This window comes from Numenius arquata, chromosome 4 (assembly GCF_964106895.1).
Source record: "Numenius arquata chromosome 4, bNumArq3.hap1.1, whole genome shotgun sequence".
NCBI lineage: Eukaryota > Metazoa > Chordata > Aves > Charadriiformes > Scolopacidae > Numenius > Numenius arquata.
The window spans coordinates 17,590,683-17,709,366 of NC_133579.1; the positions used below are offsets into that span (position 1 = coordinate 17,590,683).

General features: G+C 40.5%; 1 protein-coding gene across 1 annotated transcript; it reads left to right on the forward strand.

The window, feature by feature from the left end:
• Positions 1–8,901: 8,901 nt before the first annotated feature.
• On the forward strand, positions 8,902–105,242 carry CHST9 (carbohydrate sulfotransferase 9). Its single transcript, XM_074146662.1, has 6 exons — positions 8,902–9,206; positions 9,288–9,400; positions 13,828–13,897; positions 15,971–16,179; positions 84,618–84,655; positions 102,486–105,242. Exons 4-6 carry the CDS (start codon positions 16,080–16,082, stop codon positions 103,581–103,583), a joined length of 1,236 nt encoding a protein of 411 aa, XP_074002763.1. The 5' UTR covers positions 8,902–9,206; positions 9,288–9,400; positions 13,828–13,897; positions 15,971–16,079; the 3' UTR covers positions 103,584–105,242.
• Positions 105,243–118,684: the final 13,442 nt, after the last annotated feature.

Here is a 118,684-nt window from a genome sequence, read left to right on the forward strand (position 1 = left end):
TTGTTAGCAAGTGCTTAATTGTGCATATAGATGTTTTCCTACATACAGATGAACCCTAAAATTATTTTAGAGTCTCTCATGGATGGGGTGATAGATAACATTCCACTCTCCAGATGTTGAATAACAGTCTCTAGCCATGAAAGCACTGCACAAGTGCATTTGCAGAAGTTCATAATCTGTGCCAAGTTACTTATCAAGTATTCTTAAATTTCATTCCAAAAATGGAGAGATGGAAAATTATGATACAATCTGTAAAAAGTTAGTTCAGTAGTCACAAATCTAAAGAAAGTCCTGGCCAGGAGAATGGGTCCTTTAAAGCATTCTTAAGAAAACCACCTTTCTTCAGTAGCTTACAGTGAGACTGAGACAGAAAGAGGGTGGCTTACACTGAATTCATGAGCAAGACAAATTCATTGCAGAATTCAAACATAGGGTAAAGGATGATTGCTTCCTATTAGGGAAGCAATCTGCTCTGGGTCATGGTTTCCTTAGTAGGAAACAATGATTTACCATGTACCAGGTTACCACAAAGGAGGTAGTGAGCTATCATGTGTCCTTTGGGAATAGAAAAGAAGAAAAGGGCATGAAACAAATGAGGGAAAATGAGACTGGTTATGAGGAAAAGTTTCCTAAAAATAAAGAAAAAACCTTCCTGGGAAACCTAATTACTAGAGAGAAAGTAAGCCAAATCCTGGAGAGCACAGTTTATATACAGTTGAGCTAAGCTGAGCCAAGGGAAATTAGCAGGAAACCTGTGAGATTTGTTAGGATTTTATGATCCTGAGGCTCCATCATGGCATTCGCTTGCACTTTCTTCTACAACATTTTGCAGCAGCAGACCCTGAAGGCAGGAAAAATGTCTGTGGGTATGTGAGAGGAGGGAAATCCCCCTCAGCTAGAGAATTTTCTGACATCACCCCTGTTTCAAGAACAGATCCAAGCCTAGTTCCCATCCTGAGCTGCAACAGTTCTTCCAGATCCCCTCCCCTTTGAGCGGTCCAACGTTAGAGGCATATTTAGTTTTCCCAGGCTACTATTCCTTTTACTGTGTAAAGTTATGCACTTTAGTGTTTGGAAATCTTGATTACACTATTATGAAGATACAGAGTTTAATTGCTCATGCATGCCGCTGACTCCCAAATCCATATTGTCTCCCAATCTTAACTAAGAGCTTTTAATATGTGAGGGTGTTCCCAGAACCAGGAGTACAAGTAATTGCAAACAGTGATCCAGCTAGGAGGAGGGATAAGAGAATGGGATGTGCTGCTTTATGCACCCTGCTAGATCTCATGGAAAACAGCACCACATGACGGTCAAGTTCATCAAATACTGCCGACATACTATGCTACATTAGCATAGTAATTAGACTAAAAGTTTATAGCTAAAAGAAGATGGCCCACCAGAGCAATCACCACCGTCTCAGTGCAATATCTTCATCTAAAAACCCAGCTGTGAGAGTATTTTTGGCAGGAAACAGGCAATAATAGGACCCTCTTGGTTATGCCCCTCAAAAGCTATCTTTTGTTTTATATGTATCTCAACTTCTCGCTAAAGGGAAGTATGGGATGAGCAATGAAATTGCTTCCAAATCTTAGGCTAGCCAGCATGCATCCTACGTTCAGTACAGAATGTTTGACCTCATTTTCCTTAGACTGCCCCTGTAATAATAGTCTGCAGAGATGCAAGGGGATAGGACAGTACTGACACTTGGCCCCATGTGAATTATTACACAATGACTGAATATTTGGGACTAATGCCCACACTAAATTTTTTTTAAAAAAATCTGTAGTTCTCTTCTTGTCTCTCTCCTACTATACAGGGTTCAGTTGTCAGTCTGCCTGGTCCTTATTTCATTTTCCACCCTCATTTGCCCTAGAATTTCTCAGTAAGTTTTCTTTTCTGGCAGATCTGAATACTGTAATGTCATAATTTGCTCAATGTTTGAATACACGCTGTCAGAATGGGTTCAAAATATGTCCATCGGTCCTAATAAGCAATGCAAGCGTTCAACATGTAGTACAATGCTGACACTAGCTAAGAGAACTATACACTGTTTTATTTCATTCAATACTCCTTTATCTGTGCTTCAAGGCAGCTGCCAAACTGTCATGTCACTGTATTTCTGCATTTTATTCCAGGTATTTTAGGATGGAAGAGGAACCATAACACTGGAATTACATATTTAACGGTGTGGTGTCTTGTTTCAACAGATTGTGAATCACTTTGGCGACACACTCAGTTTCATGTATCAGTTCTTTTCTCTGTCGATTTATACAGACAGCTTGTCAACAGATGTTGAATCAGTGCAGAACTGTCTACTATCAAAAGTGCTGTTGGGAGTAAGAGTATTTTGTTTCTCTCACATTCAGGGGATGTGGAGAGACCAAAGCACAATATTCAGATTTTACTTCTCTGACATTTAGTAGTCATGTAAAAGATAGTAAAATTGCTCTAAAAAGGGTTTTGGTGGGGTCATTTTCGGTCTGTGTAATGCCTAAGAGCAGTAAGCTGCAGCTGACAAACACAGACTCCACAGTAAGCATGAGGGCAATCTGCTAATGTCCCTTAAGTCAAAATTGAAAGACAAGTATGAAGAACACATCCTTCAAGATCTTTATGAATGCCTTTAAAGCATTTAAATCAAACAGTTAAGAAATTCACAGTTAATTTTGTGTGAACACGCTGATAGTGATAACTGAAACACCAAAGAAACTGTCTCTCAGTTAGGCACTCTAATACAATAGGATATTCTTTTCCAGGAGGTACCATAATCAAGCATTATTTGGTAGAACAAAGACAAATGTTTCCCCTTCTCTAGAACTAGGTGAACTCGAAATTACAATGTTTCATAGGTTTTACAAACACAGTTCAAAAGGCCTGGAAAAGCAGACCTCTTGGAATTTTCTCATGGAAGCGATGAGGGCTGTCAGAGGAACTGCCTCCTTGTTTTACAAACCACATTTCAACAGAAAGCCTTCTGATGCTTGTTAAGGACCTCGTTCATTCATTTGAGGTCTGTGATTCTGTGGTAGGGTAGCAGTCTTTAAACCTCATTTTTGGAGTGAGATGAGGCATTTTGGGTGAAAGTGTGACCTCCTGAGTTTTAGATGGGCTATCCAGAAAGACAGCATGGGATAGCTTCCATAGGATAGGACCACAGGAAGCCTGTAGTCCAACTTCCAGCACATAACTGGGTCAGCCATGGGGTCAGGCCAGGTTGCTCAGAGCTTTATCCCATCTTGTCTTGAAAATCTCCATGTATGGAGCCTGCAAAACTGGATATACTTTGATCTAAGGTGTAAATGTACCATATAATAGCATGAGAACATACATACACTCCGTGCTAGGAAGAGGGAGTAAGAGAAGGGCAGTTAATCGTAACCTTCCCATTTACACTTGTGATTGGAAGCCTTCAGTAGCCTTCTAAATACTGAATTAATTAACTTTTTCAGAAAATCAATTTTCAGGACATCTTAAGGCATTTTCCAGCCCTCCAGTACTTGACAGGGTAGTAGCGGCCATTTGAAGAACATTGCCAGATACTAATATAGGTTAGGGATGGACCTGGTGGAAAGCACTTCTGAGGAGAAGGATCTGGGGGTCCTGGTGGATAGTAAACTATCCATGAGCCAACAATGTGTCCTTGTCGCCAAGATGGCCAATGGAATCCTGGGCTGCAAAGGGAAGAGTGTGACCAGTAGGTCAAGGGAGGTCATTCTTCCCCTCTGCTCTGCTCTGGTGAGACCACAACTGGAATACTGCATCCAGTTCTGGGCTCCCCAGTTTGAGAGAGACAGGGAACTACTGGAGGGAGTCCAACGTAGGGCAACAAAGATGATTAAGGGATTGGAGCATCTCCCTTATGAAGAAAGGCTGAGAGAGCTGGGACTCTTTAGCCTGGAGATGAGAAGGCTGAGGGGAGACCTTATCTATGTTTACAAGTACCTAAAGGGTGGTTTGAGGGAGGATGGAGCCGGAGTCTTTTCAGTGGTTCTCAGTGACTGGACGAGGGGCAACAGGCACAAGCTGGAACATAGGAGGTTCCACTCAAATGTGAGGAAGAACTTCTTTACGGTGAGGGTGACAGAGCCCTGGAACAGGCTGCCCAGGGAGGTTGTGGAGTCCCCTTCTCTGGAGATTTTCAAGACCCGCCTGGATGCAGTCCTGAGTAATGTGCTCTAGGCAATCCTGCTTTGGCAGGGGCATTGGACTAGGTGATCTCTAGAGGTCCCTTCCAACTCCAACAATTCTGTGATTCCGTGATTCTGTGATTTTAGAATTGGAGTAAGATAACACACTAACCTTCAGAAAAAAAGATCGCAGCTACTGTTTTCTTTTGGCCGTCTTTTGAGACAGGAGCCCATTACAATAAAATAGCTTCACAGTTAACGCATTGAAGTGTTTAAGCCAACCTGGGTTTGTTTTTAGAGACTTCTTAAAAATGAAAATTTTTAATAGTTGAATAACAGCAGACACTTTGAATTGCCTAATATTTTTGAATGAGCACACAACTTGCTTAGAAAGGCTTTGATAATTACCCCAGCATGCCAGTTACTGAGAAAATGAATTTTATACCAAGTTGCTAGCAGTTTTTTTAAAGAAACAAGCAAATGCCCCGTAGCAATGCTTAGTAGAGGCGAATTTTAGCCTCCTAACCAAGAAAAGGAGCATGTTGTAGGTGGTGTATTTCTAGCTAATTAGCTGAAAATTAAAAAAGCTCAAGGAAATAAAATGAAACTACTTGCTGAATGGTTTATGCCCTAGAGCAAAAGACACCTTCATAATGATAAAATGCTTTTAATCACCAAAAGTTTGCCTAATTGGTTCTATATTGATATACAACACAGCACTGAAACTGTGCCAGTGTGGCCCATCCCGAAATTCATTGCAGTAAATGATAATGGCACTTGGAATGAATTTGCCTAATCTGAAAAACCCTCTGAAGGTCTAATCCTTCCCCTTTGGAAAAGGATCCGGCCAAACGGGCACAGTTTTACCACAGCTGCTACTTGAGTCATGGCTTTTATATTGATTTTTTTCTTTAGACACAAGAATCCTGACTTCTGGCTCCTTGAAATGTGCATATCTGTGTAGGTGGCTGAGCTAGCTTTGCCGAAAACTTTGAAAAATGTCAAGTGGAAACCTGGGCTGTGTTCAGCAAGAGCCGGGGTGTGTTTCCTACCAGCTCATAGCACATGGTTTCTGTCACACCTCTCGTGGGGGAACAGTCCGAGTGCCCAAGGGGAATTTGGGAGGCTTACCCAGTGCACACCAGCAGTCCACAGAGAAGAAGTTGTGAGTGTGGGGAACTGTGACCTACCCTCCACACCAAACTTTCCTCCATGGCTGTTACTGCGAAACCAAGGTGAAAATCTACACAGAATACGTGCTTAAAGAGCCCAAATTGGTCATACTGTAGAGTAAAGGTGTCTTTATTTCATCAAATTGGCCTGTGATTTTTGGCAGCTTTTGGTTTCAATTTGTGACCTGTTGTCTTTCTTCTCCAACTGCACTGGCTACTCCTGTTACCGTGAGAAGGCATCACCATCATCCTCTGCCTCACTGCTCTCAGAAGATGACTCTGCTGATCATGCTGCTTGTCTACCAGAAGTCAAAGGAAACATGCAGAAACCTGCCAAGAATGGGGTTTCTGATGCAGGCGCTGGCTCCATACCAACCCCGCTGACACAGACAGACTGCCGCCACCCTTTCGTAATTCATTTCTTCTTTGCTACATGTCAGGCTTCGGAAGGTGCTGATTACATTTACGTAGTTGATGAGCTTCCTAATCCAGTGTCCAATTTCACCTGCATGGTGAATTTTTAATCTTGTAAAGATTCTTAAATCCATAGCTGGAATATGCCCTCTGCACTGGAAGAACCTGTGGTGGAACGAGTATTATATAAGCTAAACACACAGGGTTTTTTATTAAGTTGTAAAACAAGACTTGGCTTTATCCCAAAGTAATTAATTTATTCCTTTAACTGAAAAAAAAAATAATCAAGACGTCTGATCTTTTCAGTGTTATATATAACTTTAATCAGTTGATGGGTGCAGCCTGAGTAGATCAATCTGAAGAAATATGTTTGCAACATGTACTTATTGAGTGAAATTAAATCTACAACACTCAGAAGGTTAATCTGTATATCCCTATTAGAAGCTTCAGTGACCTTCTTTACAATCTTCTGAGTGTATTACCTCAGGAAACTAAAATTCAGTAGGCATGTTGCTTTGCTCTAAAAATCTCACTAGCCACCACAGACTAATAGATTTGTACTTTAAATGACAGAATCACAGAATCTTCTAGGTTAGAAGGGACCTTCAAGATCATATTGTCCAACCATCAACCTAACTCACAAAAATAAACACCCACAAAACAACAAAATGCAACACCATCACTAAACCATGTCTCCCAGCACCACGTCAACCTGTCTTTTGAACACTTCCAGGGATGGTGCCTCAACCACCTCCCTGGGCAGCCCATTCCAATGTCTGATAACCCTTTCAGTGAAAAAATTTTTCCTAGTATCCAGCCTGAACCTCCCCTGGCGCAACTTGAGGCCGTTTCCTCTAGTCCTGTCGCCCGTGACTTGGGAGAAGAGACCGACCCCCGCCTCTCTACACCCTCCTTTCAGGTAGTTGTAGAGAGTGATAAGGTCTCCCCTCAGCCTCCTTTTCTCCAGGCTGAATAACCCTAGTCCTCTCAGCCTCTCCTCATAAGACTTGTGCTCCAGATCCTTCACCAGCCTTGTTGCTCTTCTCTGGACCCGCTCCAGCACCTCGATGTCTTTTTTGTGGTAGGGGGCCCAAAACTGGACACAGAAATCGAGGTTACATTTTTTGTTAGGGCATATGGTTATCATAGTATCACATGCCTGCCCGGTTGTCTAAAAGGGGAAATGTGCCCAACTCTTGTGAAACAGCAAACAACTGACATATTCTGCTCTTAAACCTACTTCCCTCCTTGCTTCCTCCCCTTTTATTTCTACTAGGAAGCCAGAGAAGCTATGGGCGTGAGGGATAGTCTTTGCTCACCAGAACTTTAAAGTGGATCCATGGTTGGCTTTAAAGGAAAAGAAGGGAAAATCTTTGCTCCCTGGGTCTGCTCTGAGCTGCTAGCCTCTGTAATCAACTGTGATTACAGAGATCCTTAAGTGAGATAAAAGAGAGAAAATTTATAGCACCGCGGTGAGGCTATATGTACTCACACAACCCAAACTAAGCAGGAGGCGGATGGCTTAGTGCTTGAATTGGAAATCCATAGGGAGCAGCCCTGCGCACAGGTCTTGGCTGCCTGTGGCTGCTTCAGATTCTGGAACACTTTTCAATGAACATGTGTTATCCCCAACGTCTAAGCTCTGGTCAGGGTAATTACACTCTGCTTAGTCAAATCCCTCTGGAAATCAGCAGCACACAGCTCTGTACTGTCTGCTCTGAACCACCGTCTTGAGCTGGTCGGCGATGTTCAGCTTCACGTCGAAGGTGGTTGTGCTTCGCTGGTTTGAAAAGTGATCCCTGTGTGCTGGCTGTAACAGTGTGTGAGATGATTTGAGACCTGTTAGGATAAAAGATGTTGGAAAAACGCGAAGTGTTACGTTACAGCTATTCATGCCACAAGTGAGCGATGGGGCAGTGACTCACAGGGAGCATTTCAAAAGTGTGTGCTAGGGTAATTCTAGCGACACACAACTGCAGTAAATGCCTAAAGGGGAGAAAGCCGGATAGAAGTGGTTTGAGCACAGCTCTGGAAAGTCAGAACTCCTCCGTGCTTACGCTGTTTCAGCAAGAGCTGGAGCTACTTCTTCAAGGACTTTCTTGAAGAAATGTAAGCGAAACCATGTGCCCGTTAGAGATAATGTCATTTACCTACATGGCTGGTCTGTTGTCACAATAAGCTGATAACGTTTGCAAGACACATATGAAGGGCTAATAAGCAATAATTAAATATTTTTCTCTGTCACCCCGTTTCCCGCAAACAATAAAGTTTATACGCTACCTGTTTTAGTAGCTAATTCCAGCTGTGACTTGCCTCTACCTGGCAGCCTCGATGTGTTTATTTGTTAGCAGAGGGAGAGCCTACCCCTGGACATGTATCAGCAAACAAAACCTGTTAGCAAAGCGCTTAATCTCAGGGGCGCTGGGAGGCGGGGAGGGAGAGCAGCTCCCCGCGCAATGACACGGGCTTGGCAGGCAGAGCGGCGGCGGGGCAGGCGGGCCACCAAACGCCGGGATTTACCTGCCACCCGCGGCGACCCACCCTCCCGGCACCGGCCCCGGCCCCGAAGTTTTGCGGTGAAAAGTTTGAGTCTCGGCGCCGCTGCAAGAGGCTCCTGCTGGGAGCGGCGGGCAGGTGAGGGGCGGCGGCGGCGGCGGGGCGGCTTCCACTCGTGGGCGTGTGGGTTTGGTGCGGGATTTCCTCCCCGGCTCCGCAAACAGCGGCTCCCCCGGCGCGGCGACCCGCCGGCACCGCCCCAGCCCCGGGAGTTTCACCGGCGGGAGCGGGAGGAGGCAGCGCGGCCGCCCCGGTACGTTTCCCGGATAGCCCCTGGGGAACGGGGGGTGGCTCGGGGTGAGCCCCCGCTTCGTCCGCCCCGGCGTGACCGTGGCAAGTGGGTCCGTCCTAGCCCCGGGATTCACTGCCGAGGGTCGTCTACTCTCGGAGAGCGGGGCTGCGGCTCCTCCCGGGAGTCCCGGGCTCCGGAGCGTCCCCAGAAGTTGAGGGGACCGCTGAGCCCCCCGCTGCGGCACCCGGCGAGGCAGCGCTCCGCAGCAGGACCAACTTTTCTGCTGACTCCTCATCCTCCCCCCACATCGTCACACATCGGGAATTCGGGGCACGTCTCCAAAAATAAATAAATAAAAAAAAAATTGGCTAGTATTGCCTGTGCGTTCTCGAGCAGTAGAGTGAATGATTGGGGCAGACTGCAAGTCTGCTCGGCATGCTGGTAACACTTCAGTTCACTGCAGTCAATAAACAAGATCATGTAATTTCAACAATTTAAAAAAGGGAAGGTCTTGCTTTGACACAGTCCTTTCTCTAATCTTCCCCCACCCTAAGAGAGGGTGAAAAAAGTCCACCTCCAACCCTGCTAGAAGATTGAGAGCCATCAAGTTGCTGTCTCGTAATCCCTGTTTCTGTTTAACTTCCCAAAATGCAGGTGACTTGCATGGGACTGCTCGCTGACTTCAAGCAGTGCTACAGGCAGGTAAGAGCTAAGCATGCCAAACCTGTCTTTGTCTGATGAGGTGCTGCTAAGAAGAATAATAATGCTTTTTCCTTTTTGAAGTCAGATGTCCTGCAGCTGTAGAATGAAACCCTTGGTATTGAACATTCTCGCAAACTGGTGAAGTTCCAAACCTGTCACCTTCAGTACCGGAGTGTCTTCTTAGTTTGCTTTAAGTAAGTAAAGCTTTTAATGATGCTGGTGTGTTAACCTGCATACTCATGGGTAGGACTGCTCTGCACCTACTTATTGTTAACACAAGCATAGGGTTTGTTTGTTTCTTTATAAAGAATAACTATTAGATTTGCAGCTTTAAACTAACCTACAAGTAGCTGAGGGTTGCTGTATGGATTAAACTAATATGATCTGAAGTTCAGTAGGGTTTATGGTTGAGGAGCAGGACCAGGTAAGTGGTTGTATTTGTGCATGTTCTCAGAAGTAATGCAGGTGCTATGGACTGCTTTCAGTCATCTGGTACAATTCCTATGGAAAGGTTTAATGGCATCAAAAGTCAATATATGCTTCTTTACTAAAATGATCCTTGTTCACATCCATTGCTTCAGTAAGAGGAATTTTTTTTTTATTTGGAAATATATTGAAAGGATAATGAGGACCTAGTAACTTCAATAGATTAAAATGGCCAAATCAAATGCAAAGCACATTTTCTTTGCCACGTTATTAATTTCATATAGCATGTTGTATGCTATAAAGTGCATTAATAACAAAACATAATTGCTATAACAACATTGTGGTCTGCTATGTAACAAGGGAGAGTGAAGTAGAAAAATGTTAAATATGTGCAACGTGGCTGGGTGGGAAGTTACTTTGGAGATGTTGATGTTTGGTATTTCCTGATTGCTCTTGAAATTTTAAATTTTTGAGCTCTATTTTTTTAAAGGGGCTTTATTGTTTCACGATTTTCAGTGGGTGAGGGAAGGACACTCACTTTGTTTCAACAGCTCTGTCCTTTGAAAAGAAATCCTTACATATTTCATACAAAATATTTCATTATTTTTGTCTTGCGGAACTCTGTAACAAAATTCTCTTAACTTGATTTGCAAGATTGGTAGGTAGTAATCTTCTGTTATTGCCAGTGATAAAAGTTGTGCAGGCCAGATGGTGTCTTCACTTACACTTCGACACAACCTTTTTATAAGCAGCTCTTCAGGTGAAGAAGTTGCTGAGATATCAGCAGGACCGATGTACCAGTGGGCCTGGATGCTGGGTATCTCCCTCTTTGGCACCAGGTGTTGAAATACTGTCTGTCATGGGGTGAGAGGGAAACTCCTCGCTGCACTGCCCTGTACTCAGACCCTATAAGCGAGGCCTGCCAAATTGCTAACGGTTCCCCCTACCCCGATACCCCAGTAGATTCCTATGGACAGGAAGGGAATTTTAGTTTGGTTTTTTGTTTACTGCTTTTTTTTTTTTTTCTTTTTTTATTTCCACAAACTTTCTCAGCAGCACTGAGTTTGGTTATCTTGATCTGGTTATGCATTCAATTCAAATTTCTGTAAGGACTTTGACTTCACCCAACCATAATACTCAGCATAACTTGCTGGAGAGATGAAATGGCAAATACTGTATATTTATTCCTAGCAATAAACCAGAATGAAGACTAGTACTGCCTGATATGAGGAACTGTGCAAGCATTGTTCAGAGCTGGAGCTGTGCCATGCACTAGCTGTTGTGAAGCCAGAAAGTTGAGATGTGGACATGGAAAGCTGATCCTGGAGGATCACCTACGCGTGAAGTAGGACACCAGCTAACAGATGAGAAGTGAGGGAGGAGGGGGAGCGTTGAATTGAGAAGATATCCTTGCCTCCTTCCGCTGACTGAGCTGAAAGTAGCCTGGGCCAGTGTCCAGCTGGACATTCCTCAGTGTAAAATTTTCTTGCCATGATACCCCAGTGGAGGCATCAGAAAATGTATTGCTTCTAGGGGTAAGGAAGAGAGAAAAAAAACATGTGTGGTTGCAGTAGATTTCTGTGTCCTTTTTCTCATTTTGCTTTCATTAAATCAGTTGTGTCTAAGGAGATTCTGAGTGGGGGGAAATTTGTGGTAACCCGCAGTAGTATGAATGCTTTGAGCAGTATAAAAAGCATCTGTTTTTTTCATAAGTATTCTGCTGGCTAACCATTCATCTTGACCATTTTTTTTTCAGGTGAAGGGGGGTTAAAAACAAGGGTTTCAAAGTAGTTTGAGACAATCTAATGTTTTGCTTTTATATGTTTTTGATTTCAGAACTAGATGGTGATGAATGTCATAGTGCCAGGAAAATCTTAAGTTAGCCAAATGTACTGCAACCAAATGCCATTGGTTTTGTGTGGTCTGGAATAGGCAGAAGCCAGGAAGGGTGTTGGAGGTGCCTCTCTTCAGCTGCAGGTGTCTTTGCTTGCCAGGAAGAGAAAGGTGGACAATGCACTGAAATGAGGAATCACGCCAAAAGCAGGAGATGCGCTCTTCCCCATTTTTGGGTGGCTGTGCTATTTCAGTTGCTTGTGTTGGCCCTGTACAGGAATGTGCCTCTCTGAACTGGACCCAAAATACAAACTGGGAAAAATGTAAGGATTTTACATTAGTGGAATGTGAATTCCTGAAACTCTTAAATTTGACAATGGTATTAAACAATTTGGCCTGAGAAGTGAATAACTATATACTTGTTAAGTTTCTAAATTTTTGCTGCAGAGAGGTCTGTGTTGTCATGTAAGGCATGTAGTGTTTTCATCTGCCAGATTAACTGTTTCCCCATGATGGGTAAGAACAATATATAGTAATCTCTCTCCAGTACTTAAAAGGACTTGAAATTTTGGGATACACGGGTCACTATGTGATGTTTTCTGCGCAGGCTTGAGTTTAACTCTCTCCAATTAAACTTGAGTTTAATTGGAGTCCATACTTCCAAAATAGAGGGGGAAGGTTGGGCTAAAGAAAGAATCGAGCTCGGCATAGGTGAGAGGGACACAGAGGTTTCTTAGGCTGTAGCGGTTTCCCCGTAGCAAGCATCCTATTCAACAGGATGGTCAAGCTATCATCTGGTGGGGCTGTGTTGCCCAGGATTGGGGGCAAAGAAAGATTTACAGCTTAACTAGGGATGCTGAACCTGTGTTTGGATGCAGCTGATCTCTTTTGAAAATACTTAGGTTGAAAGTAATTGCTTGTTGGCTCTTTCTTCTCAGCCACAAGGGAGCATTCGTCTTGATTAAAGAATATTTGCAGGTATTTCTTCTTTGCCAGGATGCTAGAGAGTGTTATCCACAACCGTTGCTTTTTAATACTAAAGGAGAAAATTTGTCAGTGTTGTGTGGCCATTTTTCAAGTTCTACTAGAAGTCTCATAGACACAGACTTTTTTAATGCTGCTATCATTTTTTCATATGTGGGTTACAAATCACTATGTTAAATAAATTAAACTACTTATTCAAGCTGAAAGGCCTTTAAAAATCTTATAAGGTAGCAGAATAGCTTCAGATTTTGGACGGGTTTAGAGTCTAACCTGTGCTAAAATAGCTAGTCTTAATTAAATCTAATGTTACTCTTGTTTAATCCTAAAACTTAGCCAACACATAAATAAAGAACATGGTTTCATATAAATTAAATTTAAATAAATTAAACTAATTGAAAGCAGCATGAAAACTCTTGATACAAAGATAATTGTAGTGACTTTGATGATGGAGAAAATTGGCTTTAGGGGGTGTTTGGTAGTTTAAAAAAAAAAATTCCACCTTGAACTGCTGTTTCCTGTTAGGAACTTCTGTCCACTCAAAGCTGAGACTAGCCTAGCAGAAAAACATCTCTTTTCTTATTCACATATTAAACTGCTTGGAAGTGCTCCTGATTTTACTGTGCATCCAAAAGGTGACAATGCAGGGCTTGTAGATGCTGCTGCATGCAACCACAATGGTGTTTGGGCAAGGTCAGCTGTGTATCCTATGCCATTGTGCGTCATGGATGTGTGCGATGGCTAGTATTGCTAAAGGAAAAAACAGTGGCACTATTCCTTGCGTAAACCCTTTGTGGGCTGTAGTTTGATTAAACCAGTGTTTCCTGATTTCCTTTGGCAGTAAGGTGCCCACTTCTTTCTGGAGCAGTTTTTAGCTGGATGAGCTTTCTGGGTGTTACTGGGCAGGTGTGTAAGCCCTCGTGGTGGTGGCAAGAGCTGGGCAGTTGGGGATGATGATAGCAAGTGGCTGGAGAGAGCAGCAGTGTCAGCCTGCATGTGTCAGAAACGTTCATGGAGATGTGGTGTGAGATACTTTGCTTTCAGCGTTATCCATGTGGCCTGAGAAAGCTCTTCTTGCTGGCTCAAGGACATGGGTTTTCAGAAAGGAGGGCTGAAAATGAGAGTTTTGTGTAGCCGGAGATGGAAACAAGTAACAAAACCACACAAGTGGGCTTACTTGGAAGCATGCCACCATTCATTTTGTGTGTCTGGATTGCTCACTTTTTTATTATAAGGAAGTCACAAATCCCAAACAACTTTTCCAAAAGAAACTGATTCCTGCTTTCTAGTACCTGCAAATTATTTCATTTCTTTCAAAGATACTCATTCAGACCTTCATGTCTTATTTATTTGGCTTTTTTTTTTTTTTTTTTTTTTTTAGCTAATCCAGATGCTGTCAAAGCCCTGTTACAGGAACAACACAGCTTTTGTTTGGGGGGAAAAGAGAAGAGGTTTGTATTCATTGGTCCTTTGACCTTTAACTAATGGTTCTTGAAGCATTGCTTATGCTGGGAAGCTTCTGTCTCGTCAGCAGAGTGATTTCTGAAGACATGCAAACAGTGCGTTTGCTGCAGAACTGAAGTTAGATACGAAGACTGGGAGCAAAGACCTAAGTAAACTTTTTAGGGTAGATAACGAAGACTTCAGGTCTGAGAATGCTGAGGGCACTGTAGGAAAAGGTGCAAGTGACGAGAGCTAGTGAAGATCTGGCTGAAAGGAGGCTCCACTGCCCACACCCTTGCAAAAGGCATTTCACAGAGAATTCCCCAAGCATTTTCTCCATTTTTGCCCAATCTTCACTTCTTCCTTCCAATCCTGTACATCAGCACAACAGCTGCAAACAGGTGCATGTATATAACGTGTAGGAAATTCCATCTCTGCAGAATCAAGGCAGGAAGAACTAGATGGAATAAAGTACTGATTCACCTTCCTTCTGTGTTTCAGGTTCAAACCAGATACTTCATGACCCGTACAAAAAAGACTTCAGACAGAACTTTTACATTCTGTTAATATCTAGCTGTCTTCTACAGTACAATTACATATGAAATGATTAATATTTAAACTCTTGTTTACATTTTCTGCAGGCAAGTTTGTGCTTCAGAGAAGTGTATAGTTTTAACGGCATAGAATTGGAAAAAATCTGTAAAGTTATGAACACAGTTTTGTTGTTCTTAAAATCTTTTGTCTTTTTCTAACATAGTTACTTTTTTCACTCAACAGCTATTTTTAATGGTAGTTCCTGCTAAGCCTTGTGTGTATGTGTATTTTTAGAAACTCAGCAATTATAGATGTAACAGTGCTGAGTTATTTAAAAATACAAACTTGTGGAACACACAGTACTTGTACATTTCAGAATTATTGTTAAATGCCTGCATTTTCTTTTTCTGTTTAGTTGGATGTACATGTACTTCAGCTCTGTTCATTTAACAGATTTCTCTTTCAAATATTTTTCAATAGGCTGTCTTCCTTTAAAAGCTTGAGATTTTCTTTGCATTCTTTGCAGTAGTTTACCAGACACTTCTATCAGATACGCACTTACAAGGGTGCCCATTGTGTTGAATTTTAACACTTTTTCTTTTGCTGTGCAGGCCAACTTCAACAGCTGCTCTTCAGGTTCTGGTAGTGTGCTCTCAAAGTGAACGCACTCTGATTCATGTTAAGGAGTTGGCTTTTTTATGATCCACAGTATCTTCTATGTTCTGTTGTTACAAACTGAATTTTATGGCCCCTTTGTGGCGGGTGCAAGGTATCGGGTAAATTACTTCCTTTTTCTAGGTCCTCTGCTGTGCAAGAAAGTAATCTCTTTGGTAAGATTTTATATTTGTTCTCATTTCCATTGAACTTAGTGGCAAGAATTGGGTTCTTGACAAGGCCTTCCCACGTCGCAAAATAACTGAGTAAAAAGATGATCCATTAATTATTTTTGCTGTGTTACTGACATCGTCTTATGCTGACATTCCCTAAACCTGCAAAACACAACTTGGATTCATGTTTGAGGGTGAACATCAGAGTATGACTCCCCAAAGTGTAGTCTGAACCGCTGCCAATGCACTGTGAGTGTAGGAGTTGTGTTCTGAGGGTGACTGCAGGCATCCTTCTTCAGATGGATGCAGTCCAGAAGCAAAGGTGCTGAGTTTCCCATTGCAGGGCACTGGTAGCACTGAGAGGCAACCTGGCCACCTGGGGGGACCTGCTGCTGCAGCTTCTCAGCTGAGATGGTAGATGGGTGGTGGTATACTGCTGTGACACCCAGGCATCTCATTTGGGGTGTCACCTCCCTCTGTTATGGCAACGGGTGATGTTTGGTGGTGTGGAGGTGGAATGGTCTCTGTAGCTGCTTCGAGACGCTTCTGCTTGGAACTCATCCAAGGGTAGAAAGATCATTGAGATTCTGAACAGCAATCTAAGCATTGAAAGTAATAGCTTGTAGGAGCTCCTGCTTGTATATAGTATGCTGTTTACACAGCCTCTGGTGAAGAATAAAAATATTCCATGAGAACTACCTCCCTCTCTTGTTATTCCAGGTTGGTGTCTCAGGGGAAGATACTGAAGAAGATGCAGGCACGCTAAAAACTTCAGAGAAGTGAGCCATGTGTCCTTCTGAAAGCTGAAAAGTAGCCCTCTGATAGGGTCATGAACCTAAGACAAGTCTTTGTGTCTGTACTGATGTTTGGAGTAGCTGGTCTACTCCTCTTCATGTATCTGCAAGCTTGGATTGAAGAACAACATACAGGTACAGTAGCTTTTCTTTCTTTCTTCTTCTTTTTTTTTTTTTTTTTTTTTTTTTAAATGTAATTGTATCCATTACTTAAAAGATAATTGTGAACTCCGAATAATGTGGACAGCTGGGGGGAGTTCCCCTGTTTAGCAGTAGAATGGCATTGAAAACAGACTTGTTTTAATTGCTACACTTCTTACAAGCATGAAGAAATTTCTTTAGTCACATGAAAAGATGCCCCCAGCTACCTAATTGTATTGTATCAGCTTCATTTGCAAAAGCAAGTGTTGCAAAAGCATATTGTGCATACGTGAAGTCAAGCAAGTCCAGTTTAGAAATAATTCTGTATGCCCATTTTCTGTGGGTTTTGTACGTTTTACTTTGTGTGGCAAAGCAATTTTTGGAGAACTACTGCTATGTCTTGTAGACAAAAGTGGGCTTCTAAGCAACAGTGCTCGTATGGAATCATCCTATCTTGTTTTGTTTTGTTTGGGGCATAGTTAGATACTGGACTTACAAGCCTTTTTTAGATATATCACCAGAGTCATTGCAATTTCAGGTAAATCTGTATTAGCATTGGTACAGGAGTACACTCCTCAGTTGAATTTCTGTTGTTCCCCATATTTACCATATTTCAGGTTGCACCACAGGTTTATCTAGATTCTTTTTTCGGTGGAATTAAAACAGAGTGTTCACCTCAACCTCTAGTGGATGCTCACACCACAGGACCAGTCTAGAGTTAGTCTGAAGTGTGTATAGGGTGGATGTCAGTAAGGTCCTTAACACCCACTGTTTTGCTCTGAAGATCCACTTCTGTTGTGCCATGTTACTTGATGGTGTGTCCTTGATTTTAGTTGTATACTTGTTTAGGGTTCTGGGGTTTTTTGTTTGTTTTGTTGTTTGGTTTTTTTTCCTAGGTTCCCCCCTACCCTGTAAAAATATGGAATGTTCACAACTTGTTAAGAAATCCTGACTTTTATGTCCTCTTGTGTCTATTGCTCAGCTTCCATTTCCTCTGTAAAACTCGTACTTTTTAGTATGCTGATAGCATTGTGAAGAAATACATCTGTAAAACCACATCAGTCTTCTGGCTTTATTGATCTGTGCTTTTATTCCATAGGAGCTGCTAGGCTCCGGTACATTTTAGAGAGCAGTGGTGAGGGGGGAATATAGTGCATCATTCTTGCAATTGTTTGACAATGACCTTGAGTGTTGGTTTTGTTTTTTTTTTTCAAACTAAGTTCAATGACCACAACATTAATTTCAGCCTGTTAATGTTTCTGGGCTGGTCCAAGGAATTTAGGAGCTTGTATGAACAAAACTATTCAAAGAGGTAGTACGGACTCCCTTCGGAAAGGTTCCCTTGTAATCAACTGTTGACACAAGGGCAGAAACACAGCGCACTTCGGGGGAATTCTTCTTCAAAAAATCCGTACTGTTGTCAGGAATGTTAAGAGCAGATATCATTGCTTTCAAGGTAGTCCAGGAATGTAGGTGATTACTGTAGATTATTGATTTATTTACTTGCTGACATTCCTCACATTCTTTGCATCTTTTCCTGTGCTGTAATGAACCTTTCTTTCCTTGCAGTGCTCCTTGTTGCCATTTCTCACTGTGTTTTTTCCATTCCTGTCTTTTGTCTGTATCTATCTACCATTAAAAAGAAATGGGAAAATTATAATAAAGGGGGAATTAGAACATTCTGTGTTCTTTTGGGAAACCAGATGCTTTCTTTGGGGTTTTCTTTGATGTATTGCTGTAATCTTCTTCAGGAGAGAGGCTTCTCCTTGTACACATAAGTCATTTCCATGTGAAAACGTTTCCGTAATAAAATGGAAACTATTGGAGAATAACAGAATGGTTAGTGAGCTTAAAGTGTGACTGCGGTTTTGAGTGCCCTTTTATCTCACTGGACTGCTGTTGTGACTGCACTTCAGCAGGATCCAAAAAAAAGAATTTTGGCATTCTCTACAGTCACTAGGTCGTGCACGTTGGAAAGAGCATGGTGAAAAATCATTCTTTGGCGTCTGCTCTTTCCTCATCTTCTTCCAATTTAACATGTAGAGAGCCATTCTTTTTTTATTTCCAACACCTGTATCTCCTCTAAACCTTCTGCAGCTCAATTCTCTAATGTTCCCCCCCTGTATGCTTGCTTAAGAGTTGATATGAAATAAAATATATTTGGATATTCACAACATACATTAGTTTAGTTGTTGGCATTTTACACTTTTTTTTTTTTTTCTCTTCTGCAGTGTTTTTCATATTGCCATGTGTTGTGCACTGTGGCTTTTTGGGGGAGGAGATGTGTCTGGAGAATCCCAAACTGACAAGTATCTTTACAAGGATTTTATGTGTTCCTTTAATCGTATCACTAGTCGCACAGCTGTAAGACAGCTAGTTTTAATCTGCAAGTGGCTGAGCATGTGATTTGATGTTCCATTAAGAAATAGAAAGTGCGCCTCATGCTTCTCAACTGCTGTGCTATGAGCCTGTAGAGACAAGCGTTTGTTGTAGGCAGAACTATTTTTATCTTCTGCCGTGCCCTGCTCAAGACCTACAGCATTTGCATCTGCATTTGGTTGCTGAAGGATGGAAAGTTGGATCTGTTTGAGTTTAGGAAAGTATCTGTTTTGCACCAGTGAGGTGCTGCTGCTCACCACCCCGTTCCTCTGAGTATCTGACTTGGAGCCTTTATAAATCACAGTCACTGGAAGAGATAGTACATTTTACTCAATTGTTTTCTGTAATGTTCATATTTATTTCTCAGGCTCTACTAGCTGGGGTGTGAATGATTCCCAATCAGATACAGATTTTGTGGGGAATCAGAAAATTGTATGGTAATTTACGATTTCCTTACTAGTGTTTGTCCTACTATATTAAAGTCAGACTGTTTGCTTTCACAGTCACCATTCTCATTGTCACCTTTTCTCTTTCTAGCTGTTCATAATTTTTCATGCTAGACTCAATGCCACTTTTCTTTCATAGTTTGAATCCTTTCTCTCTTTTTGGCTCTATTATTTCTATTTGCTCTTCACATCTCTGAGATCTCAACTGTGCTTTGATTCCCCTGTTTGTCTTATTTTCCTCTAGACCTGATGTTACATAAGCATGTTTTTTTCTGATTTACTTTTGCAAACTTCTCTCATCACTCAAATTTATCTAACCCAAGAACACCTCCCCTAATCTTTCATCCTGTCCGTCTACTTCAGATGCACCCGCAGGCTCAGCAGCTGGATGCTCCTCTCAGTGCAGCCATGTCTTCTGTTCTGTGCTTGGACTCTTCAGATTATTTCTAGTCACATTCATCATCCCTATACCTTAAAAAAGAGAAAATCTTTCATTTAGAGATGTCTAAACCAGCTGCTAGCTACATGGTTGTTCTCTGATGGCTTTTCAGAGACATTAGCAGATTGAAAGAACAGGCGAGTTTCTTGGTTTGGTTCTGTGTGTAGAGCATTTAAAGACAGGATGATGTATCCTTACTTAGATGTAGCAGAGCCCTCCTGTTGGGTGTCATCAGTTCACCTCAGTGGAGTAGTGGGGAACGGACTTGTCAAGAATAGTCCAACATGAGTGTCAACACATACTTCATCTGGCTGAAAACTTCATTGACATCAACATGGATAATGTAATATATATGGAGCATTTCAAGTTCTCAATATATAAATATATTCACTTACATATAAATTCATATACATAAATGAAGCTTGATGTGAATTCAACTAAATCCTATAGCTTTACTTGACAGTTCTCCATACAGTCTTAAATTCTTCAGTGAAAGCATCAAATATTGTGGCAGTGATTAAAAAGGAATTACTATTTATTACATGCTTAGTAGTTTCCTGCACTGCTAATCTTACATAAGGGAAGGAAACTGCTGGGTCTTCCAGCATTGATGTTGAATTTTATACCATGAATCACTTTAATTAGGGAGGTGTGGAGTGCAAGGACACTTGCTTTTTAATCCTGCTATGTTATAGAAGTGAATTGGAGTTTTAAGTTAGGAATTGAATTTTCTACTTTAAAACTCTTCTTCTTTGGGGGGGGCGACAGGGGGAGGATGACTGATACGATTTAGTTTGACTGATTACTACAAAATAATCTGAGAATATCTTTGTGAACACATCTGTATGCTGGGCTTGTTGTGTGGGGTTTTGCTTCTCTTAAAGTTTACGTAATTCCTTCTTGTGAAGTATGCCTAGTAAATTCATGATTATGAAGGGCTACTTTGGTATTTCATGGGGTGCAGTGTGACCACTAATGAATGTGAAGAAGGCTGCACTGTCTCTATCCTCCTATAGATTGCTGGTTCCTGAGAGTGAGAAGGTCTCCTTCTCTTTCCCAGCACCTTTGTATCTCACCTTAAGGACACTGTGGTTTTTCTGCATGCTTTCTCCTCAATCTGCAGGTGTCAGTTTTGTAGTAGCCTGTGGGTGCTCAGGCATCCTTCTGCAGCCTGCGGTTTTGAGCATCCAGCTCCTGAATAGCTTTATCACACAGACTTCATCCCCATTCCTCAGGCCACAGCTCTTGTTTTTTGTGAAGAATCAGAATAAAAATTCAGATAAAAATCCCATTTTAAGAGAAGTTTGAAATACCAGGAACTTTCATGAGCTTTATCAATTTAGTCCGCTATTGTTGTAGCCATCCAGGCTGTATCCATACTACTTGGCATAAGCAGATTGGCTTTTTTCCTGACTTTTCCAAATTTGGTAATCCAAGGGGATCTCTTGGGTCCTTGGTAATCTGGTGAGATATTCTGAGTCCATGGAGCATGCTTCTTCCTTATCTTGACACTACAAGTAGCAAATGAATGTGTGCATACACACAGTAATATTTAGTCTTTGCTGTTTGTGTGGGTTGATTCTTACTTAAACCTTGCCTAAATGGTGCAACATTGATATGGCTTAAAGGACAGTTCATATATAATGCATTTCAGAGGCGACTGTTTACATAGAAGTCATAGTTTTCTGTAAATATATCGAACTAATATATATGTAGACACCAGGTTTGTCAATAAAGGAGAAAAAGACACTGCTTAATAGCAGTTATTAGTCATGAATAACTTAGTTCTTTTAGTAACCTTGAAATAATTCTGTTGACGAAGTCTTGGGTAGTTTATGGGAGTCTTACTAACTCTGCTAAGGACCACCACTGGTATGGCAAGAACATCTTCTGGTTTAGGATGCCCAACTACTAATGAGGCTGGGTGTGTTTAAGTTTTACCTTTCTGGTCAGAATATGCTGTCTTCTACGTGTAAAGTGTTTTTGTTTCTTTGTGGTTTTTTAAATCTACCTCCTTATTGGATTGAAACACAAAAGAAAGAGGATTCTATAGGATTGGTAAATGCTGCTTGGTGAGCAGTTAGAGTAGTTAAAGTCCCAGAAAGACTACAGGATTTTATTAGGTGAATTTCACTATATAAGCTAAAACAGGTTCCCTTTTTTTCCCCCTTTTAAGTGTATGCAAGCTGTAGGGAAAAAGCAATTGTCTTTTCTTAATAGAATTTTTTGAGCAACAGGTAGAGATTGATACTTTGTCAAACCATAGTGATCTAAAAACACAAGTAAAAGCTGAATATAAGAAATGATGGTTTTCAGAGCTAGTGATTATAGAGTCTCAACCTATCTTCAGCAGCTGGAAAATCCATAAGCTTTAAGAAAAAGAAGTTAAAATTTCATATTGCAACATGTAACATTTAAGGCTGTATTTATCTATTTATGAGGATGTTCTTTCTGGGTCTAGCTGTTCAGCAGCCCTCACTCTTGTGCCTCATTCATTTTACTTTTATTGTTCCTATAGCTAAATTGCATATAATTTTAGAGATCCTTCCTTCTTAAAAGAATTTTCTGCCATGCTGTTTTCTTGAGTGTATCATAGAAGAGCATTTCTGAGTTGGTGGTATGTTTTAATCCATTGGTATTTAGCCTCTGTGTTCCAGTGGTATAAAAGAAACTAAATGGGATGAGGTTTTGGGGGCTCTCGTATCTAGACTACAGAAGTCTACTTCTAGAAAGGTTTAGCACGTATCTTAATTGTACTGAAGACACCTGAACATACTATTTCTTGCCTATTTTCAAAGAGGACTTTCAAAAGAGGCTACTATAACTTCCTTATATCTATAGATATGTAACTGAATTCACTTCAGAATTTCTATTGCAACGACTGCTGGAGGGGTTTTGGGCATGATATTGGAACAGTTAAGAAGTGGGGTGTCCTCTTTCCTGGGTAGGCTGTGTCAGTCGTGATGTCTTCAAAATGCTGTTTTGAATTGGATATGAAACATGTATAGGTAGTCTTCACGCTGTTTTCCAGTTGTTCAGATCCTTGGAGCAGAACGTCCAGATCACATTTGTGAACGTGTGAAGTAATAGGAGAAAAACTTTGAGGTAGAATTTTCTCTGTTCCTAATTTGTTCGGTTTTCCTTAAGTGCACTGCACATTTTCAGAGCAGAAGGTGGTTGCTGCTGGAGTACATTTAAGGTTGCTTACCTCTGTGTCTGATGTTGAACTGCTTTGATATGTTGGTTGATTATAAACAGTCCTGTTCGAGCACGTGATATGGTCTCTGCAAAATTCCAAGGGAAACCTTTGGTTTCCTACTAGCATTAAATTAGAAATTCTGGTATTTGTTTTTCATGTGTGTATATACATATATGCATGCATGTATATTTACTTTTAGTATCCTCTTTATTTCCCTTCTGTGTGGGGGAGTAGTGACTGCAGGAAGGAGAAATATTTTAGACAGAAACCTATCTTCTCACCCCAGTCAGTTATTTGGATACATAGGGATCAGTTTGTATCGAAGAACTGTTACGGTGTTCAGTCTCAAGAGCCTTGGTTTCTCTTTTTGTTTCTATTTTACTCATTTTGTGTTACCGTAAACAGGTTATTGCTATAAATTAGGGATAGTTCTTTACTATCTTGCAACATTTGTGAAATAAACATTTAAAGATCAGAAAGCTGATGGGTTAGAAGTAAAGGGAGCCATTTCAGCATGCAAGGGATGTCTTACAGATGATGTGTATGACTTGGCTGGAAAAAAACAATGTATGTCTTGGAGCAAAATGTTCAAAGAAGAAGAAAAGAAATTCCTTTGTCTTTTTTTTTTTTTTTAACATGGAAAAAATAGTTTTATTTTTAGTTCTTTTTTATTTTTAAAGGTAACCATTATTGTGTGGCAGCATGGAGATTGGCTGGGCTTTCAAGGTTGGGTCCCTGCTGCCTCAGACAACTGGCTCACTTGTTTGGTGGGGTTTTTTTTTGTTTGGTTGTTTTTTTTTTTTCTTTTTCTGTATTTATGTTAATGGCATATTCAAAGAAATATAATGTTTCTAAATTTTTACAGTATTTCTGTGGTTGGCATTTCGTAACTATCAGTTTGAAACTGGCAAGATTCATGTTGTATCAGCACCTAGTCTTTTGCTTCCCAGCTCCTCCAACCTTGAACCTTGTGGCTATATCTGTGGGAGTGAATGTTCCACAAAGCATTTGATAGTATCAACTGACTCTTCTATGTTTAAACAAAAAAACCTGCAACACCCTAACCAAAAAACACTCTGAAGTTTGTTCATTTCTATGCAAAGTCAGGGTCAATGGCCAAATCAGCTTAAAGGCTCTTCTTTTTGTGAAACTGTAAATATTCATTACTCAAGAAAACTGCACAGTATGCTGTATTTTAAGCATTGCCCTGTATATAGATGAAACTGTTCCCAGGCGTGTATGAGCCTCACTTGATGTAAAGTGATGGGGGATAAAATATCACACACATCCATTTGCTTTGGATTTTGATTGGTTCAATTTTGATTTAGCAAAGATGTGTCCTATACTGCCTGGAAAGCCTTAGTTGGCAGCAAATGGCAACAGTGTTTTTCAACCTAGAAAAAAAATTTTCCTCTACAGTAGTCCTTTAGGAACTCCCACTCCATCCAGCCCAACTCGTATCCAGCAAAAGTGATTGTTTCCTTACCACATTGTGAGCCTCCCCACGGTAACAACATCTAAGACTGTCATTGACCTCTGCTAAACCTGTGTGATACCTGATAGCAAATACAATTTGCTCCTTACAGCTTTGTTGTATCAAATGATTTTGTTTATATTGACCCTGCAGCTTTCCATCACACAATCCTGGCAGAAATTCACAGTGCAGAGCTCTAGCAAAATCAGGCTGAGAGGAACCACTCAAATATGAGAAAAAACTTCTCACGGTGAGGGTGACAGAGCACTGGAACAGGCTGCCCAGGGAGGTTGTGGAGTCCCCTTCTTTGGAGATTTTCAAGACCTGCCTGGATGCAGTTCTGAGTAACATGCTCTAACATGCTCTAGGCAATCCTGCTCAGCAGGGGAGTTGGACTAGATGATCTTTATGGTCCCTTCCAAATCTAAAAATTGAGTGAAATTCAGTGAACAGTTTCTGTCTCTTAATCCTCTGGCTTCCTAGGAGCTACGCTTAGCACCATCTACAAGGGACGATGATATGAGTTATAGAAATATCTGAGGAATGATAGAAATGTTCCCTAATTGTTTTTTTTTGAGGAGAGCAAGGATGCTAAGCAAAGAAGATTCTAGACTTCAAATCACCTATTTAATAATAATTTTCCTGTTCACTGTTCTGTAATATTCTAAAAAAAAGCAGGACGCGGTCAAAGCTAGCCCTTTCCAAACTAATAATGTGTTGTTGTTTTTTTTTTTTTTCTTTTTTTTGGCTCAGGGGTGCTGTAGCACAGAAGCCTCTGGAATGGCAAGGGTGGGATATGGGGTAACTGGTGTTGAGGCAGGGGTTATAAGGAGTTCAGTTCACGTGCACAAAACCTGCTGTGAGCTAAGGGGGAGGGGGTATAGGGGGGGAACTTAAAGAAAGTCGTTGGATTGGGAAAATTGAGTTTCTTGAGAAAGAGAGATAGCAAGGCAATACTTGACTCCTGGCAAAGAATTTCATTGCCCTAGAATGTAATGGATGATGGCCTAATAGCCACAAAATTTGACATGCACCTCAGGGGACAGCTTCTGCATGTCATGGACACTGGGTAACATCCAGAAAAGTAACTAAAGATCAGCAGCCTAAGGTTAAGAATAATCAGAATCAATATTAAATTTCACTGTGAGCAAATTCCAGGTGAAAGAAGAGGAAGTGTTAATTGATTTTATATTTAATGTGATTGGAATGGAGCAGGCCATTTCAGTACCAATTATAATCTAGCAAAAGAAGAACTTGCCCAGCTGTACATACACGTGAAAGGTCATAGATGAAGGAAGAAGCTGTTAAGGTTTGTGATGCTTTCTACTACAGATATATTATAATCTGGGTTTAATACAAGCATGCACATAGAAACAGCTCAAATGAACTTGAGGATATTTAAAGTCATGCAGTTGTGCCCTAGGTATGTGCATATTGCCTCTTGGTAAATTATTTGTAAGAGAAAAGAGGGTTTGGGGATTTTTTGTTCTGATATGATCAACTAGGGAGATGTGGTGCATGAGTTCTGTTAGCTGCAGCTGGAAGCACTCAGTTGTATTAAATAGAAAGTATCAGTGCCTGATGCTTCACCATTCATCCACAAAATAGCTCTGTTAAGGAAAGAAAATATGTCTAATAGGAAATAATAAATGTAGTAAACATTCTGTACAAAGGCAATTTTCTCTCTGACTTTTGATCATACTTGATATTCTTAGTTAAACTTTTGAAAAGAGCAGACAAACCCCAGGAAAAGAAACAAACATGGTTGTTCCTTAATTATTCTTTTTGTTGCCGAAGCCTCATAGTTTTTCTGTTGTTCAGAGATGCATGCCATGAGAGGTTACTTTGACTTTGCGTAATTCCTCTGTGTTTTTAGAGAATGGTATAGATAGGAGATAATGTTATGTTAGAAGAAAAGTATGTTCCTGCTCTCGTGCAGTAGTTGCTGATTCCCAAATGTGTCTGTGTGGGTCTTAATATGAACAAGGGTCTTGTTTTCCTGGGGTCGTGGATCTCCAGAGAAGAGACGCATTTGCTGTGATGTGCCAACAGTATTTTCTCTGCATAGCTGTGAATGGCGGTGTGATTCCCACCATTCTTGTTTGCTCAGGAAGCTGTCTGCTTGTGGCCACTCTTGGCAGCATTTCAGCGGGAATGAAAATAGAGTGGCGTGTGTGCTATGCAAACTTTGTGGGAGGGTCAGCTACTCCACTGAAGGGGGCACAATGTCAAGTCCACGCTCTTGAGGGACACAAACGGTCAGTAGAGTGCCAAAAAGTTGTTACTGATGGGGTTTGGCAGGGGAAAGGCCACCAGCTTTGTCCTTTCTAGAGGGCTTTGGAGGCAACAGTGGAGTAAGAAAAGCTTTAGCTCTTGTTAAAGGATGGCTATTACTTATGGAAGTTTTTGGGTTTTTCTATCAAATACCCTTGAGCCCTGCTATTTTTCAAATTTATTCTTCCTGACTTTGGCCTCGCCACAATGGCAGTTGAAGGAGAGGCTTTAGTTAGCAAAAGCTTAATAAAGCTGGATCAATTGAATTTCACTTTTTGCTCCACTAATTTATGCAAAATTATTTCTTTATTCCTGGAAAAACATTTAGTGGCCAAACAATGCAGTGGAATCTGTGTTGCAATAGTGTTCAAAAAACATACTACAGTATATTAAATTATTATAGCACATGTGAAGCATAACAAGATAAATGAGGCAAATGTGTATAGACGCATTAATGTTATTTTTTGGTTTTCTTTGTTTCTGTCTCTTTCTTGGTATCATTAAGGATTCATTAATCCACAGAATGCCTTGTCTGCTACTGAGAAGGAATGGGTTACAATCTGTTGACACAGGTCATGATACTAGAATTGTGTGTAAAATGTAGCCTGTTACTTTGAACATGTTACGTACATAATTCATTAAATGTCATTGCTTTAAGATGATTCTGTAATTGTGGTCAAGAAATATGGTATACTTTCCAGAAAGATCTCAGTTCTGTGCTTGATGTAGGGCCAAAGAATCATGACTTCTCATGAACTTCGGCTTGATTTATAAGCTATTTAGAAACACTCAAGCTCCACAAAACAGTTATTAATAAAGGCGACAGAAATTTGTTTTCTTTAGAAACTGAAATTTCCATAGGAATGTAAGATCCTTAAGATGTCTAACCTCTTCTGCATACTAGCAGTGTTCTAAGAGGTCATCGAACAAGTGAAATACTGACACTGGGGAAGAAACAAATCTCTCGTGTTTTGTGATGGGAGGAAAAGAAACAGGGCAGGAAGGTTGGTAGAGGTACTGGAATTTACTTGGAGTGTTTTGCTTTTTTTCACTCTTGCTGTGGGAGTTGCTGAATTATTAATGCAATAATAAAGTCCATTTGATATGAACAGATTCCTAATCACTAAAGAAATTGCTTGTAGGAGCAAAATCATTAGAGTGAGAGTTGACTGACTTGCCCCTGATTAAATGATATCAAATGAAGCAACAAAATTTAAATAAATGTATTTTTACAAGAACTATTTGATGATTTTTCTTCTTCCTCTGTTTGATCTTATGGCAAAGTTATGCAATTACAGTCTTGGGACCAGGGGCAGGGAGAACGAGATGACAAATGTATCCAAAAAAAAAAAAAAACAACCACCAAATAAACAACTCAACAAACCAAAACCCTGGTTTTGCCCCTGACTTTCAAATTAGTTTCATTGGATTGGGGTAACATAAAGTATATATGAAATACAAGAAACATATGGACATGATTATTGTACTTCTGGGATTTTTTTTTAAGTTTGCTTTATCCTTTTACAGATGGCAAAATTAATTTCACCCCACTTCTTTTCAGTTACATTTTTTCACTTCAGTGTGTCTGTTTTTAAGATGAACAGGCAGATAAAACTGGGCTTATGTAGGCTGAGGTAACTGCAGTGAGGTATAAACACTTGATGATTTATTTAACCTTTGAGCAGAAATTCCTTTCTGGCAGAATTAATCTGCAAATAGCTGAGGTGTGCTACCTCTTAAGTTATGATTGATCGTGCAATATAACAAAACTCTATTGGCATCAGGTTTAGGACTGATGTACATATAAATATAACCCAGATAAAACTCCCAGATGCTGTGACTGACAGGTGGGTTCAAGGTATTCTAGGCAAGTAGTCAGCCTTGTATCTCCAGCTACCAAAATACGCATATTATGCAGCTGGAATTAATATACTGTAAATAAAATGTAGTTCAATGACAGTTGAGAGTCAATTTAAGTGAAGACTAGTCGGTGATGAGCAATGCCACAGTACAAATAATCAACTTTCTTGAAAGCTAGAGGTTAATTTTGTTTTTTTAAATGGGCTAATCCATGTGAATTGGCATTCACTTAAGCCATTCATGTTAATTTCTTGGGAGGTCACCTGTTTATTTTGGAATTTTCTGCTATCCTTTTAGCATTCAATTGTGCTTGAAAAACAGGTGTTTCCTCTGGGTTAGGGGACTGCCAGAATATCTAACTCCAGAGCAAGAGCATCACCTGCTTGGTTTTGTCCCCTCTACAAGGGCCAAAGATCCAAGAAAGGACCAACAGGCTAGTTCAGTGTGTTCAATAACGTGCTTCTTAGAGTTGACACATTCACTCACAAATGTGTTTTGTTACTGTTTTGGGGTTTTTTTATTACTGTTTTGTTACCTCAGGTTACTCACCTGAGGTAATCCATAGAAAAATGAGAGATTCCAAAAATGACAGAGAAAAGTGAATGTTTTTTCTTGCTCCTTGATGACAGGAAAGGAGGGTAAGCCAGATACTACAGTAATGTAATTCTTATTCTGTTATGAGAAATGTACTAAATACTTTATACGATTACATGCTTATTGTGCATGTTAATGTTTTTCATGGTTACATGTTACTTTGGTCCGACTATTTCTTGGCAGTTCCTATTGCTAAAATATTTTTGGCCTTTGACTATGCTGTTTCTCACACATCAATCATTAGTTAAATTCTCCATCATTAAATCATATTCCATTTAAAAAAAGGCTGTCATCACACAGCCATTCTGAAGGGTGGGAAATGCAGAATTAATATTACAGATGCATTATGACTAACCTGGCCAAAACTATGTTTTTGCCTTGAGAAAACTTCTGATATTTCAGGTTTTGCCAGAACTCATTCCCACTTGTATTTCTTTTCCTGCCTTCCAAATATCTGGAAGAAGCTAATGCGGCTGCAATTTGTAAAGGCTTACAATGGGTGAATGTGTAAGAGTATCATCTTTTTTTATGGTGAGAAGTAAAAATATTTTCCTCAAGTTAAAATCACCCAGTGCCAAAAAGCTCTGTACTTCAGAGAATGATGATGCTTCTACTGATCATACAAGTGATCAGCAAAATTAATAAAGAACTATTTTTGTGTGAGAAACACTGAAGTTTGGCCAGTTGAAAGTACTTAAGGTCTGATCCTGCAAACTCCCTAGCCTTTTCCCTAAATATTCTTTTGTTGCTTTCCTCTGATGTGATAATACACACTTGTGCAACAAATATTTGTGGTGTAGAGGTGATGTTTCAGGTAGTTATATTGCTGCAGACAGTCACATTTTGTTCTTAAATAAATAGCAATAAAACTGAGCAAATAAATATATTTGCATTTCATGTATTGCCAAATACTCTATCATCAAAAATGTTCACTTGAAACTACAGCTCTCTAGGAATGTTTTCCAGCTACTAATAAAACAAAATATTTGTTGGCAGGGAAAGAGGCCTAATCTGATATCTAAACATCTAATGGAAAGTGGCAATAAACATTTGTATGTGGAGGCACTGCCTTGTAATGGTGCTGTGAGCTGGGGAAAGAGGAATGGTGGAAGAGAGGGAAGACAGGGTCAGAGAGGGAAATAAAATAGGTTTGGTGGCATGACGCATAGCCCTTGTGGGAGAAAAAAGTGCCTAGGACTGACAAACTAGGTGGGTCTAAGAAAAGCAAAAAGCCCAAATCAGACTCCTATGAGTTTTCTTTTCTGAACAGGACAGTTTAATCAAGTGGTCTTTTAATTGAGGAGTGTTTATAATTTAATGACTTAAAATATTGTACTGCCATGAATACTAGTGAGGGGAGGCATTCAGACTGCTACAAATCTGAAAGCTGTATGTTTCCAAGAGAAAGGCTACTTGAGCTAAGCAGTGGGTAGTATGGTAGCGAGGTGATCACCCTCTGCCACATAAGACATAGCAGGTCACCTCTAGCTTCAGCTTTCTCAAGCAGAGACTTGTAAAGCCAATTTTCCTTGCCAGAGAATGAAAAAAAAAAAAATAAAAAAAAAAAACAACCAATAAAACCCCCTACCAAACCCAAAACAAACCAGGTCAGGTCTAAAGGTCTGTCAAGCTTAGCATATTTTCTCTGCAACAGTCCCTAGAGTAGACTATGAAAAAATGAGGCAAGTTTATAATATTAATTCCGAGAATTTTCTTTCCTCTTTGTGATTTATAATCTTGGAGCTTCCTGGATTGGAGATGTGGTCAGTAGCCCTGGATTATTTCTTCTTCCATCATTTCGTGCAGTGTCATCTTGACTGATGCCTTTCCTCTGGGATTCCTCTGTTGAGGGGTGCCCAGCTTGAGTGTACTGGAGACTTCTAGTAGTGTTTTTCCTATGATGCTGTTTAATTCTATGGAAATATTCACCAGAGCGTGATACGTTTGGATCACTAAAACAGCTTTTCCACCTTCTGTCCCAGTAAGAATGTAATTTACTGATCATAAAGTAAAAAAGCAACTAATGTGTGATTGGCTCAGCAAAACGCCCTGGCTACTTTTTTTACGTTCTTGGTACATTCTTTTTTTTACATTCTGTGCTTTTCTCTGGCAAAAATCATAAGTTGGGAATGACCAATTGTATCACTTAAGCTTTGTAGCTGTCAAAGAATTGATAGTAATTCGGAGAATGTTGTTTTCCAATTATTTTTTCTAAAGGGGGGGAGGTATCTATTTAACTGCACTCATGCCTGTTCTGGGATTGGCTTCCCACATGTGTAAATAAACTGTCTTTCAAGGAGAAAGATTTTGATAAGAGCAGGTCAGAGATCTGATAGACATTTGAGGGGAGAGGAGGTTGGGTATAAAGCACTTTCTCCATAAGAGGAAGATCAGAATGTTTTAAAAATGAATGACAGGTAGAACTGCACTTATCTGCCAATGAAGTCAGTAACATGACTAAAATAACGATTAGTTTTTGATTAGGTGGGTATTTTTTCCATGCTTGTGAAAAAACATGCATCTCAGTGCCTAAGATTGAGAGAAATAAGTGAGGATTTCTGTGGTTTTTATATAAAACATCAAGTGTTCTGAATGCCACATTTGCTTAACGTTGCTTGTACAGTGATTAGAAATGGAGCTGACAGTCTGAGTTGGGCAAAACATTTGGTGGATATGGATAGCAAATAGAATAATAGGAGAGCTTAGGTTTTTTATTACCATCTAAAATGAAATTTTAGTGTATCAATCAGCTACAACACCTTTGGGAACAGAATAATGATTAAACAGCGTTTGTGAAGCTATTGCTGTGGCCCTTTTGACTGCTTAGAGGAACTGACCTGCTGCCAGTTCATCTTGGAAGAGCTGTCTGTCATCAGTGGGTATAGGTATCACAACTTGCTTCCTCAGCCGAGAGAAACTGAGCATTGGACAGTAACTGAGGGTGTTCTAGCTATCAAACTGCTGCCTAAACCTTAGCAGACAAAAATTCAGTTTTCTTGTCTTAGCCGACAGTTAATGAAGAAGGTGACAGTAGTGTCAAATGGTCACCGCTGAATGAAATTTTCAGATGTAAGGGATGCATAAGTGTAAAAAAGTAACTTTACTAATTTGAAGCCTAGGTGGGTCAAAGAAAGGCTCTAAGAGAAATTATACTTAATATTAAATAGAGGCAAGTAACTACATTAACTTTCATAAAAATTTTCACTTACTTCCCTGACAAGAGTTTACACTTCGAGGGGGTGTGGGAGGGTGGGGACACGACACAAAAAATTGGAAAATGAAATTGTAAAGACTTCTTTAGAATTTTGTAAGGATATCTTTTTCCTTGCATCCCAGAAGAGTCATGATAAGTAGATTAAGGTTAAGGTTGTCTTAAAATCTTTCAGAATGGTTTTTACTGGAAAACATAATGTTATCAAAGTAGAAACTAAATACAAATAAAAAAAAAAAAAAAAAAGAGAGCTCGCTCTTGTTTATTTCAAAGAAGCATCCAAAAAATATAAAAATTACATTATTTAATCTCTGGGTATGCTTTTTAAGGAACTGTTTGACTCAAAGCAATACATGATGTGTAGCTTAAATTCAGTATCCTGTTAAAAACGGAAAAAAAATATAGAATGTCAGACTTCCCTTTGGAAGAGTAATTGAGGTTTTTACTAGCTGTAACAAAGGCCCCTTAAACTCATGCTGATATATTGGAGATGCATTATAGATTACTGTATTTGAATTATAAGAGTGAGAAGGCAAATGATAATGTATCACTTAATTTATTTGACAAATGTACTTTGTTTAATTAGCTACAGTACTTCATAGACTATTAGCAAATGTTTTGCGGTCTGTCCTCTAAAGAATGATTTCTCATAAAAAGTCCTTGCAACAGCAATCGATTAAGTTTTGATTTGAGATGAAGAGATCTCAGAATTTTGTGAGCAAAGTCTGCCTGTGCAGTTATTGAAGCGTGAGTTGGACAGTCTGATAGAGAAATCAGTTTTGTCCATCCTTCATTGAACTTGTTGCAGGTTTATTTTAATTTGACTAAATTACATTCTCTGATAGAAACGGTTCTGTCTTCTGTTGAAACTGTTAGATAGAGGTTGCATTCCTTTTAAATTCAATTCCCAAAAGTAAGAAAAAAGCAACATTCAGTCACAGATTAAATAATCTCCAAAGAAGAGTTTATCAAACATTTTAAAGCTTTCAGAAAGTAATATAAGCCCTCTCACTCTATTTTCCCTTTTCCTTTACGCATTTGTTGTTTGGAGAAACCTTGTGTTTGTGACAAAATGTATCTTTCTTCAAGAATAGATTTTCTTGGGGAAGAAGTCCTTAAGAAGTCTATTTTTAGTAACTATCCAGTTAAAAGATGCAAGAATACATATTTCAGATTGATGAATCTCTGCTGAAGAAATTCAAACCCTTTCTTCAGTTTTAAAAAAAAAAAAAGTCTAGCCGCTGCCAAAGCACATGGCAACTGTTTTGAGGACAACTTCTAACCTGATAGTTTCTGTTAAACAGCCTGTCCTAGTGGATACTCTACTGAAACAGTAAAGGCTTATGGTTGAATATAAAACAGCATTTGAGAAGATACAGAGCATCGTGCCTTCTACATGTGTAATGCAAATGGATAGGAGAAAGTGACATATACGCTTGCTTTTCGTTGATGCAGTGACAAGCGGTGGATGGGAGCGCAGGTTTATGCATGCTTCGTACTTTTTTGCCTGACAGTAGAAATGCCAGGATGAATTTGACTCCTCTCTTGCTTAAATTGCAGAATGTCAGTCAGTAGTTGCAGTGGTTTATGGAAATGAGGGTAATGTCAGCTTACTTCAGTGTTATGCTTTTCATGCTTTAAGCAAATAAGACCACTTTTATAGCTCACTCTTGGTCTGAAAAGTTTGAGGTATTTTGGATTTGAGCAATAACGCATTGTAACATGTTTCCCACATGGTATTGAACATGACATGGCTGTTGCCAGCAAGACACCTGAATGCTTGCTTTCAGCCCTTGATTGTAGAATCCCGAAATGAGTGTCCCTGGTTGCCCTTGGGTGTAAATAGTCCTGCAGTGACTGGTGCTGCTCTCCTGCCCTTGCTCAGGTACATGCTGTTCCTCTTGCACATCCTAATTTAAAAAATAAAGATTGAAATTTTGTGCTATATTTTAGCCTGGGACATTGGTAGATTATGGTTTGGAGTCATTTGATTCCCAATTTAGTTGCAGAAGATCGAGATAAGATTTTCCATGCTGTGTTAAACCATGATGGCGAGACATGAATAAGGGAGAAGTTTTATATTGGTCTAAGGGGATTTATGGAAGGCTTTGTAAATTGCGTATGGAGATTCATCAAGGAAGATGTAAAGAGATTTCAAATGATGATTTACATCTTAAGCCTAGGCACATGTGTCATGAAATATAGGAGAAAGAAGGAGACAAGATGTGTAGGAGGGAGTTTAGAAAAGAAACGATAGGGTCAGTAGGTTAGTCTTCCTGACCACTGTGGTTATTGGAGTGGGGGATGCTTCCTTTTGCCCTCCAAGATAACTTCAGGTCTCACTCTCTCCCTCAGTATAGTGTCAGTGAGGTTGGCATCACACTGATTTGGATTAAGGCTGGGCCAATGAGTTGGTAGCATTTGTTGCTTAGAGCACGGACAGACTGGGAGGAGCAGGAACATTGGGTGAAGCTGAAAATGAGTTGAGAGCAGGCAGGTACAGATATAGGTGAGTTATTGGTTTAAAGTTTCAAAATAACTGGTTTTTTTCTTGTTTTTTTACTGGTTACAATTATGAATACAGTTTAATTATCCTTTTCTGAATATCTCTTATGGACCTGCTATCTTTCTAGGGGCTTAAGAGAGAGTCTAGAAAGAGTCTGGTTTTCTCTGCCTAAATTTAGCCTTGTGAATACCCCCTAGAGGTACTACAGTTTGTGTTCTCTACATATAAACATTTTAAAGAGGGTGTGCAAAGGAAATCTAGCCAAGAATAGAAACAGGTTTCATGTTGCTATGTTATTTAAAACTGCAAAGGTTTGCCAGGTTCTTCCATGGTTATTCAGCTGAGTTAACCCTTTGTATGTTGTATAGTTCAAGTTAACATTTTTAAGATCCTTTTGAAAGACCAGTTCAGGTGTTAATCAATGAAGCAGATGCTCCTCTGAAAACAGGAGGGAAAAAGTAATGGCAAATACACCTGCAACATGAAATGCTGTGAGGAGAAGGGTTACGTACTGTGCTGCATCCTTTCAGCCATTATGCATTCAGGAAGCTTCTTTCTCTTTTATGAAAGTAGGTGGCTTTCCCTGGACACATGATGGTGGTTACCTGGCAAACAACAAATTCAGATATTTATGGCATTGAACTTTTTTGCCTTTCTTGTGGAATGGAGGGTGATCTCTTAATTGAGGTCCTAGATAAGGTAGAAGATAAAGCGTTCTGTCTGAACTTGGTATAGGTTTCTTAAGAAACCTTCGACAATACAGAAAATTCTTATGCCCCGATTCCCCGTCTATGAAGCAGGGTTGCTGCCAGGTCCTCCTTTGCAAGTTTCCTCTGGTATTTGGATTCCATACTAACAGGGACATATAATCTTAGGTTCAATGGAGGGGTTTTTTTCATATTCGATGTGCTTTGAGTCCCTTCCTTACAAAAGCAAGAGAACATTCCTTACAGAAAGTTGAAATTCTATTTATTCCACTTCTTAGTAACTCTGAAAACCTAGTCATTATGAATTAAACCCTGAGATAGGATTGTGCCATTCCTTAAGACTTATGTTCTGCTTTCATTGCTTACAAAGTTCCTACAATCAATTCTTTTATCTTACCTAGTCAGATAAAATGATTTCTTGTAAATGATAATGATCACCGTATACAGACGTGGTAGCCAGGGTTGCAAAATGGACACGTGATACATAAAATGTGAATTGTGTAAATACTTCCTTATTAATCCTAGTTTAAGAACTGTCAGTAGCTGGTATGTCAGTATGAATATTTAGTTTACTGCATTTAGAAGCCAATTCAGTTTGCCATCTCAAATTATCTGGTTCTGTATGTCCTTATATATTTGGCCCAATAAAGCACAATTAAAAAAAAACACAAACCAACCAAACACACACAAACCTCCACGAACACTGTGGACTGATTGGTTTAAAATATTAAATAATATTAAATATTTAATTAAAATATTAAATAATAAATAAAACATTAAAATAAAACACAATCTAATAACTCCACAATTAGACTTTCAATAAATATTATGTCAATATCTGTAAGGCAGTGGTGTATAACTTGAGTGTTCACACATTTAAGGACCAAAAGAAAGGGGAGAAAAAGCAACTTAAGTTCACTAACAATTCAAACTAGAAACATGTACAAAAGTTAGTCTTGTATTTCAGCATCCACTCCCTCCAAAGGAGTGATGGCAGAAGATGTTTCAGTGCTGTTAATGTTAAAAGTAGTAGAGTTGATCACAGTGGTCTAACCAAGAGTTCTTTCATAAACCAGATATTATCACGGAATCACGGAATTGTCAGAGTTGGAAGGGACCTCTAGAGATCATCTAGTCCAACGCCCCTGCCAAAGCAGGATTGCCTAGAGCACATTACTCAGGACTGCATCCAGGCGGGTCTTGAAAATCTCCAGAGAAGGGACTCCACAACCTCCCTGGGCAGCCTGTTCCAGGGCTCTGTCACCCTCACCGTAAAGAAGTTTCTCCTCATATTTAAATGGAACTTCCTATGTTCTGGCTTGTGCCCATTGCCCCTCGTCCTATCGCTGGAAACCACTGAAAAGAGTCCCGCTCCATCATCCTTCAACCCACCCTTTAGGCACTTGTAAACATAGATAAGGTCTCCCCTCAGCCTTCTATTCTCCAGGCTAAAGAGCCCCAGCTCTTTGAGCCTTTCCTTGTAAGGGAAATGCTCCAATCCCTTAATCATCTTTGTTCCCCTACGTTGGACTCCCTCCAGTAGTTCCCTGTCTCTTTTGAACTGGGGAGCCCAGAACTGGACACAGTATTCCTTCTTTACATGCCATAGATATGTATTGTATGTTTACATTTTTGTGGGGTAATGTTTAAACATTTTGCATTAAATAGATTAAGTCCTAACAGAGTTAAAATACTTCTGCATGTAATAATTGTTTACCATGTTCTATTTCCCTTTTGTTGCCTTTCATTATCAAAGGCAAATAGATGCATTTTTAATGGTTTTTTTGAGCCTAATACGGAAAAACGTATGGACATGTTTTCTGCACACTTGAGCTGGAAACTGGTAACTTCAATGAAGAATTGTTCTAAAGGGGCAAAGAGCTGAGCAAAGATGGTGGAAAATGCACCTTGCAGTGGTAGAGATGATAGTCTCTGTTGTTTAACACCTGAACTGGTTGTGGCTACAGGTGCTTCTTATTATCAAGGATATACCTTCTCAAGACAAAGTTAGATTTTCTGTGCTAAGTATCACCCATAATTCTTTCAGTACTCTTTTTATCTGAGCTTGACAGATTCGCTGTTTCTTTTTGTTTTCCCAGTTCTCTTTCAGTCCCTTAGGCAGAATGTTCTTTTCTTATAATTTTAATTCCAACAGCTATATGTAATAAGGTATATTAAAGTAGGAGGAAAAAAAGTATTCAGAACCAATAGGCACCAATAAATAAAGAAAAATAAGTTAGCTTAAGCACTGTAACTTCCTTTGCCTTTCTTATCTGCACCCAAGAGCCTCAAACTACCTTCTCCTTTTACATAAATGTAGTAATGTTTTATTGCTAGGGTGTTATTTAGTACCAAAAATACTTTAAAAGAAAATGTTTACAATATAAGATCAGGTGAAAAAGGAGTCCAGTTACACTAATAATCAGATTGGGAGAGAGCTACGTTCTTACTAGTGGTCAAAAATACAAGGCATGGCTATTTGTATGTATCCTCTTGTGCTGGCCAAAGTAGTGTCATCATAAAGACTGTATTTGCTGCATCAGTAATTTTGTTTGAACAGGACAACTAATTCTGTCCTTAAATTAAAAATAAATGATACTTGACCTCTGAAGCTGATTTCATATTATTTATTGTTTTGGATGCTAGTTCCAGGAAGGTTTACCACCTTTGGAAGAGGGGACAGGCAACTCGGGAGGAGTACAGAGATTGTGTTAGGTCATACAGAGAAAAAATCAGGAAGGCAAAAGCCCAGCTAGAACTCAACCTGGCCATTAATATAAGGGACAACAAAAAAAGTTTCTATAAATACATCAACAAAAAGAGAGTGACAGAGAATGTCCATCCCTTACTGGATGCGGGGGGAAACCTTGCAACCAAGGATGAGGAGAAGGCTGAGATACTTAATGCCTTCTTTACCTCTGTCTTTAATAGTCAGACCAGCTACCCCCAGGGAGTTCAGCTTCTTGGGCTGGAAGATAAGAATGGAGAACAGAACAACTCCCCTGTATTCCAAGAGGAAGTAGTTAATGATTTGCTTATGCACCTGGACACGCATAAGTCTATGGGGCCGGATGGCATTCACCCAAAGGTTCTCAGGGAGCTGGCAAGAGAGCTTACCAAGCCTCTCTCCATTATTTATCAACAATCCTGGTCAACAGGAGAGGTGCCAGATGACTGGAGGGTGGCCAATGTGACGCCCATCTACAAGAAGGGCCGGAAGGAGGATCCTGGAAACTACAGGCCTGTCAGCCTGACCTCGGTACCGGGAAAGATCATGGAGAGGATCATCCTGAGTGAGCTCTCAAGGCATGTGCAGGGCAGCCAAGGGATCAGGGCCAGCCAGCATGGGTTTATGAGAGGGAGGTCCTGCCTGACCAACTTGATCTCTTTCTATGACCATGTGACCCGCTTTCTCGATGAGGGGAAGGCTGTGGACGTTGTCTACCTGGACTTTGGTAAGGCCTTTGACACCGTCCCTCACGGCATTCTCCTGGAGAAACTGGAGAATCATGGCATAGACAAGTGTACCCTCCGCTGGATAAAAAACTGGCTGGATGGCCGTGCTCAGCGAGTTGTGATTAATGGAGCAAAATCTGGTTGGCGGCCGGTCATCAGTGGTGTCCCTCAGGGCTCAGTTTTGGGGCCAGTCTTGTTCAATATCTTCATTGATGATCTAGATAAGGGGATTGAGTGCACCCTCAGTAAGTTTGCGGATGACACCAAACTAGGTGGGAGTGTTGATCTGCTTGAGGGTCGGCAGGCTCTACAGAGGGACCTGGACAGGTTGGACCAATGGGCCAAGGCCAATGGGATGAGGTTTAATAAGGCCAAGTGCCGGGTTCTGCATTTCGGCCACAACAACCCCAGGCAATGCTACAGGCTTGGGGAAGAGTGGCTGGAAAGCTGCCTGGCAGAAAAGGACCTGGGAGTGTTAGTGGACAGCCGGCTTAACATGAGCCAGCAGTGTGCCCAGGCAGCCAAGAAAGCCAACGGCATCCTGGCCTGTATCAGGAATAGCGTGGCCAGCAGGAGCAGGGAAGTCATCGTGCCTCTGTACTCGGCACTGGTGAGGCCTCACCTCGAGTACTGTGTTCAGTTTTGGGCCCCTCACTACAGGAAAGACATTGAAGTGCTGGAGCGTGTCCAGAGGAGAGCCACCAAGCTGGTGAGGGGTCTGGAGAACAAGTCCTATGAGGAGAGGCTGAGGGAACTGGGCATGTTTAGTTTGGAGAAGAGGAGGCTGAGGGGAGACCTCATTGCCCTCTACAACTACCTGAAAGGAAACTGTAGAGAGGCGGGGGTTGGCCTCTTCTCCCAAGGGAATAACGACAGGACCAGAGGAAATGGTCTGAAGTTGCGGCAGGGGAGGTTTAGATTAGATATTAGGAAGAATTACTTTACTGAGAGAGTGGTCAAGCACTGGAACAGCCTGCCCAGGGAGGTGGTGGAGTCACCATCCCTGGAGGTATTTAAGAAACGTGTAGACGTGGCTCTTCAGGGCATGCTCTAGTGCCCAGGATTGTTGGTTTGTGGTGGGGTGTTGTGTGTGGGGTTTAGTTGATGGATGCTGCTTGCTTTTTTTTTTTTTTTTTTTTTTGGGGGGGGTGTTGTTGTTTGTTTGGTTTTGTGTTGTGTTTTTTTGTTTGTTTGTGTGTTTTTGTGTTTTGTTTGTTTTTTTTTTTTTTTTAATGTGGTTGGACTCGATGATCTCAAAGGTCCCTTCCAACCACTAAGATTCTGTGATTCTGTGATTCCATATCTGGTTAGCTTGCTGATGTAAGGTGGAAGGTCTTCAAGGCTTTTGGTTTCTTGGTAGCTTAAACTGTGGATTTTAATGCCCACTATCCATGGGCACTGGAGTCTCAGAGAAATCTGCACCTAGAAACAATTACCAGCATGAATGTACTCATTAAGTTACAGAGCCTGAAATGATACCAAGGATTTACATACACAGACCTTAATTAGAAGTATATTGTTCAGTGTTGTTTATTCTTCTAGATCTTTGGGGTTTTTTAATAGCACCAATGAAAACTGTTGGCTTGGAAGAAACTGCAGGACACTATAGGAGTTTGATAACATCTACCTACAACTGGCATATCCGATTTTCAGCAGAGTTTCAAACATTACCTTAAGGCAGGTATTAACAACATAGACGTTGATTCTTGAAATGTGCTTAAAAGGTACTTTAATCAGGCTGAGTCCTATTTTGATGTTTTTCACTTCATGGGTGCAGTGATAGTTGGATAGCCCAGTACTTCCTAGAAATATTGAAACCCTTTGCTCTTTCTGTGTTGTCATTTCTTACTGAATTATAGAATTGCTACAGAGGAATACTGAAAAAAATGAGCTGTGAATCTGAAAATCTATGAAGAGAAGGAAGGTAGTGGGAGAAAAATAGCACTGCAGATATGACTAAATTAAGTCAGTGATCAGTACTACTTTATAAAACATTTTGAAGATGTACAGTCCATATCATGACCTTCATGTTTTGCAATTAACAGAAATTTAATTGAAAGCGTGTTTCAAAGCATGTCCTAAAACTTGTATGCTTGTAGAGGACTCCAGAGATAAAAACCTTTTTGAATTTATTTTACTATGTGTAAGAGATCTGTTACAGTCCTCTGCCTCTTAGTAACATATATTTGTGGCCGAAATTATAATCATCAGTTCAGATTGCAATTATTCTGGTATGAACAGCAGTACATGGCCATCAGAGCTCAAATGCAGTATCTCAAGGCCAGATCTCTGGAGCCAGTGGAACAGGGGTTGTTTGGACAGAAAGTACAGAGGGATGTTGTCAGGTGGAACCAGAGTAGAATTCAAGTGGAATGAGTTTTCCAGATGAAGACACATATTTCATGAGGGGTGAAGATAACAAAGGTTGAGGAGGACAAACTGTATTTGAGAGAACTCCTTTTCAATTAAAGTAGAAGAAAAGAACCACTTCTTAAACTTGGAGCATGCCGAGACATCTGGCTGTTGCTGTAAGATGGACATAGACTGTAACTCTGGAAAATACACTTGTGGTATTAGCTGAAATCTTACTCCTGTTGCGGGAACCTGGAACTTTTTGAGATGTTGAGCTGCATGCACAGAGCTAGCAAGACAGGAGACACTGAGGCTATTCTGCATATCTGAGGAGACAGTGAAGGAAATAGACTTGAAGTGTTCTATAGGAGAAATGAGAATCTTTTAGACAAAGCCTACATAGAGAGAAAGGACTTCACTGAGTGCATTGCTACAGGAAGCAGATTTTGTTTGATTAATTAAATGAGGAGCATAAAGAACAAAAAAAAGTCAGGAAGATGTCTTGGTGATGTCTGTGAAACAAAAGCTGTCCTTGGCCCTTAGAAAAGTGCAAGTCAACAAAAAGTTGAATATAAATTTGTCATGGTTCAACTCCGGCTGGCAATTAAGCACCACACAGCTGCTTGCTCACTTGGGATGGGGGAGAGAACTGGAAGAGTAAAAGTGAGAAAACTCATGGGTTAAGATAAAGACAGTTTACTAGGTACAGCAAAAGCTGTGCACACAAGCAAAACAAAACAAGGAATTCATTCATATCTGGTATAGTGGGAGGTGTCCCTGCCCATGGAAGGGTGGTTGGAACTAGATGATCTTTAAGGTACCTTCCAACCCGAACCATTCTATGATTCTCTTCTTTCCATCAGCAGACAGGTGTTCAGCCATCCCCAGGAAAGCAGGGATCCATCCGTGTAACAGTTACTTGCCGTCACTCTGAACGTCCCCTCCCTTCCTTCTTCCCCCAGCTTTATACACTGAGCATGACATCATATGGTGTGGAATATCCCTCTGGTCAGTTGGGGTCAGCTGTCCCGGCTGTGTCCCCTCCCAACTTCTGGTGTACCCCCAGCGTACTCACTGGTGGGGTGGTGTGAGGGACAGAAAAGGCCTTGACTCTGTGTAAGCACTGCTCAGCAATAACAAAAACATCTCTGTGTTATCAACACTGGTTTCAGCACAAATCCAAAACATAGCCCCATATGAACTACTGTGAAGAAAATTAACTCTGTCCCAGCCAAAACCAGCACAAAGTTGCATGATGAAAAGTGTGTAATGAAAATAAGGCACCGTTACTTATGTGAAGAACCTCAATGCACTAGGTGTTACCACAAAATTGAGTGCTTGCAGGCAGGATATTAAATTGTAGAAGTAAGTGCTAAACCTGCATGCTCAGCATGGTAGCAGTATAAGGAGGTTCATGCCACATAGTTGAGTCTGTAGAAATTTGAGTCAAGTCTGGTCATTCAAAATAGCAGCAGTAGGGGGATTACTCACTAACCATATTAGTGAGTCATCTTATTAGGTGAAATAGTAGGTGTGGTGTGTTTAGGTTATTGAAGAACTAGCTGCTCATTAGGAGAGAAAGTAATTTCAGTTAGCTTTAAATCACTCTCACAGACACCTGATTGAGGGATACTTTTTTGAGGAGCTGTGCTTTTTCTGAGCTGTGCTGGAGAGCTGCACGAGTTACTCTAAGGTTCATGGGCTACAGGAGACTCCATGCCACACTGCCTACAGCAGCGCTTCACTGCTGCGGTCCCCATGTTGTGGATTGCAGAACGAGAGGAAGTCGTCTTCTGGCTGGGGAGGAAACTATCCACTGATTTCTCTCTATTGTGTTTAGGGACCTGAGGCTGCAGCAAATATGTCCTTTACTGAATTGCCCTGTATGCTTTAGTTAGGTTTCCTTACAACAGGATGCTACTACCTATTTAAAATACTGCCCCAGTTCCAAATATTGTCATAATAGAAGGGACAGATGACAATGGGTTTTTATTTGTTTCAAACATTTAAAGCAGAGCAGCTATTAAACAGAACAGGATCCAGGTCTCTGGTCTACTCTGATCCCTTGCCCATTTGACACTGCTGCCTCTTGACGGACTGATGCTTCTTGAGAAAACAAAGTAGGTAGCACTGCACCTACTCTTTGAAGTGCTCACGTCCTCTCTGTCTTTGCCACCCTGATGTCTTATTGCTGAGACAGCTACCAACAGTTATAGGTGAATATGGCAGCAAGAAATCTAAATTTAGTGAACAAGAGAAAAATCTGCATGCAAAAGGTGCTCCTTTCTTCAAACCAGTAAATCCTTTCCCATAAAAGCCATGTTTAGCTCTTCCCACCCATTAAGCAGAGTGCTACTAAAGTGTGGGAGAGCAGCCACTAATTTAGCATTGTAAAACTTTACAAAGTTTTAGCCTGGATCCAGGCTAGTTGTCCACTGTACTGGCAAGAAGACTGAATTGTTGTTTCGCTCAGCTGACTTATCCAGTAAAATCTGGTGAGATTGATGGATGAGGCAATTCAGGAAAGGAACGAAGCTATCAAGTAGTTTTCTCTAAAGACAAAGTGAGAATGGAAACTCGGGAAGAGAGCATGAATTTAAATGTTACATTTGTTATCTATACTGTAAGGGTTTCCCTGTGCTGTACAGAAGCATGCAATACTTGTTCCTGTTACATGCTACCAGACTAAATGTGGGTTAGTCTCTTAGTTCTCATATTTCTTAGTGGTAGTCTCTTGAAAGTTCTATTTCCTGCATAATGTCAGACAATGTCTGTACATTACTCCATGATTACTTTCTTGCCCTGGAACCTTAATGCTGCTTTTGCCATGCTGTAGCATAATCTTTATTTATGCTCTTGATTGAGGCATGGAGACATGAGGAGAGTATGTTTCAGATGATGGTCTGTGGTTATCACACCACCAGGCACAGCAAGATTTTTAAATTCTTTTTTTTTTTTTTTTTCCTTCTGGTGAGAATTGCCAGAATGTATTTGTTGCCAGCTTCAAAACTAAATCTAGATTATACACACACAGTTATCCTTTGTAACACTTACAAATGCGATGCTTTAGTATATTTTTTCTGTATTAAAACTGACTGTGCTAAGTTAAAATTGAAGGCTTTTATCTAATTGTATCTCATATCAAAAGAAGGATATTCTGTTGATTTTTTTGTTTTTTCTTCTCCCCTACCCACCTGAAATCTGAAGTACAAGGGAAAACTAACTTGGGTAGCAATGTAGAGTTAGTACTGCTACAAAGCATTATTAAAGCAGAACTACCAAAACAGAAAGCATAGTCCTGTAAACTTAAAGCGGTGCCATGTTTGTTCTAGGTGTTTTTCTCTCTAAAGAAATGCTTGATCTTCTAAATGAAACAGAATCTCTTCTTCCTTGAATGATTTTTTTTTTTTTTAAAATGTGCTGTAGTGTCAGAACAATTTATTTGCAAGATTTTAAACCAAATAGATCTTCACTGAGGAAATAGCTATCTGAAAATAGCTATCTGATACACTTACCATGAAAAAAACAAGTGCCAAAGGTACAAGTCTTCATCAATATGACTTTTAGTACAGTGTCAGCAATATTGTATATAAAAGTATTTGATCAGTAAAACATTTTGAGATTGGCAGGTTCCACTTTTAAAACCAAATCTAACATTTTTTTAAATCTAACTAGTGATACCTTTATATATTTGTATGTAAAATAGTTTGTATATGGGGCAAGTCACATCTATGATTTGTATACACTTATGTTACTTCGGGCTGTAAAACTTACTTAAATACATATGAAGGGTGCAAAGCAACAATCAGGTTGTTTGGAACTAGGTACTTGGCAACTACTCTCTGCTTTAAATTGCATCCACAATTAGTGACTTTGTTGTGTTGAAGGCACCTTGGGCTAGGTTCAAGGTAGGTAATTTCTGTGTAAGGAGCAGTCTTGCTGCAGCATGAAATAATTCAGGGCTCATGACTTACCCTGCTTCCCTAACTATGTGGTAGGCGTGATTCAGCTTCAGTGTAATCTTTCAGTCTTTTGAAACTGCAGCTCCAGCTCTGCGTATACCAAGCAGAAGGATTTTTGAACTGCCAGAATTTTTTCCCCTGTTCAAGACGACCAATGTGTCATAAGTTACCCAGCCTGTCTTGCATCCTCTTCGGCTTTTCATAAAAAACTAAACATGACATCTTTGGTCTCCTTACCTAAACTGACATGGCTTCTGTCCTTCTGTCCACTTCTGCAGTGTGGAAGAGAGGAGTTCCTCACTATTTGTGTCAGGCAGACAGTCTTAGCGTTGTGTGCACATTGCATGTTTTCACTCAACGCTTTTGAATGTCAGTATCCAAAGTAAAAAGTATTGCCTCTTTCTGTGTTTTTCATGCTATTCGCCTCTGAGAATTTGACCACCGAATGATGTTAATACCTCTCTAACATTAAGCACTAAACATAGCCTAAGACAACAGATGAGGTACTGTGAACGAGACACCAGCCTTGTGCTTTTGATGCTCAATGTGGGTTTCTGTAAACTGGCCAAAGTTCCTAAAGCTCTCTTCCCCTTAAAGTAGAGAGCTTATTCTGTCACGTCCAGGACATTTTCCTCCTAGCTTTGTTCACTATGATTCTGCTTATTCTGCAAGAGCAGCTGCAGTAGTGCTTTGGACCTCTGCAAACACAAGTGGGAGAAGGCTTCTATTATGATAACTTCTCAGCAGACTTTTCTCCTCATATTTGCTGCTCTTAAAGGCATGAACTAATTTGTCCTTGATCAACCAATCAAAGTTCTTTTGATGACATCACCAGCACTAACTACGTCCCCAGCATTGCCTGTTTGGTTTCATCTCAGCCTTCTCAGAGGAAAACACGACTGCAATTAGGAAACTTAGACCAGAATTGGTGCTGGAAACGTGCTTGCAGGCTTTTAGGTTCACTTTGGACAACAACATTTTCTTGTCTTTATCCATGAAGAATAAATAGAATTGAATATTGATTGAAACAAACTTTTTTTAAACTAACCAGTAGACACTTCAAAGCCCAAATGACATAAACCCAACTTTTAAAAAGATCTCTACTTAGGCCCTTAACAGTCCAGTGCTTAGCGCTTCTGAATATGCTGAATGCAAACTTCTCTACACCTATAACGTTAGGGCAGAAATGCAAGTCAATTGGAAATAATTTCCTTAAGAAAGGAAACTCTGAAGAATCACTTACTTTTCCATACTACAGATATTTTTGTACTCTTTCTTTGGCAAGACATGAATGCACGGCAGTTATGTCTGCCAGAAGTATTTTGTATCCATTTTTCACATGAAGAATCAGGAAGAGAACTGTTTGCAGTTGTTATTTGGAAGGCACCAAAACATTAGGTAGCAGGAGTTTAAAAAAAAAAGAGTCCATTGTCACTGCTGCTCTCTGAAGGTCATTTTTGGTTTCTTAGTTCTGTGAAGAGTGAAGACTACTTTCATTATGGTGTTGCTGGTACTGTCTGCACCCATGTGTGTTTCCTGTGAGAACCAGTTTCCAAGCCAGGAACCGGTACTGAAAACTCTGTAGCACTGCTACATTTTACCAAAGAGCTGTGTTCGCTTTCAGGGCAAAACTTCAGAAAAAGGTTTACTTTCCCCAGAAAGATTTGCCAGTCTATGCTGACATACAGAATTTTTGCATTTCAGCAGAACAGATGAATTGGGATGTTACCAGTGTCTGCTGTGTTGAGAGGATGCTGCTCCTTATATGTTTTTAAGGGCTACAACCCAAATTTCCAGAGGGGCATATATACCAGATATTGATACTCTCAAAGCTGATGCTTTCTATCTTCAGTGACAGGAAGAATCCTACAGAGATAGGATTTAGTCACATCCACTTGAATTACAATGGGTATCAGTACTCCAAAATTCTTAGAAAGTCATTCAAGTAGGTCCTTTTTTTAGCTAGTCCTCTGACTCACGAGTGGCATATTTCAGCTATGAACACCAGCTTCACCGTGTAGGTTAATTGGCCTTTAATTTTGTGTAGACAAGCTGGGGCAGACTGGAAGGGAAACAATGTGGCCTGTCTTGCTTCAGTTCACTAATGAGATTTAAGCTGTAACATAGACAAGGCTTTTTGCTGATTTTTAAATGAGGGAGCAGGTTGTATTACACCTGGGAGAGTCAGAGAACTTCATCCTGCTGTCTTGGAGCAAAATTATGTGTGGCCTTGTCTGTGCTAGGATTGTGCTTGATGTTCTCCAGTTCAGCTGAACAACTGCTACTCACTAGGTAAAAGGAACCATTTAAGTCACATCTCACTCTTGTGCTCCTTAACCTCTTTTGGTACACAGAACTTTGTAATTTGTAACTTAACCCCGCATCAAGTCACTGAATGTGGCAGATAAGCTGAGCGGGATGTCTGCAGGAGTCAGTGGCTACGTTTACATGGAGCCCCTCAGTGGGTGAAGATGGACTGGTAGGTCTGGCTGGTGGGATTTCATCAACTTGTTTTACTTGACAAAATGTGTTTCTGAAATGTGTTTCTTGTGTTACGATGTTGTACGGGCATAGAATGAAGATGAATTTATATGCAGAGATGTAAGTCTTCACATAAGCTTATACCAATAAACTTATAAACAGTATGCTAATTTTCTTAGGCGTATATGGTTTTTTTTCTTCAAATTATATGTAGTAAACCTGTTTCTGTTCATTTCACTGAATATTAGATAATGCTGTCATTGCTGAATTATTTCCAATAAAGACATTGTAGTGTCTTTAAAGCTTTTCCAGCAGCTATGAGGCTGAACATCGAACCCTGATTTTAATTCTTATTGTGCATCTGTTATCCAAAAGGTCCACATTCCAAATGAAGCTGTACTATACAAACTGTAGACTATACTGGGTTTTTAAAAATTATTTTTCTTGTTAATGCATATTCTGTTATTAGAGCCTTGATTATTTTTTTTTTAAAGCAGCTTCTGTAAGGTAGTTTTCTTGTCTCAAATCTGTGTGTTCCTCATGGCACTTTTTAACAAAGAGAAACATTAAGCTTAAATGAACATCTCCAGGTAGCCTAGCAACAGGATATGATTAATAATACCTTTCACCTAACTGTATGCAGATAAATGTCTGAAAGTGAAAGGAAATCCAGAATTGGTTGGCCAGAGCCTGGCAGTGCAGTGAGAGAGAAAAGGTAATATGGTAATATCTTGTGATCTTTGTTAAAAAAAGGAGAGAAAATAAAAGATATATTTAATGGGTTGGATCTGCCTTACCAAGTAAAACACAGAGCATAATAGATTTTTTAATAACAATTAAATGGTGTAGTAAGAGAAAGTATAAATGTCCTTGCTTCTCATTATTGGTTATCATCACTAATTTACCAGCCATGCTTTTTCATATGTGAGAGATCAGAAACAATCAGTAGTAATTACTGGGCCATCACAGCTAAAATGAAATGTAGTATAAATGAAATGTCGTATAATTTAATATACAGTTAATGGCTTTATAGTAACATACGACGTTTTTTAGGCCTCAAATGGGTTTTTTACTGAGTGCTGTACTTAAAAAATATACAAAACATTGGATATGGCATTAAGTTTATAATTAAAGTTTTCTAGCAGAGGAAAGATGGGGAAGTTGCTATGGACATTCTGTCTTAAATGGCACTGTATTATTTTATTTTGCCTTAAAACTTCATGTATATATATACATATATAAATGAATCTGAATTTTATCTATATATATTTGAATGTTATATATTTATAAAAGATTGGATATATTTACTATTCAGGTGCTCAAAAGGTGTTAGAATATGAGTTGGCCACATGAGCTTAATTCTTTCCCATTTTGCATTCATTTTGTATAAAGAAGAGGCACTGTGGGAGTAGGGCAAATATGGAATTCATTGTGTGCTTGTTTTGTAATAGTGGGAAATTGCTGTTTATATAGAAATAAAACGGAGTAATGTATTTGTGTGCTGAATGTAGAAGATCTAGTTATCTTGAGACAATCCCATGGACTGGCATAAAATCATAAACATTTGCCTTTAGAGAAGAAATAACCTATTACAATGCAGGAGCACAAACTTCTGTCCTGTGCTTCAAAACCTGCAGAACCTGCTTTTTTCTATTTTCAAATTACTTAATTATACCAATTGTGCACTATTTTTTATATAAATGGAGAGATGTTCAGTAGAAATGTTTTTTTCCAGTTCATCGGATGGTATGTATTTGTATTTGCTGCTCAGTAATAAAGGGAAGCTTTCAGTGTATTACAGGAGTTGTAGGGGAAATGCTGTGAAAGGTTAGCTGTTGATTGTGTGCCTTGTAACAGTCTTGATGCATTTTCATGGGCTAACATCCACCAGCGATCATTTCAGTCTTCACTTATTTTTCCTTTACACGGTTTAATTCTTGAGTGCCTGGTAGGATTCCAGGTTTTGTTGCTGAAAGAGAGAGGGAAGATTTCCTGCATTTAATAGGAAATTTCCTTTTTTGTTCATATTTGGTAGCTTACTGTCAAAGCTTACTCGGCTGAGACCAGCAGCAGTACCTTCTCCTGTACTGCCTGCTGCATCTCCTCTTATCCCCTTGTGAACATGTCACTGAGTGGCTCTGCAGCTCCTCAGCCATCACGGCAGGAGTGGGCACCAGGACGCATGACAGGACGCGTGGAAGAGCTTGCCTTCGGTTTGTCGCCATCAGGCTTGCGGCTGGTAACTCTCAATTTACATCACAGGACTAAATGATGGGGCAAAACACTATTAAATGCTGCCTAGTATTACTGCTTGTGACTTTTTGAGTATGGAACTGGAAACCATTGATCCTTTTATTGCCACCTACAGCTACCTATGGCATGGCAGGCATTAATTTTGTTCCCCAGTGTTCAGCGTATTTTGCATAAGGATATGGGCTGACCGCATGGTGATGACACAGGCATCAAGGCATGTCTTTAGTTTTTCCTTCTTTGTTTAAACAAATACCAAGCTCATCATTTTTAAGGGATTTCATTAACACATCTCTCTAGTATAAGTAGAGAGAAGAATTCCGGGTTAGGAAACAAATACTAACCTTACTCTTGAGGTCTGAGACTCCCCTTTTTGAAATTACCATAAGTTGTGCCACTAATTTACCTGAGGTAAAATGGTGCCCTTATTTCTCTAGTTCTGTTGAATGAAGTCTCTTTAAATCTCTGCTTGTAACCTATCCTAACTAACGTTATGCAAACAACTTTTGACATTTTTACTATTTTAAAACAGCATTCAGCTAAGACTATTCACAAAACTAGTTTGACTTGTATTTCAGGTAATTATTTATTTTCTGAGAATTCCAGCTTCTAGTCAGTGCAAGATATTCGTGCGGCTGTTTCCCAGCTTAACTGACATTCCAGTTTGAGTCGGCTGTGTTTGCTTGGGTCTTCTGCCCTTAAATACGTTTGTAGGTTTTTGGTTGAAAACCACCAAACAAGAAAAGAATGAAACTGAAATCTCCCTTTCTTTCTGGACTGCAGTTTTAGGGTAGCATTTATTTTGCTGGTGAATCACATTTTCAGCTCAAAGAAGAGAGATTTTCATAGGGGGCTCTGTAAACTTAAATGAGATCAGAAGTGATTGTTTTCAGGCAAACTTCATTTTCCAACCAGTCAGTTTTAAGATGGAGTGTAAGTAACAAAACAGCTGTGCGCTGCAATTTTGCAAACACATAAGATTTTGTGGTATAAGGCAGCTCTGAAATATAGTACATCTAAACAAGGAAAACAGTTCTGAAATTAAAAATTACTAATGCTTAAAAAAAAAAAAAAAGCTTCATGTTGAGTAAAGCCAAATATGAAAATGTTTCTGTGTAGTTCTTCTCCACAACCCATTGTATTTGAATAGAGGAGTGCAATAATAGTCAATGAAATAGACTGTAGTTAAGTTATATGCCCCCTAGTAATTAATAATGAAAGAGTAATTACATGTTTATTACACATTACCTAGCCTAAATTTTCAGAATCATGTGCGGCCTGGAATGTCTCTCTCTTTTGTAACTCAACCGAGGCACCTCATGGGAACCTCTTTTTGAAAGTGCTGTAAATCTTACCTGAATTTTGAGGCAAAGTAGTAAGCGTGAGAAGCTGCATCCTTTCTGCCTTTCTATGTGTGAATCGTAGTTGTGGGTCTTTTTTCTTACAGAACTGAAAAGGGTGAGGAGACTTGTTTGGCTGAGAAATATAGCGGGAATTATGAGTGGGGTTTCTTTTGCATTCTCAGAGGTGGGTGGGTGGGTGGGTGGGTGTGGGGGGTGTGTGTGTGTGTGCGCTCTGTACTTCCATCAGTGAAATAGGTGTCCCTGCATTTCAGTTGGCAACTGCCGAGTTGCAAAATGCCCTCGAGATGCCTGTGCTGTTGAGGAGGTATTGCACCAGGCAGGAGATCCACTTCCCAAATTGCTTGTTACGGGTTAGCATCACCCCACACTCCAGGTGTCTTTAGTAGCAGGAGGCAGAATGAGAGCTGCTCATCTCTTTAATATCTGTCCAAGGGTCCACTGGATCTATTTGATGGTACGAACTTACAAAGCAGTTATTAATATTTTCATTTTTGTGGAGGTTGAAGACATTCAGAGAAGTCTGAGCAAATCCATTTCGTTCACTGGATCCTGTTCAGCATACTCGCAGTGATCCTGGATAGCTTGTAGAATTTTCAGTTTCACAGATGTCTGAAATGTTGAATGTTTGTTTCTTTTTCCCTGGAGTAAGCAACAGTCGTTTATTTCAGAAAACAAAAAGGGGAGGGGGGGCGGGGAGAGAGGGAAAGTAAATACAGTGGTTCAAGTTGCTTCTGCAACCAAGTCAGGCTGAACACTGCTGTTCCTCTTTTGTCACTGCTTGTTCATCAGCATTCGCTTTAGTATTCCTTATTTCAACTGTTCCTGCACTGTATTCCCTTTTATTTGGGTGTATTTTCTTCTAGCTCAGTCTCTATCGTGATTATTTTTTAATATCTTTAATGTCTTAATATTAAAAGTCACATCTCTTTTGACTTCATCTCTTCAGTCTTCTTCCTTCTCTTCCTTCCCTGACTGTGTTCACACATTTCTTTGTCTGAACACTTCCAATCATTTGCTCTTGTTGCTGAAAATCCAGCTTTTGGTCAGAGATTCTTTAACTGGCCTGTGTGAACATTATCATCCATTCCACTGCCAAGAGCAGAAGCTATTTTTTCATGTGAAACTGAATTGGCAGATGTTATTACCCTTTCTGCTTATAAAAATTGATTTTATTTTATGTATTTTTTTTCCTTGGCCATTTGAGAAGTAGCATTATATTACTGTAGTGTAGTAGTGGTGGGTTGGTGTTGTCCTGGACTATTGGGCTGGGTTGGGGGGTTTCAACAGGGTTGGTTTTGGGGGTTGGATTTTTTTGGGTTTTTTTTTGAGATGGCTTGTTTGTTTTTGCTGGGAAGACTTATTTTGGAAAATACACTTAAAGAAAAATGTTATAGGTGTACTCAGTAAGTCTCAATGTCTAATGGGACTTGCAAAATGGCATGTAAAAAACACAGTTCTTAACTATCAGACAGCCCCATTTGGTCGAGTAAAGGTTCTGCGAACAAAGGTGACATGCCTACTTAAAAAGGAGGCCCCCAATTCCTTGACTTTTGATGGATTTTTGGTGACTGAAGAACCTCTGCTTGGTCTGTATTGTACAGGATAACATCCCAAACCATTTCTGCCTTTTTCAGGCACACAGGGGGATTGTGTGCATGTCAACTTAGTAGCCAGGGGAGAGTATAGCAGGGAGATCATACAACAGGTCCTCCCAGGGAATGGCAAAAACAAAGCTCAAGAACCCTACAGGAAATAATAAAGGGAATGAGGAATGTGAATGAACACTGGTCAAGGAGCATAACAGAGAAATTCACAAGAAGGACTGGCTTGTGCAGAGCCAGGTGTGGACCTCAGAGCTCCTCAGTGGCACCAACATCCATGCTTTGTGTTCTTGCTTCCTCCATCTGCAGGAGGTAGGGCCTCAGAGCTAATAAATGGGGCTTGTGATTTACTGTAGTTGATTTTTTTTCTTCTGCAAAGCTTGTGCTTAGCTTGTGACACTTGAGTAGACTCTGAAGTCAAGAGGGACTTTTCATGTGGTCAAAGCGAAGGGAGTGCTGAAGTGCTCTGGCTGGTTGATTTGTGCTCCTTCCTGCAGGACTGAGTTTTAGCACACACAGTTTATTAAGGTCGGAGGAGGCAGATTTTGGAACAAAATTTGCTAGACCTTGGGTTCTATTTCTGGGTTTCTTTCCACAAATGTTATCCCCATTGTGCAGATGATTCTTTTTTTATTGAGAGTGGAAGGGTTAGTGAAATTAGAACCATAAAAAGCAGGCAAATGATAAATGCATTGAGAGGTGGAGTAAAGAAGATTATTTTCCTCAGCTTTAATAATGGAACCATAAGCAATAAGACAAATAGGCTTAGAAAGGATAAATCTAGCCAGATTGCTTTTTTACCTTTCTGATAAGATTACAAAATAAGCAGATGAAAGGCAAGTGATATAATACGTGCATTTTAGTAAACCTTTTGATACCATCTCACCAAAGCATATACAAATAACTAATACATGTTGGCTTGGATAGAAACATGGTCATACAGACTGTAGATGAGTTGAAGGGCTGTAAATAATGAGCAGTGGTGAATGGTGATGAATTGAGGCGGGGTGAATTGTACTAATGAGGCTCTGCAGGAGTCAGGATTTAAGCTCAAGTTTTTATTCTTTAACATCATCATTACAGCAGCTTTCCAGCATGCTGTTGATTTCTGCCCTTGTCAAAAATGCCAGTGAGGCAGATAAGTAAAGTCTTGGCAACCTACTGGGATTAGCCCTGGACATAAGACAAAATCAAGTATTTATTAGAAATGCTCAGACCTTAAAAGCTAAAGGAAAGAAGGAAGTTAGAAAGCTAAAGAACACCTTTTTTAAATTATTATTATGTTTTTATTTCAAGAAGAGGGACTGAACTTGCTATTAATGCTGATAGCCATAGAAAGGTGTAGTGAATAGTGGATTAAACAACTGGGTGACTTTGGAGTAGCAGCAGTGTTCAGCTGGGTTCCAGGAATCCTTAAATTAAAGGGAGTTTAGTTTTCTGTCAGGGATGTGTTGCGAGCTATTGAACAGCTTCCTAAAGAAAGTTACTTAAAGCTTTGCTGCTTGAGACATCCCATACTGCACTAGGAAAAAGAAATGTGCTGAGTGAAGGAAGATTGTGTGAATAACTTCTGTCTCTTTATAGCCTTTGTCTACAGGTCTTAACCCCCAGATAACTGACTGCCAGTGTCCTATATAGCAAGTGCTACCTCCACCCCACCTCTCACCCCCAGACGGTCCTGTCCTTCATCTCAGCTCTCATGCTATGAGGTGTGACAGCCTATAGCAGGGCCAAATATTTGGTGGTCTTTCCCTGGTGTCTACCCCTCCTTTCTTGGAGAAATGGAAAGAAAGGGAAAATGTCAGCACGTAGTTAGCATTTTCTACATGCTCTCTGCAGCACAGCAAAAGTGCTCAGCTGTGTTATGAAGAATGACCAGGAAATAGCTTAGGCTGAATAACCAGTTTTGGAGTGCTGTTGCTCAAAGATATTAACAACAATAATATAGCAGCATGTCTACAAAATGATCCCATACTAAATACCATCAAAGCAGGCAGGAATGGATTAGGCCTGCTCTGAATTCTTTTGTCAGGTTATTTTGAGTGAAAAGTGCTTTTCTTGTTAAAATCGGCACTGCTGGAAAAACATTTTTTTTTTTTTTGACAGATTGCTGATGAGTGTTGAAATAATTATTTCAATTTTTTTTGGAACTTGTTTGTGTCTTCAAAATATTATTAGGCAATAGCTAATAATTCCCTAATAAATCACATAATGCATAACATAAGGTGAACAAATAATGGTGTGTTACAAGTGGCCTGTGTGAATCTGTCAGTGATACAATAATCAACACAGTACTGGCTTTTTTTACCTAAACCTATCGCTCCTGGGTTGTAATGAAAGGTTATCATTTGCACCTAAATAAATGTGTACAACTGCAGTTGATGTGTCAGGAAATAATGGAAAATTTAAGTTAGCAATAAAAATTTTCTTTAAATTGTCATATGATTTCTTTTTTTATTTCTCCTCAGTTTCCATGCCCACAAACCCCCTTGTTTAAAATTACCTCTGTGGATGAAATTGTGTATTGCAACTAGTTCTGAAATGACTGTCTTATTAAGTTGGCATATAGAATATCTTGTCTATGCATGGAGAATTAAACAGGGATATCAAAGGACATGACAATAGCAATATTTTATCCTGAATTTAAAAAGAAAAAAGGGTGAACCAGTTGCTGCAGAAATCTGAACTTTTAAGTGCAGGCTTTCAATTCCGTCAGTATCTTGAGGAAATTATAACTTTTTTATTACAAAATTCATCAAACGAATTTTGCTGTCCAGTTCTTGTGGCAATTGTCATACGTATATCAGCCTGAATAGCAAGTAGGAATCCTGTATGCAGGGGGTAAGCAATTAATAGCACTTCTATACTAAAAGTTTGGGAAATATGGTTGATAACTTTTCTCTAGCGATGAAATGTTGCAGGTTCTTTCTGCCACTTCTTGTAATTAAGCCTGTATGAGATGTAATTAAGCCCTATTATATGTGTCTCACGTTGCTGCTGCTGCTTGTCGTCTTAAATCTAAATCTAAGCTAAAAGAAAAACAAAACTGTTTTCCTCCACATCTTTTAGGTTGAGTTGGAGCAGACTTAACACAAATGATTATGAAATTAATCAAATGTGAAAATATAGCTTTAGTTATGTGCCTAGCTTGAATTTAGAAAAAGAAAGAAAATACAATTAGAATAGTAAAAGATGTGAATTGCATATAGATTATGCATCAGTATAATGCCAGGAGGAAACTAAATAATTAGTTTGAAAGAGTGGCAGACAGTGACAACTGTTTTGTATTCGATGTATATCTGGTAGTACCGTGCACTTCTACAATTTCAGTTGTGAAACAAATGATTTGTTTTGTGATAATTTACATTGGCACCATTAGAAGCAGTTGTTCGATGACTTTGTAATGCAAACAACTTGGTGTCTAATCCAGTAAATTAGCATGAACATTTTGCTTTATTTTTCATGGTTATTAAGCCAATTATGATCCACTGTCATCCCAACGGCAGAGTGTAACTGATGTGGTCCTCTTGTACGTCTAACCCTTGCATCCTGTTGAATTCAGGAGGAAGTAACAACCATCTCTCACAAATTCAGTACTGCAGTGTGTTGTCTATGATGTTGTTCAGTAAATGAAGTCCTGTATTTATAGTTTCTGAAGAAATGGAAGTATACGTTAACGCATACGCTAGTTCTTGATCTCTTCAAGGCTAAAGAGGTTATTTGAGATCAGCTGGAGTTGTGGCAGACATGGGGACTGCCTGTTTTCTTGAAAGTACTTTGGAAAAAGTCCTCCCAGTTCAATGTTAAGTAAAAGTAACTGACTGTTTTCATTTTGGTCTTGGCTATTAAATGAGAGGTGAGAACATCCAACAGCAGAGCAATGCTATGTCTTGAACTAAAGCTACGAGAGCAAATGGAATAATTTTTTATGTTAGTGCAGAGCCAATCCCAGTGCAGGGCCACAGCCCTGATGAGTGTCGTGGGTTCAGTGTACACCTTTCACCTGATCTGGTTTTGGTCATCTGGAAGGTTCTTTATTTCCTGGACATCCTTGAAGTATCTCCTTCCTTGCATAATGTGCGGCAGAGCCTTGGCCAAAAACAGCCTCTCCCATTCAGTCCCACAAACGGGTCTCTCCCAGCTAAACCTAGATGCCTCCTCATCTGGATCACATGTTGGTAATCAACTCATTTGTCTGTCCTGCCCCATATTCCCTTATATTAAGCCAGGTTGGGAAATGACAGGTTTATGTGGTGACCAGTAGGCTTTCCTAAGGCAAAAAAGAGTTTATTGAGAAATGAGAAAACATGTTATAAATAACCTATGTGTATGCTTAGTCAAGAGCAGGTCGCTTGCCTTCTACAGTAGGAGAATTAATTAATACACATTAAATAATTCATGTCTTTGGTGTAGACTACTCTGGGTATGGTGTAGAACCTGCTTTTTCTGGTATCTGTATCCCCAACCTCTGCTGATCACTTATTTCTGCATTAACTCATCTCCTCTAACCACTTAGGCAGTAATACAATCACTAACAAGCCCATGTGGATATGTATAACAGTTCTTATAAAATTAATGCAGTAATCTTCAAATGTTTGGTGATTCCATAGCATCTGTCACATAGTGCCCCTAGCCACACTGTATTGTAAGTGCTTAAAAATAGTATTGGAAAATGTGTTTTATCAGGAAGCCACTAAATGTACAGATTTACCATAATTCATTCCAAGCTATGAAATGAGGATATAGGCTAAATAATGCAGTAAAATGAGAATAATCAGGTAAGATTAGACCCTTGATACATAGAAGCATGAACCTGAAAAATTAAGTATGATACCAAAAAGATTATTTGAGGGTAATACTAAATACTGTTTTATACATTTATATATAGTGAGTATCTGCTTTAGGAATGGGACACGAGTTAAAATTATACAGGTGAACTAATACTTTAGATTGTAATTGAGCTTTCACTGCAGTCAGTTTAGTTGTCTTATTTTGTGCATTTTCTTTTTAAATACTTACTAGTTGAGGAAATTAGAGAACAGAAAGAAGCAGGTAAAATGCTGTATTTTTCTGGCACCACCATAAGTACTTTATACCTTTTCATTTCACGTCAGTGTTTTTCCTCTTGAATCCCATAATGGCATCCATCCCCAGCTGAGTAGCTGCACTTCTGTTGGCAGTTTTGCCATTTTTATCTTGTGGGGCTCTAGCCCACCTGCTTTCTCACATCCCTGCCTCACAACTTAGCCATTTTCTCAGAAATCTCAGCCAAGGTAGCACAGCTGTGTCGTACCGGCCTTGGGCCTGGCATCACAGGCAGCTGGACCCCAAGGAGGAGGGTTACAGTACTTACTGTAGAAAAACATCTTTTCAGGCCTTGATTCTCCTGTTGCTGAAATACAAGTAAGCACAGAGCCCTAGAGCAAGTCAGGAATCTTTCTGTCACAATATTCTCCTTCAGAAAGAAATGCTGATCCAGTGCAAAACAGTGTATGGGAAAGAAAGTTTCGAATGAATTTTGTGTTTAAATTCATTTCTTTGGAGAACTGTGTTGGTATTACTGTTTTGACATCTTCTGAATAAAAGGATCCTTTCTTAGTTATTCTGAATTTGTCAGAGTCCACAGCCTAAGTAAAAGGACAAAATGTTTTGAAATTATTTGGAAGTTTCAGCTAATCAAAAGTGCCTTTTTTTTGTGTGTGTGTGAAATCATTGTAATCTTAGACTCTTCTTCTTGATTTGAAGCAGAAAAAATTTTGAAAAACCCCAAATATTTTCCCACGATAGGAAAAGTGTTTCTTAGCTCCTAAGGTAACTGATAATTCGGAACATTCTTGATAATAATACTTTTTTTTTTTTTTTAATAAATGAAGACATTGAATCTGGATTTTTATCTAGCAGATGAGAAGTAAATTAGACAAAATTTTCTGCTACCTTAAAGAGGAAGGAGGAAGGTAAGGCATGTATATGCAAACTGCAGAGCTAGGATGCTCAGAGAGATGGATCTGTCTTCTTATGATGATGGAAAGATGAAAAGCCAGCCATGGCTGTGCTCATTTTCATATTATAGCTTCATCCCAGAGCATTTCTGTCCGGCGTCCTGTCTTTTTTATGAGTTTGAGTATTTGTTCTTTTTTTTTTTTTTTTTCAAATTAAACTATGCTTTCAGGCTTCCTTACATAAGGAAGAATAACACAGGGAAAAATGGGTCACCATGAGCCTGTTTGTGATACAGAGACTGAGAACTGGGAAGATAGAAATGGGCAAAAAGAGGGATTAGCAGATTTGGATCTGGAGTCATGCCTTGCTTTTCCCATCCGGGGATGTGGGATTGCCTGAGCTTGTCTGTTCTGGACTGACCCAGCAAGGCCCATGGCCGGAGGGGTCCAAACTGGTATTTGCAAAAGGAAGTGGATTGTCTATGATGGAGCTGTTGATATGCAGGTTAAATCACTTAGCACAATGTCTAAAGCCATTGTCTTTTCAGGGAAAAAGCAAACCTTTTATGGTTACATGAAAATTGTGGGATCTATTTTAGATTATGAACAAAGTCTATATAGACTGCAGGTAAGATCATAGGCATGGCTGTGGTATATATCATGCCTGCATAGAGAACACAATTTACACATACTTGTTTCTTGAGAAGATATCCTGTTACTACCTTTTCCAAATAAAACAAAAAGGGTTCTTTTTCTGGAGATCTTCAAAATCAATGAATTGCATTTTTAGTCTCCAAAAGCTGAAGAAAGCTGAAGAGATATACACCTTCAGTATAAAAATACCTTCATTTCACAGAATCACAGAATTTTCAGAGTTGGAAGGGACCTCTAGAGATCATGTAGAAGAGTTACCAACCCAGCTGCAATCTAGACAAATTGGGGAAAATGGTCTTTAAACCCACCCACATGTTTTTGCAGTCTATGTGCATTGAAAGCTACCTGTCCAGGAGTCTGCCTCTTAAGATGGAGATGCATTTATGCTAATGCAATTTCCTTGTCTTATTTAAAATAAATCTAAAAGAATTTTGATTGTGATTTAATACGTGCATTTTCTTGGAAAGGTATGCATTAAAGGTCAAGTGCTAGAGTCTATTTGGAAGAAACCAGGACCATTTGCATTAGCATCAAGACAGTTACAGTAGCTTCTGTGCCTTCTGCACCCTTTTTAAGCTTGGTTACTTGGAAAAGACACTTAAACCTCATATTAGGACATCAATTTTCTCATATTCTTTCTACTTCTTGCCCAAAAATTAAACCCCAAGGAGTGATATCCTCAGGATAGCGTCAGAGAATATTGGTTAGGCTGCTTGGACCCATGCAGTGGGACAAGCTCTTCTTGGTAGAGAGCATTTCACGCTGAGTTTTCCCCGAGTTCTCTGTCACACAAATCCTGAGGTTGCATGCTGGTTTGTTTTTCCCTGCTGGCCTTCTGACAGGTAAAGGGATTTGGATGTAATTGTGTTTGGGGTTGGTCCTAACAAAGGGAAGTGTACAAAAGCAGGACAAACTCTGCATTTGAGTTTTGTGGAGGAGGTCCATGACTCTTCTTTGTGGCTGGTGCCCTGTTAACAGAGTTCAGGTGGACACAGGCTGACCTCACAGGGACAAGCAGACCTTCATACTCCTCTGTCCACACATGTCCTTCCATCATTTATCAGAAGTCCTGGCTAACCAGGGAGGTTGGAGTTGACTGGAGGCTAGCAATTGTGATGCTTATCCACAGGAAGTGCTGGAAAGAGGATCCAGAGAACTAGAGCCCTGTCTGTCTGACCTCAGTGCTGGGGAAGGTTGTGGAACAGATCATGTTGAGTGCCATTATGCAGCACATGCAGGACAACCAGGTGATCAGGCCCAGTCAGCATGGGTTCATGAAAGGCAGGTCCTGCTTGACAAACCTGATCTCCTTCTATGACAAGGTGACCCGCTTAGTGGATGAGGCAAAGGCAGTAGATGTTGTTTACCTGGACTTTAGTAAAGCCTTTGACACCATTTCCCACAGCATTCTCCTGGAGAAACTGGCTGCTCATGGCTTGGGTGGGCGTACTCTTCACTAGGTAAAAAACTGGCTGGAGGGCCAGGCCCAAAGAGTTTTGATGAATGGAGTTAAACCCAGTTGGCGGCCAGTCATGAGTGGTGTTCCCCAGGGCTCAGTATTGGAGCCGGTTCTGTTTAATATCTTTATAAATGACATGGACGAGGGGATAGAGTGCACCCTCAGTTAGTCTACACACAACACCAAGTTGGGTGGGAGCGTTGATCTGCTTGAGAGTAGGAAGGCTCTACAGAGGAATCTGGACAAGCTGGATCAATGGGCCAAGGCCAATTATATGAAGTTCAACAAGGCCAAGCGCCAGGTCCTGCACTTGGGTCACATGCAACACTACAGGCTTGGGAAAGCTGCTTGGCAGAAAAGGACCTGGGGGTGTTGGTCAACTGCCAGCTGAATATAGGCCAACAGTGTGCCCAGGTGGCCAAGAAGGCCAACAGCATCAGGAATAGTGTGGTGAGCAGGACTAGGAAAGTGATTGTCGTGCTGTAGTCAGCACTGGTGAGGCTGCACCTCGAGTACAGTGTTCAGTTGTGGAACAAAGCTGGTGATGGGTCTCAAGCACAAGTGTTATGAGGAGCGCCTGAGGGAACTGGGGTTGTTTAGCTTGGAGAAAAGGAGGCTGAGGGGAGAGCTTACTGCTCTCTACAGCTACCTGAAAGGAGATTGTAGTGAGGTGGGGGTCGGTCTCTTCTCCCAAGTAACAGGCAATAGGACAAAGGGAAATGGCCTCAAGTTGCGCCAGCAGAGATTTATGATGGATATTAGGAAAAATTTCTTCACCGAAAGGTTGTCAAGCATTGGAACAGGCTGCCCAGAGAAGTGGTTGGGTCACCATTCCTGGAGGTATTTAAAAGACGTGGTTATGGTGCTTGGGGACATGGTTTAGTGGTGGTTTTGGCAGTGTTAGGTTAATGGTTGGACTAGATGATCTTGAAGGTCCCTTCCAACCTAGATGATTTTATTATTCTATGATACTATCCCTTCATCTGGTCTTGGCAATTCATACAGCCTTGCTTAGCTGAACAGCTCGTCATCCAGAAGAGACTCCATGTCTGGGTAGCTCAAAACCTGTGCTGGAAGGCTCTGGGTAGGTCATATAGCCACTCCTGTCTTGGTTGCAGCGTGTCACAGACAGATGCCACCCTGTGTCCCACATCTTCTCCCTCAGATTAAAACAAGAAATTATCCAAGCCAGACCTGGAGTTGACCCCATCAACATCTGCTTGCAAATTCAAAATTATGAAATTTACTGAGACCATTGTTCAGAAATATTAGGAAATCATTAGGAAATTGCTGAGACCATCTGAGGTTTTTTGATTTAATATTTCCATTCCTTCTTATCAGAAGGAAGGAAAACTTTATATTGCTTTATTATAATAGTTGTGCTCTGGGATTGTAATATACAGGTCTCTGTCTGCCTCTAATGGCTGAAACAGCAGCTTATAAGTGTACTTTAAGGTAACAGAAGTAGATTTCTTTTGTTAAAAATGTAGCTCTGAAATGCCAGTTCTTTTATTAGATGCCCCCTTGTTGACAGCTTGTTCCCCTGGCATCACATTGGAGAAGCAACATCCTAAAATTCTTACACTGGGAGAAGAATTTCTCTATCAGACTAGTAAAAATGACAGCATTTTTTCCCCCTCATCAAATCGACCTCTTTCTTCTGTATCCAAATATAACTCCTCTTGCTTTTTTTGAGTTAAATTATGCACAATTACAGCAAAACACTATTCTGAGTTTTGTCATGCATAGTAATTTCATGATTAGTACTTAGGATGTCTTCACACTTGGGTGTTTACGAGTTGATTAAATGCTGTGGTTACCTACTTGGGTAGCAGTTGTTAACAAGGATGCAGCATTTTGGAGGGATAGAAGTTCTTGTGTCTTTCTAAAAAATCCCACAGTGGTGTAGAAAAGGTATGTATGTGGGAACCTTGGCTGCAGCGATGAACTAGGTGCCAGCAGCAGCCCTTCTTAGCTTTGCTTCTCTAGTGCAGCATTTCTCTGCTCAGGACCTGAGGTCCTCTGCTCCACAGTGGCTGGGCAGTAGTTGTGTCGGGTAATGCCACTGCTCAGAAGGATCTATACCTTATAGTAGTATGGGATTGAAAGGGAAAAGTGGGTATGATGCAGCAAAGAGGCAGTGTTGGTGCTGCCTTTCCTTCTCCTGTTGTGGTGGGAGTTCAGGGGGTGTCTGTCTCTTCCTTTCGTACCACTGCATGGGCAGATGCGTGTCAGCGCTGTGGGCATGAGCATTTAAAAGATCACTCTACCAGCAGTTATAAAATGTACTCTTCTGTGAAAGTGCCAATTATCTTCCCATAACTAAGAAATCCAGGAGCGAAAGGCTGCTTTAGGAAATTTCAACTTCTGTTTTTCCTTAGCAGGGGTTGCCATTCAGGCTCGAGAATGCCTCCACCCTCTAACCTGCCAACCCCAGCGGTGCCACACAGTTATTTTCTTAGGAAACTAGAAAGTGTCTCTCCTTTCCATAGGAATATGTAGTCATTGCTGTTTTTAAAAGGAGAAAATATATTAGAAATAACAGTCTCAGGTCTGAGAGGGTTTTATCTTGCTGCCCTGGGTTTTATGTTGGGTGGCACATTTGGCTGATCTGAGATGTTTTGTGTGTGCTTCCACCTTCTTGTCAAAAACAAATAGCGTTGCAAGACTCAGTTTGTTTTTTTTTTAATTTCTCAGTCTTTCAGTAGAATAAATAGTCTATACAGCCCGGCATCAATATTCCGTACATTATTACATTTATGTATAGCTTTCTAGCACTGAAGACAGAAGTTCTCAAAGTGTTACTACTCCCCTTGCTGGTGTGCTGTAGTCATGGCAGTTAGACACTTACCCGGTTTCCAGTGGTAAGCTGCTTGCTATTTGAATTCATGAGGATGATTTTATGGAGAGACAGAGCAAAATTTAAGAGTGTAGGGTTTTGTCTCCTTTCTTATATCGTGTGACTATTATATATTATAGAATGACTTTCACCTGTCTTTTTGATTTACCCAGGCGTGGACCCTGGACATGTGTAGACTTGTCAGCGTATTTTCATTTGTGGTGGAAGCTATTTAAACAATGGCATGATAAATATTTTAGCTGGTTTGTTTTTCAGAACGATTTATTCTCCCAAATGAAAAATCAAAAAGGCTTGCAGACATTTTGGTAAAGATTTACTGATATTGCTGTATTAAGGGATCGTAATAATAATTAATTTTCCAAAACTTAAAAGCTGGAATTGTCTAGCATGGTAACTGTGGGTTTTTTCTGGCCCCATGTGGCTGATGGAATCAAGTGTTGCTACAGCCCCACTTTCATGTAAAATCAATTCTTTATCAAGCAAACAGAAAATTGTGTACAGCTCTTTTGCCTCACCGTACAAATCATGAAAATACTAATTTACAGAGAAGGGAGGATAAAGAAACTAGACCAGGTTTCTAAGGAAATTGGGATCTTCACAAGGAACTTGCTGGGTTTTTTCTTCCTTTTTTTATACCTTGACAAAAGGTAACAGAAACAACACAGAGCTACATTTCAGGAATTCATCAGCTGCAGCCCAGAATGATGGTCTCCTCCTGCATCTGGTGTTGCACTGGAATAGCTTTCACATAATTTTATATAAGCAGGACGTAATTTGGTTGCTTGTTTGCCCAATGTTAATGGGCCACATGGGGCGAGACAGAAAATCTGCTGAGTACGGTTATCTGGTCTCCCGCAGGTAACCAGAAGCGGATTGCAAGGGAAGAATGCAGGAATAAAGCAAAAGTTTTTGGTCCCTTCCCCCAGGGCTCTCTCAGTTCCACTTAGGTAACACTCCAATGAGATTTCAGAATAACTTTTGAAAAAAAAAAAAAGTTTTTTTTTATCCTTGTTCTTTGGAGGGCCCAGTGTGGAGGAAGGTTGGTGGTGTTTCTGAGAATGGCACTGAAACGTAGAAGAGCTTTAGGAAAAGTGCAGGCAGCTCTGCCCAGAAGGTGCTGGTGCCCTGGGCAGTGAGATAGCATATACAGTGAGACGAAACTTATGGGCATTATAGACTCTAGTCTCGCAGAGTGTGCTTGTGTTTCACATGGGGTCTTCTATATTTTGGTATGGTTTGTTTGGTTTTTTTTCATTTTGGAGGATGGGTCTGTGTCTGAGGACAGTTGTGTGGAGCCCCAGTGAGCAACTAAACCAGACCAAAAATAGGGAAAGGCACTTTTTCCGCACTTATCTCTGTGAGCAAAATCAAGTCAAATGAAATATAGAGTAACAGTGGACTCAGGTCAGAGCTTGTGATGTGCGTGTCTCTGGCTTGTGAATATTAAGCCTGAGATGTAGAATCTAAATCTCAGCCATTAATTTTCACTGTAATAAACTAACCTATTTCATTCAGGGTGCTTTGTCTGCTTTCGTATAGGCTGTCCAGATGAGGTGTCCCGACCATGTCACGGCTTTGAGCAGTGCTCAGCAAGGAGCTCTTGTGGTTAAAGCAGGTGAACAAGGGGGAAGAGACTGTCACCCCTCCTGTCATCTGTCACCTCAGTAATAAATCCTGCAGGATACACTGCTTTTACTTTGCTTTTTGCTACAACCAGTGGATTCTCCTCTGTGAGAACCTGACCTGAAGCCCATTCGTGGGAGAGTCTGTTCCTTATGCCTATTTAAGAGCAGGAACTACGTTTGCAAGCTATATGGTTAAAATATAAATTGAGATATTTTTTATTGTTTTTCTGCCTGGCTTTGTGTGGCATACTGGAAAAAATATTTAAGAGATCTTTGTCTGCAAAGCTTTCTGTTTGAGTGGGCTACGTTGCTTCTTTCTTAAAAAAAAACTTTTTTTTAATTAAACCCCCTGAGGCTAAATGTGGGTAGTTGAAGGCACTATGGGATTGTAATCCAGAAACACAGAACTAATTTCCTTGTTTTACTTTTAAATTAGGGTTTTTTTCTGTTAACTAAAATTGAAATGTTTCAATTATGAATAATGCCAGGAAGAACTAGCACACTTGAGTGAGTTTAATGAATTGCGTGTGTTCTTGCTGCTTTGTGAACGTGTGTGTGGCAGCGGAGTTTCTGAGACCTGTCACTTAATATATACTGAAATGCATGTTTTATTTATGATGTATTAATTTTAACTATCCTAGCTTTTTTGTTTTATGAGCAGGGTTTCTGTAGAGCCCTAAGATCATTTTAATATGTTCAGAAGAAATTTCCACAGACACTGAACTGCAGAGCTTTATGTCTCATGAAAGTGTAAGAGTAGCATGTTTCTTGTCTACATTTATTAGCCTTAAAAAGGCACCGGATTTTTCTGCCAAGATTGAGAAAATAGTATAGGGCAGTTTATTCCTTCCCCTGGGTAGATATTCTGCATTTATGGTCCTTGGTATTATATGTCGACTGTAGCCGGTATTAGCCAATGTTGAATATGAACAAAGAGACAGCAATGTAAGTAGTCTGCTAAAACTTAAGAATAGGTACTAACAACCTGCACCTTTCGTTGGCAGTAATTTGAAAGGTCAAATTGCAATTTAGAACTTCTTAGTATTGGTGTTTGTTGCTTTTAAGGAAGCAAAATTTCCTTAGGAGATTTGAACTTAATTCAGTGCATTTTTATGTTCTCTGCATTTGAACAATTTGTCTCTTTTGCCATGTCTTTTTTTGTTTCATGAGCTGTTCTTTATCTTCTGTAGGGAATTGCTTACTGAAAAGCTGTATTTTAAGCCTTCAATTTAATGTTCCAGAGGAATATAGGAGTACTTCTGACTAAAACTCCAGATTTACAGTAACTTGTGAGCATACAGGAAAAACTGCTTTTCTAGCAAACATCATTGATTATAATAGTGCAAAGACAGTGAGTGCAGCAAACAAAATTAATGTGTTAGGGTTATTACTTCATTAGAAAAACTGGAAAATATAATTCATGCTCATTAAGTGTGGAGACAAAAAATATGTTTTCACTGAAGTGACATTCTCTTTTAAAAAAAATGCATAACAGACAACAGGATTACTTAAATTAGTCATTGTTGATCTTTAACAAATGACCCAGAGCTGTTTTACAACCTGAAGTATAATTGTCAGTGTGAGATTCTCCACATTAAAAAGCCAAAGACAATATTTGCAAAAAATGGAAGACCTGATCATGGATCTGGATCTGGAGTGTGTGATACACACACACGCACACACACATAGAGTTTTCCCCTGTATTAAAAATAGTTTGTGAATCTTTAGCTTTCACCTTAATGAGTAGCAGTACAGATGACGGTGTCTTTTCTGGGATTTCTCTAATTTCCCAAATTAAAAATGTTTGGGGGATAAAAAAATTTTTCCTTTTGGAGGTGTTTTAGTTTTCTAAGAGCTCATTTGTAAGCCAAGCTCCTTTAAGTACATGTTTTCCACTTACATCTTCGGAGAAGACAACTGAACAGATGGAGCTACATGCCTTTTAGACATGTTTGCTCCAGCACGTGGGTGGGCTGTTCTGGGGGAGGAATGACTGATTTCGGGTGGGCTTCTGTGTGGGGTGAGAGATTTGTAGCAAGCAGCAAGGCTTGCAGGGCTGGCCCAGAGTTAATTCTCTCTTCCACTTCTGCAGCATCACCGCTCAGCGGCAGATAGCTCTCAGAAGCAACAGAAGGGTATCAGTTCATTGGATGTTGTTTAATTTAAACAACCCACCACAAAGCTGCCTATGCATCAGTTATAGCAATATTCACACTGACTTTGATGCTACCTATGCAAGAAAAGCCTGAAGCATTTGGGAGTCATGTTTCAATAAATAAGGCTGATTTTAGGCTAACACAGTTAACACAGTGATTATTCTTTTAAATTTTTTTTTTTCTTCTTTAGATAGAGTTTGGTTGGCTGTTTTGCTTCGTTTTCTTTAAACAAACAAACAAAAAAAAAAACCCAAAAAACCCCCAAAAAACCACAACCCCACAAACAAACGAAAAATACGTTTTAGGTACTGAGAACTAAAACGGAAAGGCTTGGAAGTGGCTGTGAAAGTTATTTGGAGTTCGACTTTGTCACTAGGGGGCACTTAATCACACAAAATTAGCCAGGTTTGGGTTCGGGGTTTTTTTTGTGAAAGCTTCTTTCTTTACCTATCTTCTAAAATATCATTTTCTAATTCTTTTTTTATTATTATCGATTCAAGAGCATGCATGTATAGCCATAAATATCTGCCAACACAGAAGAGTCTCAGGGCAGTGAGCTGCAGGGAAACATTTCCTCTGGAACAGGGGATGAAGGGGGAAGGCTAAGGAGAGGCTACAGCGTATAGAATTCAGCGCAGAAACCACTCAGGTTAAAAATATAGCAAAAGGCTGTTCAATTAGTATTAATTTAATTAATAAAAGCTGAAGTGGAACAAATTATCATATTTAGCAGTGGGGGGGGGGGGGGATAATCACAAACACAGATACATTTCTTGAGTATCAAAATCACTCTGCTATAATTTTACAAATGCAAAACCTCCTGTTGTTAAAAACAAACAAAACCAGAGCCCTCATTTACACATACCAATCATGAAGCACCTAAGATACCAAGTGGAGTACACTTTTATAAACGGGTTTAAAATAGTTAACACTCCGTTGCCTCCCATCTAGATTCACCATGGTCTGGTGCTTTGTTTTGCCAGGCCCCACTGTACCCCAGTGCTATTCTGAAGGGATGCTTAAGGTTCGCTGGCAGCCTGGCCACACACGGGCATACTGGCAGCTCCTGGTACACCTGTAAAGCTGTTTTTGTGTTGAGAAATAACACATTTCACGTACTGGCTACACGGCTGTGAGTGTTTGCCATGGGACCTCTTTTCTCCATTCCCGTCTGATGAATAACAATCACAGTGGGCTGGAGAATGAATCAAGGGGTGTCCCAAGGAGGTGGGGTTTGCTGTATTTATTTTTTCTGTCTGTTACTGCCAATCACAAAGAGCAAAGAAGGCACTCGAGGACCATGTCTGCCAAGCCAGCCTAATGCTGAGGCATGCAGAATGCGAGTATTAATTTACACATACTTTCAGCAAGCGTGGCATGTGGTCGTGGTGTGTCTGTCAGCGTTGTCCTCAGCTTCTGACCAAAGCTTGCCATAGAAGGTCTCGGTCGAGTGTTACTTGAGGTTTTTTTAGCTGCTATGTGTGGAGCCAGGGGTGAATATTCCAGATGTGAACCTGAATGAGTCTGGGAATGAAGGGACGGTAAATGCCAGACCACAGGTGACAGAGCTTGGGAAGAAGAAGAAGCAGCGACAAGGACCTAACATGCTGGAAGCAAGCGCTTGGAGTTTTTTTAAACTGAATTGCCTCAAATTAAGTCTTTGCTGGAAGCATATTGAAGCTTGAAAATTTAAACAGTTTTGAAAACACATGTTTTTTGTAGCTACATATCGAAGTGGCCAGTTATATTTCCCTGTATCTCCTGCCTTACAAGGAGGAAATGCTTCTATGGTGCCTTTTGGAAGACCCGCAGGTGCGGTAGTAAAATTGTAAGATTGCCATGATTTCCTGTATTTTTTCTGGTTTAGAACCATTGCTCATGATTAATGGACATGTGTACCCACAGCTACAGCATTGCCCTTGCATGCATGGACTTGGGGTCAGGTCTGGCTCTCTGAGTGTGTTTCTCTGTGGCTTCTGTCCCTCCAAGTGGACATGGCAATACTTTCTATTCTGTAGCTCAGAGAGAAGCAGCATTAAAGTCCAGAGGTTAGTGCATACGTATGCCCTCTAACAAAAAAAAGAGAAGATGTTTCCTGTCAATTCTCTATAGCTAAGGAATTTTAAACGATTCTCTTGGGCAAATTTAGAATTTAAAATGCAAGTCAGACGTGGTAACCGTGGATTATAGTAGCATCGCTTAGACTGGATGGCAGGTCAAGACTATTCAGACTAAGTTCTTCTGAGTCCCCATTCATGATGCTGGCTATCTGCTACGGCTTATAGGAACTTTGTCCTTTGTGGTATGGTCTCATGTGTGCAGGCATCAGGGTCTGCCCTTGTGTGTCATGTGCCAGGTGCTCAGATGGCCTGTGTAAGTGTTTCAGTGCACAGATCATATTGCAGGACAAAGATTTACAGGGTGAAATTCTTTTTTCTCCTTCTGTCATGAACTTCACTGCAGTGCGGCTCCCACCATATTTCCTGGAAAGTTTAGGTGGACATCTGAATTAACAGTCCCACTGGATGTTGTTAAGGGAAATTTAAAATTAGATTCTATGAAAACAGGATAAAATTATGTAAGAAATAAATGTCTGCACATTTCATAATGGCATTCCCTCCTGTAGCTTGCAACTTAGAGGGGAATAATACTTCTTAGTCTTGTAATTGAAAAGCAATAGATTAGAAATCAGTTACAATGAGAGGGTTTTTGACCACCTTAATTAGAAGACTGAGATTTTAAAAAACTGGAAAATGAAGTTTTTTCTCTGTTGTGTCTGCTTATGCACTTTAAGTGAAGCAGGTAGAGGGCAGTAGGTGCTAACATTCAGGGTATCGTCTCTATTGTACCAGTGCTGGGCTAATGACTTGGCTGGTCTTCAGCCGTGATTGTAGGTAGCCTGATTTTACATCGAGAAGCACTCACACAATTCATTAACACAACTCAGCAGTCAGAGTTGTAGCATCTTAGACTGCTAAAAGTGGGCCTTCTAGCAGGATTTAAGTGTCAGCAATGAAAATACTGCAGGCATTGACTTGAGCAGGTGAACTTTAAAGCTGACAGATGATTTTGCCTAACACAACTGAGATATTCAGTGTTTTGTGCAGATTTTGTTTTTCACTTTTAAAATAAATGAAGTGATAAGCATTATTTGCCATGAAAACAAATCTCTAGAAGAAGGGATTCATTTCCTCCTCTAGAAGGAGAAAAACCATAGGAGGACTACTATATGAACAAAGCTTAATTAAAATATAATTGAATTTAATCAATGCAGTGTAATTAGAAATAGTGCTTAAGAGTTCGTTTTAATGGTTGCTGGGCTATTTGTGTTCTTTAAATTAATACCTGCTTTACGCACAAAAATCCAACACAGCTCAGTTCTCAAAAAGGCTGGTTTGTTTTTCTCTAGTGATTTTTGTGCAGTCCCAAGGGAGCAAAACCAGAAAACCAGCAAATTGACAGGTAGTAGAAAATTCCTGAAAAACTGGCTAAGTACTTGGCGTTTCCAGCCTGTGGTGTGGAAGCATGGTCTGGTGTTGGCCAGTGGCTTAGGGTACTGCAGGTCAATCCCCTGCTCTCAGTACGCTTTCTAGGTAACTTTGGAAGCCACTGAGGTTATGATGTTTATTTTTCATTGCATACAGAGCCTAATACTTTTTAATATTCAGTAAGTCTGTTCTTTCTTTTCTTTGGAAATTTATCTAAGCACTGGTCGGTCTCCTGTGGTTGGAGGCGCGTGTATCAGCTCAACAGGAGAGGTTCAAAAACATCCTATATGAGGACACCATGGTAGGTAGGGCATCTCCCCAGAGCAGGACATCACTATGTCCCTTTGGCGAAGGGGGAAAACATGCACTCTCATGTTTAAGGACTCCCACATGTGTTCTAACAACAAAACCTGGATCAAAAAAGAATATTGCTCTGAGACCTCCCTGTAGCATAGTGTGGTTCCTGAAAGCACAACAAGCAAAGGGGAAACATTGCATTTGTGACACGTCATAGAGCTTAGGTATAAACAGGCTGCTTCACTGCCCAGCACTGCCAGGGTTTGGGGTCCTTGGTATGACCAGAAGACAACTTTTATGCGTGCAGAGGATCTGAGGGGTGGGGAAAAAAGCATAATAAAAACTTTGTGTGCCCAGTGGCCAGGAACTGAGGATGGTTTCACTAGTTGTCTGATGTGCCCCAACTGTTCAGGGCAGTGTGAAATAAAGAACACAGCTTTACTCTTCTCTTCCCTGCCATGAGCGGGCCACGTCAGTACGCTGTGGTGGACCTACCTATTGAGGGTGATGCCAAAGTATTTTAAACTGGGGCCTGTTTTTTTAGTGTCTTTTGTTGCACGTAGCAGAAGCAATACTGGATCAGGTCAGAGCTCCGTCTTGCTCAATATCCTAGCAGCAAAGTGAAATCTCCTCACGTGACTTTCCCAAACTCCAGCAGTTTGTGTTTCAGGGACTTCCTGCGCCAGAGGTAGTTTCTGTTTGCTTATCAACCCCCAAAGGATTTCCTGTCTCTCAGCTTGTTCAGTTGTCCCCTGAATCCATGTAAAGTTTGTAGCAGCCGTAACATCCCCTGGCGAAGAGTTCCCGAATTTCCTTTCCCAGTTGTGTGGAGAGCTGCTTCCTCATGTTTGTTTTGAACCTGCCATCTGCCTGCTTCATCTGATGCCCCCAGCCTTGTGTTACAAGAGGCAGCGAACAGTCAGTTCTGATTCACCCCTTCCATGTCACTTATGATTTTACAGATCTCTATCATATCTCCTCTGGATCATTGCTTTGCCAGGCTCTGTAGCTGTTGCTCCTTGTAAGCCAGTCTATACTTTCAGTCCCACCACCTTACCCTCCTTTGCTCTTCTCCAGTTCTGCACGAGTGGAAGCATCAGAATTGCATGTAATATTTAAGATGCAAGTGTGTGTATATACAGAAACACAATGGTTTCTTTTTTTTTTCCTCTAGTCTTCAATTTGTTTTCTCTAACTTGTGAGCAGAGATGGTGTTTACACACAAGTTTTACCCCCCAAGATCTCATTCCTGAGTAGCAATGAGCTCAGGACTCAGTTCAGAGTCCACCACCACTTTTGAGTTTAAATTAAAAGTTTTCCCGTAGAAGTTTCCTAGTATCACTTTGCATAAATTGCACTTCACATGTCATTTTATTGCCAACTTACTCTTCTAAAAAAGTTCTTCAGCTTCCATCATTTCTACCTGAAATAAATTAATATCATCAACAAACATTGTCATCTCCCTGTTTGGTACCTTTCTCGGGTGATTTTTAGAACATGTTGAAGAGCATGGGTCCTCAGCATGAGGGAACAGGACTCCTCTGGTGACTTTCCTCCATGGTGAGAATTGACTGTTCTCTTTCATATTCCTGTGCTCTGTTGCCAATCTTCTAAATATTTGCTTTTCTAAAACCATTTTCTAAAGACAATGTATCTGGGTATTAAAAAAAAAAAAAGTCCCATATATACAATGCAAGCTCTGAAAGAAAAATACAGGCAGTCAAGAGACTTGTTATTGTTGCTCACTTGAACTGTTCAGTCATTTATGACAAATTTTGGTATTCTGGTGTTGATGGTTCAGTAGCAGCTGGGCAGATGAGGGCTCTGAGGATGTGGATTTACAGCAGGTTTATGCTGACCTACATGTGAGCTTCCCCAGAAGGGGACTTCTTGCCCCCACTGTTGTTCCCAGCCACGTACCTCCACCTGCACAGTGTATGTGGCCGAGCTGAGCTGATATGGTTGAAAATCAGCCTATTAAGCAAGATGAGAATTTTTAGCTGAATCAGGACTCTGATTTGTCTTGACCCTGCAATGCAGCTGTGCTAGTGCTGGCCCAAGGGAGGAGGAGGAAGAGCACATCACTGCTGCGGCAAGATCTGGGCTGTCTGCTTTCGCCAGGCATTGAGCAGCTTAAACCAGTCATGAAACCAAACCCTAAGAAAAGTTATGTGTCTGTAGCTTGTCTGAAGTGGTATTTTTAGCTAAGATTATTTGGGTGTTGAAAATGAGTAGATAGTTGCTTGGTGCCATTTGTTTTCTGCAAAGAAATAGAAGTCCATGTTGCATTAATAGAATTGGTCTGTCCTCTCCTCAGAAATGAGAATTAAAAATTGAGGGATTTCTTTATGACTTACTTTCTTTGTGTCTGTGTGGCTTTCTCCTGTGATCTATAAATCTAGCTTCCATTATTCCAGTGGCTTTGTTAGTATGTTTAACTTCTTTGGTGCTATACAGTAGCAACCAGTGGTGTTTCCATTTTTTTTTCTGTGATCCTGGGAGCTAGTTACCTGTAATCCAAGAGGACAAAAAATATTGTTGAAAGTACAGACATTACTCATGAGCTGTTTGCAGCTCTGCTATTCCAGAGTCTCTGCCTCTACATTTAATTAACTGTGCATTTAAAAATGCTGGCCACTCCTTTCACTGCCTGTCAGCAACATCAAGATATAAAGTAATTTTTCTGAAGATTTGCTTCTCATATACTTGCAGTAACTGGATCTAGACTTTATATTGTAAACAATCCAAATTACACAAATTACACTTTAATTATAGCAATAGGTCAATATGTTAGTGATGCTCAAAAGTTGTGTGGGGGGTGGATGCTCAATTATCACATTTTATTTTTTAGATCCCTCAGAAGGCAGGAAATTCAGTCCTGTCAAATTGGTTTTTTTACTCTTCACTAATTATTTAAGTAAGAGCAATTGGTGTGGCTTTAGTCCAAAATACTTTCTAATCTGAAGAGAATTTTTCCACCTTTCCTTTCTGTTTCTTTTCACATTCTTTAATTAGATTTCATATAAAGAATTGTGCCCATTATAAATAAATACTAATAATAAGCTAAATAGAAATATGCCTTTTCCCTTTAATCTGTGTAGATATGTGAAGACCTTTCCCTGCAGTTAGCAAAAAGCCAATAACAAGTTTTGTTGATAATCAGATACAGTATTGACTGTGTTCTCCTGTCAGAGGAAAAGAGAAATGTCTCATCCTGAGTGCTCAATTCAGTGGAAGTTAGTAATTTACATGTGAATAGAGGCACCATATTATGAATATGTCACTTAGTACTTGCTGAAGCTAACTTGGTCAGTAATTCACATGCTGATTCGTGTCAGACATGTAGGATTCTTTTTTTAATGCTTGAAAAATAATACAGTTCACTGGGGAAGAATAAACAGGGTGGATTATTTCAGTAATAAAAAATATTTTGAATCACTTGGTGGTAAGGACGCTCTCAGAATTCCTTTTTTCACCCTTGGAGAAGACACATTAATTTTATCCTCAGTTGGGGTATCATTATAACTACCAGTATTAGTACACACCCATGGTTTGCAAACGAGGACTGGGTAGACTTGTCTCTTAAATCAGTTTGCCAGTCATGAACATGGCTGCGATTTCAGCTGCAAATTTCTGCCTCCCCTTGCTGTGCCTGGCATGTCACATCCTACGGGAAGATTACTCAGCTTGTTGTCTGAAAGCTGCTATGTAAATAGTAGTTGTGTGCTATATGGTCACGTTCTTCTCGTAGGTCTCCATAAAACTGCACCTGTGTGTTTTATGGATGCAAATTGTACCTGGGTACCAGCTTTTGGTACACACATATGGCCCTTTGCAAGCAGCAGCAGTATATTTTGTGGGCAGAAAATGCTTGTGTGTACACAACCTGCAGGTGTTGTTTTAGAGCCCATTTGACAATTTACCCTTTGTGCATGAAAAAGGGTGTGCTTTACCGGAGAACGTCTACTTAAGCTCTGCCTGAGTGATCAAATTGATAGAGTATATCATTTATGCTTTTGGCGTTGGGGTACTTTGCAGTTCCTGGGTACTGGATACCACCTTATTGCTGTTATTTTCCATCTCTGTTTAATTAAAAGGAAACATTTAACCACGTTTTCAGTGACATATGCGAGTTCAGTTCTCATAATGATTTCTCCAGCTGAACTTGCTTCATCACCCCTGCTGCTTTCCACTTTTGAGCACTGCCAATATCCAAGTTGGCGTAGCAAGGATGGCACACGGAAGGAGGCACAACGAGCATTTCTAAAGTAAGCAGAAGAAAGCTCCTGCCAAAGCAGAGTATGGTACTGTTTGTGAGGCTTGGAGCATCAGGGTGATTCACCTGTAGAAAAGGAGGTGGTTGCAATTAGCCACAGTGTGTGCAATATACACTCTGTTGCTACTTGGACAGCCAGAGTTAGTGGTAGGGCAGATTGAGCTTGAGCTGCAGGTTTGGCTTTAAAGACATTAAGCATACAAGAATCTTTTTCTTTTGTAAAAAACTTAAACATGCTCTAATATAGTGGTGGTGAATCCTTTGCAGACTGACCTACAGAGTAGATTTGGGATTTTTGGCGAGGTGGTCTCATACAGTCTTGATTAAATAACTACTGTCAGTTCTCTCCTATATGGATTTTCTTTTACTTCTACCCATAAATTATTGTATCCTTTTTTTTTTTCCTATTCAACTACCTTGTCAGTATGGAGGATACAGTTTGAATTTTCTGTTGTTCAAAGAACACATTCAGAGAACATGACTAAAATGGTTTTATATGTCTGTTGAACTTTTCTTGTTGAGGATTGCTTGTACAATATAGGCTCTTCTTTCAAGGAGATTCTTAAAGCCATTTTACCACCAGTACCACCCATTTAATACTGGTTTAAAGAAACAAAACCAAACAGTACTGAAGTTGTGTATGCAGAACGACGGGTACACGTTTGGCTATAAGCTCCCATCTTTACCTGAGAACCTTATTTCTTTATAACAGTGAAAACTGAGCTTCTGTAATCTTTTCTTAGAATGGAGAAACTGTGGGAAGGGGAAGTTTTACAATGCTCTAGACATCAAAAAATTGATTCAAATTACAATAAGCAAATAAGTAGCCTTATTTAGTAAAATAACCTCCTTTGGCACATTTCTGTAGCATACTCATCAATGACAAACGTAAAAACTGCATATTGTCTACTAATTCACATTCACGTATCAGAAATTGACTACTTAGATTAAATAGTCTCATCAAATTATCCAAATTCATTTGAGAACCAAATCTGTAGCAGTGGTTGAATTTCCCACACCCCCCCTTCTCTCTCCCCAATTTCTTTTAAGTAGCATAAACCTGAACCCTTGTGCATCTTGGATTCATATATTCTCAGTCATGGATGACCTTTTACAAATGACTTCCAATAACTACAGCTGAATTCAAGCACAAGAGTTGGTCGCAAAAGGTCATACTCTAGTTTTACAAAACGTAGGTAAATTTGTACTCCCTGCAGCAACTGATTGCTGTAGGTTTTTGGTTTGTATCTGACCAATCTTAATTCAGAGCCATGCATTAGGAAAGGTTATGTTCTAGCTTTATTTCGCTTTGCCTTTCTCCTCTTCGTTTTCTTTCACTATAAAATTATCCCATTTAGAGAATTTTTTTTCATTTTCCAGGTGTTAAGATTCTATTTCAAAGTGCTCCTATTTCACCTTTTCCTCTTCCCCTCTGTTCTTTACCAGTGGATTAATTGCAGATTCTCATGCATGTAATATTCCTTGGAAACGTGAGTGATGTCTTTCTGTGAGTAAGTGTCACATTCTCATTGGGGAGTGTTTTACTTCCAAATGGAGTAATTTCAAAGAAGTTATTTGAGGCCAGTGTGCTAAGAGCACGCCTTAGAGTGGCAAATTTAGACCTTAAACAAAGAAACATGGCACATTCAAGCAGGCAAAATTTATTTATGTAGGCGTAACTCAGAATGAGTTGTAAATTGAAAGAATATTTGCTCTCATCACCACTGGTCACTTCCTGGCCTTATGTTGTATAGACAATTCATCTCCTTTTTATTTCTGAAATACAGAAACTGTAGACTAAGGCTTCCCATGGAGACTTTGCTGTGGGACTCTACTTTGTAATTAGTGCCAAGAAGCTGGATTTTTCCACCCCTGTTTGGGTTTGCTGCGTGCTCATCTTGCACACCACTGCTTCTGATTCACACCAGAGAAGCTTTACAGCTCAGCTCTTTGTGGTGCAGTTGTCCTAGCAGGTGAGTCAAAACAAAGTTCTGTGGACATAACCCTGTAGGAGCTTGTGTGGTGCTTCTCGTTGGTACTGGCACCTTCATATTCATATATCATTTCCAGGGTATTCTAATTAAGATTATATAGGGATAGGGTGCTTCAGAACTGGAGATCAACTCATCTTCGCTACAAGCGAAAAACCAACGGTGGACCTTCTTTAGGATATGCCAGATTGGATGATCATGACTCCATGTGGCTTTGCCTCAACATGGTTAATCTGACTGCAAATTTCAACTGCAGTCACATTCCTCGTCTGGGTGGGGGCAACCATATGTTCTTAATACGGACAGAAACCAAGCAGGAACCAAAATCAAAGCCAAACTACTGCAATGTTTCAGTCCTGCTGTGAGCACAATGCAAAGCTGAAGCTGCCTAAGACCATAACAGGGTATATTAAAGAGGTAGCTGTATGTCCACAGCTTTATTTCTGTGAGTATGTAGATTCAAGCTCTAGTTACTCTCCATGGTCTTTTCCATCATGACAGCTCTTACCACGCTATACTTAGAGTAAACGCCAGATAGGTTTCTTTTGGCAGAAAAAAATCAGCATCAACCATCCCTCATTTATCACATACTAAGAAGCGGCTGATGGGTAGAAACAGTTTCTATTGTGTCAAAGCCCAGAAATCTATTTTGTGGAAGATGATAACCACATAAGCAATTGAGCTCAACACAGGAGCATAGTCAAAAAGGCATTTTAACAGATTATGTGACCTGTCCTCTAGATGATCATAATACAAAGCACCATACATAAATAGCAACATGAAAGTGGAGGTTGGTCATCCATGTGATTTCAGATAAAAAAGCAATGGCCCTTGCAGTGTGAGAACTGAGGCAGTTTCTACCTTAGAATTTGACGGTGATAGAGTTTGAGAAAATGTATCTGCTAAGCCATAATTAACTGATCTTTGCCTGACTAATTGCAGATGAGTAGGAGTACAAAAATTGCTTCATTCAGTTCCTTAAGAGAGCAGGACTATGAAAAAGTCATGAAATACCTGGATAAAAAGGAAAAAGCATTTCCAAGCAGTTGCATGGTGAGCTGTGAAACAGAATTGAAATAAACTATTCTTAGTGTTGGATACAGGATGAATGCCAAGTAGGCATTGAAAATACACACGACGTTCAGCTGGAAACCATCCAAACCATGATATCAATATTGTGTTGATGTTAAAACCAAATACACTGTCTGGCGTGTTTCCATTATCTCTAATCTTCCATCCTTAAAGGAAAAAGGTTACAAATTTTTGCTTTCCCTTTCCTCAGATATATCAAGCACAACATTCTAGAATAAAACTGGCCAACAAGTCTGCCTACTAATTCTGTTAGTGGGCATCCAGGCAATTCTGTGTCATTTGAAAATATTTATCAATGCTGATGAGGCAGAGGGCAGGTAACTTCAAATTTTTAATTAACTTATGTTCTAACATCTCCTTGCCTGTAGTACAGTTACACAATGTTAGTCAATGCAGAATTTGGTCCAGGAACAGATTTGAGTTACACCCTCCCCCTCCTTTTTACACACAACAGAATTAATGAATGAGGGCCCTTAGTCCTATTAAGACTAATGTTTCTTTGTCAGTCCAATATTTTTTTTTCCTTTGGGGTTTCTTCTTGTTATGACTTTGTTAGGTGGAAACTGAATGGTGTATGTTAATCAACACAAGGCATTTGGCTACTTGAGCTTTCGTAAATGTTTAGTTTCCCAGGGTCCTTTGAACTTCCCAGGGAACAGTTCTGCATCCTTATTAGAGACTGACAATTAAAGGTCTGTTTTCATATCAAAAGTAATCACGAAAAATTAGCTAGGGAAACCTTGGAATGCTGTGAGAGTTTCAGTGTTTTGAGATGGCCAACTTTCCTTCATTTGCTTCAATCAGTATCAACTTGGGTTTCTTTTTATGTTTCCTACTGCCCGGGCAACTTATGAGTTGGCGTTGTGACAACTGAGAAGGATTATGCAATACCATGAAGATGTGATTAATACATTTTAGGCCACTGTAATCATATTCAGTTGCATTATTATCACAGAGGTGCAAAAGTAAGCTTAACTAGATTTTGAAGGCAATGCTATAAATGAGCAGTTTCGGTCTTCTGAATTCCTTGTGAGAAGGAGAAGTAAAATGCTCTGCACATCTGCAAGAGCTGTGTTGCCTACAGATCCCGGAGATTCTGCAGATAATTTATAGGAAATGTATGGTTCTGTCCTAAATATTTTAATGTTTGTGTGCTAAGTTACAGGCTTTCACAGAAGATAATCTATTAGTGTCACACCTTCTCAGTTATAAGTCTGAAAAACAAATCTGAGTGTTTCTTCCTCAGGCTATGGTGCCATGGGAAATTGCTGCAGAAGTTTGTCACGAACAAGTGCTTTGGTTTCCTTTCATTTCTCAGAATCTGCTCTGGTAGTTTAGGAAACAAGTAATGAAAGTGGGGTGGATCATAACCCAAATAGGTTGCATATGTGTTTATTTAGGTCTATAAAAATAAAGTAAAATACAAAGCTGTTAGTGTTTCTGTCACAAACTGGAAAAACAAAATTAAGCTGATATTAGAATATTTAATTCCATCTTCAAAACTGATTTTCTAGTAGTGCCGTTCTCACTAGCAATTAAATGAATATGGCTGTTTCAGGCTATGCGTATGGCTGTCTCAGAGCAAGGCTGAGTTGTCCCTTTTGCCCCTGGGATCCTCCCCAATTTTCTCAGTCTGCTTGGAAACCCTCAGACACTTGGAACAGGGAGACAGATCCAGAATTTCTATTCATCCACTGCCTTGCTGACATGCCACAAGTATTAGGATTATCTGAAGGCTTAAGTAAACAAACTTTATATTCCAAAGACTTCATTTTATTGATGTTGATGATGGTTGCTTGAAGTATAAATTAGGATTTGATTTTGGGGAGGAAAAAAAAAGAAATCCTTTGTTGCTAGGACTTGTAGCAGTCACGTCACATAAATTGGCGGATCTGTGTATTTAAGGGATTTTACACTCTAATTAAATGCAGTAGTAGTCTTTTGCCTTTTGAAATTAAACCTTTTTTTTTCTTTTGCTACATACTTAGGGAACAAACATGCTGTCAAAATCCTTAATGTATCCAACTATTTGAACATAAGAAACAGCATCAAGCTGTTATTTGTTCTGTTGGAGTGTACTCATATTTCCAATCTGAATCTTTTGTACCTGGTGATCTTAATTACATTTGAGCTGGAAGTAGTTTAACATTAAAAGGAATTACAGCAGATTAATCTGTAAACCTGCACAAATATCACATTCCTTTGTATGGAGGTAAGCAGGGCATAGTGTGCATAATTACGTGTTGTTCTCTGTGTAGGTTGTGTGCATAAGGCTGAGGAATTGGTGTTGCAGTTCCTCGTGACAGCATCAATTATGGCATGCTCTTGTGTCTCACAGTGGTCAGTTACATTAGAAAACATACATTATTGCTCTCAGTAAGGTAATTGTCCTTATAATAAGAACAAGCAAGCAAAAAAAAAGTGAAAACTCCAACTTGCCCTGCAAACAGGAATTAGTATACTAATTAGTGTATGAAAATACAGAGAAATCTTTTAAAGAATGTTTGCTGTATTTTTTTTTTCTAAAGTGATATAGCTTGAGGTCAACCCAAGAAGGCCATTTATCTCAGCCATCCAAAACCACATAAAGGTATTGTTCTACAATTTTGTACCTGGAGAGATAAAAGAAAATCACTAAAAATGAATTGGAGGAGGTCTGTTTCTCCAGTCCTGATGCAAAAACATCATTGGAATCCAGTTGCACCAGTTTAGCCTCAGTTAGAGCAGTAGGAGAGCAGAGCTTCAGCAAATAAGAATCATAGTTTTTACTGGTAAATACTTTTGACCCAAAGTATCAGTGTAGCCCACTTAGGAATAGTATGCCAGATGACAGGTGGAAAAACGAAGTTTCAGGAGAAATATAGGAGGAGAACATGCAGTCTGAGTTGCAGAAGATGTGTCTCAGACTACACCAGCTACGTTCTGGGCAGTTTCCACATAAATTTCCAGATGGCAGTAAACTTCCAGTTTAGTTTGGTGCTCATGCATCCATTCATCTTGCATAAGCTGCTACCTCATTGCAGTGGCTCTGGAAACACTGTCATAAATTTGGAATTTAGCACGCGTAGGTCCACTGCTAATGAAACTTCTGCCAAGTCTCAAGAATTACTTGCATTTCATGAGACTAACACAGGTGTTGCCTGTGGGACTGGCTGGCATGTTCTGACAGTTCTGGTTTTATCACTGTCCCGTTGCCTCACGTCCTTTGAATTTGGAGCGTGCTCTGTAGTGTTGCCTCTTGAATCCCTCTGGTGAATGCTGCAGTCAACACAAGTGATCGCAGTTCCCCTAAGCAGAAACATCCTTCATGAAGTTGAAGGTGCCATAAATAAAACAGAGATTAGTGACTAGTCACTGTAAGACAACTCAGGGGATTTGGGAAAAAAAAACCAACAAACACAAACACTAAAAAAAAAACCACCCACAAAAAAACAAAATTCTGTTTAGTTTCAATGGTGAAGTTTTCTACTGCCCTACTGTTAGGCATCAGCTGGGAACCGACCCCCCTTTCAGCGCTGTAGGTGTTGTCACAGCTTAACATTCTTGTGCCTTTTAAAATCCTTTATCTTTTTAAGCTGAATTCTGGAGGGACATTTTTATTTGATAGTTGCTGTTTTGGAAAGAAGTTATCTTTTTAACTTAATAATGATCAATTAGCAGTGAGGAAGAGGGAAATAAGAGACTCTTCTATTCAGACTAAGAAAGATGTTGTTTCATGTGTTTATGTTTTCTTCACTGTTTTTTGTAGCTTTTCTCCTTAAAACAAAAGTACAGTACACACCGGGCCTTTGCAGGCTTCCCCATATAATGGTGCCAACGTATTTCCACCCTAATTTGCAGCATCCCTGTTATTACAGACCTTGGCCTCTTCTGAGCACAACTGCTGACTATGCCAAATTCACGTAGTTGTTCTGTGATGAGGACAAGGATCATCTAGCAAATAAATGGAGAACATGGTATTCAATTTGCTGGTGACCTTGAATTTGATCTCTCTTCTGTCCTTAACAGCCTAGTCAATCTCTGCCCTGTTTAACCCATGTCATCATTACTGGTGTATCATATGGACACTTCTGCAACTGCCTTTTCCTTGATACTGTAATATTGAAATCACCAAAAGAAAGAACTAAGAGTGAATGAGGAAAGAACTACCATAGATTCTTCTTCACCTTCTCCTTAGCAGTGTCAGAAATGGCCACAAAGGTCTTTCCCAGTCTTTCTGGTGAAATTTATATTTGTCTGAGGTAGAAACCACAAGTTTGATTGATAATGGAATTTGCATCTTGAGGCATCACTGGAAATACAATGGCATGAAAGGCTACTCTGGCGGAGCGCACTTTTCCCCCTGGGCTGACTTTAGAAACTCATTGATGTCACTTCCTTCCTCAGTCAGCAAGTGAATTTTCACTAATTCTCAAGACCAGCTGTCCATGCTGTCAACAGAAAGTTATTAAAATTCCTTTAAAGTGAATCAAAATAGCCTAAAAACAAATGTACTGGGAAACAGGAAAGCATCAGTATTCAAAGTCCACAAACCTTTGAGCAAAATAGTGTTGATCTAACCAGAGATTTCAAACACTCTGCTTTCCTAGCAACTTGTATATAATTAGAGAATGCTAAAAACACATACGCCTTTAATCTTCTATTGCCAATGATCTATTTGGTTAAAATATTAGTTACAAGAATAAATTCTGTTTCTCCCCAAAATGAACTCAGTGAACAAAGGAATACATTTTGAGAAGTCTTCCCTAAATGATAGTTGGGGAGGGGGACTTAGCCAAAAAAGCATAATTTTTATATTTAGCAAATAAAAACACAACACAAGCATGCAGGAAATAATTATCATGAAAGAAAATCTTATAATATAGCCTAAAGTGATTATCTTTATCTGAATTATCTATAATACTTGCCTTGAGAAGAAGAGTATTCTCAGGGACAAGTAGAGAAGATTGTTTTCCTTAATAAATAGAGCCTTTATACTGTATTTTAACACGTAAAATATATTCACCAAATTTTAAAAATTTGATCTTGTGCCACACACATCAGTATGAAGAAACTCTGTAGAAATGAAGTATATTTCCAGCGCTGGAGGAGGCAGCCACACGTGCTAGGCAGAAACAGGCTCCCCTGATAGTTAATAGTGATACTGACAGGTACAAGTTGTAAACAGTGTCCTGTCATTATTACTTAAAAAAAAAAAAAACCTCTAATGGGTACATGCAGCCTTGCTGGATAGGTAAGTGTGAAATTCCTGACTTTCCCCAATACAGTCTCTAGTAGCAAAGGGAGGGTAATTGATACCAGCTGCCCTTTTGACAACTAGTGCATGGGAACAGTAAATGAAGTAAAATTACTGTCCCTTTTGATCTAAAAGAAAATAATAGGTTTGAGACATCACTGCTTCTAGGGTCCCAGATTACTGTAGAAAAGCAATGTTCTGTCTAGGCTTTGATCATGTCTTCAGGAGCACACTGAAGGACACTGCAGAAGGCGGCCAGAATAAGGAAGCAAGACCATAATTCAATTTACCACTTTCTGGATGTTATCAGGATAGAATTTCTCCCTTGAGCCAGCTGGTGCCTAACCTCAGTCTCGACACAGGCACATAATTTTATTTTAGGGTAACGGCAGAAGCTGCTCTTCTCCTCCAGTGGTCAAATCCTGAGCTGGATGCAACCAGTTTCTCAGGCATGTATATGTGCAGCAGTGCATCTCACAACTTAGTTAAGATGCTTCATAGCACATATTTGGAATTTTTTGTCTTCACTTTGAATGTTGTCATTCCTTGTGGGGTACCACGTTAGCGAGACTGGCTGCCTATCTCAATCTTCTTTTTATTACATCTTGATTAAGAGGGGCTTGTGTTTCTTTTACTTTAGGTGGATTTCTGTTTTGAAGTTTCAAGTCATTTGTACATGTTAAATCCTATTTCTTAATTATAAGGTTTGATTATTTTTTTGCTGAATTCACTGGGTTTTGTTCTGTATGTACATGATCATATTCATTAAAATATGTACAAACTAATTATTTCTTTCTCTTTCAGAGTCTGGAGAAAGATTGCAACAACAGATAATTAATCAGGTATTTTGACACTTTCATACTTTTTGTTACTCAATTTTTCATGCAAAAGAATTGCAGCAATTACAAAGAGGAGAACTTCACAGGACAAGTTAATGTTAACTGTATAGGTATGTTAAGGACCACATACTAGACAACTGCCTGGCTCTGCAGATGTACTGAATTCACAAAAATAGCCATCATTTTGATTTAAACCTAAGATTTGCTATTTAAGCAATTTAGCACATCCACTCCTCAATGTCTTGATGGTGAGGTCAAATCCTAGAGGTAATTTGATCATTGGTATCAGATTTTGTAGCACAGAATTATGCTTTTTTTTAAAAAAAAAAAAAAATCTCCTGTTTGCTAATATTCCTTTTTAAAAGTAGAAAGCTATCAATATGAAATACATGCACAGCACATGTAAGCGGTGTCTTTCAGTGTTGTTTAGGTTTTCATTTCTGCCATGAATTTTCATTGAGGCTTAACTAAACTGTGACATTGCTTGTGGAGGCATTTTCTGTCTTTATTACTGTACCAGTTAGTAATAATTGTTTAGGAAAAAAAAAAAAAACAAACCTTTTATATATTGCAACTTAGCATTTAAGCATCAGGAAAAAGATATAGGAACCACACTGAAAACAAATTAACCTAGCCAGAAAAAGACGAGGAAACCCAAGGTTTGTGTTCATAAATTACATGCTCTTCCAGATTGAAAGGACCTGACTTGTACAGAAGTGTTTTGTTGCTTCTCATTATCAGCTTGTCCTCTTACTAAATGCTGTTATCCAGATGGCACATAAATGGGTGTCTCTATTGTTCATGGGATTTATTTTGAAAAGTCAGTTAAAAAGCAGTCATTAAAGTGTTTGTATGCCAGCAATCACCCTCCCTTAAGTAGTTTGCCTTCCAAGCTATAAATTGAGGCATTGGCATCATTAAGTCACTGTTATCTCTGAGCTGATCATCTAGACAGAGGACAAACCTGCCAGGTGACTGGCCACCTAAGGCAGCCTGGTTTGGGTCTAACAGCGTTTCCCGTGTCGTGGCAGAGCATGGCACTGTGTCACTTCCAGTGGCCTGAGCTGGCACTGCTCCTGACGGAGTAAGCTGTGTGTCTGGAAGATTATGGGAAGCCTGGTCCTAAGACACCAAATAATAGCCAGAGTTGTTACAACCTTCCCGTTATCTTCAGTAATCGATAGGTGAACATATTTAACCCAGAATATGGCATCACGTAAGCAAAGGAAAATCTTCATTTTTTTGACATAAATGTAGAAATGTTTTGAAACTTAATGGAACTTCTGTGCTTTGGCTCAGAGTTTATATCCTAAAAGAAGCCAAATTAACTTTTATAAACTGAACTGCATTAGAAAATTATCCTAAAATGTCTTGCAGAATCACTTTTGGGAGTCCTTGCTGGCCAGAAGGGGGGGCAGTTGTATTTTTAAAGGACAACTTGAGGCTACATTGATAGGGCTGTGGGTGGCTGATTGGAGACCTAATTCTGCACATTTTCTGTGTGACAAAGTCAGCTCTGTGGATGACATGGCCCTTTTCTGAGAGCATATTATGATAGAAAGGACATTTGTCTGAGTTGCAAAAGGTGGATTAAGTACCATACGGCTTGTCCTACAGGCCACTTGCCTTGCCCTCCTTGAATTGCTCACCTGTTCTGTCTCTGCAGTTGACTTAAGAACATCTAATTTTGCAGGAAAATTGCATTGTCTTGATATGTAGACGGTCTATCTAAACAAAGCTGTAAAAAGTTGATTTGGGGACAAATGGTAGACAGTCACTTTTAAATGGATAGTAGTGAAGTTGGTGGTGCCCTGTTCCATACAAACCTCCTTTGGACTTCCAAGAAATGGAAGAATGTTTCAAATGATAAATAAATTTCATTTTCAAGTCTATAATTTAGGGCACAATCTCAGAGACACGGCATATTTGATTTGTGGTAATATTACTTCAATAAAAAGATTTGAACTGATTTTGAACCTAATAGAGTATCTCCCACAGAAGGATTCTGTTTATTTTCAGTACTGAACTTGAAATTTTATATGCGGGATAAGATTCTTATCTGGCTTAAGATCCTGTAGTCCCCTTTCGGTCAGCGCAACAACACTGAGTTAAACTGACTGCCAGAAATTTAAGTGAGTGCAAAGGGGCAAAGAGCAGGAAATGTCTTGTTGAGAGGTGAGTGAAACAGAGAGGGGATGGGGAAATGATAAAGTTTCTGTCCTGGTGATTTCCTGCTAGGTAAGTCCCTCACTGTCTATGGGGATTTGGGACCTCTCGCATCTTGAAGACCACTGTTGCTTCTGTGTGGTTCTTGGCTATTTCTAAAGCCAAGTTTCTAAAGTTTCTAAAGCCAAGCTATTTCTAAAGTTTGGTGAAATATGACATAGATCAAACAATAAGGTATTATCTGCTTCTAGAAACCTTTGACTGCAATTAACATCTTCACTGGCTCTTGCTCCCTTTGATCATAAGGCATTTGCTGGTTTTCCGTCAGCACCTTTTTTGTCATTTATGTATATAGACACGTTCATTTAACAGCAGTGGTCATCTACCACTCTGCCTGAGCAGAGACATCCAGAAATGGTATGCACTCTGCTTTTCAATACCTGTTTTTAACAACCTTTGCAACTTCAAGGTAAATCCTGGCACCGATGTACAGCCTGATTAGCTGTAGCATGTTAACTGCTGCTAAGGGAAATACAAGGAAACAAGAACGAACCTTGTGCTTCTGTGTAACAGTCCTGGCTAAAAAACACATTACAGACCGCCAATCAAAATGTGTCTGAAGGCAATCCTTTATGTTTCATCCTTACCACTCAGATTTGTCTGTGTTGTGGTCTTAACGTATGCTCCCATGTGTGGCTTTGCCTCTCAGAAGCTCTGAAGGCCTAACCAGAATATGCGTACTTGCATTTAGAAGATGAAGTTGTTTGCGCAGTCAGACTTTTGGGTTAAAATTCCAGCTGTGTTTGAGCTCAGACTTGAGCCTGTCCCTTCTGCAGTGAAGCTGCAGGTTGGGTCAGGACACTGGTGAGAGAGCTTCCCCATATCTGCCCCTCTGTTTTGTCCCTGAGGGGCGCTTTCCTCAAAGCAGATTCTCTTGGAGAGGCATGGCCATCTCTTAATCCTTTAGCATCTTGGGAGCATTTCCCTTTCTGCACATGGTGTTGGGGAAGAAAGGACAGTGATCAAGGAATGTACTTTCTGGAGCTAGGCTTGGACCAGGGATAACTGCAGCCCTGATACACTGTCAGTTGTGTATACACCCTCTGCCAAAGTAAAGAGGTGAAAAAAACCTCAAACTTCTGCTAAATGACAATGTAAATTCGTTGCACAGACCATGTTGGGAAGTGACTTACGACCTGAAGGATGCTTCAGGTACACGCATGGTGTAATAAACCTATATTAATATGAGCAAAAACTTCACAGTTCAGTCCAAATTCCTTGGTTTTCTTTGTGCATTGCTGTAGTTTACTTCAGTACTCCCCTCTATCCCCTTCATTCTTTCTCATGACCTAGCTAAGAAAAGCTCAGTCCATGTATGTCAGCTTCCAAGTGCTGCTACTTTGAGGTATGTCCCTTGCTCCTATTTTCACAGTTTGGGGTCATATTCATCAGTGTTACTTACTTTGTTCCCCCAAAATTAGGAGTCTGAAGATCTTCAAGAGAGCTAAGGCATTTAGTCCACTAAACAAACTGAACCATTATTTCACTTTGATGTGCTTCATAGAATCACATAATGGTTGAGGTTGGAAGGTGCCTCTAGAGATGATCTAGTTTAACCCCCTAACTCAAAGCAGGGTCAGCTAGAGCAGATTGCCCAGGAACACGACCAGTTGGATTTTGAGTACCTCCAAGACTGGAGACTCCACAACCTCTGGGCAACCTGTGCCAGTGCTCGAGACTCACACCGCAGAAAAGTATTTTCTTATGTTAGATGGAATTCCTTGTGTTTCAGTTAGTGCCCGCTCCCTCTTGTCCTGTCACTGGACACCACTGAGAGGAGTCTGGTTCTATCTTCTTTACTCTATCCACTTCCTCCCATCAGGTATTTTTATACATTAATAAGACCCCCCTGAGCCTTCTCTTCTCCAGGCTGGACAGTACAAGCTCTCTCAGCCACTGCTTGTATGTCAGATGCTCCTATCCCTTAAATATTTTTGTGGCCCTTCACTGGACTCATTCCAGTATGTCCATGTCTCCTGTACTGGGAAGTCCGGAACTGGACACAGCACTCCCAATGTGTCTCTGAGGGCTGAGCAAAGGTGAAGGATCACCTCTCCTGATCTGCTATAAAAGCTCAGCTTAATGCAGCTGTTGGCTTTTTTTTCCATGAGAGCACATTGCTGGCTCACAGTCAGCTTGTTCTCCAGGACCTGCAGATCCCTTCCTACAAAGCTGCTTTCCAGCTGTCCAGCCCTCAGCCTGTACTGGTGCCTGGGGTTGTTCTTCCCCACCTGCAGGACTTTGCATTCCCCTTTGTCAAATTTCATGAAGTTCCAGTTTACCCATTTCTCAAGTCTGTTGAGGTCCCTCTGAATGTCAGCATAACCCTCTGGTGTGTCAGCCACTGGGAGAAGTTTTTTATTGTCTCCAAACCTGGTGAGGGTACATGCTGTCCCATCATCCAGGTCAGTAAACAAAGATATAAAACAGTTTTGGACCCACCATCAACCCTGGGGCACTAGTGATTGGCCTCCAGCTGGATTCTGTGCACAACCATTTGAGCCTAAGCTCTTCAGCCAGTTTTCAGTCCAACTCACCGAACACTTACCTAGCCTGTACTTCATGAGGACATTATGGAAGACAGTGCCAAAAGCCTTACTAAATTTGAGATAAACAACATCCAGTGGTCTCCCTTCACCCACTGAGCCAGTCATCTCATCGTACACAGCTATCAGACTGGTCAGGCATGATTTCCCCTTCATAAATCTATGCAGCACGAAGTCCAGCTGGAGGCCAGTCACCAGTGGAGTACCCCAGGGGTCACAGCTGAATAAAGTACTATTTAACTTCTTCATTACATACCAGGATGATGGGACAGAATGTACCCTCAACAAGTTGTCCAAGGATACAAAACTGGGAGGAGTAGTTGAGACACCAGATGGGTGTGCCACCACACACCTCAACAGGGTGGAGTAATAGACAAACAGGAACCTCATGAAGTTCAGCAAAGTGAAATGCACCTGGGGAGAAATAATCCCCTGCTCCGTCATGCTCCCAGCAATTGAGGTGAAGCTGACCAGCCAGTAGTTTCCTTGGTGCTTCCACTAGCCATCCTTGAAGACAGGAGTGGCATTTGCTTTCTTCCAGTCCTCAGGAACCTTCCCCCATCATCACAACCTTTCAAAGGGAATCAAGAATAGGCTCACAGTGACATCCTCCAACTCCCTCAGCACTCATAGATGCATCCCATCAGGTCCTATGGACTTGTTTATGTCCAGTTTGCTTAAATATTCCCTAACCTGATCCTCCTCCACCAGGGGAAGTGTTCCTTGCTCCAGACTTTCCCATAGGTCTCAGGGGCATGAGATTGTTGTAGGCCAATCTTGCTAATAAAGATCAAGACAAGTACCTCAGCCTTTTCCATGCCATCTATCACCAATCCCCATCCCCATTCAGCAGTGGGCCCATATTTTCCCTAGTCTTCCTTTTGCTGTGGATAGACCCATGGAAGCCTTTTTTGTTGCCTTTCACATCCCTCCCAGGTGGAATTTGGCTTTCCTAATCCCATTCCTGCATGATCAGTGTCTCTATATTGCCCCAAGTTACCTGTCCCAGGTTCCCCCTATGGCAGGCTTTCTTTTTATGTTTAATTTCTTTAAGAAATTTCAGCTCTTTTTTCACACATGCAGACCCCTGCTACCATTGCTTGATTTCCTTGTCATGGGGATGAACCATTCTGGAGTTTAGAAGAGATGATCCTTGAACTTTGCCCAGATGTCCCAGATCCCTCTCGTCTCCAGGAGAGCACCATAAGTTTCCTCTAAGCAGGTCCCTGAACATCCTAAAGTCTGCTCTCCTGAAGCTCAGGGTTGTAATCCTGCTTATTGCCTTGTTCCTTCTTTTCAGGATCTTGAACTCCGCCTTCTCATGGCAACTGCCATCACCCTGACTTTCACATCTCTGACCAGTCTTTCCGCGTTTGTAAATGTGAAGTACAGCAGCCAGCCTCTCATTGTTGGCTCTATAATCACTTTCATTAGGAATTTGTCATCAGTTCACTCCCCAAAACTGGATTGCTTGTGTCCTGCTCTGCTGCTCCTTCAGCAGATATTGGGGTGGTTAAATTCCCCTGTGAAGACCATAGTCTGTGAAGGTGAGGCTTCTTCTGGCCATCTGCAGGAGACCTCATCTACTACTTCTTCCCGAGCAGAGGTTCTCTCACAGACACCTACCACAGTGTTAGTCGTGTTTGTCTGCCCTCTAGTTGTGACCCACAAGCTCTCCGCTGACTCTCATCTGTCCAAAGACAGAGAGCTCCATGTGTCCTCACTGCTCCCTCACTGAAAGGGTGACTCCCCGCCTTGCTGTCCCAGCCTGCCCTTACTGAAGAGCCTGTGTCCATCCATGGCAGCTCTCCAGTCCTGTGAGCTGTCCCATCACCTTTCTCTGATCCCAGTGAGACTGCACACAGACCTCTAATTCCTCCAGTTTGTTCCCTATCCCATTTGCAATGGTGTACGGGCACTGTGGAGAGGCACCCAGCCATGCTGGTTTCCCAGAGAAGGTATAAGAGCTTCTCTCATCATGCTGTCCTGTAGGTACTTGTTTATAAGCATATGCTTGAAGTGGGCATCTCCGAGGCCTGTCTAGTTGACTATGAGACACCTACTGCTCCCTTTGTGCATTTTGTTACCAGTATGCAGAAGCTGCATTTTTTAAAAATTAGTTTTCCATTCATTATGTTATATCTGATCAGGTAGGAAAATCAGACAGGAAAAACTGTTCAGGTTTGCCCTACACATAACATTTTCTTTCTTCCAGGCTGATCAGAGCTGATCCTGAAGCACCATCCTCTACCCCCTTCAAGTTCAGATAACATAACAGTCCTTCACTGCCATGATGGTGAATCTCAGAAAACTGCAGGAGGAAGTATGATTCAAATAAGAAGAGCAGACAGTTTTATTTGAGAACCTTTTCAGTACCCTTTTGGAGGAAACCATTTATCAGGCTACATAGACAGGGACATACATGCAGTGTGTGAAGATAAAAATTATCTTCAATTTTATGAAGAATGATTCTTCTTGTGAAAAGAAAAAGCATTAGAGTATGCAACAGACTAAGAAGACTGGATGTTCAACAGAAGTATTGAAAGGAATGGTGTGATGTTTGAGCAATGAAAGGCAGAACAGGCTGGGAAGTTTGGTTGCAGTCCTGATTCTCGTATTTCTAAGTTCCCTTCTCACTCTGTAACATGGCAAGGGTTTTCTACCAGTGTTAATCAGAAATTAGGAATCACAATATTCACATGGGGTAGACAATTATTATCTTTCCTTGTTTTGCAGACATGGAAAAATGAAGTGTGAAGGTCAAGGGACTTGCTCAAAGTTACAAAACCAAACACTGTGGTTCTGGCCAGTGCGCCTACCCTTAACCACAGTGTCATTCTTTCTCATTATTCTTCTGCTTTAAGGATGGATGGTGCTTGAACTCGTTAGTGTTTGGGTGGCACACCATTCATCTGTGGCACTGCTTGCAGATCAATGCATGCCAAGGGATAGCTATACAAAAATACTGCTACAGGATAAACTAGGTTTTTGTCTTTTACCTCTGACAAATATGAGTTAGCCCCCTTCAGTGAAAATAGGGCAGTGAGTGTAAGGAGGGAGTGTGCAGTGGATAATCCCCTTTGTAAATTCACTGACTGTTTTGTCCCACAGTAATTTAAGTATGCAATCAGTTCTCAAGTATTAATATTTTTTTGTAAAATTGAACACATGAATTTGTTTAAAAGTGCATGAATGTAGGCAAACACAGATTTGAGATATTTGCCAACTTAGAGTGCATTGTATATTTCTATTTATTTTTTATTTACCAATATATTCATCTAATTTGAATTAAATGCTAATTGTGATTGAGGAGAAAATGCTTTGAGACCTCTAGAGATCTTACTGTCTCTTCCAAAGCAATTTTGGGGAAATTGAATTCTTCATGCCTGAATATACATTAATATTCTTCAGCTGAACATAGTTTCATTTGGAACTTTTCTTACCATTTCTAAAAGAGCAAGATGTCTCATTTATGCTGGAAGATAAGTGTGTTTACCTGCAGACAAGATAGAAATGGATTCTGTTTACCAGCAAAAAATCCCTGTGGATCTTACCACAGCCACTAATGTGAGAAATACTGCCATGTACACAGAAGCACAGCATTACATTACAGGCCTCTCTTCTCAAAGGGGTTGGTGGGTTTTGTGGGGAAGGAGTATAGTTGTTTATCATCTTCATTTTTACATCTCGCTGGTTGTAAATGCCCTGGGTGCCCTAGGGAGACCTGTCCAGTCACGCTGCCAGGTCATCTCCCTCTCAGTCTTCCTGCAGCAACATTTGAAGCCCGGGATTTTAACCAACTTTGGTACAGTTATAAGAGAAGAGCTCAGCGATGTGAAGGGTGGTAGCTGGTCAGAGGGGAAATTTTATCCTAGCCGGGGAAAAGGCAGTCAGTGGTATCCCAGCTCCATACCCATTTCAGGAGAGGGCAGAGGGCTGGCCGGTGAGCACAAATGCAGGTGGTGAGCCACTGCATTTCCCAGTGCTGCCAGCTGGGTGTGGAAGTACTGGCCAAGGAGAGATGGGATGGGGAAATGTGATTGAAAACCCTCCGAAACTAGGCTACCACTTGTATCGCCGCTTGTAAGAACATTTTCTTCAACAGATTATTTGTAGCTTGACATTTGCAGCTGAAGTAATTCCTTTAAGTTAATTGAAGAAAGGGTTTTGTACCTGACTCAAAACCTTTTGGGCTTAGAGTCACATTGTTTCCCTGTATAACACATGCTCTTTGCCTTGTTCTTATTCCAAATGTCTTAATGAGCATCCAAGCTCCACATTTGGCTACTCAGAAAAGACATCTAAGCAAATATTTAAGTAGCTATATCCTCATTGTAGTTCAGGGAGAGGCAAACAGGTTTGGAAGGAAACCAAAGTGCCTAAATTCAACTCAAATCCAGATCTGTGACAACATCTGCTCATTCATCACCTCCCAGTGGAGGCAGCTGAGCCTTGTAGGCTTGTTCATCTGTGGGTTCAGGTGTGCCCCAGTGTTGACAGGACTGATCCAACCCAGGCACTTCTTATCTCAGTGTGGTGGAAACCCAGAAACGCCAGGAAAGCTCACACCTGCTACATTGGACCACATGAGGTACAGGTATGCTGGGCTGTCTTCTTAACATGGTGTTGGGATATCTATGAAAACTAAGTCAGTGATTCCCTGAGACAGAGAAGCCCAGGGTCATTTTCTCCCTCTGCCCAGGCAGATTCAAGCCCACAACTTCTGCTACCTGTAAGACCCATGTTATAATCTGCCTGTATATAAAAATTAACTAGAGAGAGAGAGAGAGGCTCATCTGATGTCTGGTGGTTATAGCAATCCCTGGAAGAGGGGAGGCAGGATGCAGGGTTAGTTAACCTCTGGGGTTAATTCCCAGCAGTTAGATCACCCTCCTGGGAAATACGTCTACCCAGACGGAGCAATGGGGACTGGGTCTCCCCTGTGCAGGGTGGGTGTTGATCAGCAAGTGCCAAGACATGGTCCCTAAAACCTTTGGACAAAAAGATGTTGGCATCTAGCCTCAGACATCAGCCCTTGTCTTTAGAGAGAAAAACAGATGTTGTTTAAGATATGAAATGTGCTCAAAAAAGCCTGCCTGGCTTGAGTCGTGAACATGCAAGAGGCATTATTTATTTTCTTTTCCAAAAAATAACTGTATATGAATTACCGTGCACTTTGAAGTAACAATTTTGAGAATTGCATTTGTCAACAGAGGGAACTCTTAGGTTATTTGACTTGCTTCCATGCTTTAAGTTATGAAAAAGTAGGCACGTTAACATTATTTAATGAACTCAAAGAGGAAACCAATATGTAATATACAGAGATTACCTGAAAGTGTCATCTTCAGATTTAAACTCTCTGTATACATATAGTAAACCTACCAGTCAGTGGAAACTAAGAGTCTTTTCCTAGCATTATTCTTCATAAATTGAATATTGTGTGCTTAGTTTGAGTCCATTTCAAATTTCAGGTTGCTTAAGCTGTTTTGCTGTGACATTGTTCTGTGCAGAAGAGTGAGCGCTTATGAAGATTTATGGACACTGACTACAGTGGCTGACTTAGGTTTTATTAACGGAGTATGTACAGAGGAGGAGGACTGAGCTCAGAATTAAATGCTATTTGAACGTACTGCTTTAGTGTGGCTGCATAGGAAGGAGATTGGGCTAAATATGGCCAAGTGTCAAGTGGTCCATGATCTGAAAGTTGCCTTTTATTACCAGTGCGTCTCAGCTACACACCTAGACACAAGCACTCTGTGCAAATTGGATGCAGGCTCTGTTCAGACACAAGCTGTCTGGGCTGTAATGTCTCTGTGCTTATTTACAAGTCTGTAAGTTATACTGCAAAGAAACAGCCCCATGAAACTGTTGTCAGAAAGCTAGAGAAGCAGCATGAGCATTGCACTATCCAGAAGCCAGTTTATCATTACCATCAATCAACCTTGACAATGATTTCTTTATTAGAAATAAGGGGATGGGGTGCTTGTTTTTATTTCCAATACTTTGTTGCAGTTGTGTAGGTAAATCTTTAATCTGTCCTGCAAGCTTACATGTTACTTAGTTTCTGATAACAATAGCATCTTTATTGGTACTTTTTCCATTAGCCGTGCTTTGATCTTTCTTATCCTTCCCATTCTGAGCATGTTTTGGAGAAACAAAATGTTTTGACTGTGAGGGCAGAAACAGGAGGGAGTTAATTCCAGATTTGAACAAGAACTGGCAAGTAAAATTAGAGATTAGTTTCCTTCATCCAAGTTTCTGACCCTACGAATCAGCTTGTGGAAGTGGCTCGTGCAGACTGTCTTGCCTCATTAGCGTAGGTGACTTCATGCTTTCTGTAGATGAAGGCAAGGGGCAGGGAGAGCAGGGGAGCCCTGTGCAGAGCCAGCAGTTGTGTATCTGTGAGGGCCTTGGGCAAAGACAAATGGCTTCCTCCTGTCCCCTTATTAAATGGGGACAGGACTACTACAATAATCCTGATGATGTTACTGTTTACCTTACCCCATTGGACCTCTCCAGTTTCCCCGTTGCCTGTGGACCTGGGTTGTTCTCCTCCAAAACCAGCTCTGGATTGATGCTCTTCTTTCAAGTTTTTCCACACCAGCTCATTCCCCGACACTTGGCCACACCGCATAAAAAAAAAATAAAATATCTCTTTCCCTCCTCCCTTTCCTTCTTCCTTCACTCCGTCTGTGCCCTTGCACAGACTCTGGGTCACCCTGCCATGAGATGCCGAGCTTTCTGCTAACGGATTCAAGGAGGCAATAGTCACTGATTCACAAAGCTGTGTTTTGAAAAGCAGCATTTAAAATGACTGGTATCTGTTGATTAAAATTTACCTGCAGTATTTTTCTTTCTTACTATGAGCAGTTATTCTCATTTGTGTCTGGCTCGGTGTTCATATGTACCTCACTTGAATCCCCTCTTAGTCTCTGCAGGAAGCTCTGACCACCTCGTATACTCATTTCTTTTTTCTCTTCTTTCCCACAACTCATTTAGTAATCTTAGAGATGCTTGTTACAAGCATGTGTGTTTTAGGGATACACATCTCATAGGAAAATGTGGTGTCTGTTATAGTAAAGTTTTGACTGTTGGGACTGATGGCTCCACATACAAAGTACTTCTAGATCTTAATTCAGAGGAAAGATAAACTTGCTGTTGTTCTGTGTTCTTTTGAGGACTTAAGTGGCAGAAAAAACTATGAAAGTTCAAAGGAGAGTTGCTTCATTCTTCCTCTTCCATAATGGAATTGTGTATGAGCCACAAGGTATCTCTGACAGAAGTACCTCTGGTAAACTTGCAGTGTTCATAAGGAATATATATGTCAGCTCTGGCTTGTGAGGAATGTAGCAGTGGTGATTTTCCCTGAATAAATTAGATAAGCCAAAAATCCGTGGCTCCACTGGGAGGTGAGGAGTTAGTGGTGCCTGTCTCTGGAGTAGCTGTTTCAAGCACAAGTGATGAATCAAAAAGTTTATCTCCACTGCACAGGAAGTGCTCATCAGCAAATATTTCCTGCCACTTGTGGGCAGCCTGGGTAGTCTCTCCATTGGGAGCTCCTGTAGGGACTTGTTTAGCTCACCAACATTACACTACACAGCTGCTATGATATGAGAAAGTTATGAGCATATTTACATGTTAGCCCAGGTACCATCCTAGTAGAGGAGTCTGGCCATTCTGAATTACGCTTCGCAAATAGTCTTCTACCACAAAAATGTTAAGGATAATCCCTACTTTTGGCAGGCTTAAGAAAACTTGCATGTACATGTGTACGTATAGTTCTACATGTTTTTACAGTTAAAATGAGGTAGAAATAGCTCCGGGCTTCACTGGCTTGCTGAACATAGGAGTTATGCAAACTTTTCCTCATATTTCAACTACGTATCAATTCTGAACCGTCTGCCACAATCATGAACCTCTTGTCTCAGAACAGCTTTTCTCTGTCTGTATTCTATAGAGGGATCCCAGGGAGCAAGCAGGGTCCTGAAACTCTGGGGTCATTATAATACAATCCCCACATAAGAAGCAACATGAGTATGTACTGCAGAACTCCTGCCTGGGTTGATCAGAAAACACAAATGCTCTGTCCTTCTAAAGAATTGTTTACTGTAAGATTCATCTGGAAAAAAATATTTCAACTTGGTCTTGTCTTAAGGAATGAAGTTTTTATCATCTTTGAATACCCATGTGTTTGCAGAGCACCCATATTAGCTATTTAGTATAATAGTGCTGAGAGGGTCCTCGGGGCACACAAACCTGCAACAGTCAAGTGCAAGCCACAGTAAAAAGCAGAGCACAGTAGGCTGCAGATGATTTATGCAGTAGCTCCTCAGAAGCGTCTTACAGGACTTTAGACGGTTTTAGGAAGCGTGTTTTAGGGCGGAAGGCGTTATCTGCTAGATGTTGAGAACCAAACCATACAGTACTGATACTTGCAATGTAGTTATTTAGCAGCACAGAAAAGCACAATAAAACAGAATATTTCTTTCCTCTGCTATTCTTTGTCCTACATTTCTGTTGGGCTCACTTAATTTTATTATTCTTGTTAGTAAAAATGAATATCCAGCACTAAAGCTTTTAGGAAACACAGCACTGTCTGTGCTGCAGACCATTAAATCTTTGTAAATCAGCCCTGGAATATCATCCTTTCCAATACATCATTATCTTTTTGCATGGCGAGTTGCTCTAATTGCAAACTGTCTAGATGATATCCCACCTGTGCATTGTAAAACCACCACAAAGCGTAATTGGAAGCGTCTTAAGCATTCTTGGCAGTAGTCAATCTCTTCTACCCCAGTGGCTTGTGAAGGTATTAAAGGAAAGGACAGCACATCAATGTGTGTCAAAGAAGATATTGTATACTTATTTTTACAGTGAGGAGAAATCCCTTTGTGGATGGAGAGGAGCAGGGAACCTCCAGCAATAAAAATGTCACCAAAAAATTGTGAACCCGTTAATGACTCAATGCCTTTTGTTTCAGCAGCTTCACTGAGTTGCCTGCCAGTAGTTGAACACCACACTTACACTCTGTTAAATTCCTTTTTTCCTTGTATTTAAACTAATTTTTAAATCTGTCTTCACTTCCTGCCTATCGAAAGGGAGACAGAGGCAATGTGCATACTCTTCAAAATTGGACTCGTGGCCATTCCTTCACTTGCTTTCAAATGTGTTAATGCAAACTGCGTAATTACTGGTAAGGGTGCAACACTTCGCTAGATTTTAATTCTCGGATAAAATCTACACAACCTGGTGTGTAGGTTGTCAGCATGGCTCAAGGACAGCCTTGTGTCTATCCAAGGTGACCGTGGAGTTCATCTCCCATGCCAGGCAGCTGGTTCCCAAACTTAGCAGCTCTTTGGAAAGCCACAAATGGCCATCCCTGCACTTGGACGCTTGGCTCAAAGAGTTTGGGAACAACTGTTTGCATGGGAAGATCTGGATCCAGAGTTAGTGACTGATACAGGATTACCTGCCTGTTGTTAGTGTATGTTCAGGCATTTTCCAAAATGATGGTGCTCAGCAGCTTGTGTGGTGGATGTTAGCAACGTAGATATATTGGAAATGATTTTTTTTAAAAAACTGTTTATTGCTTTTGCAAGTTTCTTCTTTTCCTGTTGCCACTGTGGAAAAAAAAAATCAACATAACATGGAGATGTACAAATCTTTAAAGTGTCATAAAATGGGCATTGAGAAGTCACTGACACCAAGAGGAAGCCAAAGAAGGCTCCTCACTTTGTGTAAGCCTAGTATCATACAACATGAAAATCTTTTCAGAGTGTGTGGCTTTCAGCTCTCATGCACATAACAGTAGTAGCAGCTAAATATGCCAGACTGTCAAGTAGTTTTGCTTAAGAAATATGGCACTATCTATTCAACAATATCTGTTAGTTTCCCAAGAAAACTTTCTAGTGAAACAATTCTCATCAAAAGTAAAGCTTGATTCATCCCTTTATCATTACTAGCTATTAACCTACTTACTTCTGGCAAGTGTATAGGAAGCTTTGATATCCCTTTTTTTTTTTTTGAGTTGGAAAACTTCCATGGCAATGTAACAGCCATTTATGCCTTTGAAAATTATCACTATCCATTCCTATTCTTAGAGGAAGTTACAGCCAGCATTTACTGCAAGCATACTGTCCCTCGTGGAGCTTATAATAACATTTATTAGACAATACTGTTGTATTCAGTATGGGATATGTGTCTCAATGAGAAGGGGAAGTGGAGAGGGGAAGCAACTAATAGTATTTTACATATTTAGATAATTTTTTTGTCCTCAGAACTTCCCGTGTCATTGTTTTTCCCCTAGGTCTTTTTTTTTTTTTTTTTTACTTCTGTTTGGGGCTTTTTCTCCTGATAGATTCTTTCTTCTTTTGCCTCACCTCGCTTGGAGGGAGCCCCTTTCAAGTGACTCCCACTGTGCATATGTTGTTCCTTTAGGGCATTACCTGAGATTTCTGTGAACAGTTCTGCCCATCCTTCTCTGAAGTCTTTAATCCCATGAAAAATCCTTCAGTAGTGGTTCCCACAGCTGCATTCACAGTTTCTGAGACTGAAATGCAATCCTCTTCTGGTATCTCCCTGGGTTATCCCATGAGGTTGGTTCCAGGATCCCAGGTGGACTGTTTGAAATGGAACAAAATTAAGACCATGCACCTTTCAGTCTGTCCTTTCCCCTCCTGGCCTGGTGGAACTGAGGCACCTTCCACTAGTTCAGGATCGCAGGCTGAATTCAGAAGGCTGAACTCTCCTTTGAAGTGTAGGGCTCATTTCAGTGGCTTTAGTTTGAAATTCAGGCGGTTTAAATGTCTTCGCACAGCAATATCTCCTGAAATAGACTGCTAAATTCAGATTATGTACCATAGGAAGTCATGAGGTACTGCTGCTCTCTCTTGAATTTTTTCTGCATTGGGGAACACCTCACATACCACTGGAGACTGTCTTCTAAATTATAAAATTCCTGAGAGCCACACCGATGAGTTTACAATCTTTGGTTACTTTAGCATTGTAGTATTTAAAGTTAGTGTAGTATTAAAGTAGGAACTTTATTCCTACTTCTGCTGAGCCTGGTATTTTGGGGTTGATTTCTGTGTATCCCATATTTTTAGTTTCCAACTTTTTAAGTTCCAGCTTTTCCTTTAAAGGTCAAATAATTTAATAAGTCTGTGATTCTGCAGTAAGTCGCCATTCACTGTGATGATGAAATTCCCATTAGGCTCATAGTCATCCCCTGCTTTATTACTAGTACTGCCTTCTGTTACTACACACTAACTATGGTCTTTCTGTCCTAGGGCAGAAGGGATAAATCTCTAGGCACATGTGTTTCATTTGTTTTAAAGAATTAAATATTAGACAACAGAACTAAAAAAACAAATTATATTAGAAAAACTGACCACATCAAACTGAAAGAATTCAAGTATCCTTTTGCATCTCTAAAAACACCAACATGCCCTCTCTCACAGATGTACAGGTCCTGCATGGCTCTGTTCTTTTATTTGCTTTCACGAATGCAAAAAATCATTTTACTCAGTTCAGTGAAAACAAAGACCTGATCATCAGTGGTTTGCAGCAATACAGAATAGCCTGATCCTCCGGTTTTGTTTTTGTCATTGGAAATTATTACACTGCAAGATAGGCTAACTTTTCTTGGAACTGCTTGGTTTTGCGCAGGCTTTATTTCAAACTGGAGTTCAAATTGTGTTCCATGCATTGCCATTTCTTACATTATTCCTCTGAATTTTTAACAGCCTTACTTGAGTCAGCCTATGAACTTTCCCATCCCCCCAAATCCACGCTTATGGTCTGCCAGTCCACAAATCAACTTTCTAGTAAATGTTTAATCAGTTTATGGCAGAAGAGTCTTTTTATGTAGGTTTCCAAAAAAGTCAGAGTTATAAAAGCAGTCAGGCTGCCTGTGCACGTGTGTCCATCTAACCATTTGGCTATCTGCTATTTGCAACAGCAAATACCTGTTGACCAGCATCCCTCCTCTCCAGAAGTGTAATGAAAATAGGCAGCTGTATTAGATGTCCCAGTGTAGCAGGCTTGCCTACTAACAGGATAAAAAAATCTACTAGCCATAGTAGACATACAAGAATCCACTTAGGAATCAGAGAGCAGAAATGCCCAAGCTGCAAGAAACTCTTCAGTCAGCTTGCATGATACAAGACTCTGAAGAATTTGATGGCAAAACACAGATCCAAGCTTTGCCATTTGTGCAGCTTCTGGATTGGTGGCTAGGGACATTAAGAGATGCTTGGGAGGAAAGTCTCATCTTTTCACATTCTTTACAGGGTCACTAGTTGATGTTTAGTTAGTTGGTGTCAGTAGTGTTGATGTTTAAATAAGTCAGATGGAATAGGCTCTAAAGGCACCTATTTTGCTTTACCAGTTGAGAAAGCAGCTAGCTCAGGTGCAGGCATCCATGCTGCAAACACCTGTATGTGCATGCAGTCCAACGCACCCCACATCTGTGATCTGTCTGTAAGGGGACAGGAGTAGGACCTTTTTAAAGGGAGGATTTCATCTGTCACTACACCCGGCTCAAACCCACTGATGTCAGCTATTTAGGAGCCCTAGGTTTGTCCCCTACCACCACTGGGGGACATGGTCTGCTCCAAGTCTCAGAGGTGGAAGCAGACCCAGCAGCTGTTAGCATGGCTGCGCCGGTGTGCTCGGGAGAGCTGTTAGTGGCCATGCGACTCAACCAGTTCTGTCACGGGGAAAAATGTGTTCAGTAGAGAAAAGTACCTGGCCACCCCTACCAGGACTGTCAGCCTCACTATGTGAACCTCTTCTGATATCTTAAAAGGTGTGGCTTAAGCTATTTATTTTTGTAGGAAGGCCTACTGTGTTCTAACAGGTAAGCTTCAGAAGCATTTATTTCAGTAATTAGCCCAGCTTGTTGCTAAATTAGATCAAATGGTTCAGAAGAGACTTTGTAGTACTAAATGTGGCTTTGTCCTGAGTGGTGACTGCCATCCATCCTTGCTGCTGTTGCGATGTGAATGGGCCAGGCTGGGCTGTCACTGTGTGTTAAGCTCTGCTCCTTTCCATGTTTGCAGGATTTCACGCTCCCACCTCCAGGAATGCCAAGGAGAGCTGCATTGAGCAGGAGTGCTCCTCCTGGCCTCAGCAAGCACAAGATGGCCATCTTGGGCAGCAGAAAATGGAAGGACAAGGCTGACCCTTTCAGTGTGGTGGCTGCATCCTTGGTGAGCCAACTGTCTGACCAGCAGAAGATGAGCGAGTCACCTCTCAGCTGGGTCAGAGGGGTGTACTTACCTCCTGCGCTGCACCCTTTAAACAAGACATTAGTCAAGGATGGCAAGTGGAAGGACGTGGATAGTGCCCAGGAAAAGCGCAGGTCCTTCCTGCATGACTTCTGTAAGAAGTACAACAGCAGAAAGCAGCTGCGAACCCACCTCGTGCACCTGGTGTCGAGAATTTACGTGGAGGACAGGCACAAGGTCCTGTACTGTGAAGTGCCGAAAGCAGGCTGCTCCAATTGGAAGAGGGTCCTCATGGTGCTCAATGGGCTCGCCGCTTCGGCACACAACATTTCCCATGATGATGTGCACTATGGAAAGCATCTAAGGAAACTGGACAGTTATGACCTAAAAGGGATATACACTCGTTTGAACACGTACACCAAGACTATATTTGTGCGTGATCCCATGGAAAGACTGGTATCTGCCTTCAGGGATAAGTTTGAACATCCAAACAGCTATTACCATCCAGTATTTGGGAAGGCAATAATTAAGAAGTATAGACATAATGCAAATGAAGAAGCGTTGAAAACAGGATCAGGGGTTAAATTCAAGGAGTTTATCCAGTATTTGTTAGATTCCCATCGCCCAGTAGGAATGGACATTCATTGGGAGGAAGTCAGTAAGCTCTGCTATCCCTGCCTCATCAACTATGATTTTATAGGAAAGTTTGAAACCCTGGAAGAAGATGCCAATTATTTTTTGCAGCTGGTAGGTGCTCCAGCTGAGCTGAAGTTTCCTAAATTCAAAGACAGACATTCCTCTGATGAGAGAACAAGTGCAGAAGTAGTGAGGCAATACTTAAAGCAATTGTCTAAGGAGGAGAGACAGCTGACCTATGACTTCTATTACTTGGATTACTTAATGTTCAATTATACATCACCAATTGTATAGCACCAGAACAGCTTCAGGGTTCTATTAGATATTTATCATTTTGGGATTCAAAACAACCACTTTGATATTAGCCCTGAAAGGAAACAAAGTTACTGCTATGTGGAGTTGTCTTGACTTAGTGGGGGTTTTATAAGATCGAGTGACATCAATTGACTCAAATTGAGTGCATTAAATTATAGGAGAATGCACCAAAAAAAGACCTGTAAACAGCAGAAATTGCACTAAAATGCCTGAAAAAGCTGCCTTTACCATTATGGATTATACTGTGGAAGGTAGCGCAGCCAGCTGTTGCATTAGCTTACCTAACGTTCTTTCAATGGTTTAAGAAAAAAGCATTCAGAGTAGCATGATTCTTTTTTGGTGTATCTGCTTTAGAAATTGGTTTTGAAACTATTTTTTAATGTATTTTTTACATTCTGTCACTTATTAATAAAGAAGCATTGGCTAATTTTCTAAAATGTTTGCAGCGTTCTTAGTTGCAGGGCTTGGTTGTTTCATTACCGTTAGACTGTAGCTGTTTTTACACTGGATTGGTTTTTATTGAAGGATACTCTTGAATACAGATGCATAAAACTACAAATAACACAGCAGCACAACTGCAGAGCAGAATAAGTTTGGGTAAGCCTGCAATCTGAAGTGACCATCCACTATCCCGTTTTGATTGACGCATTAGAGTTGATAAACGTGACCCTCCTTTCAGGCAATTGCCACATACATTGAAACTAACATTTTCATTTTCAGTGGAGTCAACCCCACAATGCATACTGTGGTCCAAATATTCAAGAGAGTCTTCATCTTTAGTGGTAGGGCAAAGTCTTAGGGTGATAGCCATGGGACATTATAAGGTCTGGACTGAGAATCAACTTCATTGCAACTGTTGTGACCACTCTTGGTCTGCAAGTGTCCAGTCATCAGTTCAGCTCTGGGCATTTTGTTGCACAGAAGATGTGTATGCCTGTTGCCTCCAAAACCCATGGACTGGTTTTGTTCCCAGAACTCCCTGAAGTCACCTGTGTTTTGCGGTTCTTCCTGCCTTGTCAGCAGCCAGCAAACCCCAGGGATGGGGTGGATGCTGCAGTGTTATGTGGTGGGATGGGTATTGGTGATTTGTCCTAGAGGTGGTTGTATCCAGAGTCCCACAGTCCTGGTTTTTATAACCTCCTCTTCTTCTCTCTCCTCCCTCAAGTGCTGTCTGACCAATGCATGTGGTCATTCCTGCAATCCACAGTTGCACATGGCATTGTAGGATGGGTGCCAGGGTGTCCCAGGAGGAGGAGAAATCCCTGCAGAATGGATAGGGAGAAATCCCTATGCCTTTCCGAAATAAAGATGACACCTGTTCTTTGCTTCCTGGAGTGGTTTGGGGCATATTGCTCGAGCGCAATTGTTTTTCTCAAGTGAGACTATGCATTAGGACTGTAAATAGCGGCTCCTGACAGAGTTTGGATTTTGTGTCATCCAACCCAAACTCATGAGAAAACTGCCTTAGTTTTCACTTAGATTTGACCTTGGTGTAAAAAGCATCTTTTCCGTTGACGCAGCAGAGCTCTCTAATCCTCTGCTCTTGTAAGTATGGATTCCCACCTCAAACCCTGAATGAATCTCTTTTGCCTTGTAGGGAGGCCATTGAAGATGTTAAATAAAAAATAAGTGTACACCAACTTTTGATGTCTATGTATTTTCTTTGTCTTGTCTGTGTTGGATGTGTGTTAATTAATTGTTAATTTACAGACCAGAAAATGGCTTATGTACCAATATATGAGGAAAAATATATGAGGGAAAAAAAAGTTTTAACATGCTAATAAAGAATAGAGGTCAATTGATATATGAGTTTTGTATTAATTCTTTAATTCAGAGAAATAAGTAGTAGTAAATTACAAAGTCTCTGAAGAGCTTAAGCTTAACCTTGAGCTTGCTTTAGTGAAAAACTTTCAGCATCTGATCAGGGAATGAAAGAGATTTTTCAGGGGGAGGATGTAATTGTATGGAAAAAGCTGTACAGTCTCATAAGATTTCATCTACTAACTAGTCTTAGATAAAGCTATTGTTTGAGTCAAGGGAGGGGTGAAAGAAGTTATTAGCAAATGTTTGCCTTCTGCAAATGAGACGGACGATGAGATTGATTTGCATGCATCTGTGGACATAGACATCAGGTCCCTGGATTGTCATCTTGAAAATCTGGTACAGTTTGCATTTGCGATTTAGAAGGGGAGGACACTACTTGAGGCCTTTAAAGCATGTATGTGCACAGAAGTGTAATTGTTTTAGCCGCACTGTTGTTCTATGGCTCTGGTGAAAGTAATTTGACTTCTTTGTATGCTCAACCTCAAATTTCATAGCCCCTAACTGCACTTAAAAATTCATTTTTTGAAAATCTAACCCGGACTTTTGTAAAGAAGAACCTCTCCATAGTCATCTTCAGCAACCTAAGGGATTCAGATGATCTCAGTAGCAGAATCTAGATTGTACTTTGCCTCATTAACCACATTTTGAAAATCACCAGCCTGCTTTGCCAGGAATTAAGTTACATGATTTAAAATTAACATAAGAGTTTAGCATAATTGAAGTGGGACTGTGATATCTGACTTATGGGATTATAAGAGATAAAGGCATAATTTGCAGTATAAAAGATAACCTCTATTTTTCAAAGTAAATTTTAAAAGGTCAAAGTGTGAAAGTGTGAGCTTGGGTTGTAACTTGGCTTATATTTTGTAAGACTGCGAGGCAAAAACAAAAACTGAAGGTCATCTGCTATAACTAGTGTAAAATCCCACATCCACAACTGTGCACAGATGTTTGTTTTACTCAGAAAATTATATTGAACGTATGCAGAAGAGGAATGAAAATACAGTCCACAACATTCGGTGCAATTACGCTTACACGAACGATCGGCTGCAGCATGCAGAGCCTCTTTTGAGGGGCTTCATTACAGTAAATGCTTTTTAGTTATGAACATTTCTTCATTTGAAGATCTCTAAGTATATCTCTAATGCAGGTCGGTTGTCAGGGCAAGTCAAATGTGCTGTAAAGGCATTACAGCGAGTCCATGGGAGGGCTGGAGTGGGATGAGAGTGCTCCCTTGGCTCATTTGTCTCTTCCAAACACTAGACAGTCGTGCTTCCCTCATGAAACCAAAACTTGATTTTTGGAAAATAATGTTCCATATTTGCCTTTTTTCTGAAATGAATCAATGTTAAATAAAATGAAATTATTTTATTTAATAATAAAGTTAAAATATTTCAATTAATAGATATAAAAATAAATAAAAATAAAAAATAAACTGCATAGGTGTGCTTTCTCAAATTCTGATACGTTTTCCCACATAAGGCAGTTTCCTCTTTCCATGTAGGGTTTGGCTTGCAAGGCTGAGACACAGCCATTATGCTCATCTCGTCTAAAAATGCTGGTAGGCTGTTACTTGCTGGAAGTCAGAGGTGTGCAGCTACAGTGCAATCAGACATGGCCCATCCTCTTGAAATGTCCTCTGGTGTAACTCCCCCAAAAGGCCAAATTTATTGGAGCTACTCCTGCCTTAGGCTGTTCTATCTTAGTGATGTGTCATTGGAGATCACCACTTTAATTTTAAATGTAGTTTGAATTTAAATGAAAATTACAATATGACACTGTGCAAAAGTTTGAGAGGAAAATATTTCAATAGAGCTTTCTATTGTATATGTAGGTTACATATAAAAGTCTTTGTTGTATGTGCCTTCAGGCTAACAATGCATCAGATAAGTATTTTTAACTGTAATGTTAATACCATTTTATCAGCTGTGTAACCTGCTGTGATGCTTTCAAAACTAAATGAATCTGGCCTCGGAACCTATCATTTGAAGTCAGACCATAAATTATTACACTTTATAAAAAATACAGATGCACTTGTCCTGTATCATTTAACAGTTCAGAGGGCAGGGCAGGAGCACAGAGTCCCGGGGAGTGTAACTGCCTGACTCTGCAAAGGGAATCAGTCCATAACCCCAGATTCTTGGGATTGACTTGCCTTCTGAAATGTGGGTGGATGGCGGGAAACAGTCATATTATTTAGTTTAATGAGAATGTCTTAGATTAAATTTGGTATTCATAAAAAACCCTATTTTGGGGAAGAACTGCTGAGCTCTTGGCACTGTAGCTAAGTGCAGCGAGTCCCACAGATTTCTCATATGTTTGAGGTAGCTCTGCTGTGGCTGGAGTAACAGACTTGGACATCGGAGACCTGCATCCTCCTCTACATTCTCTAACTTCGTGGACTTGTTGGACAAACTTGAACTGTTCTCTCAGTTTCCCCACTGGTGAAGTGGTCCTGTAAATGGAAGGTAATTATACCATGGGCTTCTGCTAAAATCATTGAACTCTGTGGATAAATAGCCATGTTCAGAAATTAGGTATGGAATCTAACTCATAGGATGATCATGCCCTTTTTTATGTTATATTTCCAATGGCTCAGAGGAAGCCAAGGACTTGCCAGCTTTGTTCTAGCCGAGAAGTGCATCATTCAGCTCTGTTCTGGGCAGTTGGCAGCCTTAAGAATGCAAGCTCTGTTTCAAAACACTGTGCATCTGTCAAGCCTGCCCAGGCACTGCCTCAGCAGAAAACCGGTGCCAGGTTGTCTGACCAGGGGAAAGTACCCCTCCGGTTCCTTTTGTACAGAGGAGAGCAGACACAGACAGACTGAGAATCTTGTTGTCTCATTTTATTCTGAGCCCAAATAAAGAGAAGCTATTTTAGTTTGGTGCAGTAACCCAAAATAAAGTGATGCTCAACTGGAGGGTTCTGCAGAAGCCATGGATCCCATCTATGTAGGCAGACCCCTGCCTTCTCCCAAACACCAGGGCTGCATAACCCAGCACCCAGGGCCATGTTCCCCCAGCCCTTCCTGAAGTCCTGCCAACCCTTGGGACAGTCTCCAGTTTACCTGGCTGCTAGTGACCCTCAGGATTTACCTTCTACTGCCGTAGCCACTTTTTCTGTGGCTTTCTCTAGCCTCTCTGTGGAGGCTACTAATAACATGTAGACTGTATTGATCAGACTATGTTGCTTTCCTCTATTCGCCTTCTGAAAGTGATGTGATTAACAACCCTGAGAGAGGAGAAAGAGTCCTTACAAGAAGAAAGGAAAAAATCTCAAGGGCACGATCATAACTTTATTTTTTTTTAAATATATATAATTGTTGCTTCCTTTCCTCTGTCTTCTCACATGAAATTTCCTGCCCTCTTTAAGTATGTCAGCACAAATGGGTGCGACCAAATGCCGATTCACTCTCAGCTGTCAAGTGTAAGCCAGCTCCAGTCCAGCACATCTATGTTATCATGGCACTGAGGCTGCACTAATAAGCCTGCCTGAGAGTATGGTACTGTCAGTCACCATCTGCGCACACGTATCTGTCTTGTCCTTCTCATGTAGAAGTTCCTCCTATGCCAGATTTTTTTCCCTTAAATTTCTTCCAGAAAGCACGGTTTCCACAGAACCTCCCAGTACTGCTCATTTCCCAAGATTTGCAAATTTGAAGCGTCCCATATAATTTGCATTCAAGATACAGCATTCTGAGACATAAGGTGTAGGAGCAGGTTTATCTGGGCGTTTCAGCACATAGAGATGTAAATCAGCACTCAGTGGATTGTAAATACATGTCAGTAGGCTATTAAATGCTAAAGGTTTAATTTTCCCAAGCTAGTTACTTAGGTGTAAAAACTGGATGTAGGCACACTAGCACCTGCCTATTGAATTATCTCATTCCTGATAAAAGTAGACACACACGGAGACTAATTTTTTAAGTTTTGGGAATGATAATGAATTACAATTCCTCTGAGAAACAATGTGTGTTAAGAGAGATGACTTCAACTGCATAGGAGTTCCCTCCCTACAAACTTGCACAAATGCTTATATAAATGCATGCACATGTTTTATAAATGGAGGTGCACACATGCCGCACATATATATATGTGAGTCATAACATTCAGCCTCATGTTTCTCAGCAATGATAGTGGGAGTTACTCAGCTTAAGTCCTGCATTTGACTTAAGACATCATTTAAAGATCACAGAACCGTCGTGGTTGGAAAGGACCTCCGAGATCCCCGAGTCCAACCATACACACACAAAAAAAACCCCCTACAATCTCAGCTACTAGAGCATGCCACTAGAGCATGTCATGAAGTCCCACATCTACACCTTCCTTAAATACCTCCAGGAGATATTAAATGTGTATTAAGAAGAAAGAAACTCTGAAAAGAAACAGAGTTCTCATTACTTGCGATGTAGAGAGAACTTAGATTAACTCTGTTTTCATCTCTGGCTATAGCAGAGAATTAATATGGTAGCATTGTATGTGGAAAGGTATCATATACTGTATGTAGGCACATAAACACTTTATTAGCATGTTGCAGAGCCATGACGTTATTCCAAATGAACCTAAGCTACAAGGCAGGGCCTGCAAGTTTACCTTTTGCACAGGTTTTATATTTGCTTCTTCAGCTTGCCAGGGACAGGATGCTGCCAGGTCTGTGGGTCTGCAGTTTGGGCACCTGCACCTGCTGAAGGACCATGGGTACAGCTACAGGTTTTTGGGGGAGGTACCTTGGTGGGTGTCCTGGTTTGAGGACAGTGGGGAACTTTGAGGGAGCGGGCAAGACTTTGCAGCATCTCTCTGCTTTCAAGGAAGTTGTTATGGTGTTACCACCTATAATGCACTCCACGCAATAGACACCAGCTGCCACCTTTGCTATGACTTCTGCTATTCTCTTTAAAAAAAAAAACAAAAACAAACAAACAAACAAAAAAACAACACAGAAAATGGACAGAGGAAAAGCCTCTAATGAGAAGGGAGAGTGTTAATTGTGACTGGAGGTGACAGTGCACAATAAGAAATTGCTGCATTGCTTTTGTATCTCTGATGAAAGTACCCTAAGACTGCAGCACAGCAAAAGCTCAGCTCCGATGGAGGACGGTGTTTCTCGAGATCCTTGTGACCCCTGCAGGTCCTCCTGAGTGGCAGGGAAAACACAAACACAGAACCAAAGTTAGACTAAATTGTTCTGTGCCTCAGCCATTCTGCCAAAAAATTTCCTTCTCCCATTTTTCCCTGAATCTTTTCGGTTCTCTCCAACCGAGTGGCTGCAGTGGGTCCAGGACACTGCGCTGCCCCTGCACACAGGAACTCCCCTCATGGAAGCGCTGATGCTGGGCAGAATCTGGCTCACAATGTGTTTTCTGCCCTGCTTTACTCAAAAGTCTTGCTAAGACTGAAATTTCCAGCTTAAGCTGATACACATTTGGCTATTCAACCCGCAAGTCGGCAGTTGGAGGAAGCAGGCAAAGCTTTTCAGGTGGGCTGAGCAACCGCTGCTGCCAGGCACATCAATGGGAGCTGCAAGGGCCACCTCTGAAAAGCGGGTGGCCCCAAGGGAGACTCCTAAGTGTGGCTGAAGTACCTGATTCTTAGGAAACCATGCCTAACAGCATTTTCATGTAAAAAAATATCCCTAAACATACTTTAACTGGAAGCAGCAGAGGCTGCTTTGACAAACTCACGCCATGGAGAAGGAGAGGGACTATTTCAGGACATTTTGCGAGCTGCTTTTTAGCATTTTCAGTTCTGCTTTCCAAACCCACCCCTCTCCTGCGAGTACTGAGGCATTTCTTTAATTTACTGCAATTCACCAAAGGAAAACACGCTCTCCCACTGGCATCTTCATAGCTGAAATCTGCTTTCTGTGCTGTCTTGCTTGCAGAACCGGGCACAGGCTGAATGGGAGAAGCTGGGAACTTGTTATGTAAAATCTACAGCAAGTGAGCTTTTCTAGTGCTATTATGCCCTGACCCCTTATTTTGGCGCAGTAACAAAACCACTGAGAGTGGACAGTTATAGGGTTTCCCAGGCTCTTTTTTTTTTTTTTTTCCCCTTTTTGGCCTCATCACAAAACCCAAGTGAACCAATGGTGTGCCCAAACTTCTGAAATGGTCTAGGACTTCCAGTATCTCCAACACACAAAGAAACAGTAGGAAAAGATGTGTATTTTATTTATTCATTATTTAACCAGGACAGACTCCTGTCTAAAAATTCCTTACTCTGAATCACAATAGAGATCTCTGACACAATTTTCTAATTGTTTGACATTTGAGCTACACTATGATCCCTAGTGCTTTGCATTCACTTTGTTTTCTGTATGTGCCTTAAATTCTCCATTTTTCAAAAAGAAAAATTACACTTGCTTGTAACTCAGGTGATTATTTTCCCATCCAAGACTTGATCTTTGCTTCACTTCAACATCCTCACTTGAGTAAAAAATAAAAGTAAAAAAGTAATAAAGGGGAAGGGAAGAAGGGAAGGGAAGGGAAGGGAAGGGAAGGGAAGGGAAGGGAAGGGAAGGGAAGGGAAGGGAAGGGAAGGGAAGGGAAGGGAAGGGAAGGGAAGGGAAGGGAAGGGAAGGGAAGGGAAGGGAAGGGAAGGGAAGGGAAGGGAAGGGAAGGGAAGGGAAGGGAAGGGAAGGGAAGGGAAGGGAAGGGAAGGGAAGGGAAGGGAAGGGAAGGGAAGAGGAACTTGGAAATATCTATGATTTCCAAGGTACATTGTCAGCTCTTTGAGGCAATGTGGTTGGGATCAAGGTGACCTTTTAAGGATGGATTACAAGTTTCTGACATTGGACAGCAAAAATTGCATTGCGAGACTGTGTGGAAGTGCCCTCCTGTGCCTTTCGTACCAAACAGGTTTAGTTAAGAAGTCAAAAATCATTTTCAAAGCACCCATTCTGCAAACTCCACCCTGCAACACTGAGGACCAGGCTGGGTGGTTTTCTGCCCCATCTGGCACCCCAAGGACCAGCCATGCTGAGGCGGGAGCCTCGCTGATAACAGTGCCGATGAGGCGTGTAGCTGAAAAGAATCCCTTTCACTGGCGTGTTGGTTCTGCCGGGCTGCTGGTAAGAAAATTGTGCTCATGTCAGTCAAGTATGCTGGGTGAAACTGAAATTCAGATGGGTATTGTAGATGTTTTGCTTGTATGAAAAGGGATACGTGAAACCATAAACCCTTCAGAAATTTCCCTTTCTCTGCATGCATTCTTATAAAGGCAGATCTATTTTTAACAGGGATCAGACTTTCTTGGCATGTATTCTGGAAGAGGTATCATCAGCCGTATTTGCCTCCTTTTTAAACAATAATTTAACACAATACCTGTCTTCACAAAAGAAGTTCTCTCCACGAAACTCACAAAATCCACTGTGAACAGTTAACTTACAACACAGCTATCTACTGTTTATCCAAAGTGTGGATGCAGGAAAAGAGAAGACACATGAGTCTAACGACCATATGAAGAATGGTCTCAGACTAGTTGTTCTGTATTAATAAGATAAGTCTGCAAGTAAGGCAAAAAAGTATTTATTATCCCTAAAGTCTTCTGGAATTAATGTCTTTTGGTATTGTTTTTAATTATTCACAGAGCTCGCAGCTTTTTTTCCCTCAGTTTGCTTTGCAAAACAGCAGCTTGCTGATCTATAAGTGGCCTTAGAAGGCAGTCACAGGAGTTAGATTAGAAAATGTTGCTTAGAAAGAAACAGGAGATGTGAAAGTAGCATAAAACATGAGAGTCCTCTGGCCCCGTGCTTGATTTCATCCAATCTTTGCAGATTGCATCCACCACTCACTCTCCACTCCTGCAGGGTGCCAGGAAACTTGCAAATACTGGACTAGAGCTATGGGCTTCAAAAGGCTGTTTTCTGTGGCTGCATGTGCTCCCAGAGGATGTTCACTGGAGTTCAGTAGCTGAAGACAAAATATTGTTAACTGATCAGTTCTCGTATGTTCCCCAATCAACTGTCCATCCATCCATGCAGTGGCTATAAGCTGGTATCAAGCTGGTATCAGTAAAGCCGAAGATGGCAGCAAAAGTGTTCGTTTCTTTGTATTCATCTCTATTATCTCTGTTGACAACTGAACCAACACAAGAATCTCCAAAACAGTACAGCTTCTGCCATAAAAGAGGCTGAATGACTCCAAATGCCGTTTCTGAATTTAAAACCATTCTCCTAGTCCAGTAAAAATGTGGCATCTGTATCACAAGTTATTAGGCTTCCTCTTCTTTTATTTTTTTTTCAAGCTGTAAACATGAAAAACTGTCAGAAATGAAACTAATGTTCTACAAAGGATTTTGAGAAAAACACACTGTCAGATTTTCTTTAGAAGCTTACGAACAAAAGAGCTTGAACTTGTAAATATTCATAGCCAGACCCTGACTTTCAGTTAGTTCGACGAAAGATGAACCTTTGCATAGAAAAAAAATGAACATCTTCACTTCTATGGCCTGAGGTTTTAGCTTTTAGAAGGTATTACTGTTGAGAGTGAAGAAAAACCCTGTAAAACACATAGTATTAAGAAGGCAGTTACTATTGTAATCTACAAAGACAGCCTGAATGATCTGAAGCAAATTTGTCTTTCTCAGAACATTCTGCATAAGCCCATTCATTGCATACATTTCCACTAGGTGTATAAATCCTATGGCTATATGTGTATTGGAGATATTATCATTGTATTACATACAGCAGATGGCTTGGACAATGAACAAATTCCTAGCATTGGGCCACATGTCAAATATACTATGCCACTGAGCTTTGCCTTGCCAAAAAAACCCCAACCAATAACAACAGAAGACAGATTTAATTTTTAAGATTACACAATTGGTTGACACAGGTAGCTGTATGGAGCAAAGTGTTTGAGTGTTTCTAGAGGCTTTACCACAATACCGAGCAACGTTTGCATTAGCCATAGAACGGCAAATGGATTCAGACCTGGTTAATGGAGCTCTGAAAGTAGTTAATGGAGTAGTAATGGCAGCAGCTGGCAGGGATCTGAAGGGACCGCTGCTAGGCCTCATGAGCTTCAGGGTTTTCCTCAAGTGAGTAAGTCTGGAAGTAAATATAGAATCACTGCCAGAATTGCCTGAACATGACTTAAATTAGTAGGCTGAGAAAAGGACGGCCAAACACAGCACACTGGATTATTCTCTAGTGTGATGCCTGTCAGACGGAATGTCTGCAAAACTTCATGTCTCAGAGTGAAACAAGACTTACCTACAGACACAAGACTTATCCCAAGACTTACCCAGAGAAGGTCTGAGGAGTTATTCTGGAGATGCTCCCTTAATGCAATGCTGCCGTTAGAATGGCTAATTCAACTCCCAGGTGTGCTACAAGAAATGCTTTTACTTCAGAATATGTCTGCTGGGAGTCTCCGATATCAAAAATGCATTTTTAAAAGCATGTTGAAAAAGTGGTGAAGGCACAAACATGAGCTGAAAAAAAAAAAAAAAAGAGAAATTTCTTTAGAGTGAGAGATTGAGAGCTCAGTCCGCTTAGCTTATCAAAAGGATGATGAGGAGATGACTTGCTCGCATTACATAAGTATCCTCATGGGGAGACAGTAGAAGTACAAGAGGCTTTTTAATCTGAGAGGGAACAGCATAATAAGAACAACTATATGGGAGATGAATGCATACAAATTCAGTTTAGAGTCAAAGACCATTTTTGGTGATGAGAACGATTAGTCTTGGGAAAAAGCTACCAAGGGAATGGGTGGGTTTTCTATCCCATGAGTTTTCAAATCAGGCAAGCATGCTTTTTATAAAATATATTTAAGCAAATATAAGTTATCGAACTCGTGAAATATGTCATAAGGTAAAATGTAATGGTCTACAATATATGAAGTTAACTAGAAAATGTTACGTTGCCATCTAGTCTTAAACTCCATGATTCTTTGACTAAGCTTCATTTCTGTAGGAAACTAAAGCAGTGGTAAGGGAAGAGGCTGCGGATTTGGAGCTGAGGAGCTTAGAAACAGCAGCAGGAGAGGCAGTAAGGGAGACCAGCTCAGATTGGTCAGGAAAAGATGGCTGGATGTTAAAGAGCGTACATCAGTGTTATACATAAAGTGCTACATTTTCTGTGGCTGATAAAATCTGAGTGCTTAACTGGATTTCACTGTCGCACCCACCAAAGTCAGACAAATCTCTTTGGCCCCACTGGCTAAGACTACACAACCCTCAGCACACTGACCACCAGCACATTGGGCTGCTTCTCTCTCCTGGTACATGCAGACCCTCCTGCACCCTGCCCTGTGCTGCTGCATGCCATTGACCCCCTCCACAAGAGAACTACTTCTCTCACCCGTTTCCAGTTGACCTGGGATTTTTCCCCTGACTCTCCTGTAGCCTCCATGAGTGCCCAGGGCTGCTTTCCTGCTCCTCTTCCTCAGTTCATCAAGTCCTGGCTATCTCTGCCACTGATGCAGCTTTTTGCAACAGGAGCTGTGGCAGTTTGTGCCAGGAGGGGAGAAAAAGGCCTTTTTTTTCCATATTCCCAGCAAAGGGTCTGTCCATGCCATGTTGAAATTAAATTGTTTCTAAAGATGAAAAGCCTCCAGGTGGTTCCTATACTACCTAGATCTTAATTTTGCTTTTCCAACTGTAATTGCTGCCTACTGAGGTGGGGGAGAGAGCAAAGAAAAAGCACTCAATCCAAATTGTCTCGTGAGGGAGGTAATAGAGCAGGGCTATGGAAGCTCAGCAGTCATTTAAGTGCACAGCTTCTTGCAAAACCTTTCTGCAAAGCCTGAATGAATCCCCCAAATGAATGGCCATTTTGTCCCTTTCAGTTCTCCTTCTCTAGCATGGAACTCAATGTGCAGCTTGTGGACAGACAGATTCCACAATAAATAGAGAAGGAGAGTAAAACTAAACCCGCTGGAGCTTGGCCAGCAGCAATGTCAAAACCCTTGACTGATTTCCCATGGAATTCTTGCTCTAAATGTCAGGAGAACATAGCCCTGCAGCCAAATCTGGACCAGGCTGATACCAAGGCGTGACAAAATGAATGACCTAAGTAACAAGATTACACCACAGGAAAATTAAAACTTCAGAAATGTGCAAAGATCACATTTCAGTAAGCGGTGTTTTATGTAAGATCCTTTTAGTAGACAAAGCTTAACCCAAATTTATAAAACATAAATTGGTGAGGGGAGGGGGATTTATTAGTGGCAACAGAATGAAACTTTCAGTCAGTCAGAAAAGAAAGTCTGAGAGTTTCTGCGAGCGCCAATGGTTTCTGAAAGGCTTACAGCCTGCTCTCAAACGCTCTTGTCAACAGGAGCCAAGGAAGGTCAAAGGAATTTAGTCTCCTAGGAGTCTGCACTACTCTGAAAACAGCAACTAAGTCCTTCCATCACTCAGGCACTTCTGAAAATCCTCCTGGAACCTCTCCTGCCAGCAGCAGCAAGCGTCCCTTTCGCTGTGCTTACCTGCAGCCACTCACAGACATGGAGCTGGCAGGAGCCTAAATAACTTTTGGTTTCTCATCCTCTATCAGCTGTAGCTGAAACTGGCTGGTGGGTTCAAGATCTGGTGGAAAAGGCAGGAACACCTAGAGAAAAAGAAGGGAAGAGAGAGAGCACATGCATGTAAGCCTCGTTGCTTTTGGAAACTGAAAGCCTGAATTGGTGCTGAGAGAGGAGCCGAGCGAGCTGAGGAGCTTAACAGCAGCAACGTAAAGGAGAACAGTCCAGAACTGCTGGGTACAAGCAGAGAAGGACTAAGGCACTGAGAAAACACCTGGTGAATCTAAATTATGTCCTTTTCTTGGATTTTGGTCTTTCATTTTTCTTCTTCAGTCTTGTCTGACAAACCCCACAGTCTGACAGAGTTGCCCAGGATGGCTACCCACCAGACTCACCATAGGAGCGAAGGGACTCTTCCCATACTGCTATTCAGTGAGGTGACAGAATCCAGTGCTGGGAGTTTTTCTGCCTCTCTCCCTCATATTGTTTTAGCTGGAATTAGCTGTTTGCACATTCCTCTCCGACATTGGCAGTGTGCCCTCTCCTCCATAACAGACCAAACCCAAATCCCAGATCCAGCATGCTTCAACTGTCTGGGAAGCCCTTGTTCAGAACAGGGATGTGTCTTACGTGTTGCAGCATCTTCTCACCATGGCTTACGCTCCTAAGGAAATCTTTAATTCATGATGCCCTAAAAATGACTGTAGAGACTTAGATTTAATGTTCGGTGAAGGAGAAGCAGAAACACAGTGAGATTCTACTGCACATTCCACACACACCCCCCGACATGAATTTAGCTTTAATACCATTTTTAAATTTTTCATATATATTCTCTTGTAAGTTATTTCCTTAACTGTGGTGAGCACAGCAGCAGCAGGAATATTTCATCCTTGGGCAGAAGCCCAAAATGAGTTAACCCAGGTTTTATAAAGATGAAAATATATAAGAAAAAAAAAAAATTAAAAAAAAAGAACCTAGGTGATCCCAACTCCCAACATTGACAAATTTATCCCTGGACAAACTGGGGCAGCTTTCCTTCGTTTTTCAGTGCCATCTCAGGGGATGTCTTCCTTGCCTTCTGTGCTTTCAACAGAACATACTCTGTTTGTTTGATCAGAGCTGGCACAGTGCAGTTTGCTCCAGGTTTGTGCCCGAAGCATTGCCTTTCTCTGTTTATGTGGCCACAATCTTTGTCTAATCCTCCAGAAGATCTATCGTAATAAGAACGGTAGCAGTGACAGAAGCTATTAATGTTCTGGCTTCTCCATGTGGCAGTGATCTGCTCTGCAGATCAAAAAGAGCTGATATATGCTATCTGCAATAAAAGCAAAAGCAATTATAGGTTTTGCTAAGTGAATTTTGTTTGTGAACAAACAAACGGGCTGCAGGAGCAGGGTCCACAAGGTGCCAAAGAACAAGTGTGTTGTCAGGGCAAAGCTCTGAAAGCAAACTCAGCCCTGATTTGAAACAGCCAGCTTCAATACTGGAAAGAAATTTCAGGTTTGTAAGGGTGCCTTTTGTAGCTTTTGGAATAAAAGAGAAAAGGATTTGTATGACAGAAGTAGCCACGGTGTAACAGGCTGAAATAATCAGATAATGACTTCACTAAATGCAGGTGGGAAAAGATGTGGCAAGTTCAAGCCACATCAAGGGCAGCCACAGGTGTTTGAAACAGAGCACTAAAAAGGACCTTTTTTGTAAAGTAAATTCCTGGCAGAGGGAAAGAAGAGAATAGGGGTAAACAAACCTTATGCAGAGGAACATCCTAACTGAAATCCTTTCACTG

Excerpts from the sequence above, each read along its gene's own strand:
- CHST9 (XM_074146662.1), top strand. The coding sequence starts at position 16,080 with ATGAACCTAAGACAAGTCTTTGTGTCTGTACTGATGTTTGGAGTAGCT. Across the intron at positions 16,180-84,617 it reads GATTGAAGAACAACATACAG|AGTCTGGAGAAAGATTGCAA; the intron begins GTACAGTAGCTT and ends TTTCTCTTTCAG. Across the intron at positions 84,656-102,485 it reads AACAACAGATAATTAATCAG|GATTTCACGCTCCCACCTCC; the intron begins GTATTTTGACAC and ends CCATGTTTGCAG.